The sequence below is a fragment of the Odontesthes bonariensis genome, chromosome 14 (assembly GCF_027942865.1).
Source record: "Odontesthes bonariensis isolate fOdoBon6 chromosome 14, fOdoBon6.hap1, whole genome shotgun sequence".
NCBI classification, from domain to species: domain Eukaryota; kingdom Metazoa; phylum Chordata; class Actinopteri; order Atheriniformes; family Atherinopsidae; genus Odontesthes; species Odontesthes bonariensis.
In genome coordinates this window covers 11,296,461-11,405,405 of record NC_134519.1, presented here as the reverse complement: position 1 = coordinate 11,405,405, position 108,945 = coordinate 11,296,461, and the positions used below count along the sequence as shown (strand labels likewise).

The following is a 108,945-nucleotide window of genomic DNA, read 5'->3' as shown; positions in this document are numbered from 1 at the left end:
GGGGCTTTGGATGGGCACAAATTTCACAGTAGCACAGGGCGATGCAATGTGGACACGAGTCGTGAGTTACTTTGTAAAAATTCAACGGAAATATAAATGGGATCTCTTGTCTGCAACTCATGTAAACACCATGATCACAACATTGTGTTAATTGGTTATTGTGAGTAGGAGCTCTGGAAAAAGCTCCAAATGAACATTAAAGGGAGTTTTTTTTGGGGTTTTTTTTTGCTTATATTTTGCTCAGTTTTCGCTGGTAACTACTGATGACCTGCAAATACCCAAATCACTGATTACAGAGACACCGGAGCTCCTCTGTTTGCTGGTAAACAGTTCTCTGCAGCAGGAGTGGGACTGAAGCTCAGCTGCAGTATATTAAGGTTGTCAGGGACGCATCAAGTTGAATAAATTAGAAGTCTTTGACTCTTACCAGCCTCCCCACGGGACCACATCTCAGAGCAGGACACTGGTATCGTGATACCAGCTACCAGCCAACACACACACACACACACCCACACACACACACACACACACACACACACACACACACACACACACACACACACACACCCCAGCACATCACATCAGATTATTCTTCACTGTCCTGGAACAGATGCATTCAAATGAAAAGTTGCAAACCAGGAGACCTGACGCTGCATCCGGGGGCAAATGGGACAATGTGTTCACAGACTGATACTTTTCACAAAGAGGCACAAAGCTGGATGAGAATCTGAGAGAAGAAGAGAGTCACTGCATCTTCTTGTGTGTCTATACAATGAACTGCGGAGTATATTGCAGGCACAAAATGATAATAGAATACAATTAACTTCAAATGGTTTAACTGCACACATAAATTCCTTACAGAAATGTGCAGTTTGTAATTGCTGTGACGCTCACACTGTCCACTGTTAAAAGTGTTGCAACTGCAGGAATAAATTGGCAAGCCATCCAGACATCAAGTCAAAGCTACATGTCTCTTAAAATTCTATTTCACAGCATCATAACAAAAAGAAAAGAGCTGACATCTTTAGGTTGTGTGAGTTGACACACAGCATAGCAAAACAGCTGATTTACGACTCCAGTTTACCTGCAAGTCTGCCTTCAATCTGCATTTTGCTCGCCCGAGCCTTCTTTTTCAAAATGACCTTGCTTGCTAAGAATCTTTCAGAGGATCCCAGAAAATTGAAACCGACAGAGCATCTGCCTTCAGTGCTCCCTCAGCCAGAGATGAAGGCCAGAATGATACTCGTTATAGATTAATTACGGCCTGACAGAAGACGGACACGCAGAGGAAACACTAGACGAGCTTGTCAGGCATCCAAGCTGACACGACTCGCCTCTGTAGTGCAGTCAGGAATAAAATATAAGTTCAGCCTGAGTCAAATGTGATCCTACAGATGTTGTATCATCTCCCTTTTTAAGTCCATACCATGCTTTGCTACTCACAGAGCAGCAAATGGATTGATTAGTCTGTGCAGAGCAGTGAGCTGTGCACGTTCTTCAGTTGTTCAGGGGGATGAAGCCTTTCGATCAAGAAACAGGAGATATGCAGTGCTGTCCCAGTCAGACATTTATCTGATTCAGTTGCCTGATTCTCGAGGCTCAACCTGTGTGACCAACCAGGCCTCGACAAACGACCTTAGTGACAGATATGGAGGGAAGTTTGTGCCAAAATGGATACGTGTGTTTGTTAGTGCCGGTAAAGAGATTCGTTTGGTCTCTGGATGCTGATGAAAGTGACATCTTTGATAGTTGCATGCTGGTTCAGCCAGGGTCACGACAGCTGCCACGGTGGGTTGAAAAACTTGATGGCGTGAGTCTTTGCCCACTTTGCAAAGACAGACTTCTCTGTGATGAAGCGGTGGCCGCCGTATGGGGCACTCTCATGAAGGAGGTACTCTGCACACTCGTCCCGGCTGCCCACCTCATAGTAGTGATAAGGAACATTTCTGTAACCCTCCGTCCTAAAGGACAGAGAAAGAAGAGAAGGAGTAATTCAAGACAGGCAATCAAAGAAGGACTGTACAGATTTTACATATGAAAGTCTGTCTATGGGTGCATACTGTACTGAATGGGGAAAAAAGTCTCACAAAGTCTTTTTGGCTATCTGATGACTCGAGCAATTTATCTGGCTATCAGGTGACTACAACCCATTTGAAAAATTCACGGATTTGAGTGGCCAAACAGCCAGGTCTTCATGTCCACGTGAAGCCAGCAGCTTTATCCTGACCAACCATAACATTAAAACTGCTAGTTGCGTCTTCATCATGCTGTTTTTACACACATTTTCAATTTGCACAGGATTTGACTATGGTACTCTTTAAATCATGCCATTCTGTTGTAGCCTCTTCTTTTGCAGTTCTAGCTGGAGAACCGGCAACACCCACCTCTTATCTCCATGCACAAATATATTTGAATAGAAACCCAGCAGCTGACAGGTGAGTTCAGTCACAGTGATCACCTCATTACAATGCAATGTCATGCTAGGAAACCAGGTAAAATCCTGTCATGTCCACCAACAAACAAAAACAGACAAGGTGGCTTCATGGCATATTGGCTCTGTCAGCTTTGGTCTTCAATTCATATTTGCACTCAGGTTTTTTTTTATAACTCGCTGAACAGGAAATAAAGGTCCGGGGTGAGAGTTGTAGGGACAAAATTTGCAAATGTGAAATGATTGTTTTTGATCCAGTGTTTTGTCCATTGTGGGCTACCGTATTAACATGACAGAAACATTGTGGAGAAAGAGGGGGGGAGACCTACAACAATTCTTAATTCCACACAATTCTGCTTGGGATGCACAGATGCATCAAGTGAAAATCATATCTGATGACATTCAGCTTAATCACTGCATCAGCAGGGTAACGGCAACCAATGGCAATGACTGATATTTTTTGGTGTTTCCTGGTTGTGTTACATTGAGTTCTACAAAGGGTCTTTTCATGTAGACGTTTAGAATAAATGTTGGGTTTTTTAATAAATTGAAAATAATCAATACTCATCCAATGACAGTGTGATAAAGAGCAGAAATACTTTAAAATAGTTCAGCTTTTTTTTTTTTTTTTTATAATGGACATTTCATTGGATCTCTTGCATTAAAGGATAAGACCGGTTTTTTGACATTGGGCCCTTGATTTCACATTATAACATGATGTTCTACTCACCCCTGCTTGTTGTTTGTCATTTGGAGCTGTTCCGAAGATATTCGCGAGGCGTCTGGCTGCTCTCTTGAGATATTCGGCCATGAAACGGTTTCCTATGGGCAAGCTCATACAGGCACAAACTATGCTGTTTATAATTTATTAATTACTCTACACTAGCACTGATAACGTGGAGGTGCGTCGCTTACTTAAAAAAATCCGGGTTATTGTAATTTTGATTTTTTTGTCGTAAAGTGGGTGTTACTGACGTCATCGTCGTGCTACTGCCACAGACAGCCCACAGACCTGCTGCCTATTTATTCATTCGGCTAAAATTCAAAATTAGTAACCCGGATTTTTTTAAGTAAGCGACGCACCTCCACGTTATCAGTGCTGGTGTAGAGTAATTAATAAATTATAAACAGCATAGTTTGTGCCTGTATGAGCTTGCCCATAGGAAACCGTTTCATGGCCGAATATCTCAAGAGAGCAGCCGGACGCCTCGCGAATATCTTCGGAACAGCTCCAAATGACCAACAACAAGCAGGGGTGAGTAGAACATCATGTTATAATGTGAAATCAAGGGCCCAATGTCAAAAAACCGGTCTTATCCTTTAAAAGAAAATTAAATGACAAGCCAGTATCAGCTATCAACAACCAGACAAATAGTTTGCTTTACCATCTGCCCAGAATTTCACCACCAAGGCAACCTTAGATTCTGCCCAAACATGGTAATGGTTATTTTATTGTTCGTCTTTCAATCGAATTTCTTAAATGTTAGAGAACAGACTCCTTTGATCCCTCAAAAGCTTATATAATTGTTGTTTTAGATACATCAGAAATGCAGAGAATTTCTTTAGTGAAAGTAGAACAAAAGAGTGACACTGAAAGATCTTCTTCTTCTTGTTTGGGTTCAACAGGAGGTTGACTCACCAAATGGCTCCAACTCAGTTGATCTGACAAGTTGAATTTACCCTGGTTCGTCCAATCACCTTCTAAGTGTTTTTTTTTTTATTATTATTATTATTGTTGACAGCTAGGTTACAGCAAACACTTTCTTACAAAAACCATCCCAGATGGGCCTGTGTAACAAACCATCTGGTGCATCAGGTTTTCCCATCCAGCACCTCAGAGATTAACTGCAGCTGCGAGCCTGGTTTTATCGGCCAGCATCTTATTAATACTGTTCAGTCTGAGTGGGGACAAATCCCAACAGTCGGGTTTCAAATCTTGTGTAAAAGCTTCCCAGAAAAAAGGATGCAGCAGATTAGAACTCACTGATATTGATTTGATCACATGTTGTGATGACAGGTGTCGGTGATGTTTGTTACTGGAAGCAATTCTGAAATGACTTTTTTCCTGTGTCTGCACAACATCAATCTCTCTCTCTTTCACTCTCTCTGACACACCTCATGAAATAACAGGCTTAAATTGCACTCTTAAGTATCTTTTCTGCCAGACAGTTTACACATATCATGTCTATGCGTTTCATTGGCTTTAAAACAAACAAATAAAAACCTATTATCTGAGATATAGAGGAACTAAATTAATAAACTACTGAACTGAAGCTCCCTCAGGACAACGTTCGGTAATTTGAGCTAATTCAGCTGGAAAGTAAAGTTAACCACTCAGCAGGTTTCCCTGATTTGAGAAAGGAGCTGCTGCTGGCATAAAAAATATCAGTTTGATATCTGTTTAACTGTTTAACTAAACAGCATTTATCTTTGAAATGTGATGACAATAATCATTACAATGCTGAGCTACAGTATATTTGAAAAAATGCAAAAAACTCAGCATTGTTAAGTGGGAAAATTGAACTATTTTGACCTGAATTTCCCGTGGAGTCACTCTATTTACAGTTTGCATTAAAAAGAAGGTGGAATCAATAAAAAATAGAGGGAAGCGCAGAGCAGTGGATCAGGTTCATTGTGCACTCTGCTGCCAGTTCCTAATGATGAGTGACAGCTATATGAAAGAATGACTTGTGTAACAAACGGATTGGGAGAATGAACACAGACAGAAGAGAAACAGCCATCACAGCATCCAGTGGGTCCACAGTGAGAGCGCAACCATGGCTGTCAGCCAGCTTGCTGTAATACACAACCCAATCACTGCTTCTCCACTGTGTCACACAGTGGTGCGCTCCAGTGTTAACAAATAAATTCAATTTCACCCTCTCTGCAGCACCTGTTGGAGCTTGCTCCACACAACAGCCAAGGTCAATGCTGGCTAAAGCTTCCAATCTGGCCGCACAAAACTCACGTCTTCCTTTACCGTTGCTAAAAGTACTTTCAATTAAATGACTCAATGAAACCTAATTTTCTGTAGCATGCAGGATATAAGGAAATAAATGAGAGAAAGGAAGAGAGAGAAAACGATCCCATAACTGCCTCGCTGAATCACAAAATCCTCTGTGCTGGTGGAATTATCCCCCCTCGCTGCCATGCGTCTGTGGCTCTTATATCAGCTCCTGCTGTGCACGGGGGGAACACACAAAGGATAAAAGGCAGGATTTTCAGCCAGCATTAGGTAAAAGAGCTTCAAGGGATAGAGACAATGCAGGTATAGCTGCAGCAGAGGGTAAGTTTACCAGGGGTGGGATGGGTTGAGACGGAGCAGCAGATTGTCATCCTGCCTCTATGCATGCAGTCTGACAGTAACCACTCAGCCAAGAGTCAGAGAGAAGGCAAGCTCATATGCAAGTAAAAGTTGAAGCAGAGGAGGAACTGGGTGCTGCACCAGAGATACCACAGCCTGTTGGGTATTCTAGGCAGGAAGACATAATAGTATTCACAGCACAGAGAGCCCAATGTGGATTTCAGCAAAGAAATTCAGCCATTAAATCCAAATTGAGGCAGTGGAAATGTAACCAAGCAGTCCACGGTCAGGATTCTGATTTGACAGTGCTGAAGTTAATGTGAATCTATTTTTCTTAGTTTTTTGGGAACATGTACACTTTTATCCAAGCACAGAGGAGGGCAGACTGTGTGACTGCTGGTTTCTTACTTGCAGTAGGTGTCATTTATCATGCCGTAGATATGGATCTCTTTGCACATGTCCATGGCCAGGATGAGCGTGAACCAGCCGGTGCTCAGATAGGAGCCGGACTGGATCCTGCCAACACACAACAAGACACAACTTTTAGTCTCACATTCATCTGCATGAAAATCTTAAGCATAATGTGTATCAAAGTAAAACATTTACAGAGTTTTTCTGATGGTGTTCCTTTGACCTTTGTGCTCTTTGCTCATGTGTGCTTTAATGCAGCTGATCTGAGTTGGAGTTCTTATGTTTTTACATGCTTGCTCCAAATCTGGTTCTCAGCTCAAATGTAACTTTTGATTTTAAAAGTATGTACAAGGTAGTGAAACAGCCTTCAGCTTTCATAATGTCAAGTTTTAAACAAGTCGTGTATCTGATTTTGGACACTAATTTAATATGAACACAGACGTTGTACATATATAAAAAAGCTTGAAGGCTGAAAAACATCAGTGGTCGACACTGATTTATGCGAGCACCTGGTGGGCAAATCAGTAACATACATAATCTTTTCATCAGCATCAGACTAGCAGTATTTGAGTTATGCCTGTTCAAAGTAAAGACACATGAGCTTTGATCATCTTCCAACACTGAACACGGTGCTGAGATGCATCGTTACTCAAGTTTTACAGAAAACTGACGTGTAACATCTGAAGTGAGCACCTGCAGGCCCAGCGAGGCGGGGCGCCACATACTCCCTGAAGTAGCTCAGCAACCCAAAACACAACACGATAAATAATCTGCAGCTTCAGCCAAGCGTGAACACTGTGTCAGTTATGGAGGTGTTTTTAAAATACAGTTTTATTTAAAAGAATAACATAAGAGCTGCAACTAACTTTCATCTTTATTTCTAATTAACCCTGAGATACTGGTTTTGGCTGTAAAATATCTGACAATAATGAAAAGTTAGAACTACACACATTTTTAAATAGGTTTAAAAACAAAGTTGAGCAGGAAAGACACTTAAGCTGGATGCTAAACTTAAACATCAATATATAAATATGTTTAAAAGGTATTGATGAGCTTTTCTAAGAACTTACGGATCAATATACAGTGTCAATACAACAATAAATGAAATAAAAATAATACATCAACTTTTTAATAATATTCACACAAATCTGAAATACAGATTAAAAAAAAAAAAACCCTGCTTTACTTTTCATCAAAAATTCAGTCCATCAATTCATAAATCTTTCTTTTTTACTCCCCGTTTCTTTGTTTGAAATTCATATGAAATGTTAACTAGCTTTAAGTCCATTTAAGTGACTCCATAAAAGATACAAATGGGAAAGTACAAATGCAAAATAGAAATAATCTAAAGAATTTACAAAGAAATGAAACCAGAAATAAAACCGAATTTGAGAGGAAATCCTTGAAATACAGACACACCGCACCTTGGACAGAGGTTCACTTCGATTCAATGCTACAACTTTCCACATGTGTATTCTATACAATGTGGATGTTATCATTTATTAATTTATTATTTTCCAACTGCATGCAAGAAACTAACGAACACTACACAACCATTTTATACGAACAGCAAGTGATAATATACCTGTATATACGTCCAGTTAAACTTTTTAAACGTTTTAAAACATTATCGTTCACACTGTGAGAAAAAGTGTACAACAGCTGCCCACTAAAGAGTTTTGCACCACACAGTGACTTTTTACAATAAAAATAATGACAATAAAGTGTTATTTGTGTAACACTTTTCTTAGCAATGTTACAAAGTGCTTTATTAAAAGGAATAGGGTTAGATAAGTCTGATGGATGTTTTGGGCAAGGCCTTTTTTTGCTTTTAATTATTATAACTTATGGAAGAATTCTTTCATTTGAGTTCAGCACATGGGGGTTCAACAGGTGCTCCTATACAAGAAAGAGAAGGTAAGCAACCTTTTTTCTGTGCCCACTCTTATCCTAAAGTGGGGATCTTTTGTTGTTGTGTTGTTTGCATCTTAAAATGATTTGCACTGTTCGAGGGGTGAGACTTCATGCTGTCAGGGTAAAATACAGAAGCAGAATTAACATGAGCGGATAAACCAAGAACTCACACTACCAACTACCCACTCAGAACAGATGAGGTGAAAAGCACCAAAGCTAACAAACTGAGCAAATGATGCGGTCAAACGTAGTTCTTCAAAAAATCCCAAAAGTAAAGTATATTATTGCAAGATACTGAATGATTTGTTGGACGATACGAGGCCATTGCAGTTGGCAGGAATGACGTATAGCAGCTGAGCTGAGGAAGCCTCTGATTGAACACACTTTTGTTGTTTGGTCACTGTATTGTGTACATTACATTCATCTACTTGAGCAGCATTTTTCTTTTAACAATCAGCTCCAGGGGCTCCAGAGCTGTCCCCAGCACAGAGCTAGCTTTCTTCTTCACTTTGTTCAGTTTCTTTGAGTCACAAGCTCTGATGCTGCTGCCCCAACAGATGGCTGCAAAGCAGATTGGACTCTCCACAACAGACTAATAGAAGATAAGCAACATCTTGGTGAACACATTGAAGGAACTAAGCTTCTTCAAGTAAAGTCTGCTTTGTCCCTTGTTGTAGACAACTTCAGAGTTGAATTTTCAGTTCAGTCTGTTGTTCAGGTAAACTCCCAGGTATCTGTTGTCCTCCACCAGCTGCACCTCTTCTTCCAGGATGGAAATAGTGATTGTCACATTCCTGGTCTTCCTGATATCCTAAATTATCTCCACACCGTGCCGCAAAGCAGTTGACCGGTTCCCTGTACTCAGCCCCTAGTCCATCACATATACACCCAACAACTGCAAAGCCATCAGAGTTTTTCTGAAGATGACAGGACTCTGAGTTGTACCGAAAATCTGAAAGTCTGAGGCGTACGGAGTGAAGAGAAACGGGGAGAGTAAAGTCCCCTGTGGTGCTCCTGTGCTGCTGAACACCAACTCAGGCTTAACGAATGTCACGCCCATGGGATTTTCCCCATGTTTTTAGTTTTATGTTTTATCATGTTTTAGGTTGTTTTATGTCTTGGGTTTTCAGTTCATGTCTTGCATTTAGTTTACCATTGTCTTCCCCACAGTTTCTGTCAGGTCATTAGTTGTCACTCACTTCACCTGTTTGTTATTGTCACCAGCTGCACACTCATTCACAATCATCAATAACAATGAAAATAGTACAAAACATGTTTTGTATGACACACTGGGTTGAGGCAGGTTGGGTAAGAAAAAAGTTAAACATATTAGAGCGTCCATGAATATCATCTGGGTGGCCAACCCAAGTAATGTGTGGTTAACACTAACACATTCAGGATCAACTCTAATTTGGGTGATCCTTTAGTTTAGTAACCCAGCGCCAGCCACATGAGTTCAGTGTAAATGGTCATTAAATATCATGGCTGATCATCAAACATAATCAACATGTTATTCTGCTGATGTTCGCAATTACTCGCAAAGTGCTCATCTCCCTAAATAAAGCCATCCAGAGACGAGCTGGCTGGGCTGAGGATTGTTGAATTTTGCTGTAATGTAATGTTTCTTGGCATGAAAATACCCATTCACAGAGTGCTGTTGGACCCTCGAAAACCCAATATATTTGACTACTGATAATAAAATGCACACCAGTAGCCACTGCTCTTATACAGGCTAAAAAGGAGAAAGGTATAAAAAGGTTTTTGGCATAAAGCTATTACTTTGATGGGTTTATCAAGGCGTCACTATCTTATGTGATGTAACAATACCAAACCCTCTGTGCAAACAAGCTAAAATCAATGTAAAAAAAAAAACAATCATCTGCTCAGTTTCTGCTGAATTATTGAAACTGTGTTTCAAGCTCCAAGTGCAAAGTCTTTTAAGGCTTTTGAGTCCAACAAACTCCCTCAAAACACACACAAATACAGACAGACACTGGTTGAAAGGAGGTGAAATTACAAAAAAAAACTGCAATTTGTTGTAGTAAAAGAGTGGAAGAGCACAGAAGGGAAATGGGACGTTATTACTGATACACAGCTCGCCAGCTCTCAGCCATCAGGGCTGTCAACACATCACCATTACCCTGCATTATTCATTAGCCATTTGTCACTCCAGCAGCAGGCATACAGGCTCTCATACAAGCACGGGCTTACATACGCCACGTCTGAGTCAGCGAGCTGGATGTTCAGTAGCATAAAGGCTTGCTGGAATAGATAAAGGCAGTATCTGCTGAAACAATAAGTAACATTTCAAGGCAGATGTGAAGATGGGATCCAGAAGAACCACTGATAGAATTCAAGGTCCGCAGCAGGCAGAGTGTTTACCTATGACAATTACAATGGGACAACTTTGCAAAGAGGGTGCAGCTTTTTTGTGGGCATTTTAAAAGCGAGATAAGGCACAGTGTGAAGCTGCTTTGGTCGACAACAGACAACACCCAGAGCCCGAGGACACGGAAATGCAGTTTGCGTAACATTTTCTTTTCCCCCCCACCCAAAAAAATAAAAAAAAGAGTTTCATGAGGTTTAGCTCGAGCCTCTTTTAGTGGTTTACTGAGGCGGTGGTCTGGAAAAATGAAATAAAAAACAAAGCCCAAACAAAGCAGGATCAAAAAGACACGAAAAGCTCAGTTAAATCCTTCTTTTTCTTATTCTCCAACACAAACCTGAGAAAAGTGAAGCAGGAGTGATTGGCAGTGACATGTAAGGATGCTGCTGGCACTGGAAAATGAAGTCAGTCGCTCTGAGCAGCGTCTAAGTAAATAATCCTCTAAGTCTGACTGAGCTGGAACTTGTTGTGCTTTACCTGCTGAGCGCCGGAGGCTGAGGCGCAGAGCAAAACTGCCCCGGATCAGTGAGACACTCATCTACCTCTGACTCGACACTTGACATTCACAACAAGAGAGCTGTCCATGTGTGAGAGAAAATCCACACTGACGGCTGGTTCAGTCAAACCGAGCTTTATGATGCCTCTGCAAGCTACACAAATGTGATCTGACACCTGTCAGAAACACTTAGCATAATGTAACTCACTTTTATTGTGAGAAGTTGATCCTATTCAAAGAGGAAATCACGCTGATTCTAAAAGAAACAAAATTATATACAAAAGTAAATGAAGTAATATTAAGACAAAAGCATGTAGTCACAGCAGGATGCCTGCAAGTCACTGTTTTACTGCTCTTTTAAAGCAACAGCAGCTCCGATTATGTAAAGTTCGGCACTGATCCAAATGCTTTGGGCAACTCATAAATTATGACTCAGGATTTAAAATGTTTGACATTTTTGGGAATATGTTAATTTTTGTCCCTTGCCCATAGTTAGAAAAGAAGATACATTTTTCATGAAGGCCCTGCACATTAAAAAGATAGTTATCTTACCTACACACCAAGTCGGATCTTTCCTTCGCCTCCAGTCCTTATGCTAACCAAGCCCAGTCTTAGCAGGTAATGCGCACAATGGTCCACGTGTTCAAAATGTCAAGCAACACAATTATGGATTGGTAATTGTGACAACAAGATGACAACAAATCCCAAGCTGTTCTGTAAAGGGCAGCATCAAGGGCACATACATTTGGGGCACGGTGTGGAGATAATTTAGTATTTTAGGAAGACCATGAGACAATCACTATTTCCATCCTGGAAGTGGTGGAGGACAGCAGCTACCTGGGAGTTTACCTGAACAACAGACTGAACTGGAAATGCAACTCTGAAGTTGTCTACAACAAGCTCATAACGTAAAATGTGCAACTTTTCTAATACTAACCATATTCTTGTCAATATCTAAACCAAACCACATGCACTAACTGTATCCTAAAAATGTACATTTTTGTACAACTCCTAACTCTTTGCAGATGAGAGCTAATTAAAAAAAAGAAGGAATTGTGAGTAGTGGGGAAGGTAGTATACTTTGTGCATGGCAGAACCATCTCCCAATCTTCCTCCTCATAAGTAAAAGCCTCAACATTGTGTAACGTGTACATTGACATTCAGCAAAAAGTCTTGGAAGTTAAAGTCATCCTGTAGTAAGTAGAAGCATAGGCGTAGATTACGGGGGGGACGGTGGGGACATGTTCCCACCACTATTTATGATTTGAATTTTGTCCCCACCACTTTTAAAAATGTGCTCTGATGTCCAATTGCGACTGTGAGCCACTGTAGAAACATGACATTGTAAAATGACAGCGGAGTTGGTGCATTCAAATGATGTCACACTGGGTAAACCGCTTTCCGGCGAAACTCATTTAGCGCTACTTCTACACAAACAAAAATGCAGCGTTTCTTCGCAACTTCGCTGGTGGTTCTTCCAAGGATAACTTTTGAGGATATACACAGGATCGTGGAGTCACACTCACCAACACCACAGTCCAGGCTGAGGAAAGGGTACAAGTTCTTTGTGGAGGAGTATATACACAGTTATCAAGGTAAATTGTCTAACGTTTTATTTTTATCAGTAGGCTACTCAATAGCCTTGCACACTCATGTTTTGTAATGATAAGCAAACCATATACGATCCATAGAAATCATCTGAAATATTGTCTGTGTGTGAAATGTGTGTAAAGTATTTGTTATGTGTAGACTATAATATTATGAATATAATTTGCCATGGTGGCTATGAAGTCTCCGTGTGCAGCGTTAGCATTTTAGTATTAGGTTAGCCAAGGAAAGGTTAAGCTAGTTATTTGCTTTTTTTTGGGGAACTCCTGAAAATAACATTCTGTATATGCTCAGTGTCAAATGTAGTTGATGGAAAGGTGGTAGTGAGAGGCTCGATGAGGAGGAATGAGGAGCCCCACAGACTACAGGTTTCTGCTTAGTTATAGGGCCCGTTGGCCGAAGTCTGTGTTTGTTTTGATAGTCTGTCTGGACTAACAACTGCAGTTGCAGTTGTACTTTTACCCTTTTTCTGTTGTTCAGATCATTTTCACTGTTCTTTCTTACAAACAGTACAGTAGAGTGCTTAAGACTTGGCCCACCTAGCTTGCTGCAATGTTATGGCTGTACAAACCTATGTTTATTTCTTCCTCTTCATTAAGGCACAATCCGTAAATAAAGGAAATCTGTTCAGTGCATTAAAAGGACAAACATCTCGGCCTGTTCATGTTATAACGTTGCTAAAACAACAGATATAATGGTGGCCCAAGAGTTTTGCACGGCACTGTAAATGGCTTTTCTGCCGTTGCGGACAGGTGTTAAAATTAACTTTTTAAATCTTTTGTAATTAATTCATGAATAAATACATCATTTCGAATCAGATCATAATGATTTGGAAACATGAAATTAAAGGATATCATTTATAAACTGTGTTCATCAAAAAAAGGGCAGCTTATTAAACATGACGCTGGAATAGATCTAGAATACGTTACTTTTTAAAGTGTTGGATGGTGGGTGGTCCGTGGGGGGCATAGAATGCATTATGTTTTTTGTCCCCACCACTTCTAAAACCAAACTGATGCCCTTGAGTAGACGGGTGGTTGTTGAAAATATACACCAACACATCAGCTACTAAGTGAAATCAATGTGGAAAATGTCATTTTTGAAGCCTTTTTTTTTTTTTTTTTTTTAATCATCTCTTTCTGTAGTGCCTTTTAACTTCTGTTGTTTTTTAATCAACTACCGGTACATATTTTCTATTATTTCCCTCCCAAGCAGACATACATTTAACTCAATGTTTTTTTCCTCCAGCAGGCTGAACTACTGTAATGCTTTGCCTTCAGTAATCAAGAATACGGTTAAACAATGTCTAGAATCAAAGAAAGTAAATATAAAAATCTGCAACATTTGTTTGAAAAGTTAAAAGCCTTTGGAGGTCCAGAGGTCTTCTAAGAGTTAGTATGGTATTTTATTTACTTTACTTTCACATGACACTTTGCTAAAGTGCAATATGGGATTACAGCACCCACAAAATGATCTCTTGAACTTGATGCAACTCTTCCTGTGGTACTCTCTGCTTTATTTCCATATTCTAACTGAATCCAGGAATCTGTTCTGCGAGACAGAAATGGCAGCGTATTGTATAAAAATCTGTTAATTTCCCTGAAATCCTTTATAATTAAACCCTTTCTTTAATGCCCGTTGGAATGTAATTGCAGGTAAACAGTTCCTCAAAAGCTGATGAGTCAACCAATAGCTGAGGATAAATGGTCCATATAAGAAAGGAGGGGGTCCCAGGTTTTGTGAAATTTCTTCAAACCTGTTACCCTTGTTTATTCCATTATAGTCTGTTTTCTGGTTTGATCAATAAAGATACTTGATTAAAAAAAAAAAAAAAAGCTGATGAGTTGTTGTTTAGCCTCTCGCCCATTGACCGCTGGGGTAGGCTCCAGCCCCCCCCGCGACCCGACCGACGGATTCAGCGGTATAGAAAATGGATGGATGGAGTTGTTGTTTATAATCATCCTTGACTTTTAATCCTGGCTCACAGAGATTCCGATATTCTCTTTGCAGTTATTTTACAAAAGTCTCAAGGCACCTCTCACTCTTTATTATTTACTTCCATGCACTGATGCTTTATTGTAATATTTCAAAGTGGTCTCCAGGTTAACCGAGGGTCTCTCAACATTTTTCTTTGGATATTGGCTGTTGTCAATTTATTCAAGCCTTGTAAGTCATGAAGGGTTATAGAGTCACAGTCAAAAACAGAGAATGTCACATCTGCCTTTTCAACAACCAGAAGAAAAACAGACTTGGCTTATTCTCACTTCTCCTGTAACTTGCTTGAGCAACACCCAGAAAGTAGTCAGGATTGGTTAGTGCTGGTTCTTCCAAACAGTCTCCTTAGAACATTTGAACTGTCTGGCCTGGCCCAGGGTGGTGCTCTGTAGATTCGAAGCTGAAATCCTCAACCTTTGTCATGATGACTAAATCTGCTGGTGAAATGTCTTCTGATAAAAAATTTTAAAAAAATACCGGATGAACATGTAAACAAGGTAAAAAGGTTTATTTTTTACAGAGGGGGATTTTAAAGAATTTGAGGAAACTAGAAGACCTAAAAAGAAATGGCAGGCCTAAAGTCAGAAATGGTCTCCATGGAAGTTTGGCAGCCAAGAAGCCATTTTTTAAGGAAGGGAAACAGGGAGAAAAGGCTGAGCTGTGCCAAATGACACAAGAAGTGGACTGAAAATCAGTGGCAGCAGGTCTGATGGAGGGATGAATCCTCCCCAGAGCCCGGACCTCAACATTACTGAAGCAGTGTGGGATCATGTTGGCAGAGAACGGAACAAAAGGCAGCCCACATCCAAAGAAGAGCTTTGGGATGTCCTTCAAGAAGACTGGAGAACTATTCCTGAAGACTCCTTAAATAAATGACAGAAAGCTTGTCTAAGAGGGCTCAGGTTGTGTTGGAGTATAAAAGATGGTCACACTAAATATTGACTTTTTTTGCCTTATATATTGCAATTACATTTATGTTTGCACGTGTTTCAATAAAGCACTGCAACTATTCACCACCTTCCTGGCAACATAGAAAGAAATTAGGGGTATTTCTAGACTTGTCCACAGTACGGTACATCACAGTCAGTAAGAGTGCACAGGTTTTTTTTACTGGTTTGGTGTCTGATCTCATCCGTCTCTGCAGCACTGTGTAACTGTGCTGTGTAAATGAGCGCATATTAGTGTTACTGTGCTACAGAACAGCATCAGTGCAGTAACCCTGTTCTTTCATCCAGCTCAGTTTGTGCTTCAAATGGACAGACCCACAAACTCCCACATATCCCTCCTCTATGAACTTACTTCTGACACCACCTAGTGAGAGGATTTCATCAGGCCGAGCATCTCTCCTCTCCGAGATGAGGGTGAGCTTTATGTCAACCATCTATCTTTCTCTTAATCTCCTTCTCTCTCTTCTGTTTTAGATTGCTGCTCAAGTGGAGCTTCACATATATATAGTCTCAGGCTGCACAAGTACCATCAAACAGCTGGTCACAAATCCGAAACGGTTTCATAGAAGCACTTCCTGACTGCTGCATTAAAATCGATGTGAGTTCTTGACAAACATGAACAGCAGAAAACATTGCCTCAGTCTCCTCATCCACATGTGATTTCCCTTCTCCAAGCAGGATGCAGCCTGGTGTAAATGAGTCTGTTATTAATGGATTACTTCATACAGCAATGAGCAGCAAGACAAGTTGTTTGCCTCTGGGGGAGTTCTGTGTGGAGGAACAACACACCAAGTCTTTCCGTGTGTCTGAAGAAGCTGAGGAGCTCCTGGGAACAAATGGTGACAAAAATCCCGAGCAGAGAGGCACGCGGGGGTGAAAAGAGCTTTTTTGAAACGTTTTTTTTCTCCTGCACAGACTACACAACAATGTGTTGTAACAATAGTATTCTGCTGGGAGGCAGCGTGACGCATCAGGGATGACCTCAACAACCTGCATTATGAAGAACACAATTTGCTTTCTTCCAGCCTGGTTTTGTTTACTCTCATATGCAGCAGCGCTAATAAGGAGGGAGAGGACGCCAAAAAGACTCCCGTTGATTCCTGACACCATCCAAACTAAAGCTCCATCTTTTGTTTGGGTGGTGTCAGGGACAGACAAAGAAGCTGGTAATTAATTTTGCTGCTTTTGTCTTTCTTTGTCTTCTCCGACTGAAAAAACCCATCACATGCTCCATTTGTTTTACCCATAGCATAACCTGTTAAAGAAGAACACATCAAAACATCTCACATGTATATTAACCAGGTGAACATGGAGGTTAGCTGTGCAGAGTGGGTTTCGTACATGTACAGTGCCAGGAATGTAACAGGTGAGAAGTCTTAACCACATGTTTTACTCAACGTTTCCTGTCTCGTAGCAACAGGAGACAGGAAACTGAAGCCTGGCTGTAATTCTGTTTTTCATTTTCTGGCAGGGTTATGAATCCTTTAATTGTGTTGTAGGGGTGTGCTAAAATTTTGTTGTGCTACTGTATTCAGCACATGAAATGCGATAGATAGATAGATAGATAGATAGATAGATAGATAGATAGATAGATAGATAGATAGATAGATAGATAGATAGATAGATAGATAGCATATTAATACCGAGGGAAATTCAAAGTATTCAGCAGCTACATAGATGCCTGACTGCAGGTCAGTATCAACAACAAACTCAACTAGTAGCAACATACAGTAGGATATCTGTATAGAAAAAAACTAAAATACAAAAATGTGCTCATGTGCAAACAGTTCATATATGCTGATATGAGTATGGGTTCAATCATGATCCTCCCTGGCCACCCAGTGAAGAGTTATACAGTCTTCTGGCCGTTCGTGGAGCAGCTCAGGGACAGCAGCCTGCTGCTGAACTCCGTCTCATCAGAGTTGGCTGTAGTGGGTGGTGAGAGCATCCGTCGAGCATAGGCACAGACAATGTCGGCTGATTTATTTTGGAATTTATCATTTTCGTCAATCAAAGTCTTTGTTGTAAATTGTGTATTTTTAAGTTTTTTCATTTCGAGGCATTATTTCCCATTTTCACTTGCATTTTGAGTGTATGTGAAGAAAATCAGAAACCAAAGATGTTTAAAAGTGTGTGGCTCTGACCATTTTAGCTGTAAGGAAGACATTTCCGTGTTTTGGCCACAGTAATACCACAGTTTTCTGAATCTTTACTTTTTAAATGCTGAGAGTGTTTTCTCCTCAGTCTTTACATTGTGCTCTTTTCAAAGTTCATAAACACAGATGCAGCTTTAAAGAGTTCAAAAGATAAAATAGAGATTTTTTAAAAAACAAAAACAATGTTGCTTTCGTAAACAAAGCAGGATTTCTCAGTAGTTCTGGGGAAATAAATTAAACAAACATTCTGTCTCAGCAAACTTTCTTCGAGGAAACTCAGATTTAGCCACAACATCCAAAGTGTGGGTGCTTTGACCAAACTGAAGAGGGAGACTACACAAGTGAATAATGACATCATAGAAAAGAAAATTCAGCTCTGAATATTTCAAAATCAGAAGTGTGGGTGAGTTTAAGATAAATGAGCTGAAGGAAAGGTTGTTTACCAGCTCTTCTGAATCTTTGTTACAGCCTTCTGTATCTTTTTTGAAAATTATGTGTAATTACACTGCAAAAATGATTCATTTCTGAAAGCCTATATGCGTCACAGTATTTCTAAAATGTCTTTAAAGATGATGTTCTGTTTTTCGTCTTGTATTTGTCCTGTTTCAGCTCTTGTTATTATCAACAGCGCTGATGCTTAAAGAAGAGTAGAGAGGAGTAAAAGCACACTTTTTGTGGAGAACCTGCATCCACCTAGTTTGAAACACAACACATGTAATGTGTGAAAGTATACTAATCTGAAAAACATGATAAAATGCAGAAGTGGGCTGTAACAAAACAAGATGATGAATTTGTGTCACATGTTGTATTCAGTTGATTTATTGTGAAACAAATTTGTTGTAAAGCAATCTTTTGCCATTGCACAATGTTTTATTATTCCCTGAAACTTTCAGCTTTTCAAATATTTGTTATGAAAGTAAAAAACGATTAGAAAGTTCAGGGTTTTGGAGAAACTGCTTGCTCGTTTTCTTTTTGACTGGCATTTGGAAAAAAAATGGACATTCTTGCGATAATTTCTTAAAATTGGTCACTTATGGAGAGGAAACAAGTTCACAGCCCAGTATTTCTGTAAACATACAATATGTTTCTGGTGTATTTTGAGAGTCCTTCCATTCTTGTCTTGAGTGAGATGCTTACTACTTGCCAGTGGGTGATGACATTAAATCTCTTTAGAAAGAATTCTTCAACAACTTATCTTATATGCCAAAGGGAAGGTTGTTCTGTTGTTCCACTGTTTAGTGTCTGGATATGCATTGCTTTTTCTTAAGGATTAATCATTTGTGCTGCAGTCCTTTAGGGCTGGTGATATTGGATTTTTATTCCCCTGGGTATCTCTTTGTTTCCGGTTCAGTAGTCTTTGTCATTTTGAAATGTTCCGTCTCTCTCGGGTGACCCTTTTTTCACCATTTCCTGTTCACACTCAATCTCTGCTCCTGTTTCTATCCCCACTATCAACAATTCCCCTCTATGACCATTTCAACCCTTGTCTATTTCCCACTCTTGCTCTGTTTAGCCATCTCTCCTTATTTCTCTCTTCTGACTCTATCCTCTGCCTCTCCCACAAGTTAATGACCTTGTAGTACTCCTGATGCAGATGCCAATGTGAGCACAGTGAAAGCATGGAGAGCAGAGGGCTGGTTAAAAGGTACAAAGAGGCATTAAATTCCCCATGTAGGTTATGTGTGACATTTTGGATCGAGGATTCTCTAAAGTGAAGTAACTGACTACTTGTGTGTGTGCTTTCTGCTTGTAGAGTAGCATTATTCTCCATTTTAGTGATGATGACCAGGAAGGAGAGCACAGTGGACAGACAGTAATGATACAATGAAAAATATCCCCACAGACAAGTTGAGATTTATTTGCTTTGAGAGTCCTAAAAAAGTGTCAGTTACAAAGCAGCAGCTGCTAATGATGATACATTTGTTTTCTGGTACTCTGTTGTCATCATTGAGCCTTTTCTAATACAAGATCAAATTTTGTTGTCAAGTATGATGCGTGCCTGGAAAGGCTACCAGATGTCATAAAAATCTAGAGATAAACATTTGAGGAGGTTTCAAGGTGACCAGTTACTGACATTTTAGTGTGAACGAGGACAGGAAAAATATATAGCCTCTGTGTAATGGCATAAGCAGTGGGTTAGAAGGACAGTCATTGTCTATCATTTGAAATTTTGGATACTTACAATCTGATTTTCTGCACAAAAGCTGGTGTGCGATATAAAATCACACACAGGGTTGGTGTTGAATCTGCCATCTTTCTCTAGGGTTGTAACTCTGAAAGTAACGTTTTATTTCTCTGGTTTGTGTCACACCCATGGACTCACGTTTTTAGTTTTAGGTTATGTTTTTGTGTCAGTCCATGTTTAGTTTTTAGTCATGTTTTAGTTTCCCTGCACTCTGTTTATTAGTTCACTCACTTCACCTGTGCTTTTTTTTCCTCAGCTGCACTCACTCTCCAATCACTCTCTCTCCCTATTTAGTTCCCAGTATCCCCTCTCAGTTTGCCGGATCTTTGTTGCCACTCATGCCTGCCTTGTTTGCTCTCCATACCAAGAAACATTGTTTGTTCCATGTTCCTCGTCCCTTCCCAAGTTGAGTATTTATTTTTTGCTATGCCAAAAGTTTTTGTTTGTTCTTCAGAGTTACGTTTTTTTTAATCCGGCTTTGCCGCGCCTTTCGTTTGAACTTTGTTTGTTTTTTCTTTAATAAACCAAGGGGGTATTCCTAGAAAGTAGCTAAAGAAAGCCAGCTTCGGCTGTGTTTTCCGCACTGGAAACTAGTTCCCGAACCGACATGAGCAAAGCAAACCTTCTGTGTAGATTTACACAGTCATTTGCACTCGATGTGAAAGTACACCACTCACACAGTAATTAGAAGGTAAATCAAGTAAATTAATTCACGTTGGGCGAAATATTTCGAGTGGCGATGCTAGCATGTATGTATTACGCGCAACCAAGCGGTGGTCAGTGCTGTGAGATTCAGACAATGCCTGGGTCGCCAGGAAAACGCTCCCACACACTTATTCATGTCTCGGGAATGCGGGGATACACTTAATTTGGCCCGGGGGTGGCATATCCCTTTAAGATGACCTCTACACCTGACCTCTCATTAGATTACCAAAATTCTGCCTATGCTATATACACCTACTTCAAAAGTAAACTCCTTCTTGCGCCTTGTGCAAACCTCTGTGCCAGTGAGGATGCTCGGAAGATCCTAGAATCATGAACTGATCCCGGCCATTTAGCCTCAATGTTGGAAATGAAATGACCTCCATCACAGATCATCTTTATGAATGGAGGATATGAGTCAATGATGAGGTTTCACAGGGCATAAATGTAACATTGCTCAGCATTACTCAAAGGGGTTGACGTGGTATTTTTCAAAATGAGAAATCCAGTTCAGAGTCTATGGACAATTATCCCCAAGTGTACCTGTACATTTAGGATATGGAAAAATTTTCGGTTTACATGTCAGCCTTTACGGGTCCAGCAGGGGCCTGGACAATGTGACAATGTTTAAATCCAGACTGAAAACAGTTCTATTTAGATGTGCATATGACACCTGAAAGTATTTTCAATTCAATTCAATTCAAATTCAAAAATACTTTATTTATCCCAGAGGGAAATTAAATGTTGATGTAGCTCAATTAAATCAAGGAGTTATTATAGATGCTGATGGCTGTGGGCAGGAAAGATTTCCTGTAGCGGTCCGTTTTGCATCCAAACTGAAGAAGCCTTTGACTGAAGAGACTCTGTTTTCCGATAACAGTCTCATGGAGAGGATGTTCAGGGTTGTCCATAATTCTCTTGATTTTATGCAAAATCCTTCTTTGCATTATTGTCTCCAGAGGTTCCACAGTCATCCCCAGAACAGAACCAGCCTTCTTTATCAGGTTGTTGAGTCTTTTTAGGTCCCTGGTTCTGATGCTGCTGCCCCAACAGATGACGCAAGAGGAAATGACGCTCTCAACAAGACACCAAGGTATTTATATTCCTCAACCACCTCCACTTCTTCTCCCATGATGGAAACAGGGTTTGATCTGACCCTGTTTCTCCTGAAATCTACAATCATCTCCTTTGTTTTGTTAACATTCAAGATGAGATGATTGTTCCCACACCATGCCACAAAGCGGTCCACCAGCTCTCTGTACTCAGCTTCTTGTCCATCTCTGATACACCCGACAACTGCAGAGTCATCTGAATATTTCTGTAGATGACAGGAGTCTGACTTGTACTGGAAGTCTGAAGTGTACAGAGTGAAAAGGAATGGTGAGAGTACAGTCCCCTGTGGTGCTCCTGTGCTGCTGATCACCTGGTTAGACACACAATTCTTCAGTCTGACAAACTGTGGTCTGTTTGTCAGGTAGTCATTAATCCAGGTGATTGTTGAGGCCTCCACCTGAGTCTTCTGGAATTTCAGACAAAGCAGATCAGGCTGGATTGTGTTAAATGCACTGGAGAAATCAAAGAACATGATCCTCACAGTGCTGCCTGCTTTGTCCAGATGACAGTGGGTTTGTTGAAGCAGGTGTATGATAGCGTCTTCAACTCCAACTCCATGGCGATAAGCAAACTGCAGGGGGTCCTGATATGTGCTGGTTTGCTTACACAGGTGGGTCAACAGGAGTCTCTCCAGGACTTTCATGATGTGGGATGTCAGGGCAACAGGTCTGTAGTCATTGATGTCTGATCTTATCTGCACTCTTCACTTTTAAATTAATTAATTAATGATTTTTTTGTTTTTTGGAATGATTGTATTGCCTTCTTGTGATTTTATGTAGCTGTAAAGCACTTTGAATTGCCTTGTGTATGTGCTCTACACATTGCCTTGCCTTGGATGCATACATGGGTACAGTGTAGTGCACCGATAACATTAGGGAAGCCTGAGGGAGATGATGAACTTAATGCAAATATTTAATTCAGTAGGTTGTTTTACATTATCGGCTACTGTAAATGTGGAGCAGCAGCCTGAAAGGACAAAGGTCTTTCCCCCCCGACATTCACAATACTGACACTCTCCCTCTGTTCAAGTCTTAACTCAAAACCCATCCGTTTAACTTTGCTTACCTCCATTTATTGCTCCGTTCTGTGTATTTTTAATATGGTATGATGTTTTAATTCCTGCGTTTTATCTAATATCTTCTTTGTACAGTGTCCTTGACTGTTTTGAAAGGAGCTTTCAATAATTTGTATCATTAACATTATTACCTGTCCCCCATTTTTCTGAGTCGGGTCCTACGTGGGTGTAGATCAGATGTTTGTTAGGTATTAATTAGTTTTAATGAATACCATGTTCTCTCTCATTTAATTTCATGTTCAATGTATGTATAGTTGCATTTCTTTAGTTGCACTGGCACCGACTGATTGATTTTTCGAGACAGTGAAAGTGGTGATATGATAACCACAGTTTTTGCTTCGTTTTTTAGACAAGACATGAGTTGCGGGAGCGCAGAATTCTTGGTGAACATTTCTTTCGGGAGTCTGTTTCAGCCGGTCGGACATTTTTTGAGTTGCAGCTAAGCTAAGCTTCAACTTTAGCCTGCCCGGGACCAGGCTAGTTAAGCAACATAAATTACCATGGTTACTCAGCGGGAGTTCAAATAAGCCAACTTTATGGAACGGAACTCTCGCTAAATTTAGCCAAAAGTAGCGAAATAAGCCAGGCTTCCCGCTAAACCAGCTTCTAGGAATACCCCCCAAGCCTCTTTTTTTTAAGTCCGCATCCGTGTCCTTCCCTACACCACAACCTGACAGTTTGTTGTCATGATAGCCACTCCCTCCTGATTCAAGGCTAAATGTGTGGTAATGCAACAAATGTTTTTTGCACCTATTAATATTTTTCATTTAATGCTATTTACATTACCAAACAAACTGCAGTCGAGCTGTCAGCCGCCATGTTTTCTTGCTTAAATTGGCTGCTGCTGAATCTGGAGCATGTTCGTATTATGAGCATTATGCTAATTAACCTATATGGTCTTTCTCTGCTTAAAACAAATCGTTGCTACAGCTACAGTTATTACAAGGTGATTTGTTTTTTTAATGCTGCTGCTGGGAGGAGTACATTACTCACTACTGACTGGTTAACAACCATGTTCCCACAAAAGCAAGCATTCAATCTGATTTCCGGGCAAGCTTTGAATTCTCGACCAACACCTTCGACTTAACTCGTAACATTACGTACTTAAGAAGCTGCTTTGATTGATACTGTCTGAAGCATGTGTGCTTTCAACATTACATTAAAAATCATTTAGAATCTGACTACAATAATATGGTGCAGTGAGAAAGAATAGAATAAAGTAAATAAACAATTCAAATAAATAAAGAAATGAATAAATCAAATCTGTAATGAGGAAAGAGCTGGAGTACTGTTGCATCTCATTTTTCTCTCCCCTGCGGACTCGTGCATGATCCGGGCTGCTGTGTTCACTGACACTCTGCATGTGGAGAACATCCATCATCCTAACTCACTCCACACTCACTTCAGCATTTGTCCCCTGTCAAGTTTACAGGAAAAAAAGCAAATACAAACACCCAAATGACTGAGCAGATGGTGCTAAATGGCCAGAGCCAAAAAAGAACATATTTTCCCCACTCTCAGTCCTCCCTACTGACATGCACAGAGCTGCACAGCACTGGCTTCCTTTATATCCCCTCCGCCTGGCAACTAGGACTTTAAAAATTCTCTCAGAGCAGAAGAAAGTGTCTGATTCTTTCATGCCCACCACTTCCCCAGCAGTTTTCTCTCATTAATTTCGCATCACCCCAGTGAGTCTGAGGCAAAGACTTTGAAGAGAAGAAAACACATTAAGATCTTAATCTGTGTCCTTTTAAGTCTGAGGTGAATATGTCTGGGCTGTTTGTTTTACAAGTAACACGCCCTCCTTTATGTCCCGGATAGAGCTGCACCCTTGAAAATAAATTATAGCAGTGCATCACATTGCAACATGAAAAATTGTTATAATTTTTAGGGAATAATTTGGATAGCTTTATCATAAATAATTAATTCATTACGGCGATTTTTGTAGAGGAATGCATTCACATTAAGATTAATGACTAATTACTAGGGTCAGAAAACTTTTTTAAAGCATCAAACACAGACTCTAACCATCAGACCATTACAACCGCTCCCCTTCATAGGAGTGAGGCTGTTTTGAGGCTCATGGCAGAGCTGTAACTTTTAATCTGTCCTGTCTGATAAGAGAGGGAGAAGGTTTGCAGAGAAGTACCCACTCTGGGTCAAAATCTGTCCGATGGGTATAATGGGTCTGCAGAGATTAGAGAACATATTTTGACTGATAAAGACACAGTAGTGTTGAAACGTTGCACGTGTTTGCACTATTAAATTGCATCAGAATCAGTGAGCTCCAGCCTTCTTTTATCCTTTGACAACATAATTGGATGTTGCAGCCTGAAATTGAAGTACACTGTTGTTAAGATGGTATTTTCAAGATTTAAAGTGACAATAAAATAAACAGGAACATTGTTAGTTCAACAGTAAAGCTCAAAAAATTAATTAATTATGTTTTGTTGCCATCTTGAAAATAGAAAGAATAAAAAAAATCTACAATTTAAATCTCACGATGACAGACCAGTTGCCCTTACATCCCACATTATGTCTTGGAGACACTGTTACTGTCTCACCTCAGTGAACAAGTGAACACCTCTCAGGACACCTTTCAGGACCCATGACAAATTACTTATCATTCTGGGGCTGACACTGAAAAAAGGCCCACTCTCATCTGGACAAAACATGCAGCACTGTGAGGATCATGTTCTTTGGTGCTTTTAATAAAATTCAGCATTCACTGTTGTGTGAGAAGCCCCAGAAAATACAGGTGGATGCCTCCATCACTGCGTGCTGCCACCTGCCGACAGCCGCGCCTGTTATGGTGTTCTCTGCTCAGAAGCAGGGGACTGCTCGGTCTGCATGGTCTACACAGCACGCAGTGATACGAAGGGAGAGAAAATAGCGGCAAGCGATTGTGAGGTCTGACTCCTGGAGAACGATTTTGCGATGCAAATGTATTACTCTTTTGAGCGCATATTGTTTTGAGAAGCAAAACTCTTTATTTTTTAAACCCCAGCCAACTAGCCGGACTACTTTCGTCAACGCCCAAACGAGGCTGGAACTCGGCTCACAGAACGCAGCAGGGGGTAAGAAAATGTGCAAAAACGATATTGCTAGTATGAGATGTCATACAACATCGTGTCAAAAGAGGCGAACTATCCCTTTAAAGATGCAACACTGAGACACACCAAACTGATAACGGGGTAATTGTAACCAAATCTTGATGCCAGTGAAGAATCACACCTCTTACATGGCAGTTTGATTCCTGGCTTCCCTGGACCACATATTGAAGCATCCTTGGTTAAGACGCTGTAAAGGCTTAGACATGCAGTATGATGAGAATGGGTGAATGTGGCTTGCAGTGTAAAAGCACTTTGAGTGGTCACTAGACTAGAAAAGTGCGATCTAAGTACAGTCCATTCACCATGTAAGAGAAAGAGGATAGATCTGACACCCGTCCCTCTTGTTGAAGGGAAAGAGGCACGAGGTGCCTCAGCAGAAAACACTCTTAGGTAAAGTTTTGCACTCCTCCACCTTAAGCCAAGATGTCAAGACCTGACCTGTGACCTGCACCTACTTAGATAAATGTTTATATAGTCAGCCGAGTCCCTTTAATATATGTCTATTTAATAATAAATGCTATGTCTGTGTAGACCCTAGGAGATAAGGCAGTGCTGACTTTGATGCAACGTCCAGACGGTTGGTTCTAATGACCTGTTGGTGTGAGTGCATCTGCTCACGGGGTCAGAGAGCGGAGGTCAGACTCATCACAGAAAGCACAGATGTCGACTCTTACTCTAATTTAATGAACGGATTATTGGTGCCGTTTCAAATCAGCTTTTAAATAATCGACAGATCTGCTTTGGTTTAGAGTCGTACATTCCACAATTTTCTTGTTCGACTCCAAATATTTGGACCCACAAAGACATTCCCTGTTAGGATGCCACAGCAATCCTAACTTTTTGTTTAGTTTTTTTTAAGAATGGTGGGTTTCTGTGTTGCATTCTCAAATCAAACCAGTCTGCAAGTCACAGACAATTCCCCCGATGTTGGGAAAGCTCATACTCTAGAGTAGAAAAAAATCCATCTAAAACTATGATTGGCTGCTGCTCCTGTGGTGTGGACAGAAAACAATTGGAAGAAGTTCCTATGAAATCACAACAACGCCTGCATCAGTGTAGGTACAGTGGTTCCCAAACTTTTTCTCCAGGGCCAACAATTCTTATTGGCTGCTATCATAGTTGAAACCATACGAATACTTTTTACTCAGGACAACTCTATATGCTACTTTGCAGGAGACGAGTCGAGCATTTGATGAGACAGATGCTGTTTAAGGGAAGCAGGCTTTTCTTTGAGATCAGGATGAGTTGTTGTTCATCTTCATACTGTCAGCTACTAATATTTTGAAATATACGACACACAATGGTCTCTCTTTATTACCCACCGGAATAAACCACTACACCCCTGGCTCCCCCAGTTTGGTGTGTGGTTTACAAACTATTTAAGCCCCCTGACCCAGAGTCACGATTTATACCATCAGACGATCTCCTTAAAGCCGTTTTCACACATGAAGACAGGAGACTTTTACAAGAAGGTGCAGCCGATTTGATCCAGACTTTTTCCGCAAACACATCACAGCAGGAGGCTTACTGCTGGAGTTACGCTTTCCCAGCTGGAAATGTGAGGGCACTTTATGTATCTGTACATACCAGAAATAGCTAGACGAAAGCAGCATACAGGTCAGCAGAAAGCACAAATTCTCGCCAGCACATATACATTTTTACAGATTTGCTGAAACCTTTTCTCACTCCTTGATGTCCCAGAGATTTCACCAGTGGTCTCACCACATGTCTGGATGGAAAAATCTCCACAAGAAGTCCAGAGCAAATGTTGCGTAGATTAGAGTTCTCTTATGCCACTGCTCTGGAACATTTCTAGAACATTTCAGGATTCCAGTGATGGGTAAAATGGCTTAAAATAAGTCTTAGAAAATAAGAATTGCTTGACTTCTTTTGTATTATCCAGAAAAAAAGCTGTTGCACGACCGGTTTGAGTTACATGCGTACATGCAGGGTTCTACTACGAAGGAGCCCTAGTCCAAGAGCAAAAGTAATACATAATTATGCCCTACCTACATTTAAAATGTTTCTAAACTGTTGTTGTAATTCATCAATCAGCGAGATTTTATTCACTTACATTACACTGCAGCACACCGCCCTGATAAGAAATCATAATTAAGTTGGTGCTTCTTCCTAAAATAGACCACTGCCAGGTGTTTTTATCTTTAGGCAAAAAGATTCAAAGACTGACTTATTATGTGAAAACTTTCTACAGCCCTGAGAGGAAAAATAATGTTTCTTTTTTCTGTCGGGGAAAAAAGTGTGCATGACAGTGTAAGATTGCTTCCATTTATATTTTTAATTGAGGTCAACCGTTTGCACTCGAATGCCTCAAAAGTGAGCCGAAGTCGAAAGCAGGCTGCCTGCTCTGATAGTTGTTTCACACAATTACCGCCCACAGATAATGTCTTGGTCTCCGTCACCCTCCAACTTCAAAGCAACGTACTCTCCCGTTTCTTTTGAAACAAGTGGGCAGATATTTCCAACTGATTGTGTAACCTAATTTCTCATTTTAAAAGACAAAGCTAGATTAGTTAGCTGGACCTGAAGGGAATCAAAGACTATTACGTTATAAGTCATTAAACTGGCATTTTGATCCTCAGTGTCACACAATGAGTGAAGCAGCCCATTCCTACTTAGATTCAACTTATTGTAGTAATTTAGTAGCTTATGTTGAGAGCCAATTCTTTGTGTTTTTTCATTATTGAGTCTTTTTGCCATATTTTTTTTACTGTATTATTGTGGGAAACCCTGTGACTCATTTAGACCACCAAGAAATGATTAATCCCCTTCACAAGCGTGTAATGTTTAAACATGAAAAAAAGTTGCTTGTTAACCAACATAAAGCCCTGCATCATATGAAAAAAAGCTCTGATATTATCAGCATATTATAACTATAAATATGTGGAATAAGAAGTATAAGAAGTGCTGTTGTTGCTTGGAAACTGATGAAAAAATGTCCTGTTTGGAAGATGTAGTGCAACCAATTTGTCAGTTAAAAGCCTAAAAAAAATATATATTATTGTCATAAGATGAGAGAGATGAGAGAGGATTTTCTACAACTAAATGAAGACAAAACTGAGATCATTCTGTTTGGTAGCAAAGAGAAGAGGGTCAGCGTTGGTAAATATCTTGAGACTCGGGACCTTACAATCACTGACCAAATTGGTAACCTCGGAGTGTTGATAGACTCAGATCTGACTTTCAGCAGCCACATCAAAGCTGTCACCAAGGCAGCTTTTTACCACCTCAGAAACATCAACAGAATTAAAGGTTTCCTCTCCCAAAAAGACCAGGAGAAACTCATCCATGCATTCATCTCCAGTAGACTCCATTACTGTAACGCTCTTTGGACTTCCCAAAAAGAGCATTAAACATCTGCAGCTCATCCAGAACGCTGCTGTGGAGTCCAGTTTGACACTGAGCGTTAAACTGGACTCCACTTCTATCTGTTAATACTGTTAATACTGTATATTTCAGATACTGTTCTGTATTTACCTTATTTTAGGTACCTTGTACATTTTCTTTTATTCTTAATTAATATTTTTATTCATTTTTATTCACATTTCATATTTAATTTTAATCATCTTTTTATTGGTAGCAGGACAAGGAAGAATTTCACTGAACATTGTACTGTGTATGATTGTGTATGTTACAAATAAAACTAACTTGAATCTTGAATCTTGATATGTTCTGAGAATATAAACCCAGCACAGCTCTTAGATCCAAGGACTCAGGTCAGCTGGTCCAGTCCAGAGTCCAGACTAAACATGGAGAAGCAGCATTTAGCTGTTATGCTGCCAACAAGTGGAACAAACTGCCAGTGGAGATTAAACTTTCACCAAATGGAGACATTTTTAAATCCAGGTTAAAAACATTTCTTTTCTCATGTGTCTATGCATGAAATCTGCACGATATCTTTGAATTTATCTGGACTGTTGCTTGTTTTTAAATTAATTTAAATTATTTTATTTGTTTCTCTTTATATTCTTTTATGTATTTTTAATGCTTCTTCCACTCCCTGCTGTAATGCTTTTATTTTATGTAAAGCACTTTGAATTGTTTTCTACATGAAATGTGCTATATAAATATATTTGATTTGATAAGAAACACAACAAAACACATGAATTTAATCAACTGATTTATGTACATAGATATCTTTATGTTATGTTTTCGCAAAGGCAAGTGAAGATGACTGCACAGAGGAACGCAGTGTCACAGCATTAAGTCAAATCTTCACGTACAAGTGTTGCATCACACTGAAACAATGAAAAAAAATTCTGTATTTGGAGGCTGTTTCATCGCTGTTTACCACATTGCAAACTACTTATCCTAAAGAGCATGTCTGATCACATCCTTCCTCCATTTGTGGGTTTATATTAGTCAGGACCAAAGACCAAAGTGGTGAACTGAGTAACCCGATTACATTTCGATCCACAGAGCCATTTTGCTGGCAAAGTAGCTTTTTTTTTCTACTTTTTTCTGATTTGAAACAACGTCAAACTCCAACCTGAGCACAACTGTAACCAACCACACTGTAAGGGGAGCAGGTGTCAGCGTCACAGTGGCCAAAGACTGAGTGTTCAAACATAATGCATGCACTCTGCCACACTACGTGTGACACTGGTGAGATGCTAATGAGCATGTGCTCTGGTGTCATGGAAACAGGCCACCTGTCATCTAGCAGCCCCTCTACAACCCACCTGTCACCTGTCGACAGCCACGCCATTTTATTTTCAGGGAAGACGACACACAGATGGCAGGTTTGATTTCTAATTGAAAGAGAGAATATTAATAAGCAACTATCACAAAATTAATTTTAACTTGTCGCTGCTGTACCAAATCCAAGCTGAATGTGAAGAACTGGTGAAATATTAGCATTATGACGACTTTATATGACTGTAAACCGTGGAATCAACACAGATTTTTCCTGTCTGTCTGTCAATGTGCCTTCAGTATAGTATGTTCTGTTTTTACGTTATTATCTTTCCTATAAAAAGGTGAATGTGAACTGGAGTCTGATATGACTGATTTTGTTTGGGTTCACACAGAAGGAGAAAAAAAGATTACTGTAGGATTACTGAGCAGCCTCCAGTTCATCCAGGGTTCAATTGCTGATTTTTGGCAGCTCTAAACAAAAATAGTGTCCCAGATGTGGGATAGTACTGTCCGAACATTGAATGACAGCTGCCCAAAATGATGCTCAACTTAAATAGGTTTGCGTCTTGTTTTTTTTCAACCATTGACCCTAAAATTTTGCTTGAGTGATCCTGACTGAAAGAGAAGAAGGAGCTGGATAAAACACCCCCATGTACTCGTCACAGCCCTTTTTATTTGGAGAAGTCTATTATATTTGACTTTTATATGTCACAAACTAAGCAATCACAAAAAAATGGGTCAGTGGCAATTTAGAGCTAATTCTGCAGTAAGGAAATATTCTTTCAAACAGGTGATGTCAATGGGTGAGTGTAATCCTCATTTGGTATAAAGGCGGCGAGGTACAAAGGCAGAGTCTCTGAGAGGAAAAGGTGGAAAGAGGATTTCTAGTTTGGCGATAAATGTGTGAGAAAATCATTGAAATGTTTAAAAACAATGCTCCATAATGAAAGACGAGAAGGGATTTGCATATTTTTCTATTCATAGTTCAGAACATCAGAAAACAATTTAAGGAATCTGGAGGAATTTCAGCGCATAAACAGGAAGGGAGGAAGCTGGACACCAGTGATCTCTGATGTCTCAGATGGCACCGCATCAAGAGTGCTCATTCATCAACGGCTCATATAACCACATGGTGGAAAAACCTTTGTCATGTACTTTATTCACAATATCCCACTTAGAAATACTGTACACAAAAGGAAGCCTTATGTTAACCATGTACAAAGGGCTGATTGACTTTTTTGGGTTTGGAGGCATCTGGGATGGACCATCACACAGTGGGAACATCAGTCAGAACAATCAGTATTGAGGATTTTTTTGGGAAGAAAAGGATGCCATATGCTCCAAACCAGAGATGAAAAGGATCATCCAGATTGTTTTCAGCAACAAGTCTGACAGCCAGGCTCTGTGATGGTATGGGGTGGTATCCATGCTCTTAGCAAAGCTCATTTAACACTTCTGAGATGACAGCCATTGAAGCAGAAGAGTTAAAAGATATTTGAGGGAAACATATGCTGCCTTTGAAAAGACATCTTTTAGAGGGGTGTCCATGCCTTTTTCAACATGACAATGCAGAACTACACTCTGCACACTTTAGAAAGGCATGGCTGAGGAAGAGGAGGGTACAGGTACTGGACTGTAGTCCTGACCTGTCCCCAGTAGAGAAGGTGTGGAGAGAGAGAAAAGTTCCGACATTGAAAACCCTAGAAAGTTAAGGGTTAATGCTCTGATTCTGATTTGTGGTTGAGGAATCCATGCAGACCTGTCCCCAGACTGCTTTAATATGATGACAACAGCCATGCGGTAGCTCTGCACACATGATCGTGCTCACACCAATTTTGGTTTCCTCGCGGTATCTCACATGATATGTGATACGCTAAAAAGACTACACAAAAAAAAAAGAATAACAAAGGCAACCCCCCTCCCCCTTCAGCTCCAATTTAGACCTGCTTTGATAAATAAAAATGCATTTCAGATGCATTTCATGCTAAATTTCCACACTGTTAATAGAACAATATATACATAGCTAATGCAGTACGACTCCCAGCTCCACTTAACAAAATGACAAACAGCCTCAAGTAAAAGAATTCCACTTTTATTCACGACCCAGAACAAGACTCACTTCACATGAGAAAAGAGCATTTGTTCTGCTAAGAGTCTGATTCATACATTGTTCAAGGTGAGTATGAAGAGTCTCGTGCCAACTGAGAGGTCTATTTCAACAAATAGGCTTTACTGCATAATCGATTCCCACCTTTGCCTTCAAAAAGAAGCAAAGTCTGGCAGGGTTGGTGCCATGTTTTCTATTGACAGCAACAATAGTGTTTGGACCTCTGCGCACAACAGCCAGAAACCATTTATGGGGATTTAGTCGGCATAAAATCAGACCTTCACCAAAGGTCCGAGGAGGTGAGCAGGGGGCTGAATAAATTTGTTAGAAGTATAACTTTTTTTAATCAAATATTAGAGAGAAGAAAAAGAGGCAAACTCTGAAAGCTCCTCAGCCTATTCAACATGTTAATGGGAAGCCTGCCCAAGGCGGCGGGTAAAAACCAAGGATTAGCAAAACAGATGAGGTCCAATTTAAGAGATTTCTACAGGGACGGAGCTCAAGACAAAGACCAAAAGCCAGAATTACACACAGAACTTCTGATAAACATCAATTTAAAGCTAAATAATCAATTAATCTCACCTAGATTTTCAAATAAATTACAGCAGCCTCTTCACTGGTGTCATACTTTAAGAAGCCTAACAATAGGGAGTAGTTCCAGTAACTATGGTAACGTTAAACTCTCCCAGGCTGCTTTTCAGTCTCACCGGGACTTCTCTCATACTATAAGAAGAAGATTTATGGCAGCTCCCATAAAAATGTGCTTCGACCTTAATATGTAACACCCTCTTGCTCCTGGGTTTACAGGAGGCTTACAGTGCACGCTGCACGATTTCACATTTTCATCTTCATCACACCGCATTATGACGTCGGTAAATAACGCTGCACACAAATCAGAAACCTGACAGCTGGAATAATGAAGGGATTATTCTTCCTTTAACATGTAATACCATCACTAATTTGACACTTTTTCACAATACCATGCCATGTCAGTCTCCATACTGAATACGCTGAACAGTATATTTATGCTGCTTAAACACATTGCAGTGTCAAGAGATAATGAATATTATCAAAACTTTCAAATTTGTATATGTTCTTTTTGAGCCACAGATGCTCAAACAATGACAGTGGATCAAGAAGCATATATAGATACTGCAGGGGGTCACAGAGCATGTAGATGTTGAACTAGCCAGCTCGACACGGTCAGCAGCTTCTGCAGCAGCACAGCTCATAGAGGAATATTCAAGTACTTATTAGCTGCAAACAACAATGCTTTGTTCCATAACTTCTCATAGAAATTAGAGGGAAAATTATATGGATTTTCAAATGATTGTCTTCCAACACTTTGGTATCATTTAGGTAATCTATTCTGCAAGTAATGCAATATTAAATGTCAGCCCAGTCACCAGACAGTGTAAAACAGATGTTTTCGCACTTGTCCAATAAGTAGTAGTGTCACAATCCACGGTTTGAAATTGTGAGGTGGTAAATTATGCTTAGGCCTTTGTTTTCTGTTGGGTAGTGTTCACATGACATGACGGGAAACACGACCCATGAACAAAGAAATCTGTAAGCCATAACCAAGTAAGTTTTTCTAACTGTTTAACAATGTATTTTGTAGCATGTAGACCTAACCATGTACATTTATTCTAACGCTGCTCGTGTACTTAAAAGCCTAATCATTCAAATAGTTTAAATTATATGACAGAAAACTAATTGCAACAATTTAATCATTCCCATTTATTCAGTAAATTGCATGTTTTAAGCACAGGTGGATAAATACACGTTCCAGTTTTCCCAAACATGAATGTTGGCTGGTTTGTTTATAGCTTTTGACAGTTGATTGAGTATTTTTATTTCAATGTTTAGAAAAATCAAGATATTTCGTGATGTTGGCTTCGAAAGTGTGATTTTTTTTATTTTATTTTGTTGATAAAATGTCTGATTAACCATAATGAAATGATAATTACTGGTTGTACACTGATCCGAAATACATGCATGACATAATCACAAATCTAACATGGTTAACGTGTTGTTCTTTCGGCTTATTACAAAACAGCTGAACAATTTTGATCCTTGAATTTGAATAGCTTTAACACCGACGTCAAGTGCTGAAGCCATTTGCCTTTTTGTGCTATGATTGTAGATTTAATTTTGTGAATTACGCAAACGATGCTTTTTAATGTGTCATATTGAGGTTCTTGTAGTTCATTGTGATAATCAATGTGGTCTGAGGTCGGATATCATGATGTGATTTGTGGGAACATGTGATTTAGATGAGGTGAACAGCTGTTCATGAGAGGTAGCGGGGCAACAATTTTCAGCCACACAACTGCAAATCATTCGTTAATCCTGTGTTTGGGTTCCATGAATTAATTTTCTAAAATACTGAATATGAGAATTGCCTTTTGGAAAACTAATCCTGTTATAAAAACAGAAGGAAACTATTGTTTTCTTGTACCCAAGTCGATTGGAGCACGATTTCTGAAAATACTCTGAACCTCAGGCACCAGTACAACGTGGTATTCATTTAAGTTGGACATGTATCAATACTACTAAGGCTCAAAGCCTTTGTTGAAAAGAAAATAAACCATCTAATTCAAGACTAGAAGTCTCTTGTTGGGATTACTATAATTTAAAAGTCGAACACAACATAAAAAGCAGTAAAGCGCACCATCAGTTATTGAAAAAATCCCCCAAAGCTTGTATTTGTCAGGCAAACCAAACCGCTGAGTTATTATTTGTTACTGGCTGAGAAAGCCGAAGGAGAGGATGCATTGCTCTGTTTGGGGAGATGAGGGCTTGACAATTTTACAAGCTGATTTTAATACTGCTGCCAAGAGGTGACCGTTTCCCTTTTCACACACTGTTCTTCAACTATAATCTGAAGTGACTAGTTCACATCCAATTTAGAGCTGAACATATAACAGAGCCTGACTGACAGGATGCATTACAGCTGATGCTGCACAGAGCATTATGGCTGCGCTCATTCTTCTTGCTTAGGACACCGATAGGAGATCCATCTTTGTCCGACCATCTGCACACTAAGTGCATTACTTGATATCACAGAGAGAGTGTTGTCTCAAATTATGCAGCAGGCGGCACGTTGTGCATTTTATGTCTCGGCCTGTTCTTCAGATTGAATGAATGTGATTCCACAACACAGCGAGTGTAAAAATACAACCAACCTACACATCAGTGAACAGCATGTTTAAACCCTACAGTTTTAAGACCCCCGAGGGAGCTCAAATTATCTTGTCCGATTCAGATTTCTGCTCGTGCTGCAGGTAAAATATCAAACGCCAACCTGGGAAAAGAAGAAGAGGAGGAGGAGAACCGGCAACAGGAGGAGGGCAAGTGGTAAAATTCTACAGCGAGACATACATAGCACACCGCATTTCACACACTCTCACCTTCACACCGAAACGCTCTGCTCCCACACACAAAAGCAACATGCACAGAGCCAGTTAATTGCTTTTTTTTGCAGCAATGATCTGGACAAAACTACAAGCCTTTATGGCCCTCTGGGGACCAGATTAATGTGAGGACACAAGATATTTGTAAACCATTAGCATTGCTAGAAATACACATTACTACTCTCAGTTATTACCTACGATACACTGCACATGCAGAGTCTTGTAATGTTTTACAGAGAGATGATTCATGATATTAAATTTATAGTCATGTAATCCTTTTTTACATCGTGTTGAAATTAGGTCTTTCAACACTTATTTTGAACTACTTTAAACAAATTATTCATTTGCACAGGACTTGATGACAAGCTGTTGAGGAGATGCATTCATTTGGATCAGGTGTGCTGGAGCAGAAAAATATCTAAAATATGCAGGGCAGCAGGTCCAGATGATCAGGACTGGGGAAAACAGTTTTAAATGTATAGAAAGCTTAAGAAAATTGCACTAAACAGAAAATATGCAAGAATCTGTGGAGGGAACATTGGTGCATAGACACATATTTAATGCAAGCTGACACTTTGTGTTATGAGACTTTCTTTTTTTTTTTTTTTTGTCTCTTCAGGGTGTTATTTCTTGAAGCCACACAGACACTTGATCTAATAAGGCTTATTAGATGAGGCTGGCCTGCTACATGGCTGGCGATGCAGGTGTGTTTGAGAGATTTTGTCTGGTGGAGCTGATTCGGGCACAGCAGAGCAGAGCAGAAAATGCATTTACAGCTTTTAAGGCTGCAGGCTAACCATCTCGTCTACCTGCGTCACCGCCCAGCTGGTTGAATAACTGATTTGTGCAAGCCAGATGTGATTATGTTAGCTTCCACTGCAAAGAGATTTTATTCAAAAAGTAAGGGGGGTTAAATAGAAACAGGTATGACAAATGGGTCGTTTTTTGTAAGGTAATTGCTGGTGACATGAAAGTGAAAGTCATCTGTCGTTTTCCTACCACAGAAAATGGAATTAGACATAAAATGTGAGAAGAAAGGCTATATATATATATATATTTGTGGCCATAACAGCCTTTACAAAGCCGGATCCTTACAGAGGTGGTTTTCTGAGTATGTTGTGGAAGACAGACTGCACATAGACCTGAGCTTTGTAGCTTATTCAAGAGGTTAATGGCAGCCCCTGCAGATACCTACACAACAGGAATGAATCATATGACCCACAGTAAATATGTTTATATTCTAATAGTACATCAACAGGACACAAGTTTAATTTCCAAACAGGACCATAGTGCTGTGCAGTTTATATTTTTATTAGGGCTGGGCGAGTTAACTCGTTAATTATTTAACGCCAATAAATATTTTATCGCATATTAACGCAGTTTTTTTTTGTTATTATTATTATTTGGGGCTTTTGTGCCTTTAATGGATAGGAAAGTTCAGAGAGACAGGAAGCAGGGGGCAGAGAGAGGGGGAACAACACGCAGCACAGGGCAGTCTGATGCGGGACTCGAACCAAGGCCAGCTGCAGCGAGGACTATAGTCTCTGTACATGGGGCGCCTGCTCAACCCACTACGCCACGGACCACCCGTTTTATTATTTATTTTATTATTGTAAAAGTCTGTTGCTCACAGGCTTTTATTTTGTAAAAGTCTGTTGCTGTCTGCTGCAGAACCATAAAAGAAAGTCATTGTTGGATCCACCAAACATGGAGAAGGGTACGGGACTTTTACTCGGCCATTTTCATTTTAAAGTTCTTCCAGACGACGGAGTCGACAGAACCAAAGTCATCTGTAAACTCTGCCAAGTTGAATTGTCTTATTACCATAGTAGTTCCAGTCTAAAATATCACTTAAAGGCAAAACACACAACTGATAGCAGCAAGTCATTCAAGGAAACAGACAGTGGAGCGAGGCTTCTACATAAAAACTACAGAAAGATGCTGATGTTTAAAGTGTGTTTGTACAACAAATGTTATGGCAGCACATTTAAAATAAAACTAAATGCTAAAAGCTATACACTATTTTCTAATTCATTTTTGGATTTTGCATACAAATGCAATTAATCAGGGAAATCATGCGATTAATTAGATTAAAAATTTTAATCGTTACCTAGTCCTAATTTTTATGCTTTCTCATTCAGTGTTGTTGAATGAAGGCCATAGTAAAATGGGGGTTTGCTGCTAATGAAACAGTTTTGCAGGTTTCTATGGTCATGTTTTTAATGACATAATCTTTGTTGTCTAGACATGGCTACATATCATCTTTAAATGAGTAGCAGAAATGTGTGCATCGTCCATATCGTAGCATGCATTGAGGACCATCACCTGCATCCCATTCCTGTGTCGAGCCTCACGTCCTGCTCATCAAATGCGTGCGACAGCTAACTGCTCTCCAAATATACAAAGATGCATTTCTGCTTTTATAAAACCGTTTGAAGCTCACCAAATGGCTCATTAAAGAAAGACACAATAAAAGGCTGATTTGCTGTGTGGAATCACTGACCATTGCAAACACTCTCATGAATGCAACACTGTAAAACCACTATAAAACATATTTACACATGTCTGGCGTTGCAAATGCCTATGTCTGAATACACAACATAGGATTGCAAAACTAGAGGTGTAGGCAAGGCAAGGCAAGGCAAGTTTATTTGTATAACACAATTCAACTACAAGGCGATTCAAAGTGCTTTACATAGACATTAAAACAGTAGAAATAAAAAGCATGATTTAAATTTTAAAAAAAAAGAAAGAAATAAGAACAATATAAAATCAGTAGTTAAAATGTGATTAAGTTTTGAGCTTTATTCAAATGCAGCTGAAAATTGGTTTGTCTTCAACCTGGACTTAAATACACTGAGTGTTTCAGCTGATCTGAGGCTTTCTGGGAGTTTGTTCCAGACATGTAGAGCATAGAAGCTGAATGCAGCTTCTCCATGTCTGGTTCTGACTCTGGGAACTGATAAAAGACCGGATCCAGATGACCTGAGGGGTCTGGAAGGTTCATACTGGGTCAGGAGGTCACTGATGTATTCTGGTCCTGGACCATTCAGAGCTTTATAGACCTTGTGTAGTAACACAAGTCACAAATGAAAGCCATTCAAATTAAGACCACGAGGCAGCAGGCTTGTTGGAGAAGCAGGGAAACGTGGTGGCGGGTTGTGTAGCTGCCAGGAATGTCCAGAGTGTTTCTTTCTCTGGTGGGAGTGTTGACGTGTTGGTAGAAATTAGGTCAAATAGCTATATTTGATGAAAATTACCAGTTACAATGAGATGCCATCCAGTTGTTTGGTCATGTGACTGCCATTTGTATTTGTTCTTCCTGGCCATGCTGAAAACATTAATAAAGCATTTATAGAATTAACTACTAGGAATTTATCACGGGAGCTTATAGCAAGATCTCTACATGACATTTAGTCACATAATACCGGTGTTCTTCTGCACTGTTGGGCCAATGCAGGAGAAAATGTGACCAAATTTATGGTTTGCCTGTTAAAACAAAGCCAACAAACACAGATAAAACAAAAAAAAGACAACATGAACAACCAAACGTTCTGGTGTGGAAAGCATTTCATGACTCCAACTTGTAAGAAATTCCAGATTCTCTTAAATTTCCTCCAGTCAATTAATAACAACATAGCTTGGCAGGAGTTTTGGACAGTTTGTCCTTCAGACAATTTTAAAAGTTTTTACATAAAAAGAGAATCTCTCCTTCACACATTTACTGTGTGCTGATTGAAAGATTTGTTTGAATACTTACCTCCCCAAATTGTTGCTCCAAAAAGAAAACTCAAATTATTACTTGTGAAAGAGGCCAAGGCAGAAAACTGTCAAACTGTGTCTGCACCTTTGAAGCACTACATTACCATTGCACTTCCACAGTAAATACTGACAGCATTTATTTAACACCTGAACAGAGTTTGCACCAGCTGCAAAGCATTAGTAAATCTGGGCTTATGAATCCGACCTATTTAAAGCGTCAGTCTGCAACTCTTTTTCAAGCATAATGCCTGGAACTGTCCGGGGATTCTAAAAGTAGTACATTAAATACCCCAATACAAAAAAAAATGAGTTCTCTAGGTCCCCTATATGTCCCGCTAGGTCCCTCCAAAGCCATCAGGTTTGTTTACAAAATTGCAGACCGGACCGGTAAAAGGTAACCAATCAGGTTACGAGCTGGGCTCTGCTGCCTGTCAATCACCGATTGTGCACACGCGATACAAGGTAGGCTCGTCCGCTTATTTATCTAGACTATTGAACTTCATTACGGGCTAGTCTACTTACTGTGTCTTCCATGATCGCAAATGACAGGTGAGTTGATGAATGAGGAGTCGTGTACGTGCATCTGGCGTGCACGTAGACGTGCACGAGTTCTCATGTGTTTTGATGGGGCGGGACAGGAAGTTGAATAACTTTTTATTTTTCGGTTAAAAAATAAGCATTTCTTGCATTTTGCGACTACGGAGGTCACCGTTTTCAACTTCAAGCATTCTGATAGATCATGTAAACTCTTAAAATGCCAAAAATTAGGACTTTACGTATGACAACAACAAATCCTGCAGACTGCAGCTTTAAAGCTGATCTATAAGAAAAAAAACTCCTTCTGAATGTTTCTGCAGGAAGCCCTGTGTGTTTTTTTAATGGCTGCACTTAGTGATGTCGATATCTAATTTGATCTGATATTTTCTTGGCAAAAGTGAAGAGTTCATATTTTTTTGCTTTTACAGTGTGAAGTAAATCAAAAATACATTTAAAAGACATAGTGGGTCATAATGATCAATACTGACCATAGGACACTGTTAGCAAAGGACTTGTACAACATCTCTGAAAGTACTTAATTTCAAGGAAACATTTTGGCTTCTAAATTTAAAAAGTACACAGAAGCTGTGAGTAAAATCACAGATTAAAGATAAAAATTATTTTTGGCTTTCTGACTAACTCGATGTCCAGTTAATACTGTAGTTGGTTGGCATTGCACAAGCGTTCATCATTGCAGGATAAACGCAAATGAGTGGTGGGGAAGACTGCACTTAGCGTTCAGCTGAGAGTTTGCTTTTCTCCCTCAAACAAGCACCTGATTTCTCTGTCTGACAGGGTCACATGAACACAGAAAATGACAATCCCCTCTTGCTTTGGGAGCGGACACTGATGACTTTCCTCCTTCTCTAAATTGACCGCCTTTGACCTGCCGAACTGCCACCCTGAACGCAGGGTTATTCATGTCTCACAGTTTCCAATGGCTTCATTTAATAAGCTAATTTCACACCAATTACAAGCTTTCAACACAGAAGTAATGTCATTACACGCTTGGTCAGTGACAAATTCTTGGTCGAGATGAAGCACAACACAGTGCTGCATTTTAGGGCCATATACAGTAGAAATCACTGCTTTATGTGCAGAGGAACACAATGAATCTTCCTGCTCTCTCTTCTCTTTAAACAGGCCGATGTGATAAGCATGAAATTACAGTTATGTGGTAATGCTGGGAGTGCTGTGTTCTCATCTCCTATATGACCTGACAGCAGCAATCCTGCTATCTGCTGTTTCCTCTCTTGACACAGAAAACACAAAACAATTACAGATGCAGTCACGTACTACGCACAAGACTGTGCACTGCCAGAGTTATTTGACGTGGAATTCAGTGGCTGCTCACAGACACGCCAGTACACAGATTGAATCAACAAGGTTCAGGGATTGTTTTCTAACACATTCCTTCATTTTAAGTTGGAATCATTCAGGGTTTTGCTAGACTTCTTTGTCTGACACACTTCAAAGCTAGTGCAAACATTTTCTGATGAAAGCACAATGAAGTGAGGCTGATCGCAAGGAGAATCTCATTTCTGTTGTATGAAATTTGATCTGTCAGTGTAGTGGAATTGATTTTTTCTCAGTAATGATCTGACTAAAGGATTATAGAAATGAATGTTAACCCCTTCCTATTCTGGCAAAATTGTCTTAAAATATCTCTCTGAGGCATATCAAAAGTAAACGGAAAGTTGTCCAAGAACCATGTGTTCTTGGGCAACTGAGTAACAAATATGTGAACACAATGAAAGGGGGAAAAAAACTATGTCCATTCAAATTTTTTGTGGAAAGATGCATGCAGATGACTACAGTCGAGATCTATTAGCCTGGAAACACAGTCAGAACGCAGCTTAATGCCCTTACTGACGATTAGTCTATATTTCAGCAAATTACATTGTATTATTTGTGTAGAATAGTAGTCATTGTCATGACGGGCACATGTCTCCACATTTAAAAAAAAAACTATCTAGAAAAGAGTTTCCCCTTCATAGTACAAACAGGATGCACAAATAACTTGTTTCAGCCATGTTGCTTCCCTTGCTGGCCGTTAGAAGTTACACATCAGTTTGTTTTCAGAGGTTCATTGGCTATTTGATGAGTCAGTCCTCAGCAAGTTACTTTACAGCTAGCTCAGTGTTCACACAGCAGAACAGGGACATGCACTTTTTTTTGGCAGCACAAACTCTGTTGTAGCTTGTGGAGACGAATGTGGAAGCTCCAATAGTTTCAAGTGAAGTGTCAATCAAAAGCTGACAATAGTGGCTATATTTTGAAATCCTGATATCATGAATGTTTATGTGCAAACCAGAATTATAAGATAGCGCATGTGAGAGGGGAGGCACAGCTGTTGGAGCACTGGAAATAACGGAAAACCAATTCAATATGTTGCAAAAATCATTTTTTTGTTGGGCTAAAAGTCTGACTTAACTGAATTGTCAGGGCCCTTGTCAATGAGAAAAAATACTATTTTTGTCTTTATTTAAAAGTGAGTTGCCTCAATGTTTTGAGAATGTTTTAAGAATCTTAACTTCTTCCAGACAACACTAACGACCACAGCAAAGTGAATAACACAGCTGACATCCAGTGGCCTGCCGTTTAATCACTGAGCAGCAGGTTTTTGTAAAAGGTTAATTTTGTGTGTTAACAAAATGTACCAGATCAATGAAGATGCAAAGTGTCTTTGTTAGGTTATTTTTTAGAAATTAGACCTCTATGACTCATTAAGAAAAATTTGTCACATTAATTTCAAACATTATGCTGCATCTGTTGAGTTAATTCTCTGTAAAAAAATCTAACAAATATAAATTAGGGATACCACTTTGTAGTGGATATGAATTACAAGACATTTCCATGTTTCCCACTGCCTCTGGGTTATGGACAGAAAAGTCTTTTGGATAGCATTAATATCACCATAACATTTGACCTTTTGGATATTAAATGTCATCAATTCATAGGATTAGAAATGTGTGTGAAATATTGCCCTTAACAAGCCAGTGATTTCTTAAGTCATTTTAGTTAACCAAAAAAATCTAGATCAATTCATTGTTGAGTCAATGTGTTGGTACCAAATTCAACCACGATGTTCATGAGATATACTGTCTTCATGAGATTAAGATGGACAGACAAAAACACGAGCGAGCTTGCAGGCGAAGAGCAACCACCGCACTGCGTTCTTCTTGCCCATAGCCCAATGTTCACGAGTGTGGCTTCTCTTAAAAAGATTCCATCCATACAAAGAGCACCACATGTTGAAATGTGGAGACGGGAACTGAGACCACTGATGATGATGACGGCATCCTCCCCTCAGATTGATTGGAAGCCATATTGCCTCCACTTTCAACTTGCAGCACTCACCAACACTTTCTGAGAGGGTTTTCTCTTTTGGAGGACATGCAGTTGGTCAGGAAAGCTGTTGTAATGGTAAGACAGTATTTTATCCAAATATCATACACAGCCAATGCTACAGTGATTGATAATAATGTAAGTTAAATAGCTGTAGCTTTATCATGTTTTATTTATTGTTAATCTACTGTGTTTGTGATTGATTTCTGTTTATATATTGAAAACTTGCAGTCTTCTTCCAAAAGAGTTGAGAAAATTGCATCACTACTTTGCGGGAGCAGCACTACAAGTCGTACAGGAAGTACAATATGCACACAGACATAACTATACTGTTTCAACTCTTCTGCTTCACTTATAAGCTGTTTTGATGTTTCTGTAAAATATGCAATAGTTATGCCTTCTTGGGTTTAGATGGGCTGTTAAGAAGAGCTCCAGCTCTTCAGACTTCCTTTTTTTCAAGCACGTCGCTCACACAGAGTGTGACAGGTAACAAATATCAGCAAGTGCATGAAAAACACAAAGACAAAGCACTCGGTGCAGCAGCCACGGTCAATGTATGTCTATACAGCCAACGGCCTGACAAACTCACCGTCTGTCATTTTTTAATTCAAACAGGGGACATTCAGAGTTTTCTCAACTTTAAACAGATTTGCAAACTTTGAAAGAAAAATGACAGCTCTAGTGTGTCTATTACCGAAGTGGATCCCTGTCAACCACAGCCTGCACAGTATCATTCATTTTTCATTTCTAATATCGCTCTTATTTCTATGACTATATATTTTCTCTTAGAGCATTATCATTGTTGCTCTTCCCCACAGTGGCTGAAAATAAATCTTCTCACTCAGTTGTAGCTCGCAGGGTTCAGCCACCTTTTGAATTATTTTGTCCATTTCAATCTGATCTCTTTTCTTTGAAAATAATTTTGCACAACGGGGAGTTTAATAAGGTTTTTAATGGGTCTGATACAATACAGCTCTTAGTGTCTCCACTTTGTGTCAACTGGAACTAACCACAAAGAGCTGCAATCTAGGGCCATGCTCCATAACGAGGAATCTTTGAGCAAAAAGCCATTCTATTCCTCTATGTGGTCTTCTGATGAACTGTGAGGATGCAAACAATTTCAAATTAAAGAGGTGGATGTACCGACCAACTCACAAAAGCACGCAGTTGGTTAAAAGCTGTTCACAAATATTGAACAGAATCTTTTTTATACAGCAATTATAACAAAGATGAGAAGCTGTTGAGTTGAATGGGTGTTTCATCTGAAGCTATTTTAGGATGAGTAAGCTCTGACTGCCAGGGGTGCTTACACTCAAATGAAGTGGACAGCTGGAGATTATGAAGCGTAATTACACAGCCATGGCATTAACGCTAATAAAAATGGGTTAAAGAAAAATTTCCCACTCATACATAGGCCTATGAGATGGGAACAACTAAGTGACTCATTGCTGATGATAAATTGCAGATGCAGATGAAACATCCGCTTTCGCATCGCGAGTCTGACCAATAACTCCACCAGAGGCATTAAAATCATGTTCTTAATTCGTCTTTGGTCAAACCTTTCTTTGGGCCTGTTTGTTGCCATTTATTCAGGTCGTTTCCACAAGTTATTTTTTCTCAAATTCACAGATTCACATTTAGTCGGGCCTCTCTGTTTAGTCCTCCTTTCATGCTATACGAGTGAACACTTCTCATTCTGCTTCTTCTCATCTGGTAACCAATAAACCAAAATCCTCATCAGAAATAAATCCAGCGTGTCACCTGCGTCTCTCCTTCCCCATCCATGTCTCTTTTTCATTATGAAATCTCAGCTGGAGTTAAATTGGAACCAAATTGGATGCTATAAAATAAAGTATGTAAAAAAAAATTCATGCTGTCAGCCCTGCTGAGTGATTTCTGTTACAAAGAAATATATGAGCTATGACCAAATGAAACCTGTATTCTCATGAAAATAATAATAATACCAGTTGTGGAGTTTTTGACCACATTTCGTTAGTTCGTGTAGGATGTGTGTATCAATAGTATGAGCTCAGAAAAATATTCTGAAGACCATAACAGCAAATACAAAAGGACGTCCTTTTCTTATAAGGCAACCTTTGAAGTACCTACACACTGTATATGTAGCAGTGTTATGAAGAAGAATGAATGAGTCTTCTTCTCTATTGTTATTTAAGGTTACCTTTAATGGGTCTTCACCATTACAGATGTTTCATGAGCAGATCTGTGCATTGTTTGAATCTGGTCTTTGCCTGATCAGCAGGGTCAAAAGTGTCTCCTTGCAGTAAAATAAAATATTCAGGAGGTTTTCTTTACTGATTTTCTTGTAGGCAAACTGACCAAAATATGAACACACTATCTATTCTAGCTTGCTTTAGTGTTTAGACACTACCAGCTTAAGACGTGACATGACAAATGGTTATTGCCTCTCTCCCTGGGGGGGGTTTGCCACCTCTGTCAGATTTTTTTATTGTTTCTTTGCACATCACTTTACGTTTTCATGTTTGAAAAACTACTGTTGGTTTGCTATCACATGCAACACCCTTCAGCTCCAAAGATGGAAAGACAGCTTGAAATGTAGTTCTGTCTTTTGAAGCAAACTGAAGCCACATCAGACTATCCATAGATGTTTTCACACATGAACCCCAGAAGTTTTTAGGAGAAGGTGCAAACAATTTTATGCAGATGCTGTTCAAAACAGGAGACTTTCTGCTGGAGATGTGCTCCCACAGATGGAAATGCAAAAGGCAAAATGGTGAGGGTTGGGAGGGGGGTTGGTCTGTGTAGATCGTACAGGACCCACAATGTGAAGCAGGAATAAACTGTTGACAATAGCAGATGATGCCGTCCGGAGCGAATGTTGCATTCTCACGGCTCAGGAACAGCTCCAGAACACTTCAGGAGTCCAGTGCGTGTGTGAAAAAAAGCTCATGTCTCTTTAAACAGGACCATGAATAGAACTGCTGTGCATCTCAAGGTCGGAGTGTGTTTATTAAAGCTCGCGATTTTACACCTTTCGCAGCTGAAACAATTTTATCATCTGCTGGAGTCACGTAACTCGACATGTTAGTGAAAAAAAGGCCTTACGACTCTAAGATTTCTTATGTGTATCACATGGGAGGAACCAGCACTCTGCAATGCAACTGTTGAAATGAGGGATACAAAACACATTTTCTGTTTCTTTCAAAACTCATTTTAAAAGAAACATCTTTAGCACAAAGCCTGCGATTTCATCATCAAAATAATTTGATTGGTTCTACTGAAAAACAAAAAGGTCAAACAGTTAATGGCTTGCAGTCCAGATAGATTCTGGTTATTTAGAACAGGAGAAGGTCACTTTTCAACAAAAAAAATGCTTCGCTCTGAAACCTATAAACAACCAACAAAAGATGAATCACTACTGACAAAAGAAGAGAAAATACACATTTCTTAAAGGTCTCGAAGAAAACAAATTATTCCCATGATGAGGATGAAATAGTCTTACTAATTTCTATAAAAAACATTGAAACCACAGCAAGGACATTGCCAGCTGGGTTTAAATCAGTTTGACAAGCTTATAAGAAACTTCTGAAGATTGGAGCTTCAGCAGTTAATGAAAAAATTGCTTAAACTTTATTTTAACTTCCAGATGTGTCCTATGAGTGTGTAGTATGTTGACCTAACATACAGCTGCTGATGGTTTCTGGTAGACTGGAGTGTGTGCTGAAGAATGAAAATGCGTACGTATACAGTATATCTCCTGGTAATCACTGTATAATTAGGTTTTCACTTCATATGTTTGTCTGTTGCCAGGTTCAACATTCGAGTGAAAAAAAAGTCAGCCAGCAGCAAAAATGTTCCTCTGCGGCTTATTTATTTTTAACAATTAACTGACTGATAATGCGGCTAATTACCTCTCAAAGTTCAGCTTCGTAGGTGTTTGTTCAAACTTTCCGTCGTTTGATGGAAACTTTGCAAACTCCTCTGTGTCCAGGATGAGTCATTCAAATATTTTTAATAATTCAGAGGAAATATTAAATGCTTTTTTAGCAATACTTAAAAATGTTATTGTTAGGCCAGATATGAGGCATCACTTATAAAACAAGAACACTTTAAATTTATTCTTATGGGGAAATTATCAAAGAGCAAGATGATCTCGTTGGTTCCCATGATTTCAACATGTATAGCCTGATAAGCAATAATAATAGTATTAAACTGAATGTGAATTGTACTTGCAGCCATTATTGAGAGGTCAGCTATGGAGCAACAAGCTCCCTGCACTTTGCTCTTGTTAGCTGTCAGGCTACAACACTTTGACCCATCTGCAGACGAGCTACAAATCCTTAACTGATCAAAATAAGTTGCAAAGTCAAGAGGTTACAAAGAAATTGTCAAAAGCTAAAATGAGCCTGATCTGCATTCTGCAGCTGAGAAACACTGAACATCTTTCTAAAAGAAGGATTTAGATTTTGAAGATGAAGATTCAGGAATTAAGTACTGTCCCTTAAAGTGTCACACACACATGTCCTCATCCACACAAAAACACAAACCTGAGCACAAACACGTGCTACTGCCATGAAGGAGCAGCTGGCTGGGAGGTAGGGACCCAGGTCATGCAGGCTCTGGTGGCAGTGCTGTAAAGTGACAGTGTGATTTAAATCCTATGTCATTGTAGGGTCTGTTATCTACCGCCACTAACAGGGCCGCGCCGATATGCTCCGACAGCCTGAGACTGCAGCTCTGGAGGCAGAGCTGATAACAGAGAGGCTCAGCCGTGCCACTTCCAGCCGCAGTGCGCAATTACATGAATCATACGGTTAAGAGGCAGTCAGAAACATTGAAATTTACATTATCAAGGAATCTGATAATGAATCTACTGAATGTAGTTTTCAGAAGAGGATGCCAAAATGGATGAGAGGAAAGACGAGGACATCATGTTCGGATCTGAACCCGGACATGACAGCTGAGACAGCTGAGTTATTGTTTTCTTTGACAATAGGGGTTTGAATGATTTGTTTTGTTAGAATTCTGTCTGTAGCATGATTCTCAGTGTGTTGTGTCAATTACTGGATGTATTTGGAGTCATCTCCACCTCTTTGTCGTATGTGACCAGTTGATAGCCTACTTGGAAGGCTACTCCCTACTACACCCTATGCAGTTTGGATTTAGGACAAATCACTCAACGGAAACGGCCCTTTGTTACTTTATAGAGCAAATTAAATCTAAGCTTGATGGAGGTGGTGTAGTTGGTGCTGTCTTCCTGGATTTTAGGAAGGCATTTGACACAGTAAATCATAATGTTTTGTTGTCTAAACTCTCACAGCTTGATTTCTCTACTGATGCTTTGTCATGGATGGAATCTTATTTAGTTTCAAGAAAGCAGTATACAAGAATTATTGACACATGCTCCACCCTGTCTAATAGCACAACTGGAGTCCCCCAGGGATCGATTTTAGGACCAATTTTATTTAGTCTATATATTAATGATTTACCCTTGATTTGCCCAGACGTTAGTATGCAAATGTATGCAGATGATACAGTTCTTTATGTCCATGCCAAAACATGAAAACAAGCTGCGTTAAAACTTACATCAGCCCTAAAAAAAGTGTCAGATTGGCTAACATACAACTGTCTTACTCTGAATGTTAGCAAGACAGTAGCCATGTATTTCTCCATCAAGAGGTGTGATGTAAACCAGCAACCTGACATCTTTGTTAAGGGGGAGGGCATAAAAAATGTGGACAATTTTAAGTATCTGGGTGTTATCATTGACTCTAATTTATCATTTAAAAAGCACATTAAGAAGACATCAAAATGTGTCAGGGCTAGTTTAGTGAACTTTAGGCATATTAGACACCAGTTGCCACTTCCTGCGGCTAAACTGTTTTTACATTCAATGATTTTTTCACATCTGTCATACTGTTCTACTAGTTGGTCACAGGCAGGTGTGACCACCATACAACCATTAGTCACTCTCTACAAATTGGCTCTTAAGGTTCTGGACAAAAAGCCAAGAAGGTATCATCACTGTATTATAATTTCAAAGTACAACTTACTGTCCTTTGATAGTTTTATCTGTTTTGCTGATATGTGTTTAATGTATAAAATTATTAATGATCTTGCACCACCACCTCTTAAGCAATGTATATCACTCTGCAGAGATAAATTAAGAGTCTCAAGGTCCTCTGTGAGAGGTGATTGTTATGGGGGTTACAGGAAGACTTCTTTTGGTCAATCAGCTTTCTCTGTTAGTGTAGTTAAAAAATGGAATGTAATTCCAGTTCATATCAGGAACAGTACAAGTTTTAACCAATTTAAATGATCATTAAAGACATGGCTAAAGGCTGATCAAAGATGTGACCATTAATCAATGTGCTGTATTGCAGTAAGCACTGCCATATGGTATGTGTATCATTTTGTGTGTATTGCTTGTCATATGATAATGTGATTGTATATAGTTTTATGTTTTAGTATGACGTTGTTGCTGCTTCTAGTGTGTGCCTTGTAGTGGCAACAGTAGGGCATGTATTGTCTATGTTTTTAACGTGTGTGTGTATGTGTGTGTGTTTTAGTTCCCTGCCCAGGGACCACAGATGTAAATTAGCTTTTTAGCTAACTCTGGTACTAGAACTGTCTTGTACATGGGCCCTGTCAAATAAGCTAATAAACTAAACTAAACTAAACTCTATACACATAAAATAAACTTGCAATTTTGTTCTTTTTAAAGAACAAAAAAAAAAGCTTTCTCAGGTGTTGCTAGGGCTGTTTCGTCACTACCATCGAATTCAAAGCTTTTAAGAAATCTTAGAAATATACGTGCAAATGTTTTTTTAGAACTTTGTCAATTTTAAGTCAAAGGCGCATGTTGATTGATGTCTGATGCATACCTTTCTTTGTTGTGGTCACTACAAAAACAGAAATGGACGGTTCGTATTAAATCGGTCCAGGCAAACACCCTGAAAGGATTCAGCAAATTTGAATTCAGAAGTGTCTGTGCAGAGGTGCTTCTTCTTTTTGAGCTTCTCCTGACTTAAATCAGCTGGACTGAGGTGGCCTTCACTGCAGTCCCTTTAATGTTGTGATAACCCCTTCATCTAATTCTCCAAGTTGAATTTCCACAGCTCTGTCCAGAAATGACCCTGACAGATCATTTCAATCTCAGGCTGAGAGTCGTTTACACGGTCGGCTGGAGAATCAGTCGGCACTGCCATTGTGTTCGCCTGAATCAAGCAGGCAAGTGGAAGCTGCGATGTCGCCTCTCTTCGGCTGCTGCCGGCAATCTGGATAATTAGAGTTGTGTTCGATCACTGTTCCATCTTCTTCAAGCTGATGATTATCCCTGCACGACAAGCGCTTGCAGTAAACCAACGAACACACACGCACAGACGCACAAATGACAGTGTAAAGGCAGAGGAGCCGTTGAAGTGAGAGTGTGGCTGTGTTCGAAACCACCTACTACATACTACATACTTGAAAACGGCATACTCATCGATCAGACAGTATGCAGAGCGTTTACACACAGTGCACTTCATTCCTGCCCGAGCCGAAATCAGCCGGCCTGAAAAGCTGATTTCGCTTAAGCTATAAACTCTGTAAATATATAACTTTAGCAACATTTGAAACATTTTCAGGCGAGAAAGTAGTCGTTTAGACCCCCAAGGTGTTGAAAATCTGACAAAAAAACGGCTATTTACAATTTTGTTCCCACGAATTCGGCGCTAAAAAAGCTCGCCGCAGTGAGCAACGCACTTCCGGTTATGCCGTTTTGACTGCTCTCGTCCCGTTAACGGAATTTGACCGTTCAAATGGCGATGGGCAACGTCACGTTACGTTGCATCTTGGGTAGTTTGAGTGTGACAAGTAACCTCATGATGAATACTCAACATTTCGGCGAATCTAGTATGCATCTAGTGTACATCCGGGAACTTAAAAAAGTATGACTAGTAGGAATAGTAGGAGAAGTAGGCGGTTTCGAACACAGCCTAGGTGTTATGTTGCTGTGGTCTCTGCAAAGAGTATAATGTTAGAGGATGTCTTTGGTAAGTGAGTAACAAAGAGCTGCAGGGTCATATCACACTGTATTAACTCAATATAATGACAGCAGTTATCCACTTCTCTCCCTCTGATTACATAAAAAATGTGCTGTGTTCAAGCTTATTTAAAAGCTGTTTCCATGGACACATTTATTGTGCCCCAGTACTGAAATTTTTGCAGCCGCATACAGAGAAAAAGAGCTTCTCAGTGCTCATCACATATTCATTTGATGTGATTCATTGTTACACCTCGAGTATGGTCTGTGTTACCAATCAGCGATGATTGAAGCGCTGTGTCTCACCCAGAAGCATTATGTCCTGTAATGAGATTCCTCTCCCTGAGCATTCCTCCCTAATCCCACGCCTCAATCTGCGCTTTGAGGGCCTTGTGAACAGCTGAGGCAAGCTGAACGTGGACGCTCTACATGAAATTCACTGTTAACCCTGCCATCCTGAATAAGAACCAGACAATGGAGCTGAAATGGAATGGCTGCTACGCCTATTAGAGAACATGTTAATCCTCTTAAGAAGTTAAGAGAGGTCTAAATGACATGTGAAAGAGACAGGGGTGCAGAGCTCCACGGAAATGAGCAGAAACTAGTCAGAGAAATGAGGTTCATCATAAACAATAGTCCGCCTGCAGACTCATTCCCATAGTCATTAACCTGCAATTCTCTCTGGAGAGTTGATAGAAAAGGGAGTAATGTGGTGGGTCTGTCTTCAACTGACAGTGCACACTTTCACAGCATACTGTATGTTCTTGCCAAATGTCTCCAACAAACAATGATGAAAAGTCTCATAAAAACAGCGCTTTTATAGATCTGCAGCTTGAATCATTTGACCGTTTTTGGAAATGCAGAATGTGCCAAGACACTGTCGGTGAAGTTGGGAAAACAGTTTGAATTTAAGGTCTTTAGCAAGATTGCCAGAATCATGCTATATCATTAACTAGATTTTCCCCAGACCAGCATTTGGCTGATGTCTATTCCTCTAAGGCTGCTCTTAAAAGCTAATTTAAAAAAAAAAAAGGCCTCAAATGCCATGATTAGAGGCAAAGTTAAGTGACTTACTTTGATAAAAACTCGTGAAAGGGACGATTTGAAACCAGAAAAGGCACAGAGCATTAAGCGCACCATCTGCATCAATAAGATCATTATTCAGTAAACAGAAGAGTAGATAGCAAAGCAGTGAGTGGACAATCTGTCAGAGGGAAACACCGGTGATCTGAAGTGGAATTCAGTGATTTTGAGCCCAAAAAAAAGAAACAATCACTGAAAAAACTGTTTGTAGTTCGGCTCACCTGTCTTTTCCTGTCTCCTTCTTGAAAACCATGTCACAGTAGTTCATCCTGTCCTCTGTGGTGACATAGATGCGAGCATGGGGGTAGTTCTCAGACGCTTGTCGCAGCATGTTGTACACAATGCCCTTCCCGTCCTTCCTCATGTTTCGCAGCGGCCCCCACACAACGTAGACGGTGTCGTTGCTCTGGCCGAAGAAGTAATGCGGCTTCTGCAGCAGCAGAGGGACGCTGGTGTGGGACACCACCCTCAGAGTGGTTTGTTTTCCGACATCATGCTCAAATCCCCGTGTGGGAGCATTGTTCATCCTCCAGATGCACGGAGAGCGGTCGATCTGCGGGCCGGCAGCTTGGCCCAACATCTGACCCGAGCTGGACACGATGCTGCACAGCTCACACTGCAGCTTCAGGGGCTGGAGGAGAGAAAGCAACTAAGTTATTTGAATTTTCTACTCACTACAGAACAACAAATAGAGATGATTCAAGTTAGTTGAATTGTTTGTGCAAAACTCTACAGATGCATTTTTTTCATGAATCATCGCCTACAGATGTTGATCGTTTACAGAGTTCTAGCAATCAATACTGTACACTCAAGTCAGCAAAGCTTGAGCCCAATTAGCATACAATCAAACAGGTGGAAACGGTGAAAGAGTCATTGTTCACACACCGATCAAACCTTCCAACAGATCGATCAAAGGGTCTTGGGTCAGCTCATTTAGCTTTGGAACAGTGGAACCCGGAAGATGTGAAGGAAGAGGACAAGAGAGAGGGGGAGGTGAAGGAAGGAAGTGCCAGATATACGAGAACTAGACCAGAAGGATTTTTTCGTTTATTGTATATTCACCGTTTTCATTTGATCAAATTCTATTCATAATTTGCAGTATCTTTGTTTTGCTGTTGTATTGTATGAAGGAGTGAATAAAGGAACAAATGTGTAAAATTGTAGAGATTTGTCGTGTCTTTCATTGTATTCATCGTGAGGGTTTCTATGGTCGGAACTACAAGCAACATCTCTCATTGCCATTTTCTAAAGTATGGTGTTGAACTGATCTCAGTGTGTGAAACTGTGTTCAGTGTGTGTGTCCTTTGGGGCTTTTTGTGTAATCTTTGAAGGCTAAGTTCAGTTTTTCACCAATATGATTTGATCCGGAGGATTTAAGATTGCGTGGTCATGGATTTGTGTGGGAGAGTGTGGGAAACTGAGGAGAAGTGTGAAAAAAGCAAAAACTATGAAAAAAGCATCAGACTTCACATCAGCCATCATGGATAAGGGTGGCAATTAGAGGCCGATGTTCCCACATGTACAATGTTTAAAAGGTGTTTAAGTTAATTTTGTGAAACCAGCTCTTTAAGATTGAGTAGTTTTGGAGGTGACTCCGAGTGTAGGTGACAGCAAATTTAAACGGGACAAACACAGACAACAGATTTCTGAACTTTTTTGAAGAATTTAGATGTGTTGGCAGTATGGCAGCTTGGTTAACGAGAATGTGCCGCTGTTTGAGTCTACAGGCAGACCATCCGAACCCGATAATAAAACATACAGGGGTGAGGGAGAGTTTTAAAATGTGTGAAGGACCTCAGTGTTCTGTGGTAGATTATATCCGGGGCAAGTAGTCAGTGCCAAGAAACATGCATATAAATGACATCGGCATAATCCAGCACAGGCATTAAAAAATATATAATAAATATATTTTTACGGATTTGTTTGAATTTTTTTTTTTCTGGCACCCTCTATATTTTCATTACCCCCTTCCCAAACCAGGGTTTGTGACTGGTGCACAGTTGGTGAGAGGCTGGGATAGCTGATTAGAATGCTGCTTGTGGAAGAAAAGATGGTTATTGTGGCGTGAGGAGCAGTGATGGCTGGCATTAGGGGAGTGACTCTGGGACGCCAGTGATCACTGTCTAGCCTCCTGGAGGTGTCGTGGGCCCAACTAGACAAAACACTGATGAAAGGAGGTTCCCACTTGATGACCCCAATGACATGTTGGTCAGCACTGCTCACTGATCTATATTATAGGGATCAGGAGGTTCTTCATTAGGTAATGAGCCAGTATTAGAAGGTTAATTGTTGAATTTAAGGAATTATTCACTGAGTCTGGTCCATTTTTTTTAAGCATACGTTTCTTTTGTCAACTTTGAATTAGAATCTTACTTAATATGAAGTCTATAAATAATACAAGATAGAAACTATCCATCCATCCATCCATTTTCTATACTGCTGAATCCGTCGGTCGGGTCGCAGGGGGGCTGGAGCCTATCCCAGCGGTCAATGGGAAGATAGAAACTAGACCAAGTTAACTCTGCTGTAAACTGAGACCATACCAAGTCTCAAGTTGATTCAAGCCAATCAAACAACACATCAAACTCTCGAAAGAGAAAACAGAGTGTTGAGTCGGTCAATTTGAGTCTAAACGAGTTCTAAAGTAATTGGCAAAAGACGAGCTCAAGTCTCTAATCATAAAAGACGAGTCTGAATGCATCAGGAGGGCGGAAGTCAAGTATGAAATTATATGAATCTATAGAGTCAAATATGCAGGCTCAAGTCAAAGCTCAAGTCAAAAGTAATTTAGACAAGTCTAAAAGAAAAGCTTCAAGCCAAATGCAGGCTCAGGTCTGAAGTCACTGTGGTAACTTTTAGGGTTAAGTTCACAAGGACATCAACACAGACAAGCTGAGATCAGATTAACAAAAAAATCACAGTTCATCTGCAAGTCAAGGTCAAACTTCCTAAGGTCTAGCCATAATAATACCTCAAAATCAAGCACATTTAATAATTCATTTAGAGTTGTTGCAGTTCTACCCCAATGTGTCATTTTTTTTTATTTAAGTGAGCCTTGATTCAAAGTCTACAGTTTAGAGATCTAGTTAAAGAAACAATAAGAAACCTGTAACTTCCATTAATTCTAATCGTGCAGCTTCAGCAGGGCCGTGCAGCAGTTCACAAAACAGCTATAAGATAGAAAGGTAATTAGAACAGAGACCCAAGTCAAAGGGAATATATCACAGTTGAAAATGCTGCAGTGCCTTTTCACTTGCTTTTATAGCTTGAGAACGTTGCCCGCACATTCTCAACTACTAAAAAGCTGAAAGTGCAAAAAAGGTGGTTGAGATATACATCTTTAATCAGTCTGAACTTATCAGAAAAGGGGCAATTACAGGGTTACAATAAAACATGTTTATGTAGGTGACTTCCTGTAGATTATTGAATGTAAAATGTGGTAACAAGACATAGAAAATATAGGCTTGTTGCAGAGAATGAAGGTGTCAAAATAAGCAATTCAAAATAATCAGCCCACAAAACAGGAACCAAAAAAATGTCTTTCAAAGGCAGGGTAGGAAAAAAAAAAAAATATGCTGGATCTCATGAAAAACACCAATTTGCTATGTGGAGAATCCAAAACTGGTGATCAAATTTGTCGTCTTGTACAATGTTGTAGGAGTGAAATGAATGATTTACAAACTGAGCAAAACGCATAGCTAGTAATGATTTTCAAATCTTTTATACTGGATACCAAAGCTGTTGCATGATATAAAAGCCTTAAAGCAAAAACACAGTGCAGAGTGTTGTCAAGCCTTTTCCTTCTGTACACTGAAGAAAGCTCAGACCATTTCTTCTGACCCTAGTTGCCCTCTTTTTAACGAGTGTGAGGTTCTCCCATCAGGTCGCAGCTACAAGGCGTCTAAGTGCAGGACCAACGGACGGAAGCACTCATTTGTCCCTGCAGCCATTGGCTTCCTGAACAACCAATGATCGTCTTTTTTTACATTTTTATTTAGATTTTCACTCTCATCTCAGTGTTTTTAACCTTGCACTTCACCCACATGTTGTCACTCCAAACTGCTCGAGCTAACTCTCTCTCCTCTGTCCTGATTCTCCTGGACCTGTCTGCAGCTTTTGACACAGTGAACCACGACATCCTTCTCTCTACCCTGGAGGGAATGGGGGTTTCTGGCTCTGCACTCTCCGTGTTCTCATCCTACCTGACAGATCGCTCCTACCAGGTCACACTGAGAGGGTCTGTCTCGAAGCAACGTAGGCTCACCACTGGGGTTCCCCAAGGTTCGGTCCTGGGTCCTCTTCTTTTCTCCCTCTACACATCATCTCTTGGTTCTGTCATCCACTCCCATAACTTTTCCTACCACTGCTATGCAGACGACACCCAGCTGATTCTGTCTTTTCCCCCTTCTGACACCCAAGTGGAAGCACGCATTGCTGCGTGCCTGGCAGACATCTCGGGGTGGATGTCGATGCACCACCTTAAGCTCAACCTGGACAAGACTGAGCTGGTGTTTCTCCCGGGGAAGGGCTGCCCGTTCCGAGATCTGGCCATCACCATGGATGACTCCGTGGTGACATCAACCCGGACCGCGAGGAATCTGGGTGTGACCCTGGACGACCAACTGTCGTTCTCGCCAAACATCGCATCAGTGACCCGTTCCTGCCGATTCCTCCTCTACAACATCCGGAGGATTCGCCCCTTCCTCACCGACAAGGCAGCACAGGTGCTCATCCAGGCTCTTGTCATCTCCCGCCTGGACTACTGCAACTCCCTCCTTGCTGGCGCCCCGGCTTCTGCCATCAGACCTCTGGAGCTGGTTCAGAAAGCTGCTGCTCGTCTGGTGTTCAACCTCCCCAAGTTCTCCCACACCACTCCCCTTCTCCGCTCTCTACACTGGCTCCCTGTAGCTGCTCGCATCCAGTTTAAGACTCTGGTGCTGGCATACAGGGCAGTGGAAGGAACAGCTCATTCATACCTCCAGGCTATGGTCAAGCCCTACACCCCCGCCCGACCACTTCGCTCTGCGGCCACCAGGCGCCTGGCTGCCCCGTCACTCAGGGGTCCCTGCGCACGATCGACTCGGTCACGGCTTTTCTCTGTTCTGGTACCCCGATGGTGGAACGATCTCCCGACTGATATCAGGACAGCTGAGTCGCTGCCCATCTTTCGCCACAGGCTGAAAACCCATCTCTTCAGGAAACACTGCCCTGCTCCGTCCTAGTTCCTTACGCACTTATTGTTTCCTCCACCACTGGCACCCTCTATATTTTCATTACTTGCTTCGTGGCATTTCAGCCATTCCTCTGTTATTAAGAGGATGAAGAACAATGGAGAAAATCCATCAATCTATCCATTTTCTATTCCTGCTTAATCCAACTCAGTGTCGCGGGGGGGCTGTAGCCCATCCCAGCTGTCAATAGGCGAGAGGCAGGGTACACCATGGACAGGTCACCAGTCCATCACAGGGCACAAGAGAAAATGATTCACATAAATAACTCCAAGTTAAGATATTTAAAAGGTTATATATTTTAATCGTTGCGCCGTGTGTCACCTACACTCATATGCCCCTCAGTAGTGTTGTACAAATTCTTGAATGTCACGTTCATGGGGTTTTCCTCATGTTTTTGGTTCTGTGTCTTAACATGTTTTGAGTTGTTTCATGTCTTGGTTTTTGAGTTCATGTTTAGTTAAGTTTTTCCATGTTTTAGTTTTGCATTGTTTTTCCCTCAGTCCCCATGTTCTGCTCATTAGTGTCATTCACGTCACCTGTATTCATTGTCCCCAGCTGCACCCATTCATCAATCACTCCCAGATCAGTAATTAGTTGCCAGGCTCCCCTTTCAGTTTGTGATTTCTTTTCCCTGATTTCACCATTCCCTTCATGTCAAGTCTTTTGTTTTGTTTCTTGTCACAGTCTTATTCATGTTTTGTCCCACAGCTTAGTTTTCATCATCCGGCTCAGCTGCGCTTTGTTTTGACTTTTTGTTTTTTGTGAATAAACCAAGTCTGCTTTACACCTTTGAAGTGCGCATCCGTGTCCTGCCAACCCGCACCCTGACATTGAATACATTTCAGAGTTGATCATTTCCAAAAGAAAATGCCGGTGGGGAGGTGTCCTAACTTTACCTCCATTAAAAATCACCAACTTGTTTGTTTCAAGGACAAAATAATATCTTTATGTCTCATGTGCAGGTTTATTGTCATTATTACATCATTGCATTTGTAATTTCTGCTTGCTGCTCTCCTGCCTCTGCTTCTGTCGGAGGTATTTCATTCCCCCTGAGAAAACACTTGCTCACAGGGAATCTTTGAATTTCTTCCAATAACATCTAAGCCCTTGACCTTATTATGTAAAATGCCTCGAGATGAGATGAGATTAAATGGTAATATAAAACTGGATAGAAATGAACAGAAAAATCTAAAATGAACTGCTGCAAAAAAATAATAGAATAAAAAGTTATTCTATTTCTGTCAATTAAATTGAATTAAACTACTTTCTGATATTGTATTTCAACCTCATCTTATGATACATTATCAAATATTTTATTTGTTGGATCAAATGATAAAATTGATGTTTTGGCAAGGTGCAAGTCTGGTTGTAACATTAAATAAACTGCATTTAGTAATCATTAATAAAAAGAAAGGGTTCCATAATTCCATCCAGTTTCATACAACTGATCCCATGCCGCCCAGAACTAACTCAGATTAAAATCATTTATTATGAGACCTTAGAGGTTACAACACTAAGTAAGGATGTGGTATCATTTATCATGGTATATATTTTTATATATCTCATCATCATTAGAGCAAGAGGACAGATAATTAATCTTCCGTAAGAGCTCTAAGCTATGCTCTGCCAGGAGAGGAAGAAAGCCCTCATCTGAAGTAGGTGTACCGAAGTGAAGCTAAAAAGTTTTCTTTTGTTTTGATAAGATTAAACTTAAGTGAGTAAAGTTGCAAAAGAAAAAAACATTGTGTACTAAGTCTTGTTCATCATTTTTCTAATGAAGAATAACTGTAATGTCACTGGTTTGAGACGAATGGCATTTTTGCTGCCTTCCAGCAGCAAATATAAAATCATTTCTGTGTGTGTTCTGTGTTTAATGAACAAATACATATGTAGTGAGTTTCAGTCTGCAAACACAATCCCATAAGGCATTCTGGTAAATTCTATTATAACCACTTGGCTTGTCTGCTCTCACAACTCATTGGTGTGCTTACACAGGATCAGCTTCTTAAAGAGCAGACAAACAAACAAACAAACGAAAACTGCTGATTTTCATTCTCATGAAACATGATTTGTCTGTTAATCACTCCAGCACAGCCTCCAGCTATTGCTTTTTCTCTGGTCTATGGATACAATCAGAGGTGTAGAAATGATCCCAGGACCTGGCTGGTAGTTCTCCAATTGTTGGTGGGTTGAGATACACAACACGGCTGCCTTGAACCGTCAGCGGCTCATCCATCATCACCTGCTCCCCTCAGCCCAGCTCATAACTCCATCACGCCTTTCAGCGCACATAGATTGGCTGAGCTCTGTGGGGAACACTGGCTGAATGTGAGATACACGACTCTGACTGGAAACTGGACACTGAGGATCCCTTGACCAAGACATGTCAACTACTGATGCTGCAGGAGCTGCTCAGCAAGGATTCACCTTAAAAGTATATAAAGTTGAAAGTAAAACTAGTGCATGTGAGAAGTCACAGCCACAAAAATAAAACAGCTGTGAACATTATTAAATATGGAAATGTGTAAAAACCTTCTCTGATGACTAAAAACCCTCCTGGGATATTTGAATTTATCATCTAGTTACCAGTAAATAAATTAAATCTCTCTTCAGCTGTGATTCATGTCACAGTTTCACGTTTAAGATGGTGCTGTTTCAGTTAAGCGTGCAGTAATCCCAAACAGTGTACACTTGTGTAATCCCAATAATTCTAGCACTCTGATGAGTGCAAAATCTACTCAGCAAAGCCTCCCATTTTAATGCTCGACTCAGTTAAAAATAAAATGGGTTATTTAAAAAAAGCAGGCTTAATGCCGGAGACACATCCATCATTGATTTAGATCACTGGGGTGTTAACTTAACCCGAACATTCATTAAAACGTTTCATTAATAAGCAATAATGATTGCATTAACATGCCAAGTATCAGTGTCTTCCTGGGACTAAAATTCCTTCTGCCCAAAAAAGGTAGTTGATTAGCTTCAGCCTTCTGCGTAGGCAAAGTGATTCATTGCAAATACTCCTGTTGGGCAGGTTACTTGCTTTCAGTTACATGTGTGAAACAGGGTCTCTGACGGGAGGTTAGCTCATTTCAGAATTCAAAAGAAAATACTGGCAGATACAAAGAGTTAGACAGGGTTTTAAATTCAAGTGATAACAGTCATGGGGATTATTAACGTGTCATTTGATTGTATTACGAAGGAGATAATAAAAAGTAGAGCAAAGATTGTACCAAAATGTCGTTAATTCTCCATCTATGTCCATGTTGGTTCTTTTCCTGCAGTCTGATATCACAAAAGTCATTCAACTTTTTGGGGGAATTGTGTTAAGACTATTCAGATAAACTGTATTTGTTATAACACAACTCACCTTTTCTGTACTGTTGTGTTGTTTGTCTTCCTCACCAGTTTACGTGGTTGAGTGAAATAAAATGAATGAACGAACACATCTATAAAAAACTGATATTTCCATAAAAATATACTTTTACTGCAATGAAAACAGCTGTTTTGTTGCGTGCAACTGGACTCTTTCCATTTATTTGGTAACGAACCTGCAGCATCAGACTGTTTCACCGATTTATGCATGAGGCACAGCAGCTGTAATTTCTTATATTAGTTTAAATTATTCATTGGAAATCATCTCCAACTTGAAGGACACGATAATCAGAATCTAACCAAGATGGCATTAAATACGTTTCCTCACCTCAGACAGGTGAGCTGTCAAACACACAGCCACAGGCTCTGTTTACATTAATTCATTTCACCATTTCTTCGTGTTGGCGTCTTGCAAACTATTTACATTTACACTGAAACAGGGATCGGCTGATTCGCTAGTCACATGACTAATCAGCCATCACATCACATGATCGCCCTTGCATCTGGAGTATGAGCAACTGCTTTATATTAACAGATTTATCAGGGCTGCTCTGGACATTCGAAAGTTCTCGCGCCATTCTTTGGTGACAACAACTTGGTCCACGAAATTCTTCTGATTCGCTAGGCTGGTATCGTTGGTCATGTGACTTGAGTGCTGGGAAACTAAAAACAAACAGGCGTGCTTCACTTCAGTTACACACTTCCTTTCTATTCGTGACATCAAGACGAATATGGAAATCATGGACAACCACAATGGGAGCCTGCTCCATGTCCTACTGCTGGTAGTACGTTGTGCACAACAATACGTGGCAAGGAGGCGCCAGATTCAACAAACTTTTATGATGAGAACCCAGCCACTGCAGCAACGCAAGCCGTACGGAGCGCCGCTTTTGGGTTAGAGCGGGAAGAAGCAGCGCATGGTGGGACAATTTCGTGGACCAAGTTGTTGTCGCCGAAGAATAAATAATAAATAATAAAGCATAATAAAGCAAGGGCGATCATGTGATGTGATGGCTGATTAGTCATGTGACTAGCGAATCAGCCGATCCCCGTTTGTGTGTAAATGTAAATAGTTTGCAAGACGGCGACACGAAGAAATGGTGAACTGAATCAACTGTAATTAACTTCATTTCCATTACTAATCTCATCAAACTAAACCTTACAACCAATAGGCCGAAGGGGAGGGTCTTGCAGTTGCACATTTGACTGTTAAAAATTGCAAATGCAAAGGGGTGGCTTCCCTAAGTATGTTTTGATTAATTAGTAAGATTACATGTAGCATGCTCAGTTAAGTCTTGTTCTATTCAAAGTTCCCATGATTTGGCTAACAGAGCACCATTTGTCTCATTTGCATTTTTATATATTTTCAAATCAACCAGAAACTCGTATTTAGGCGACGCCCACCATTCTGCATAAGCTCTACACTCTGAATAAGTGCAAAATATGTAGCCTATACACCCCATGCTGCAAGATGAGACATCAATCATTGTACACATGTTACATAAATTACAGAATCTAAAGTAAGTTTAAGAATAAGTGGAAGACAGTTTTATCATTAATGGGTCAGATACTGGTGTACAGGTGACACATTGTGCAAGACATCATTTAGAAACTAAGGATGTAAAGATTAACCATTACTAATCAGGATCCAGTTTTAATGTTAAAACTCTCCAGAGACAAAGTAAAGCTGGAGGCAGGAGTCAACGAGGCTGGAGACAATCATCTTTAGTGGAGAGTATTCTTTAATACTTCGCTCAGGGTCAAACAGTTTGCCACCAAAGCTGTAAGACAAAGAACAAAGAAGCCAGTTCCTTTTTTATACCAAGATCTACGTTCAGAACAACATGTCTGTCTTCAGTTTCTGCTTTTCAACATACGGTTTCTTTAAAGATCTTAAAGACTTTCTGGTGCCTGTCTGACATGTCATCAACGTAAATATTTATGTTTTATATCACATAAATTAAACCATCTCAGTGTCTTGTGGTAAATCCAAGTAGATGCAGGTACAAAGCATTAATCAGGTCTGGCTTCTCCAAACATACTATCAGCTAAAGTCAGCGTCAGTGGGTCCACACCATTACTACGAAGATCATGCACCAAGTGGGCATGAACACCATTTAAACAGCATTTCAGTCAACCCAACCACCGGCTCAGATCTAGCTATAAAAGCAATGTATACTCCCTACTTTGTCGCTTACAAGGTAAAAAAAAAAAAGCAATCTGTGCAGCAGCCAAAATGACACGGTTTACAGCACACAGTCAAATATTAAGTCTGGAAACGATTTGGATTTGGATTTTAGAAGAAGGATAGGGGACTGCACGGTGGTGGTTAGCACCGTCGCCTCACAGCAAGAGGGTGTTTTTCCTCATGTATGCGTGGGTTCTCTCCAGGTACTCTGGCTTCCTCCCACCATCCAAAAACATGCCCATTCTAGGTGCATTGGTGACTCTAAATTGTGCCTTGGAGTGAGTGTTAGCGTGAATAGTTGTGTCTCATTCGTCTCTGTGTGGCCCTGTGATGGACTGGCGAGGGTGGACCCTGCTACTCTGCCACTCGCCCCTCGACCCTAAGTTGGATTCAGTGGGTATAGACAATGGATGGATGGAAGAAGGACAGGAAATTGGACAAAAGTCTGTAGAGTACTGACTAAGATCAGTGGTAACACAACAGACCTGAACATTTATCAGGTGAGAGGTCACGGATGTTAGCACAACTAGCAAAAGACTCAGAGAGTAAAGTCTAAGTCTGAGCCCCAATAACTCAGCGAGAGGAAAGATATTTACACCATCTACTTTCCAAATTATTGCTAAAGATATACAAACCTGCTTTATCAAAAATGGCAGTTTGGTGACATGATGCTGTAAATACATTAGAGCTACATCTAGAACACAGACGGTCTATTTCATCAAATGTCTATTTAAAGGTTGCTGTCCGACACCACATTTATAAAAATGACTTTTTTCCACTAACAACTGAAATCAGACTCCATTGAATCATATTGTTCTGATTAACATGCCTCATGTATTTAGACACTTATGACTTGATGCTAGACCAATGATTAAAGTAACAGCCAACTACTCTAAAATGAATTATTACTGACATATCTGACCAGACACTTGATAAATGTGCTGCTTGATATTGATTTTAACTGTGAAGGAGTTAAATAAACTTCACATTTGTGGAGTGCAACACTGGTTGAGTATAAATAATTGTCCTGGGATCCTGTTAGTAGTTAGCTTTGTTTTTAAAGCTGTTGATTGACAGCTTGATGCTACAGATGTTGAGTCTTTACCGATCAAGAAAAATGTTCAGGCAATCTCCTGTTTAGAACAAGATGATAATACATAAGAAGTAAAAGTACAAAGACTTCTGTCCATGTTTATGGTTTCCTTTAAAAAGAGACAGGATTTAAAATGTTCCAGTCCAAATGAAAATATTGAGTTTCTTTTCCTGGTGTGTGATACACCAGAGGCCAGAATGTAAATTGCCTCAAGACAAATGTTTTGTATTTCTCCTGAAAAGTAGAGCAGCTACAACAATCTATCACACTTGGAGACAGACTCAATCAAATGTGCAATATAAGGCAGACTGTTCCCATGCTACCGGGTTATGCATAATACATGCTTGTGAGAGATGTATAATACTTCAAATGACACCTCACCGTGGATCATGCAAAAAGGCCTTACTGTCCAAAAGAAATATGCCAGCCTCTCGAGCTGTTGTTTCGTGCTTAACAGAGGTTGACAGCTCACACAACAGACCTTCTCTCCAGACGTTATCACTCACAACACCCAGAGCAGAGTCATCACCTTGACCAGACCTCCACAATTCTGTTCATCCTTCATCAGAAATTTTAGTAACATGCAGAGCAATTACGACACTCACATTAAAGACAATCACGGCCCTCTCTGGCTTGCTAAAAAAGTGTCCACTAATGGGGGGAATCTGAGCCAAAACGAGGCCTTGTTCTGAGAGGCTGTACGTCTTTTCCAATGATTTGCATGGATCTCCACAGGGAGAGTGCACTGATTTAAGCAGGCTTGTCTGAAGGCAGAAGGAGGTGCAGACGTACAGATTGGTGTAATGCATGATTGCCTCTGGGCCCATGTGCGTGGATGAAACTCTCCGGAGACAAAAGGAAGGCGCCGCGCATTAATCGACCAATATCAGCCTGCTGAATATAAGGCATCCACTTCTAAGAAGGACCAGTGCATCCATTGCAACGCAAAAAACCAGACTGCACACTGAGAGGACAGTTAACGAATCCTTATCCGCCTTCACTTTCTGTTCCATGCATCTCTGCGGGCAAAATGTATGATTTCCTTGTGTGACTTCTTAATATCTTCCAGTTTGAGCACACTTCTGGTGGGCTGCCTCCCTGAACAACAAACATACAGTTTGGTATTTCCATTTTGATGTGGTGGGAATTAAAAGGCTTTGATATTTCAATTTCCATAAATTTTGAGGGGAACATGCGCCACGTAGCTGTTTGAAGGCAGAAGAATGCGATCACAGACATGGTTGTTTTGATTTACAAAGAAATAGTGAACACCAGAGGCATCAAACAGGCATTTTCAGATCCATCTCAGAGAACCTGATACAACGGATTAAAGAAATTGTTAACGCTGCTGTTAAACTGCAGCGTTTTCATGAGTGAATTTCAGTATGCTGTCATTATTGAGTGAAATGTGATAACAGGTTATTGTCAATAGATGCCTGCAGAAAACCATTGCACCATAGAAAAATGTATGACACGAGTTATGACACTCGACATGAAATGCGACAAATGTAAAAAGGTTCCTTGTAAAACAGAAGAAGCTGGTGCTTTCATCTTAAGACTGAAGTAGCAAAATTATTTGCAAAGCAAGAGATACAAGAGAAGATGCAAGTGATGTTAATGTTAATAATGATGTTAGTTCCATGCCAACGAGCGTAAACACAACAGCTTTTTTTTAACATTCATACAAGTATAAATTATACCTTAAATGTGGCCATTTTGTCCTTTTTCACAATTTATTTCATACACTTACATCTGATTATGATTAATACATTGGCGGAGACATGTTTTTCTTGTGAAAAATAAAGGTTTTAGTCAACTACTTCCTTAGAAATAAAAATCAGCATCTGGATTCTTTTTAGTTAATTGGTAAAAGCCTCCGTTTGGAAAAGTACTGCGGGGATGGAAATGTTTTAAGCTGACAAGTTATTCAACCATGTCAAAACACTTTCTAGTTCTTAACTGGAAACTATTCCTGTTTTAAGAGTCAAATTTTTGGTCTGCAAAAACAAAACAATGGAGGAGATTGATAAAACTGCTACAATAAGGTTAAAAACCATCCAAAGCTTTATGAAAACCTGAAGGATGGTGAGACATCATCTTTGAGTAAGAACTGTGGTCAAAAGAACATCTTACATCTGTGATATGTGACTGTGATTGGAGATCACCTCAAAGGATTTGTGAAATCTAATCGAAGAAAATCAACAGTGGACTCACAGCTATATTTAATGGGGAAAGTAAGAACAGTTACACACACCCACACAGATTTACCTTGTGCTAGAGTGATAGGAGTATTAGGGTAAAAAAAAAAAAAAAGGCAGATGAAGGGCTGCCTGCCTGATGCACAAGCCCGCGGGGGCAGCGCTATGATCATGAGACATCATTTCACAGGACTGACCGCCACCTTAATCTCAATGAGAATCACTGGGCCGTGCTACAGAAGACATTACACAGCGGTCTGACTGTCCCAATATCAATACAAGACCTTAGTGAAAAACTAATGCAACTCTGGATGGAAATAAATGTTGTGACATTGCAAAAGCTGATGCCACAGTGAATGTGAGATGTAATAAAAGCTAATTTGGTGTCCCACAAAATATTAGTGTATGTACAAGCACAGGATGGATCTGACTGAGAGCCAGGCACAGACTGAGCGGTCTGGCATTCGGGCACATGCCCGAAGGGCCGCGGCCCTGACAATGCTCATCGCGGCCCTGCAGTCACGGTCGGTCATCACGCTCCCTCGTCATCCTAAAAAGTTCCTTCTTACTGACCTTTCAATGGCACCTTTTCGCTATTTATATCACTGAAATTGCTATACATTACACACTGACGGTGGGACCTTGATGATGTGTTTTATTATGGTTCATTTACATTACATTATTTTATTTTATCTGAATATATCTTCGTACGATGTAAAAATGTTTCAAATAAAAGAAATGTATATCTATCTATATTTTGTATGTGTTTGAGACAACTAGAGTAAAGCACTGCCTTGTGGGAACTCCTTTTACCCGGCTCCCGCCAAAAAAAAATAGAACGTAGAAGATTCAACATTCTGTAGCTTGTTGGTCAAAGTAAGAGATAAACGGGGACGGTAGATGTCGCGGATGGATTGCTTACAACAATTTTAAAAAATGAATCGAGGACCAGGAGGAGGAATTAAACGACAGAAGGGGGGAGCGGAGAAAAAGAGGGACAAATTGAAAAGAGCACTGCTTTCGGGGGGTGAGAAATGCGCTAAATTGGATGTTTTTTTTTTCATCTGCTGCAACCTGCTGCGCAAGCATTGATGTTGCCGACACTGGCGAGGACGAGGATGAATACAATGAGCAAGAGGACACCGAGGAGGAACAAAATGAGCATAGGCCTAAAGAGGATGGGGAAGCTTTGGAGACTGAGATGGAGACCGAGATGGAGACTGATGCTGCAAGAGAGGAGAGCATAACACATGTGAGTTTTACAGAAGAGAAGATCAACTATTTTAGCCGGCCAAACTCCAGCTCATTGGGCTTGTTTTTTAAGTTCCACCCACAGCAGAAGAGCGAAAGCGCAACTGTTAGGAGGCTGTTCTAGTTGGAAGCTTAATTTCGGTTTCTGAAACTTGAGTTTTGGATGTGGATGTGGTGCACCTACTGTTGTGACCAGTCAGTTGCATGTAAACGCCACCCTCAGGTATACTCTGCTTTCTCTTAATCATTCTTATATCGTATGCTATATTTAGAGTATTTTCAGCGCCAGATGTCAGTGTAAATTTTATTTACGAAGCACATTTAAAACAAAATGAGTTGAACCAAAGTACTGTACAGTTAAATATTAACAACCCAAAAGCAATAAAACACTAAAAGCACAATAAGGAAGACTGGCTGAAATGGATGATAAAACAGGCTAATAGTAATGAAATAGCATTCCTTATAAAAACACAATAAAAGTGCATATGTCCTTGATGGTGGTGTTTGTGCCTCACCTCCTGTTTGGGGATGCTGACATAGCCAAGGTGAGGCTTGAAGGCCTTGTACGGCTGCTTGGAGAACATCCAGTGGCTGCTGAACGTCTGGCCAAACACAGGCTGCAGGAGGAAGTAGGGCTTCTCCGAGTAGTTCACCACGACCACGAAGAGCGATACAGCCACGATCAGACTGGTGGCGATCAACGACTTCCTCTGTGGAGGGAGAGAGAGAACATTTATGACAAGTCTGACAAACAAATAGTAGATAACGTAACCCGGGAACCAGAGCGATCTATGAGTTCATGTTTAATTTGCTTTGGCAGACTGTGTCTTGCCCTCCTGATGGTCAAACGGATTTCAAACGCCAGGCCGATCAATAAAAAGTACAGAAGAACACTCTCAGGGGATGTTGCTCGGCGCTACATCACACATCATGGGTCAACACTCCTGGGGGGGTGCATTTCTTTAAACAGTTATCCCACATGTAAAAACACAGTACACTCTTAGAATATTAATTACATGAAGCATATGGAGACCATATCTTTAACATTTAAGCATCAGTGAGCTAAAGAAGGGAAAAGAACATTGTCCTACAGTGATGAGATGTAGCATGAAATAATTAAATGAACCCTCAGTTTAGTTTTTTTTAAGGTTAAAGATGATTTCAATGAAAAAATCTGTGTTTAGTACAGAAAATATATTTGAATGTAACATTCTACACAATGAAAAAGCTTGACTTTGTTACATGTACAGTTTAATTTTCAGAAGCCAATAAAGCATTTCATACATCGCAGATCAGAGACCTCCAGAAAAGTGAATGAAAAAGCTGTTTCTATGCATCTGCCTCACTTTGGGTCATGTGTTAATCATTTCAAAACACAACAAGCAAACGATCAGTTTGGGTCAAACCTCAGAGAAAAATGTTTTACTAATGATACAATGTAGAGATTTGGATTAAATGGAGTGCATCTTACAAAAGTCACCTAAATAATATCCGACCAGGGAGATATGAGCCCTCCGACTGCAAAGAGATATTTCCCAAGCAGCAGAGAGACTTTGACAAGTCTTAAATTCAATCATTATGTTTTTGTTTCAAGACCGATGACTCACAGTAACTTCTTCCCCTCACTTCAGATGTATCAAGTACAACAGATCTCCCTTAAATCCTCCTTCATATACAGTCAATTTGCAGAGATTATCAGTTAATCTGCTCATTGACAAACAAGGTTCATTTCATCTAATGTGTTTGAGCCGTCATACTCCAATAAAGCTGAGCAATAAAGCTGAGCTGCTTCTTGCAAAGTTTTCATTAATTTTTCATCACTGACATAATTATGAGCGATGTTGGTCAGTAGTTTGAAGTGGTGGTAGTAGGGCCGGTGCTGTTAGGGAATTTACCCAGCAGTGATTTAGAGTAGCTCAACAACAAAGCGTGCAATAATGTAGTACAGCTCTCCAACTATTTTTTTGGGGGGGGGTAGGGGGGGGGGGGGCAGCTTGGTTGAAACTGGTAAGGATGGAAAAGACGAATTTAGGTAGAATTTAGGTAATATGACTCAAATGCTTCAAACAGGAATCGTGGTGCCCTTCAAACCCCTCAACACCCCCGGACAAAGTCTGGTTCCCCTTGAGGACACACCCCCCCCCCCTAAACAACCCCTTGAAAACCACATATCAGTACAGGGTTGCAAAGATGTACTTTAGCCCCACCATTACCTCGTAGTTTTTGTATTTGTAACTCTAACCAAGTGAAGTTATTGTTTAAACACAAACAAGAATCGACAAAAGCATTAATTGTATTAACTAAGCATAACATAAGTTTATAGAAAAGTCATATGTTGGTAATAAAGACATGTTTCATGCACTTGTTTCAGGAGACTAACATGCCATCCACCCCCCTTCCTTCCTCATTATGAGGATTGATGAAACGAAAGGCTTGATCGTGACATCTGTTCCGATGTGGAAACATCAATGAGACACGTTTCACTCCTACTACTTGTGAGGGCCGTACTTTACAGGAAAGACATTTTGGTACATACTTAGCACTTAGTATGAACAAGGAAATCATGTGCTGAGTCTCCTAGTCAGTAGAATTAAAAAAGAAGAATTAGAAAAATAAAAACCATCCAAAGAGTAAAAATCTGTGAAGAAAATGGCAAAAATATAATGACTATGTACAATGTACAAGAAAATGTTATTTAAAAAAGCTATAAGCTCTGCTCCTTTAAGGAAATAATTATCAGTTACAAATTAGCTGTATAGCCATTTTGAATGGAGGACTGTTTAGTACATTATCAGTGAAAAATTAGCTTTTATCTCAAAGCAGCACTCTGCCTCAGTACAGCCCAGGGACGAATTAAGCAGAACTGTATACAAAAGTTGGCATCAGCCCAACTGATTGAAAATTTCCGGCCTGTTACACAAGAGAAAAGCTTCCTAAGTTTGCCTGATTTTCTTCCAAGTTGACTTCAATGCTTTTTTTTCTTGGCATTCCTGTTCCTACTCAACCCGATGGGTTTCATGTTGCACCGACATCAAATCAAAACTGTGTGTTATAAGCAGATGTAAAAGATGCTTTTTGTGTCTGAGATTTGTTTCCATAACAACACTGAAAATTACTCCTGGGACAAAGTGGCAGCAACACTGGATAAAACTCTCTGAACACATCCTTCGTATAGCTTCACACAGCTGCTGGAATGGCTCTCGACTTGTTTTGTTAGAGGATTAGGGACCTTGCTCAGTCTGCATAATCTGCTTTTCTGTTTCACCATTTCTACCAATAAAGCAACAGCTGGGGCAGCATTGTTTCATACGCCGCAGAATCTGGAGGTAATGGGTATTGCTGCCCAGCAGAAAAAGCCTCGGGAGATGAATAATGTATAAGAGATGGAAGAGGAAAGGTCTCACAGAGGAGAAAGTATTGGCAGGGCAGAGCTGGAGATCAATGCACAGACGAGAGAAGGAATCAGACCAGGGCGAAAAAATATCAGTATGCTACAACATCTCAGAGCCTGAGGGTGATGATAGATTTCAGCAAAGCCAGAGATGTTTCATTTTTTCCCTTTTTCCAGGAAACTTCAATACCTAGCTTCTAATCTGACAGACAACGCCGCTGCAAAACTCTGGACTTTCAGGAAGTTGGTGTTTTGCAAACACTTTGAAGTTATCTGATGGCGAGAAGATTGGATGTGGTGCGTGGTAATGGTGAGGCTCCCATCGCCAACGTGCCTGCGAGCTCTGAGCTCCAACATCAAACGTCCCAAGGGAGGCGCTGGAGGCTTTGCTTCACAGAGATGAGATCAAACAGCTGCTGTGCAGCGGGGGTGGGCTTGATGTCAAATGATGGTGACCATTTGCTGCTCTGACAGGCTATTACATTCACCAGTTGCATATATGTTACATCACCCATCGTTTCACAGCATTCTGCTCATCTTTAATCCCAAACAGAAAGGTCTCAACTTTAATCTTTAACAAAACTCCACAAAAAGAAATTATTTTTCCACACTCTTCTTTAATTATGTTAGAAAAAAACAGAGTCAGTCTGTCCTATTTCATGTATTAAAAAAAAAATGTTTTCAAAAGAAATGAAAAAAATGGCTACTCTCTGAAAATGTGCTGTAATAGCCAGTCATCAAGACTCCATTATGGAGCATGAAACCAATTTCTTAAAAAGCAAGAGAGTTCCTCAAGAGGGGAAAAAGAAACATCCCTCAGCTCAGTCCGCACGGTTGAAACATCCATCTGCTCTCATGGGGACAGAAAATTTCCTCGTCTCCTTCAACCTCAACCTGGCCACAAATCACAGGGGAAATGATGTGTCAAAGTCTGCAGGCGATCGGAGGCCTGGCGTGGGCGTCGCGGGACGCTGAACCTTCACAAGCTGAAAGACTCAAACTCCTTTCCTCAGCCTCTCATCCATCAGGGCGATCTTAACTCAGCCTGTTGAGCCGTGTGACACAGAAGTTGAAAGGTTCTGTGTTGAGGAAGTGGAACAGTAAGAGAGCAGAACCACCGAACCCATCAGAGAGACAGCAAAAGGCTGCAGAGTTAGAACATTAAAGCTTCCTGTCAACATTAAAACATTTTGCTTGAAGAATATGACTCCATATGCAGCTGAAACGACCTTGTTTGCCACCATCAGATCAGACAATGATGGCCATTAACTGCACTGCTATTTATGGTTGTAGCCCTGGGACTTTTTTTTAATGCACACCAACAAAAGCTTTGAGAGGTTATTTTTGAAGGTGCTAAAGCCTACACTCTGATGGACTATTGATCTCAGTTCTCAGATTGTGTGGGATCATTGGGACTTGGGACACAAGACAGCCATAATTTTCCTCTAATCTCTGCTGCAGCAAGTCTGTGTGACCTGACTACATATAGGAGAAACGAGCTGAGAGTGGTTTGTGCCAATGATCAAACTGCAAGGTGCAGAAATTGAGAAACAAGTTGCGTATAATAATACAGTACAATATCTAAAGAACAGCCCTATATTCCATTTCTGTTACTGTCTAATTCTACTCCACAATATTTCTGAGGCAAACGTGTACTTGTTTTGAAACTGTACTGATTTGAAAACCTTGTTTTTTATTTGTTTTAGACAGCATAATTACCGGATCAGATCAGACTGGACAAACTCAAACAGTGGCATTTAGTTTGCAAAAAATAAATCCGTAATAATTACTTTAGCATCATAGATTATACAAATAAAGTTGGGAGAAAAGGGTTTGGAGTTTGGAGGCTAAAAATATCTAAACTTGTATAACCGTTTAAACATATTGTAAGTGTTAAAGGTGGGGTAGGGGATCTTTTTCTGGAACATTTTTTTACATATTGCTTGAAATACTCTTCACACCCCCATTGCAACCAATTAAAGCTGCGGTCGGCAACTTTTTTTTAGTCATATTAGCTTGAACTGTCATGGGATTCTGGAAGTAGAATATTAAATAGGCTGTTTAGGAAAAATAACGAAATCTGTAGCTCCCTCTGAAGCCTGTAATCATGCTTGCAAAAACCGAGCGCTCCCGGCTGTTTTTAACCAATCAAGTTACGGTGGAAGAATCCTACCTGTCAATCACAGCTTGTGCACACGCTGCTGAGCGTGAGTCTGCCCCAGCTTGTGTGCGCTCACACTGGTGTGAATTCACTTGCACAACCTCGTCCACAGAGGGGGAGGGGTTTGGGGGGGCGATTCGGAGCTTGTTAGAGGTTGGGGGAGGGACCTGAAAGTTGTATCAGTTCGAATTTTCCAACTTTAGACTCAGAATTTTGAAAACCTGCCAACTGCAGCTTTAAATCAACAGAATAATTTGTTGAACAAGGCAAGTTAGCGTTTAGCTTTATTGCTCTATTAAGAATTAAGATTTATCTGTTATCTTATGTAGGTGACAAAGCAAATTAATTTGTTACGGTGTTCCAGGGGGATATTAATATATAGTTTCCTTTTTCAGTTGTAGGGGGATAAGTGGCTAAATTAGCTTTAGCTTCTTTGAGGATCTCCATGATAATGTGCTCCCCAATGGCAAGAAGGATCTGGGAAATAATTACATAACACATACTCTGCAGAGGGCTGCACAGGGATGTGGTGGTTAGCAGCGTCGCTTCACAGCAAGAGGGTTCCAGGTTCAATTCCCAGCTGGAGCCTTTCTGTGTGGAGTTTGCATGTTTTCCCTGTGTAAGTGTGGGTTCTCTCCAGGTACTTTGGCTTCCTCCCACCATCCAAAAGCATGAATGTCAGGTTAATTGGTGTCTCTAAATTGGACCGGCGGCCTGTCCAGGGTGTACCCTGCCTCTTGTCCAATGACAGCTGGGACAGGCTCCGACCCCCCCGCGCCCCGACAGTTGGATTAAGCGGGTATAGAAAATGGATGGATGCTCTGCTGAAAATATGAATACAACTGATAATTTGCTCAAAAGAATGCCAAACAATACTTCTGATGCAATTGATGATTTGATGCATAGAATTTCAGATACAACAAATGCGTTTTGACTTTGTAACGCAGGTTTGGCTGCCAGAATCCTCAAAAAGGTCTCACCACCTTAATCCCCAGTCTGTAAATGTTTTAAATACAAAACATATGTAATAAAATGTCATTAAAATCACAGTTGTTTCTATGTTTTCAGCCTTCTTTTGTCGTATTTCAATATTTTCGGTAACCTTTCAAATGGATGAAAAATACTGGAATTTGTATTTCTTTTTAAGTTCAAATGTATGATATTTTAAACCTCAATGCAGCAGCAGAAAATGACTTGCAACAGTTTCTCAAGAAATGGCTTTGTTGTCACTTGAGGGTCCAGTGGCGCCTACTACATGTACATCTGTCTCTTTTAAAGCAATAAAAGCTTGCTTTTCTCCACTGAATAAAGCTGCTTTTTGGTTGTAAAAGCTACTGCAAACAGAGTTATACAATGAGCAAAGGGGCCAGATGCACAAACAATGCACACACATACCTTCTCCTCCACACAAACTGGAATTTATAAAATCTGTGAGAAAATGTACATTTTATGCTACTTTAGACCATGCGTGTAAACATCTTTAGACTAATCTTAGTCTTGTGTAAAGGTGGGGGGGAAAAGAGGCTACATAACTTGAAATAAGACACTTCACAGAGCTTTATCAGTATGATACCGCTTTTTTCCCCCTTGATTTTGTTTCTTATAGTTCATTTCTATAATAGACTCCAATTTTAATTGTTGGGGCTATAGATAACTTCAGCTGTGCATCCCAGTATTTAATGGCTGTGGACCTTGTTAATGAAGCTTTAAAAAGACAACTAGTATTTAGAGAGCATGCTGATTTCATTTCACAAGATTGGCTCACACCCAGCGACAGGCTTTTAAGGGCTGTTTAAGAAAACAACCAACATACCACGATCCATCTGTACATCTGTGTCTCCCTCCTGATCATCTCGACATGCAGATAAAGCACAAGTCCTCAGCCCGTATCCCCGACGCGCTCGTCGTGCGAGCCTTTGTTGGAATACAACAATTTTATCTTACCTCTACAGGATCCTTTGCTTTGACTTTACAGATTTGAGCTCTGTTACCGTTACTTTTGTTACTGACTCCAGAACTGATACATCAAATGAAACAGATTTAATTTCCCTACTTCACTGATGACTGTGTGCTTCCGTTTTAATCGTCATGCCTGTGTAGTTGTGATGCAAAAGGCTTTTTTTTTTACATGTAAATTACTAAGAAGGAGCTCATGCCTGTGCACATAATTTCAGGATGATTGAGATTTATAAAACAGAACCAGAGACACAAACACTTTTTGTAAATTTGGCAAAAATAATTCATGTGCACTTTTCTGCCTTTGTGTAAACACAAAGATTTAAAACACCAATAAACCAGATAATATACATATAACGTGACCTAAACCTTCAACTACAAAACGGCAAAAGCTTTGTGATATTCAGTTCCTTATCCCTGCATGCTTTTAAGGAGTGTCTTCATTGTGGAGTATTTTAGTAATTATAAAATGTTTTCACACATGCAATGTGACATTAACACTTTTACTATAGAAACATGGATGAATACTTCTATCAAACATTATTCCCTGAATCATTTACTATTTCCATTTTAGTATAAAGTGCACCAAATGGGCAATAAATCCCCAAACTGTTTTCAACAGATAGTCCCCAATTCACTTGTGTGATGAAAGAAAATTCTCGGCACATTGGCTGTTTATTTACTCATACATATTGTGCAATCAAAATGTCACCTCCGTCAGGCTCTATATGGGCATGAGGGAAATATAATTTCCCACAAGGGCTGATCCTCCAGCTCAGTAAACAACAGGACCACACTGTAGTTCAATCCAAAAAGTTAATAGTGATGGGTATTGAAGTAATGAAAGGTTCAACCTGAGGAAAGTGGCTCATGAAAAAAACATGTCTTCTAGCTATTTTCAAACCTCCTGGGCAGTGGGCAAAAAAAAAAACAATGAAGAAGAAATTACATCTGCAATGCAAAAACATTGCCTGCCTCGCACCTGATTCTTGCCACCACGGTCCAAAAAGCAGTTAAAATCCAATTTAAATTAAGGTGTTTGAGAAAATATATTTACTGAGCCTTTCTATCAAGCTTCCTTTCTTTTTTGAGCCTTTATTTTACTCTCCAAGGCATTAAGACTGAGGAATAAACAAATAGCTGCTCTTGAGATTCGAAATTGGCTCTAGACACAACTTCATTCGTGTCCTATTTCCTGGAGAGGCCTCGCTTCAAAAGTCATCCAAGTACAAGATAACAAACTATTGTTTTCCCTGAGGAGGAGGAGGCTTAGTTTTTGCTGCCAGTGACATGGTTTCACACAAGGTCCCCTCCAAATTTCACACACAGGAGCCCTGACTGCCACAGCAACTGAGAACGAGCATTAACACAATGTGTAGGCGATAGTGCATTTAGATTAGGTTTGTGATCACATGATTAATTCTATTCATGAGTTATGTGTAAAAGTCCTTTGGGTTATTACTCCTTAATTTTTCAATTCAATTCAGTTTTAGTTATATAGCGCCAAATACAACAAATGTCATCTCAAGGCACTTAAATAGTATAGTCCAATTCAAGCCAATTGGAATTCAATTAATTGTAATCATAATTATTTACAAAATAATCCAATCCATTCATATAGAGCCAATCCAAAAACAATTTCCTAACTAAGGAAACCAACAGATTGCACCGAAACTTGTCTTCAGTCCAATTACAAATGCACATTTTTCAGTTGTTCTTCAATTTCAGGTATAATAAATATTCACAGTGCAGTAGCACTACCTTTCATGAGTACTCTTGAAGAAGTAACTTTTCTTGAATTAGGCACTTATATTTGAAAAAAGAAGGGTTTTATTTCACTCAAAAAGTATTAAAGTTTATCTATGGGACAAGATAGAAATCCTAGATTGAAAGTAAAGTTAGGCGCAACAGCAAATTAGTGGTGAACCCCTGTGAGACTCAACAGGGATGCCTTATACACCCCCACAGGCGAGTACACTCAACCCAGTTTGGACAATGAAGGCCATGTGCCACCCAAAGGCTCTTGTACTCCACCTGTAAGCTCAATGGAGATGCAGAGAGTTACAGAACAGCATTCAAAAGGTCCAATGGAAGACTCTTTTTTTTACTGTAGAAGAATCTGATTAAGTGTAATGGCCCACAGAAACTGCACAGCAGCCATGGCACGGGCTGGCTGAAAATGGAGCTTTCGTGTTTTCATTATAAACTTTAGGAAAGCGTACACCAGTCCAACCTTTGTGAGAGGATATGAGATGCTGCTGTCCCAAAATTGTGAAAGCAACATTCAAAGCCATATTCTATTATTTAGATTCAGTCATATTAATTGTGAATCATGTGAAAGATACATGTGAAGACAGGTGGGAGAGTGTAAACAGCTATTTCTAACATGACAGCAATCTATTTCCCTTTCGTGGCTTCTTCTTTCTTTTACTATTGTTATCATATTTAAGTGTTTCATACATAGTCACAATTTTTTTTGTCTTAATGTATTTAGTATATCTGTATATAAAAGATTGGGGGAGACACTGGTCTTTCAGTGCAGTACTGCTGATGGCTGCAGCAGATCGTTTGCTCCATTGCAACTTCTCGGTCAGTCTATTATTTCCAGAAGTCAAGGTGTCATTAGTTAGATTCACAAATTCTGATTAGCATACTGTTTCTCTGAAAAAGTTAATCGCTGAGAAGTTATGGGGTATGCAAAATATGCATTTTTGTCCAATCACGGTTAGAGCAACGGCCTCCGGCTCAACACTTCTGAGCTCAACATATTTGCTTGTGAGAATTATAAATGGACTTGGTAGTGATTTTAAAGGCTGAACCTACAATGTGAATGTGGAAACACTATCCTGAAGTCACAATTCAGGGTCTACCCATACAAAAGACAGCTTCAGAGCAAGCAAGAATACAATCAGGAGTCCAAACAAACCGACTCGTGATGTCACTTTCAAATTCTCTACTTGGAATAACACAAGCTAAAGAGAGTAGTCACACATGTGAAACCGCAGAATAGAGATGTTCCGCAGAGAAAAACAGAGAACTGAGGATCAAAGCGAGCCTTTCTTTATTAGTTGTGTTGACCAACAACAAAAGTTGCTTTCTTGAACTAACCAAATTAGCAAGCCACCCTAACTAGTTACCTGACTAGCTACGTAGCATTAGCATCATTCAGTGGCTTTCAACTTAATAAAGTTTAGTTACTGTAAAATCTGTTTATTGACAGCACCAGTTGCATGGATTCAAAATAAGTCTTTGTTTTGAGACATAAGACATTGTTGCAACAGCAGCGACAAGGTGCTAAATTAAGTTAGCCGGCTTAATTTAATGTTTGAGCCTGAGCTGTGTGACCATTAACAACACATTACATCAAACCTGATATGAAATTAAAGACTTCAAAAACATTTCTATTGTGAATATTTTCTAAAGCGGTAGTTTTCTACTCTGAAATTGAAAACATTTGATAAATAGCCATTACTGTAAAGCCTCTGTTCCTTCTTTCGTTTTTTTAATGAACTAGAACTAAATCAATGACTAAACAATACGCATGAGCACATGTAGCATTCATTTCCTAAATATGCAGCAGTATTAATGAGTACACAGCAACCAATCTCATGGTTCATTTGAAGGTTTAAAACCTGCTGATCCCGGCCAAGCCCAGCAGGGGGGGCACTCACCTCACACAGCTGTCATGTGGTGGCCAAAAGGGAGCAGAGGAGCTGCAGCTGCAGCGTTGCATCCCTAAAACTGTCTGTGAACTCTTCTCACTTCAAGAAACCACAATAAACATTCACAAGTTTAGTTACAGCACAAAAATGTTAAGTTTTCTTATCTCATTGAACATGCAAAGTTACTTTGAAAATACAAGCACAACCTTTTTAGGAAGAAGGAAGCTTGAACATTTGCAACCTCTATATAAAAAAACAACAATTCACTGAGAAGAAACTACAATTCCTGCTCATTGATGGTCACTTTGGAGCTGAGTAAAGCAGGGGAAGAAGGACAATTAAACCTAGAGTCATTTGCAGAAATCCAATCAGATTTCAGATCAACTCCAAAGGACTTTTACATCTTTTTGAAAAAAGGAATCTGGATACAATCTGGACATTTTAGAAATGTTTTTAGGCTGGAGGTGTCAACAAATCTTGTTGAATTGTATAGATAGTCTTGAAATGTTTGAGAAAACACACATCTTATTTCATTTGCAGTTGTATTAAAGAGAGGAAAGCAGAAACATTTTAGAAATATTGATTCCTAAAAGTTAAGCTAACTTATTTATCAATCCTTTATCATGTCAATATTATGTGTTCCAACTCTCCTTTAGTGTGTGTCATGTGGTCTTTGCTCGTGTCTGCTACTCTCCCCCTGCTGTCCTTAACCCAGAGTGAATCAGTAATGCCACCAGCAGGGCCATAGACAACGATGTGTTTAGATAATTCAACAGCTGGCATTTTGGTAAAATTTATATTGGGAATCTACCACTTCAGAGCCACAACACCATAAATTCACTGTTTTTATGCCATTATAACAACAAACCATGCAGACACATTGGAGTTGTGCGGACACAAATCTGATTACTTGCAAAAAAAAAAACAGGACAAACAGCCTGTTCTAGATGTCTAATTCAAGATTTTAAAATTGTTTTAAATGTGGCAGCTATATCTTTTGTATATATGAGGTCGTATTAGACCCTTGTGTTGAATGTTGGTATATTTTTCCTGATTTCGAAAAACACAACAGAATGCATCATGATATCAATGAGACCATTTCACAGCCTAATGTATTCCAGACCACCTGTCCATTTGCATCAAAGCGATCTAATGGCTGGATCCCCGCTTTCTTTTTGAGAGATGCTCATTACTTTTATGGATTATTTGTAGTCATTGAGGGAGTTACAGGGGAGAATATGGATTAGTCTGAATATAAACCTCTATGGCAGCCCTTTATGTTTTTTACATTTCCAGTCCAGATATCTGTGCTGCGCAAAAATACATCCCTTACTTCTCATATTGGCATAGAGCCTTCCTACCCTCTACCGACAAAATGTACTGATGTCGTTTCCCCTACTTCTGTGGTATCACACTTATCAGCTATGACATATGAAAAGCAAATCCTTCAATCCAGGTCAAATGAACACTAATCTGTTCTGCTGGCATGAAACTGGATCGTTATAGTGCAGGGCATCACAGAGCATCTTAATCTGGGCCCAAAAAGGAAGCTGTTTGATTTCATGCAGATGAGACTTCACTGCATTGATCCTCCACATAAGTAATACAGAAATACTGCAGTGTGTGTGTGTGTGTGTTTGTATGTGTGAGCACGTAAGAATGCAGTCAAATCTCATCTGACTAATGCATATCTGATGTCAAATGGAAGATAATCCCCACAGTATAAAGGATTAAACTCTCTACAATATTCACTTCTCCTTCTGGAGCCAGCAAACTTTTGGGACAACGGGTGAAAAAAAACAAAAGAAAAACAGCACCATATGTTCAGAGAGACACTTTGGTGATGCTCTATGCTCTGCTGCATGGGCTGATGCTCGCTCGCCGGAAAAAGTAAAGAAATTTGTCAAAGTGAAAAGAGGAAAAAAAACTGACACCATAAGAAGTTGAAAACCAAAATGCGTGAGCAGGATGGGTCTGTCAAAAATAAAACAAACTGATGTGTTCTTAGACTGCGAGTTAGTTTGGATGTCTTTCTTACAGCCGTTAAAACTACTTTCTTCTTGAATCGGACCTTCTGATACAACTAGGAAAGCTTTGCCTCAGCGCCATTTGAACGGACGGCAAATTTTGAAGTATGGTTGTCAAAGTATAAATATATAAATGTAAATAGAGTAAATAAGGCAAAAACAGTTCATTCTAATGAGCTTGAAATTCAATATTTGGTCTGAGCTCCTTTATTCTCCAACACAGCCTGAACCCTCTTAGACGAGCGTTCTGTCCTTTATTTAGGGAGTCTTCAGGAATAGTTCTCCAGGCTTCTTAAAGGACATCCCAAAGCTCTTCTTTGGATGTCGGCTGCTTTTTGTTACGTTCTCTGTCAGGATGATCCCACACTGCTTAAGTAATGTTGAGGCTTTGGGGAGGATTCATCCCTCCATCAGACCTGCTGCCACTGATTTTCAGTCCACTTCTTGTGTCCTTTGGCACAGCTCAGCCTTTTCTCCCTGTTTCCCTTCCTTGAGAACGGCTTCCTGACAGCCACCCTTCCATGGAGCCCATTTCTGATGAGGCTTGGGCCAACAGCAGATGGATCAGCTGAAGGTCCAGATGCATCTCTCAGCTCCTGTGTCACGTCTTTACTGGATTTTTTTCTACTGTTGTGCTGCTGTAAATGCTTTAGTTTGGATCTGACACTTATTTTGTCCTCCACTTGTCAGTTTCCTCAATGCTTTTTTAAGGACACACTGCACACCGTGCTGAGATATGTCAAATTTCCAAATGATAGCTCTTTGGGAATCACCTCGTTGGTGCAAAAACACCAATTTCATGTCTGTCTTTTCAACAGGTTTCTATAAACAAAGTGCCTGGAGATACAATTTAAAATAGGCTCTTTGCCAAGTTGTCAGTTACGTTCAGGCACAGCACAGGTTCGTCCCTTGAGTTAGGTTTATTTATGTTTGAATGAGTCATAGGTCAGTGTTAAGTTGAAATAAACAAAAAACACATTCCCTGAAAAATGGTTAGCTACAAGGACTGGACTGAAAACGAGTAAAAAAGCGTTTCACTCAACGCCTCTTTAAAAGATTATAAGAAAGTCTGGCTGCTAAAGAAAGGATGGTTGGATCAAGACTTTTGCAAAATACTGTTCATTAATAAATAGTTCATTAATAATTCATATTCAATTTTGGATCCAAATGTCTCTTTTGTTTCTTCCTGCTCTGTCACACAGTTTATTTTCTAAGGACCAATACATGGTTGCAAGCAGATCTCAAGGGTCTTTGACCAAAATCTGTGTCAACTCAGTAAACATGCTGCCTGTGCCGGAAAAATAAACTGATGTTCACATTGTTCTCTTGAGTGCATGTTTGTACTGTAATGTCTGAATAATGGTCAAACAACACAGCAGAGCTGCAGCAAATAATTAGAAAGTTGTTTTGTTTATCATATTATAGGCGATATGATATCACTATGATGCCAAATAGCACAAACTCGGCCCGGAGACTAAGGGTGCTGCACAGATTAACTGGCTCTTTTACTTGCCTGTCATGCCAGAATGCCTCAAGGCATTCAGCCAATCGCAGAAAACGACTTCAGCTGCTCACTTATGACAAGAGCCCTTTCAGCTTCATCTTCATTTAATATCTGAGCTTTGAAGGCCAGGCTCATATGGCTACACATGGCCTAGGGGTAGGAGAAGCCGGACTGCTGGCCAAGGACAAAGCTACCATACTGTAATGCATTAACTGCTCTCCATCCACCACAGATGTCATGACTTTAGGCCACAAATAAGGGCTGCAACCAGTTTGCAGGAAAAACCTTACAGCGGAATAGCAAGTAGTCTTTTGTATCAGTCTCTTGTGTCTGACGTGCAAAATCCAGGGAATCCAGCTGTGGCGAAAAACATCGACCAGAGAAAATCCATTTCAATTTGCCAAATGCCGGGGCAGGATTACTGACATTTAGCAACTGATATTTCCCGTGAAACTCAATAGAATCCCTCTGTAACTCCATAATAGAGCCTCATCTCATCGATAGTGATTACACACAGCATGACTCCCACACAGAGAAATCTGAGTGGATAAATCAAAAGTGCAAACTACACAGACACAAGAGAAGGATGTGAATGAGAAGTGTGGTGTATTATCCATGAGACCGAAAAGACACGCACTCCTGCTCTACTTGACTGAAAAACAGAAGGTGTTATTTGTTAAAGAAAAGTGTCTTACAATGAAACTTTCTCAAGGCTGCCAGAGAAAGAAGGCAGAAGAGGGATTTGTTTAACCCTGAGAAGGATGACAGCTGAGGTGCGTTGTTGGTTTTGTCTTTACCTATTTTCACTTTTACAGCAGAAACTGTACAGACTTTATAAGGTAACTGTAACTGCAACAGGAAATGAAAAGATAGCTCGTCGATCCAATCAGTCAATTGTCATGTTCATTATTTCTTTTATTTTTGGGGGGTGGGGTCATTTCTGGGAATGGCCATGAAAAAGCTGTTTCAATTGGTAGGTGGAGGATCTGGATGACTGACAAAGCTCCTTAATGATCCCTCAGTGAGTCTCTGCCGAGCTCCACTGAGACAAAAAGTTCCTCTCAACTTGCAAGGACATCACATGGTTCTTTACACTGTTTATCAGCTGCAAACGGTATGAAGGCTGAGCACACAGCTACATCTCTCTGCAGGTTGTGAGTTACATTTGTTTAGCTAACATTACTGAAGGCTACTTCTATTCCGAGAAGCTTCTGAAACACCATATTTCCCCTTTTGAGGTGTCATGTTTTGGTCATGTTTTTAGTTCCTGGTTAGTATTTAGTTTTTGCCATGTTTTCATTAGTTTCTCTTGCCCTGCCATCACCTTCACTCACGTCACCTGTGTTTTTCCCCTCAGCTGCACTCACTCACCAATCACTGCCTCAGTATTTAGTTTCCAGGTTTCCAATGCATCAGCGCCAGATCCTCACCGTCACCCAGGACAGTCACCGTCATTCATGCGCCTTTGCCACAGTTGTTTATACCAAGTCAAGTTTGTTCTTTTGTTTTATCATAGTCATGGTTTTATTTTTTGCCAAGTTTTTCATAGTTTAGTTTTTGTAATCCGGCTGCAGCCGTGTCCTATCTTCTCAAACCACGGCACGCACCAAACGTGACTTGAGGGATCCCGTTTAGTTTGAAAACTTGACTAAAGTTAATATACCTTCATCAAAGTAGATAGGAAGTTTCATCATAATGATTTAGCAACATCTGTAATCAAGCCAGAGTCTTTAAACCAGCGTTGATACATGTCACAATCCAATGTTAGCAGTTGATTTCACAAAAAAACAACCTAAAAACCTACCACATTATTGACCCATCCCACGTGACGTCACAACAAAAGCGTCAGCCATTTTGGACGTGAAAACGAGTAGTCTACCACAGCCAACAACGGAGGAGCAAGGAACATTCAAAGGAAAATATCGATTAGATCAGTAAGGTTTACATCATGCCGGCATATTGTTGCGCGCCTGGGTGTACCAACAGTCACCAGACGAGGAAAGATTTGTCTTTTTACCGGATCCCCACTGACCTTGAGCGACGGAGAAGATGAGTCGCGGCGATCAATAGGAAAAACTGGAAACCTTCAGTATACCAGCGGTTGTGTAGTGACCACTTTGTTGGAGGTAAGTGTCGAATAAAGATATATAACATATACATATACATGCAAAATAAAGATAAAGCCTGAGAGGGATTTTCCACGGCACACCAGATGATCTCTCACGGCACACTAGTGTTCCCCCGTGCCATTTCAGGGTTGCCTTTCTACTAGATAAAACATAACACAGCGCCTTTAGTAAAGCACTACGACTTGGTCATTGCAATTCTCGTAATAGCAAGATTATAACACCGTGTCAACGGGTTTACATGTCGTTTATCCTGGTGAACAACGTTAAATGAAAAATGTAAACAAACCTTAGCTGTAAAAAGATGGCGCCCACCGGCTCCAGGGACGATCCACTGGTAAAAGGCAGGTCACATAGCCCGACACAAAATATTTGTAGGCATCCAAACTCGTGTATGCCTTTAGATCCTTTCCCGTGTATGGCGATGGGTTTTTTACAACATAAATATAAAGGTCGTGGGGGCCGAAGTCGGGTAAAGACGAGGCGGTGGCATGCTGTCGGACGTCTGTAAACAGCCCTGGTGGAAGCAAGTATACGTCGTTTTCTAAACCTCCAATTTTCAGCTTCTCCAAATACCTCTCCTTCTGCTGGCCCACTAAATGCCCGACCTCGCTGGATAGTGGAGTTTTTTTCTGCATCTTGTTCTTTCTTCTTTTATTCAATTTTCATTCTGTCTGTATCGTTACTGTTACTATCGTTACTCGCAAATCGTTGTCTTCTATACATCCAAAATGGCGGTTGCTTTACGAAAGTCACGTGACTGGGAAGGGTCAATACAGTATAATAAGTGGTCTTCATAATAATAATGTTCACATTGTATCCCAACAGCAAAGAGATTAAATAACAAAACACACTGCAGCCAGTACTGATGATAAAAATATTAATATACAGCCAATAGTGAAGGTCAGATTAAAGCTGATTCACATCACACAAGCTAAAACCTTTTATACATGCTTGTCAGGATGAGGTTACAACATAATGAGCTCCAGGCACAAGAGCAGAAACACATGGAAGAGTTTGCTCTTATCTCTTTGAGCTGTGGAACCAGCAGGATATGATGGATAAGATGCGTTGCATTTCAGACATATGTTATATGTTATGTCCCTCTCTGAGCTGTAATGGTATGAGTTTTTATGCTGTAGGAGAAAAACTGAGCCAATTTATTCACCACAGCAAAAAAATTCCCTGAGATTTCTAACAATGAGTGAATTCCAATGAATTGCCAGATCAGCTCTTTGTTTTTCATTAATCCTCTTAGATTGTGAGGGTTCTCCAAGATCCTGAATACCAGCATTACTGAGTGAAGCAGCTGTTGCTTACGATAAAAGAGAAAACGCCAGGTGAATCAAAGGCCACCATACGGCCCCGCTATGTGCCACACGCAGGTGTTCATTCTGCAACAATAACGCTTGCAGAGTCTGTGAAAGGCAGCCCTGCATTGTGCTCGCTGGTCTGAGGGCAGGAGAGTGGTGGCATGACGGGTGGTGGCATTGTCAGGGTCATCAACAAACACAAAAACAGCAGTAGCACGCACTCGGGGAGGTCAATAAGAAACCAAAATGCAAATATTTACACAAAAAGCAATCTGAAAACAACCGATATAACCAATGCCTGCAGCTCTGATAGGAGAAAACAATCAAAGGCATGTTATTACACAGTAATAACACAGTAATAACAACTATGAGCCTCACTGAGGCGATGTAATGTTACCCAGAGTGAAAAAGTTTCTTTTTTTTTTAAAAAAAAGACCACGACAGCTGAAGGTTCCAGTTCAAGGGCACAAGCGAGCACACTAAAGATTATATTCAACCAAATGAAAAAGTAGCATGGTCTTTATTTAAACCCCTCATTTAACCACCAGCGTTAATTCATGCCTGTCAACCTATTCAGTTGTTGGAGGAAATCAGAATCCCATTGCTGGTGCCCAGAGCACTGCCAGCCTCCACTGGGGATAATAACAGTGGCACTGCAACCTTTTATTATCCAGGTCAATATCCCTCAGGAAAAGGGCCTCTTTTATCACCAGACCATCTCCCATCGAGTGCATCACTTCACTTTTGAAGCACAATCTAACACTTCAATAAGAGAGAAACTGAATCAAGATATTCACAAGGGATATCTGATGCTGTACATGTCATCTGTTACTCTGCAGAGGGATGAAGCTAAATCCTAACATGTCAGGGCAATAAATTAAGCTAAAAAGCTGGTCTGGAGGGAGCAGGCGTGGCACACAGCTCATAGTTGGGCACACTAATGCAATTACAGGGATTTTATGATTACTCAGAGGCTCAGTTCAAGGTCGAACTAAAAGCTGAAGGCAAGCTACACAAAAGTCAGGCATTACTTAGGGCACCAGCCAAGCCTGATCTTCCCACCTCAGTGTCTGGAAAAGCTGATGAGGAAATGCATACAGGATTACAGAAGCGTGCCACTGAGATCAAGGCTATCTGATCCTCCGATGGCTCCAACTTGCATCAAACTCAGCGATACTACTCTGGACTATTGGATTTTCTTGAGAAGCAACAAGTTGTGCCTCACAATCGGATTTTTACAAAACTACTAAATGAAATAGATATTCTGAAAACAGGATTTTGTTCAATAATAGAAAAAACGCCAGATCCCATCAAAACACTGCTGTAGAGCATCATTACATCAACAGGAAGCCCAACGGTACAGACCCCATCTGACCATACAGATCCGTGATGTTATGTCTTGAAAGCAGCAGAACAACCTGCATTTGGTAGGTTATATTAGTTGTTCTCTGACTCCAACAAACCTAAACTTACAAGAATATTTGGATATCTTATAGCTCACCAGTAAAGATACAATGCAGGTAGCCTTCCAGCAGGTGGCAAAGTTGAACTAATAAATGGGATTTAACATGACCTTCAACTGTAAAACACACGACCACTTGATCACATGATTTGGACTATACAATAAAATGTTAATCATAAAACCCTTTTCGATCACTTTGACACGATCGTTTAAACTTCTGTGTGGATGCACACTTCTTAAATGTGGTGACCCTAAGAGAAATATTTCTAATAGCATTTGATGGCAGGATTGTGGGTTGTATAGCTGCAGTTGGTTCTCAGCCTCAGTAAACAATCTCTCCTCATCCATTTTCCAAACACATTTGATGCACCGTAGAAGCACTATAGAAGCACCATAGAAGAAGAGCCGCTATGGGATGGGATCCAGGATGGGATCCAGGATGGGATCCAGGATGGGATCCAGGATGGGATCCAGGATGGGATCCAGGATGGGATCCAGGATGGGATCCAGGATGTACTTGCATGGAGTGGGTATAATTGTCAGTGGCAATACTTGAAATTAACTTGAAGTGATGTGAAGTTATAATAGAAAATAATCATGTGATCTTTGGCCTTAACATTCAAGGTCGCATACAAAGTACCACTGGAACTAAAAACATTACTGAATGGCACGTCAACAAAACAAAAAATTTTCTAGTTTCCCACCTCCAGCTGCTCTCTGATCCTTTTCCTTTCATTTGGGCAGCATTTCTATGCCACATGACAGCCTTTGGAGAGCAGAGGTCGTAACAAAAAACACAGCCTCTGCTGATCTGCCTCATCTGCAGCTTGGGTTTGCCCCTGTGCCAATGGGCAGTTTAGCCTTGCCAAGAGCACAAGCTCTTAGGCCCTGCCAAGCGCACAATGTGCAGAGATGGTTTTGCCAAATGTAATCTAGCAAAGAGTGAAACTCACTCAAATGAATCCAAATAGCTGGAGGTTATCTCTGCCACCACTTCATGACAGAGACTGAAGGCATATGTTCCTGAAAGTTTCTGAATTTTCAGAGCAAAATGTCTTTAAAAGTGATTCAAACGTGACAAGGTAGAATAGGACACATTATTGGGCACGACTTTTTCCAAAAACCAAGTCGGAACTAATATAAAATTCTTCAATTCTATCAACGTATTTGAATGTAAATAAGCTGTGCTGCAGCAGCGCGCATCGATGACGTCATCCCATTAGACGTGTGTGTAGAAATCTTCCTATAAGCCCCCCCCATAGCCCCAGATAACAACAACATGGCAGCTATGAGCTAACAGTGCAATATGACGCGTTCATTCATTCATTCGTCTTAAAGTATCCGTGAAATAAAGACAGATAATGCCTTATTTAGAGGCTGTGTTGTCTCTGCCCTGTTCTCTCCCGTTATATGGATATACGTGGATCTCGAGTAATCTAAATATCTTCCGAAGGACGCCAACTTTCACCAAACTGTTATCGGTGAGTAGATGAACGTATTTTATGCCAGAAATAAGGTCCAGGTTAAAAAAAAAACGAACTTCTCCTTTAACTGAGAGGTGAATCAAAATAAAAGCTCATCACTGTCCTGCTGTTTTCCAAGATTTTCTTTATAATTTGATCTGCTTATCATTTTCTTAACTAATCAGTTTTGAGCTTTAAAAATGCTCAATACAACTCAGTTTTTGAAGAATTTTTATTCAAATTTGGTTAAAATTAGTAATTGGTTATTTTCTGGTTATTTGAAGGTCCAAGCTTCTCAATTGTTTGAATTAACTGTAAGCAGTGCTGTTGTACTCCCGGTTGGTCTTAGCCTTGAGGCCGTTTTTTGAAGGTCTTGTTCTTGTCTCAGAATCAACCACATTTTTAGTCGGTCTTGTTTTTGATTTTTTCCAAGACCAATAAAAGCCAAGATTTATCACCACGGGATGCCGTCAAACTGCCTGTCCACTGTCTGTTTCTCATTTAAAAAAGAAAAACAAAGTCGTTCATGACTCACAGAGAGGTTGCGTACAATATGCAGTCATAGTCCATCTCCCCTAAACATTTGCTTTCAGCTCTGTACATTACTACAGCAGCAGGCACAAACTCAGTGTGTCCATCTGGTATTTGTCATTTTCACGCTGTTGTTAGGTTGGCAGGTGGTTCGTCCAGGAAGTCATCAGGGATGGATGATGTCACCTGACCAGTACTATCTTGGCACCTTTGCTTCTCTGTTGTGGCACTGCTCAGTCAGACACTGACTAAATCCTGATCAAGATGTAAAAGCTCAAATCCAACTATCTCGGCCAGTCTTGATCCTTCATTGGTGTGTGACCCTTTAAGCCCTGAAGAGCAGTAGCAGCTCAGTGTGTTTGTACTGCAGAGAGTTCAGACATGTGTTCTAACAATGACTGAGACCAGCTGATTATCCTCCATTTATCCTGCCACCACAACATCAAGACAAACTAAGACAAACCAAAACAAACAAAGCATTCCAAGCTGTACGGGATCAAAGAAGAGCATCTTCACGTCATTAATGAAGTCTATAAAAAGCTGAATGCTTACTGATGGAAATCCTGTCTTTTAAAACAAGAGCTAAAACAATTTAAGGCATGTTCACATCTCATAAAGCACCAAAACAATTCATTTGTTGGACTTGTCTCAAGTTAAATGGCCTTAATTTGACTACAAAATCACTTAAAAAAAGGGCAATTAGTAAATCTATCTGGAACTTTCAAGAATTTAATGCTAATATGGAGCTACATAAGAGTTAATCGTAAGATTTTTTTCATTGGTTTTAAGGTTAACAAGTTTTGAATTGAACTTTTTCTCATTAAATTCTTCTCTTTTTGTCCTCAAGTTGTTGCAGTCAGTTTCAGAGCCTCCATGCTGGAAGTTACAGTGACTGGACCTCGTGCTTCTGGAAAGAAAATGTCAACTGTGCCTATTTTTGCTGAAATTTAACATGTCTATTGCTGAGTCATTTGACATGGAACTAAATGCTGGTTAAATGCTTTCACATTTTACTCAGAACAGTCTGGAGGCTTTAGAAGGAGCACTATGGCGACAGTAGTGAAGAAGCTTTGCCGATCCGACTTGAGAGCTTTAAATAAATCCAGCCAGCCACTTCATCATCATCATTTTTTTTAAATTTTTTTAATTCTGATAAAATCCTTTCAGTGCCTCCCACATATAAACTAGCCAAGTACCTTAACGGCTGTCTATTTAGAGAACTAGTAAACATACTTATTTCCAATTTTCTAATATCTGAAACTGAAAAAACAGCCTTTTTTAGTCTCACACCAGCCCCTTCTCTCCATGCAACCACTCTGAATAACAAAAATAATCACATACTGAATGTTGGCTTACACTGTTCCCTTATTTTTGGTAGATTTAATGACTTTTCAGACCCCATTAAAGCTCTTTCCAACAAACATTGGTTCTTTCTGTCACTCCACAGTACTGCGCTGCACTTCCCTGCTGCAGGCAAAGAGAAGGACAACCTTGTGCCGATGCATTTGACCAAGCATAGCGTTACGAGTAAAAGCACACGTCAAATGTAGGGAAAACTAGATGACCATGTAGATTTTGCTGCTAACTTGAGCACAGTCTGTTCAGTAAGCAGCTAAAGGTACAGCAGCTGACATGGATGTGAATGAGTGTGTGAGGAAAAATAGAAGCATTCTGTCACCTCTATTTTTCTCTGAGTCATCTAACATTTTTATTTAATTGTAAGTAAAGCAGTGCTTAAAAAACAAAAACAGCTAGATAACCATTTAAAGTGCCACTGAAAGTGTTCCATATAGGCCATGATTAGGAGCCTTATACTTAAAAGAACATTGCGAAATGATCTTAGAGCGACGAAAAACACGAAAACAAACAATGTTGTCAGAAAAAGTGCCTGTCATGTTAGTGTGACTGTCACACTCATTTTACAGGTGAATTTATTAATGTCTTTCTTTCCCTTTTTTTTGTTTTTTTCTAATTTTGTTGACATGAATAATTCAATGTAATTTCACATGCTCCAAATCTTTTTTGAATATAATTTTATAAGATTTTCTGTTGTAATACGACGGCCTATAGGCCCACGTTGTGTCTATGCCTCCCATTCATCCATTCATCACTCTCCTGGTTAGTAACGTGAATGGTTTATTTCTAAATCAAAGACCACAGGGGTCGGCCTAGATTTAAAAATATTCTTTAATTAAAACAAAACCTGGATAAAACATGGAATCGAATTACATCATGTCCCCGCTTAGAATGAACTCGTGTATTTTCAGTAAATAAGAGTGCATTTGTATTTCTAGGTTGTCTAGGTTTTTCTTGTACTTTATAAATGTTTAAAAATTGGGTCTGAATTTTCTTAAACACAAATGCTCTGCCCAGTCAGAAATGTGCAGGTTTTTCTATGATCACTGTTATTTACAGAGTGTGTGGGCTGAAATGCAAAAGCAGCTAAATTCCACTTTCCAATAATTCATTACATGCTTATAATCACGTAGGCAAACTCATTAGCATATGCAATAATTAAGAGGAATTAATTTTCTCTGAGGGGCATGCCCTCGGTCCTCCTTAATTGGCTATTTTTCCCCACTGGCTGACTACTTCACATCTTCATAGAAAGCTCTGCAACATTTATTCAATAGGGAGGGAACCTTGGGCAAGATCCTACGGGAAAATCCTTCTGCCTGCAGGCAGCTGAGAGGAAAGGAGTAGAGGTAAAGCATATTTGCATATTACCAGCATACAAACAAAATGATGTTTGTAAAGAGGAGTGGATAAGAAGCAGAGAGTCAGAATTTGATGCCGGGTTCCTCTTGTGGTTATCAGACATCACGAGTGCCGTGCCAGCATGAATGGATGGCATTTTGTAGCAACTACTTTAAGCTGAAAATGTCAGATGGTCAACAGGAATGCCCAGATGTCTTTCGCAGTTAAATCTGATATCAAGCTTAAAGTGGGAGTTGGTCAACCTCTCACCTTCTGTGAGACAATATTGTCTGCTGTCTACCTGCAGCTAACAGGACAACGCATTCATAACTTGACTTAGCGTTCAGTTTTGGATCCTCACCGATCCATTAACCAGACACTCGAGTTTCCTTCATGATAATCCTAAGAAAGTCACTTTTTCTCAGCATGAGGGGTTCATTTACTTCATCCCTCAAGATGTCTGGGTCACTGCATGCAAATCAGTAACTGCAGGCAAGGCCAGTTTTCTGCTTTCTTACCAACATTTCTTTCTTCCCAAGAACTATAATTCACAGCATTCACAAAAACATGTTTGTAGATTTTGTTTAAGGGGTAAATCAACTGTTCATCTATGATAAAACACTGACTTTTGACTTGCATCGTAGTGCAGGACCACCCCTTGTAGCATAAATCCAACTGAAAATCAACTGTGATATTTCTCACTTTCCCGAACATGAGAGGTTGCAGAAGCATTTAGTTTTGACTCATTTAGAGTTGTCTACATTTCAAAACGAGTCCTCATGAAATCAAATCTGATTTTGAAATGTATATGATGTGTCTTGGACTGTTTGTCAATGATAGAACATTTTTTGTTCTCTAGTTTTATTATCAAACTTTTCTTTTTGCATGAAAAGCACAGGTGTAGTGAACGGCTTAACAAAGTCAAAGTTTCTCTCCCTGCTCCAGAATATCTTCACAATGAACCAGCATGAGAAGGAACTTTCCCTAAACAGCCATCATTAATACAGTATACCTGTGCAGTTCCTGCTATAAAATGTAAAAACTACTGTGTTTCAGGCTTTAAGTAGACATGAACCCAGTTATTCTTTAAAACAAGGTTTTTTCCTCCTCTGATCCCAAAAAATAAGATAAAAAGATTTGAAAATTACCTCCATATAGAATAGAATAGAAAAGAAAAATACTTTATTCATCCCACAATGGGGGGAATTCAATTGACTTAAAGAGTCAAAGAAAAAAATAGGGTGAGTTTTTCTTATGTGGGGATTGTAACAGTGTGTGTTCTCATTACGAGCACACCGACATGCCTCCGTGGGTGTCACTCTCTGAGTTTCATGAATATATAGGACCCTTTGCAGAACAAAACCAAAAAAATGAAAACCCAGACAAACTTTGTCTAACAGGTGATCTCATAAAAGTCCGTACGACAGGCCATACGAAAATGTTCTCACCATTCTTCAGTGAAAACCAACTTGTTCTAGGTTCCACAGTGTCTATTGTCACTGGGCGCCACATGTAAAGAGGCTGTAAATCCTTGTTGCACTAGACTCAGATTCAAGTCACTGCCTGGGACCCTTCTCTGCATCCCACCACACACCAAGGAGGTCATTGTGTCCATTTTCTGTCCCCATTCCACATTCATTTGAGTCGAGAATGAATTCATCTCTGTTTCGTTCATAATTGTTTCGTTTAAAGAGAAAACTAAAAAAAAAAATAGAAGAACCTGACTTTTCCTGTCTTCATTGCCTCTACATTGCAGAGGACCAGCTGAAATGCTGAATTGTTTTTTAAAACACGTTTCCACGTTATTTCACAGCTTCTGCTTCTGATTTTGTTAAATAAAAAAGCTGGCTGCACCACAAAATCCTGGGCTTAGCTCAGTCAGTAAACCACTTGCTTTATAAACACAAAATGACCAGTTTGATCCCCGTGTTGGCCTCTTTAGACAGGAAATTGGTGTTTCTTAGGTAAAGTTTGGATAGCCTCATGGTGCCACACTTCAGCTTCTCTAAACCTTTGTTTTGAGGAGTTAGAAGCCAGAACTAAGTATAACCTTCCTCCTGTGTTCTGTACTTTTAATTTCACTACATCTACAACGTTCTTCACCTTTTGGAAAATAAAATGCAGCTACTGTGTTTCCTCTTGTGTCAGATAGACTAATGGAAGATTAATGACTGCACTCAGCTCCTTGCAGTCTGAATGTTCACTTTTTCCTTAAGTTTTCGTGTAAATTAGGAATAAAACTTCACAGCTCCTATCTGAAGGCATGGACAGTAATAATAGGGGTTTTGGCCCAGAGGTTCACAGTGAATAACATGTTATTTTAGGCTGTTGACCGTGACTGCAACTGCAGGGTGGAACTTTATTTGCAGGCTGCTTCGTCAACTCTTAATTTAAACCCTTGGAGTGTTTGCTTTGTGTTTCGTCCAACACGAGCACAGAAAAACAAAAAATAAAAACCAGTGCTGGCAGCTGGGTTCCTGTCGGCTGAGTTCAAGCAGCCTGAACTGGCAGAGTGGCACATGATTAAACACAGCAGGATTAGAGACTACCTGAATAACACAACTGACGGCACAAAGTAAGATCAAGTTAAGCCCTCCCAGATGCTGATAAGATTCCCTGTGCGAGTGAAACGTCGGCCGCTGGCCCAGTTACTACTCTGATTGCTGCACTGTGAATTAATCTGGTGGGAGGTTATCACCCTTGGTTACCGTTGTGAATAAGCTAACCTTGCTCTAGCTTCTGCGGCAGCATTCGAATGTGTGTGTTTGTGTGTGTTTGCACAACAGATGTAGGTTACATTTCCATAATAAAGCAGCCGCACGCTTAAATGGTACTCTGTTGGCTCAAAGGGGCTCAGAGAATGGACTGCGTCAGCAGAGCAAAGACAAAGACTGTCTTTCAGGACTTTCAGCCAGGAAGCGGACTCAGATAAAGCTGAACCTGAAATCTATTTTTCTTCACTCTTTGTGTTTATGCAGCATTTTCATTTGTGGAAACTAATCTAATCTAATTCACCTGATGATGTTATAAAGGGACAACCAAGAATCTTTATAACCGCGGTCCTGCAGCAATCAGAAAACAAGAGGATCGGTTAAATCAGTTACTCTTTTGGTGTACATGAAAAAAATAATACAAAAATACAAAAAGAGCAATTTGATGTGATACTTTTATGGTGTTTTCATGGTGCAGCTTCACTCCTCCTGACAGAGCTTTGCATTGTTCATCCAGCTGGAACTTTATGGTTCTGAATCCTTTTCACTGCTCTCATTGTGTCATTATCTTTAGGAAAAGCTTGAAAAGCAGCTCCACACTGCAGCTCCACAGCGGGCGCACACAGGCAGAGGACTAACGGGGAACCCAACAGAGATTTTGGTTTCTAAATAGCGATGAAGAGTAGTTAACGTCAGGGTTACAATAATCACATGAGCAGAAATACAACTTTAGAGCCCTTTTCAGACTTGCACTCCTTCAGCAACTGAAGGTGTCGCTGTCATCTTGAATGAGGCGGCTGGTGTTCACCAGCACCTTCACTAAAGCCGCATTCCCACTGTAGGAACCTTTGGCAGTTCCTATAACCTTTTCAGGAACGGGGCCGTTTTTTCCCGCATTCGCACATACAGGAACTCCGGACCATGGCCCTCAGTACCTATAACCCTTTTAGCTCCTTCTCCTCAGCTGGGTCTTTTCTGGGTTCTATAGGAACACATCTGACGGAGGTGTTTGGTGGTTGGTAGCTCCGCCCCTTGTCATGTTGTCACGGCTGAAATGTTTCCTCATGCGACACGGACACAACCTTGGCGTGTTTAATAAGTTAAACCTCCACATGGTCTCCTTTGTCTGCGGCGCTCTGCTCTCCTTCCTTCATGAAACCAAGAAGTATGGCCTGCGCTCCATCCTTCGTCTCCTGACTCTCTCTGTGAGCTCTTCCAGCCTCCATGTTAGACGTCCGATGTGATCGTTCATGATTAATATCACCATCATGCAGACCATGAACACGGTGGCCTCCCCGCTCTCCATATTAGCTTCTTGGTGGTATTTTTTTCTTCTCTCCTTGCTTTTCGCGGGTTTTGTTTTGTTTTGTTGTTGAGTGTGGCGCTAAAGTAACGTCACTGTCGCAGCCGGCTGCGCCGCATCAGTCCCGACTCATGTGCGAATGCAAACTGAAACAGTTCCGCTGGGGAAGGACAGTTATCAGAACGGAATTCGAGGAGGACCGTTCTTAGAACTGCGTTCTTAGAACTGCGTTCTTAGAACTGCGTTCTTAGAACTGCGTTCTTAGAACTGCGTTCTTAGAACTGCGTTCTTAGAACTGCGTTCTGCGTTCTTAGAACTGCGTTCTTAGAATGGCTCTGTCCGAATCCGGCTTAAGTCTGACCTAGTAACATACAGTACATGTGTCCCATTCAACACAGTTCAAGCTGGGACTTCACATGAACATACAGGTTTGTTTTCTTTTTTATCATCTTATGAGAAGAATCAGACAAACAGCATTAACAAATGAATAACAGTGCTTTCTAAACTATCGTACTCCATCGTTTTACCAACTACAATTAGACTGATTTTTTTTTTTCCCACAGCAGCTGTACATGAAGCTTCCGACCTCTGTCTGATTAGATATCAATATTTCAACTACTCCAATCCACCGGCATTTTAACCCTATGCCCTATGGTAGTTAGCTTGATATGACAAAAGGACATGTCATAATAAGAAAGCAGCGGCACAAAGCGGTTCCTTATCTCACACACCACAGAGTCGTTGTCCTCTGGCGTCTTCCTCAGGTGAGGGAAAAAATCTCATTTCCCTCCAGCTGATAACAACGGCCCTCATTACAGTAGTGCAGTTAAATCCTCACGAGTAAGATTCCACTGTGAGTTTCTTTTTTCTTTCTAAACAGAACAAAGTTCAGTCAGCTTAAGCGTTTACAAAAGTGATATTTTCAGCTCCTTCCATCCATCACCACCATGTTTAACACATTCACAGTGCACTAGGTCCACTAACATGAACTGTTGCAATGATGTGACATGTTCTTGCGAGGAAACTGTAACTGAGGATTACACTTCACTTTGTAGATCACTTTGGCAGATATCGCACACTCTCTGTGGCTCTTTCTGTCACTTTTACAGACATGAATGAATTAAGCATTAGAACACGGCATGGCATCGCTTTCACAGACTGATAAAAGTATTAATGTTAGGTATCTTATGTCTGAGAAAGACTTAAGTCAATCCTTGTGTTGGCTTAAATCTGTGCACAGAAGCACCTTTATCAGCGGCTGCAGCAAACAATAACTGTTGGATTTCACTGACAAACTCGCCGTGATGAAAGATACTGATGAATGCTGCGTTCTGAGCCAAAAAACAGTTACTCAAGTAAGATACAAACTTTGTCTTTGCAGCCATTTAGTGAACCATCTGTTCACTCTTGGTTCTTTTTACAAAGTTGAAGATATTTTCTGTTTCAGAAGTTACCACCAACAACTTGGAGTTAGTTCATGTGGCGTAGGAATATTCAGAACATGAAACACCAAAAAGGGTCTGATGGGCTTCCCGAATCAGAGGTGTAACACAATGGCTTCACACACTCTAAAGTTCCCACATGTGACATGTCATGAAAACTGCCCACGCTCCATCTGCTGTGTCAGCTCTCTGCTTTACATGGAGATAGATTTTAGATTAAGTTTGTGAATCATGGGAAATTTTTAGTATTTCTGCAGTAATTCCATGCCCATAATCCATAAAACTGGGCATAATGGATACAATTAGCCCTTCTCCTAATGCAACAGGTACATTTTTATCCATCCAGAGACATTTATTTCCAAAAGATTCACATAAGGGTGCATATTCCTGAGGTCACATGGAATTACGGACAGCAAACATACTTAGAAATGAGAATTTATTGCTATAAATAAATATATAACAGAGTATTAACAAAGAAATTTGAACTGCAGCTCGATTTCATTATTCTTCAGATAAAAATGGCAGCTCTTATTTCCTGTTGAATAATGAATTCATAATTTAAGAGTACAACTAAACTTCTGCTAAAGTAGGTTAGAGAGTAGAACAACCTTATAGATCTTTATTGCATGAAGCAACCTCTTTAAAGTTTTTCATATGTGCAGCAAAACAAAAGATAAAACAAAATGTTTCCAGATGTCTGGTGTTAACATCACACTCAAGAAGGGAAACAGATAAAAGGAGAGGATGACACAGGAGGGAAACGGGAGCACAGATTTATAACAGCGTGTATACAAACCAGAGAATCAGCCTTCTCTAACATCCTGCCAGTGGCCTGTTCTTCCTCTAAAACTGTGACGGGGCACTTTTTTAATCAGCCTGCTTTCTAACACAATCACAAGAGACTAAACAGGCTCAGAACAACCATTCATCCCTAAAACTGGGACGCTCACTGGATCCCCAAAAGCTGTTACAAAAGCTCTCGTCCCACACAAATGAGTGTATGTTTGTCTGCTTCCATTGATGGGAAATCTTCACACCAGTGTGTCTGTTTTCTGCTGGTGACCCCATAACTGAAACTGACTGCTCTGATCCTGTTCTGCCAGGTGGTCAGAAGGAATGGCGGCTTTATGTTTTTTGATGGAGGTGATGGGGAGCTCAGCCTGAAATGTTCGGATCGACAACAACAGCCACAGCCTTATCCAGCTCAAGCACAGTTCTTCACGGATGAACTCACTCCAATTAAAACAAAAGTTAATAAAGCGGGGGGAACCCTACACTTCAGATCTCACCGCAGGCCTCCTGCAAATTAAACTAACTCAGCCATTAACCAAACTGGGGGAGGTTGAAATCCTCTCTTGTCATTGTGTATGGACATTCATGCAGAGATGCCACCATAAAACTGGCAAATCATTCATGACATAATACTGTATCCCTCTGCTAATGCTAACGGTACAAACTGTCCTTATGATTCCCAAATGTTAGGTTATATTCTCTTTTTATACTATAAATACACCAATGTAAGAAAAAAGACTTTGCTTTTTTTCTTACAATAAATACAAAAAATTAAGGAATAAAGCTGCACATAACACATCTGCCCCTCATGGACCAGACTCTGCACAGTTTACCCAGAAAGCTCATTCATTCATACTTTTAACGCACTCTTCTGCATATATTTTTAAATTTTTTACATTTATTACTTTATTTTATCATTATTATTATATTTTTTTGTTTTTATGTCACCAAACAGACCAGGCCAAATTCCTTGTGATGTAAAAATTACTTGGCAATAAAACCTTTTCTGATTCTGATTCTTTTTCTGCTAGCCTGTATGTGTCCTATGTCTTAGATACCACAGATACACATACATGTTGTGTATATATCCACAGAAAATCAGTTACAGATAGCCAAAGAGCCTCATTCAACATCCTCAGTGTGCTGTAAACAAAACACTGAGATTTCCACAGCGCACTTTCTGCATCATGTCCCGCCCCAGTGTGCTCTATCCTGGCATCATTTTGTGTATTCCTAATGGTATGAACACGTTTCATATGGGAAATCTACTGACCTGTAGTACATGTGTGCATTTGTCTACATTTTATGTGTGAGAACAACTCAAGAAGCTTCAAGAGTAAAATGTTTTGATGAGGACCCCAAAATTACGCATTAAACATTCATCTCTTTAGACTGAAGAAGCCTAAAACCTGTTGGACTTAAGACTAATAAAAAATAAAAGACTAATAAAAAATAATAATAAAAATGTTCTAAGTCAGGAACGACAAAAACGTGTCGTAACATTCACCTTTTAAAGTTTGCACTGATAAAAAAAAAGTGTGAAAAGTGTTTTTTGCAGTGGGGTGACTCCTCATGGTAAAAAGTATTGACATAATATTTCTCACTCTTAGCATTAAATACCTAAATCGAATGGAAACAATTGCTAAGGCGGGTTTATTTCCACTAATTTTCAATAAGATCCGGTATAGTCACTCAAAATGTTCCCGTTTAACCAAAACAGCAGGATGTCAGAGGGTTTAAAACCACCGGGTCACAGCACTGCTGGAAAACCTGAATGTCTTCTCACTTCCCCAAATCACTAGAACTGAGATGGAGTTACTATAACTCAAACAGAGCCAAACGGATGACTTAGGGATGCCTACTTAATGGACAGTAGGCCTCCATTAAGGGGGTTAAATTAAATGATTGTGACAAAAATAAGTGCAGACCACATAATTTCACTGTTGAAAACTAGCCTGGCTGATGCTTCTGTATTAGATGCTCCTGTATAAACTCAGCCAGCATGCGCACAAATACAGATATATCTGCAATAACCTGATATCCACTGATATATTCTGGTAAATTCATCATCATGGCTTGGCTAAGGGGGAACACTTGCTGTGACATTAATTCACAAAATATGCGATGTCAACCTCTGCTAAAGTCTCCGGTGAAGATCAATGATAAGCAGCTGTAGATAAATGCCATATTTCCATCGTTTTACACAATTTGGGACACTCTTTCAATCCCACAATCTCCACTAATGTAATACGAGCTAGATGGAGAATTGATGCCACTGATTGTTTACCTCCATGCACACAACAGTAATGGAAGGCCACACTTAATCATTTGCATATTCTTTTGTCAACCGTCTGGAGATTTACTTTAAAAAACATGCATATTTACGTAGAAACTAAGCTGAGAAAGGAGATATTGATTTAAAAAGGATAAGCATCATGTGACCTGTGGGATTCTCAGAGAAAAATAATCGGAGACCAAATTTAACCACAAATATTGAACAAAAGGCATTAAAGCAAAACAGCTACTGGGGAGCTGAACAGACAGCTTAGTTCTTCCATTAATGCTAAGACTGACAATCCAAGCAGAAAAGCAGAGAAAACCATAAACAGCATGTATTGTAAAAATAAACAAGACCATATGGCAGCAAACTGTTGCCATTTGCTCAGACGCTGCAGCATGCAGTATACAAATGTCTGCTGCCAATGTTCAAGCAGCCAGTTAATCATCCAGGGTGATGCTGGAGAGCAGCGTGATGACTGGTTTACTGTCAGCCACACCTATATTTCTCTATGTGCAATAGGAGCTCGGGCTTTATGTGGCTGGGACACTTCGGAAAAAGTTTGTGAATCATGGGAAATCTTTAGTATTTCTGCATTAACTACCCATAAAATGTGGCCTAATATTCCTCTAAGTCTGATAACAAATAAGAGTAATGACACCCCCATAGTTTGTTCTTTTTGTCCTCATTGAGCACACAGATTCATAACTTTGTGCAGGCTGGGAAAACAGCAGCAACAGTCTCCGTCAGATGTTTCCTGTAAATTTTACAGCTGATCAGTATTTCTGGGATGTCATGACTGAACAGCCCTCTTCAAGTCATGCCGTTGTCAGGACTGACATTACTCTCATGAATTTTATTCTGTCTCTTCTGAATTCACTTCTGCGCTTTGGGTCTTTGCACCTCCCAAAAGCTTCAGTTCATGAACCCTGGCCTGCTCCTGTAAATTTCTTAATAGAATTTTGAATACATTTTATTATGGTAAGTGAAGGACATTCAGATAGAAGGAGCTCTACCTGAGACTCCATCCACTATGCTTCGTGAGCTAGGTTTCCACTGCCGGTTTGGAGTCACATTCACAAGATGTGACGAAGAAAAGGTGGATGGCAATGATTAAAAGTTAAATAATAATTCCACTAAAGTGCAAAAAAATGCATATGCTCACTTGAGGTGGTTTTTGCCTGTTTCAAAGACGACTTAATAGGAGTTAGGGGGATGGAAACAACTTTTTGAATCCCGCCTGACCTGCCAAAGACTAAAATGACATGACTCATCAGTTGTTTCTGATCTTAGCTGGCAAATAAAAACCCCGAGATGTTTCCTCCTCTTGTCTTCCTAGATATAATATAACATCCCTATTCATTTCCAGAGATCAAAGCAATTCCTGAAGAGGATCATTTTCTTCTTGTCAATGACCATGACAGTTTTTCGTTTTTTCCTCTTTTAGGTTTCTGACCGGTTATGGCAACTACTAAAACTGTATTTTATATTGTCTGTGTGTCTGTGTCATAGACTTATTGTCTTGTGGCAGTAAAAGGTTAAACTGCTGTCTCTGGAATGGAAAAACACTGCTAAGGTCTCCAGCGTCTCTGATGGGATCAATGCAATGGTCGTACTTGAGACCTCGAGATTCATCCTAAACCATATCCGTTCTCACAACAGTATAAAGCCTGATTCTTACTCGGCGCAACCTCGCTTTGACCCATTCTTACTAGCTGGTCGCAAATGGCGCAAACGGTCACGTGACCCAAAATTCCGCCACGCCCCCCGTCGCAAGCTAAAAAATCCTCGCGCGTCGCAAGGTCGCGCACACAACTTTTTTTCTGACTTCGCGGGAGCTCAACCGGAAACAGCTGACCAAGAGAAAGGAAACATGAACACTGCAGAGACCGCGGTGACCGAGAGGGTGCGCCTCTACAAACATCTGTACGACACGTCTATGAAGTTACACTGGGACAACGTTGTCCCAAAGGACAACGTTTGACAACGTTTGACAAAGTTCGTCTTGTTGCAAAGGACGAACATTCCACCTTCTCTTCTGTTTTTGCCGCAGCCGCTTAGCTCTGAGATACATATACAGTTCTACACCCAGAGTAAATTCATTCCGCATCAGATGTACCAGCCTCTGCTGACGTGACACCACAGGTGGCATTGTGTATGCTTTCTTCGTATGCTTTTCTTCGTCCGGTTCTTCAGCTTGTTTCCTCAACAGTGACGCCCGCTGGTCTGGAGAGAACTGCAAATGTGACGCATACTCTGCGCAAACTGCGCTTATGAGCTGAAGGAACTGTGAAGGGGCTGGCGCTTTCGATGACGTCATTAATGGTTCTCGAGCCAGAACAGTTGCGCGGTTGCGCCAAGTAAGAATCAGGCTTAAAGCCTGATTGAATGAATTTACTCTGGGTGTAGAATTGTATATGTATCTCAGAGCTAAGCGGCTGCGGCAAAAACAGAATGCACGGATGCATTTCCATGTTTTCTTCACCTCCACCACCGACTGCCCCAGATGCCTGCCGATTTCCCCCCAGGAATTCGACGCTGCCGTGTTGTCCCAGTGTAACTTCATAGACGTGTCGTACAGATGTTTGTAGAGGCGCACCCTCTCGGTCACCGCGGTCTCTGCAGTGTTCATGTTTCCTTTCTCTTGGTCAGCTGTTTCCGGTTGAACTCGCGCGAAGTCAGAAAAAAAGTTGTGTGCGCGACCTTGCGACACGCGAGGATTTTTTAGCTTGCGACGGGGGGCGTGGCGGAATTTTGGGTCACGTGACCGTTTGCGCCATTTGCGACCAGCTAGTAAGAATGGGTCAAAGCGAGGTTGCGCCGAGTAAGAATCAGGCTTAAGACTCAGTATCAGTGTTGTTTTTGCCTTGACAGCTTTCACTCCGAAATAAAACCCATAAAAGTCTGTTTTTGGATTTCCAGACATGAAATTTGCTGTTTGTGTGCTGAGTCGTTTAGTCGATTATTTTTGTCTGTTAATGTGATTTGGTTGACGATCAGAACAAATTTAACGGGCCATAAATTCAGGAATTGGAGCATTTCCAAAAGTTTCACAAACTTTTTCTTGCAGCTGTGCATCTTAACTCTACTAACAAGAAACAAGAACACTGGTATCATTTAATTTAAAGCTACAGGTCATTTACTTCTGTCCTTTTCCAGACTACATTTACTTCAGCAACTCAGCAGTTTGTGTTGTGTAATTATCTTTTCTTTGTTCCAATTTTTAGAAATATAGGAACGCATGACAGTGTCAAATCTAGTGTGAAATTAACTGCTGTCTCAGAGAACTGGGTGAACCAGCAGACATGACAGGAAAGTTTCTGAAATTAAATGTAGTTGAAGGATTGTTTCCAGATGAGCATAAAGAGAAGGATGTGGCTATTAGATGGCTGGCATTATCCAAAGTAAATAGATAAAAACTTTCAACTAAAGTACACCAAAGAAATGATAAGAAAATAAAAAGCTCAACACGCTGAGCTCGTCGACATTAAACAACTGTACTGTTAAGTGATTTCTCGTGTGTTTGTTGTGTCATAATTGATTTTTTTTTTTTTTTATTATTTTTTTTTTTATATACCGGTATATATACTAATCAATGCTATTTACAGTTTTTCTATGTCTTACAGAGGATTGTCCAAAACTGATTCTCAGGTATTAATCAATGCTAAAAACTTGTACCCATTTATGAAAATTAAAACTGTGTAGGACGTCGTCTACCTTTCTCGGGTCAGTAAACAGCGTACTGTCCTTTAACTTTACTCCAACCTTCAAACTATGGTGCATTCTCCAAAAAAAAATGTAGACAGAGCTGTGACACAGCAGTCTCAAACTAATAATGAGGACATGAAACGGTCACACAGCTTATCGGGTAAAGACACTGAAAAGAATGGAACATTTCATGTGTCACTGTGGCCCAACATTTGAGGGGATAACTAGTTTGCTGAGTTGACCATAGACTTTAAATATGAGACACTGATGAAGCACAACAACATGACGCATAAACTCTGCAGAAACAGACACACTGGACAGCAGCAAATGAAAGGCAGAAATCAGCTAAAAAGTCTGCAGAAATGGGTGAGATGACAGTAAAACTCAGTACATACAACCATGTTGTAAAGGAGGAGCTGCCAGTCACTACAAATACAGACTTAAAGTGAACAGGCTGTCCAACAATCAGAAGATACACAGTATGTGTGCTGCTCATTGAAAGTCAAACTACCAAATAACTTTAGTCAACATGCACGTTAAAACACGTTAAAAGTTATTTTTAATCATAATGGTGTTACTGATAAATGTTACCGACGGTTCAGACAGAAGTAATACAAAACGGAAGTTTCATTTTAAAGGAAAGGATTCATTTGGCTTTTAAGCTTTTTTTCTCACAAAGTGCTACTCTTGTCTCATTTTTCCTTTAAAACAAAACAGGAGTTTGCTCATTTCTGTCGTCTATCTCTTTTAAAGCAAATCATCTTGTCAGAAATGCAGTCAAGATAAAACAAAAATGTGAAAGCATTGCATTTAAGTTGATTGAAGTGGTGCTTCGAAGTTTGTTCAGATGCCCCTAAATTCAGTTTGGTGTTCCCCCGCTGCTGGTGGAAAAGTTTAGTCTGGATTCCTGCACATCAAAAACACTTAATACCTCTTTATTTGTCATTTTGCATTCAGTGGTACTGAGTTTGAAACTCTAGTAATTCTACACAACCCTAATCTTCAGTGATTGTAGCCTGAGAGTCACACAAAACAGACAAGCTAAGATGTAACTTTAGGTGTTACTAATGGAGACTCTAAACATTGATTAATACAGCTTCCTGCTTCAGTCTCTGAGCCGTCTTTGCCTTTTAATGAATGATCTGAATTTCATAAACAACAAAATAAGCAAATTTGTGATTTCTGAAAAAAGTTTGCCATGAAATAAGCCAGGAAACATCATCTCTATTAATACATAAGAAACCAGGAAGCATTGCCATCAACCCCATCACGATGATTTCAGCTTTACAGACACAAAATGTTGCTTTTTTGTCTAATCCAAAGTGAAAACACTCTGAGGAAAAGAAGCAAGCACACAGATGCAAAGCAAATCATCGCATGCAATCGCTGTATGTGTGTTTACATATTTTACACGTGTGTGGGGGATTATATGAGAGGGTGATCCAGCACAATGTGTTCCTGTGAGGGACGGAAACCTTCTCATACAGACATAATGAATCAGTCTACATATGATTCATTCTTTCATTTTCTCCGATGAGGTTTAGACTGTGGCTCACACAAAACAAAATCCATCAGTCTTACAGGTCAAACTTTTTCTGCTCCCAGCTTCTCCACACTGAATATATTTGGACTAAATAAGACATTTTATCTTGAACTTTTCAGCTGGAGTTGACTGATTATTTTATGATCTTTTGTCATATTATGAACTAAAACACTTCAATTAGGAACGATCTGAGATAAAATAGTTAACTGGTTGATAAACTGACAGTCATCTTTATGTGAAAAAGACCAAACAGTAAAACTTCCTGTTCTGCATCATTGAAAACTGAATATTGTTCACCTCTTGACTTTTTACCTAAGAGGACAAGGATTTTGAAGTCGGCTTGAACACTGGGGCATGTTGATGGACACTTTTTATTATACTGTGAAACTGAAAAAATTCATTCTGTCAATCATTTCCTGGTTCCAGCCTGTCAATGCTGGGATTTTGCTATTTTGCCCCTGAAATGGTTGGATCACAAAAGAATCAATTTGTTTAAATAACCATAAACTTTGGAGCTGTGATTGACAGTTTGCTCTATTCTCATCATTTAAGGGCTTATTTGGGAAATGTGACAAACCAATAGCCCTGAAAATCATTACAAAATGTATGTTTCTTAGGTTTTAAGAGTGTAGGTGCCACAAAATAAGCATTACCCTTTTTTTTCCCCATATTATCTGACTATCTATAACCACAGTTTTAATTGAAAAAATAATTGAATGTTTATGTTTCTTGGTTATCAAACAAACTTGGTCTTGGTCTTTCAGCCTCTAAAAGGTTGTATTTTTATGTATATCTCCGTTACATGATTATTAAATACATTTCATGGTGCTTTAAATTGCTGATAACAGACAATGGGAGGGATTCTGGAAAACTGTGAAGGGGTTTGTAGAGAAAAATGAAGGAATGGAAGACTGCAGATGAAATTAAGATCTTTGTTATTTTCATCTCTTTGACATCCAAATGGAGTATTTTGTATCATATCTGAACTTTTAAACCCACTAAAATATGTCTTTTATTTGGGGTGCGACATGCTTGTTAACTTTCCCACAGCTCTGAAGGCTGAAGGCTCCTCATGTGAACACCTGGACATGAAGGATGTTGTGTGCACAGCTGGCTGGCCTGCTCCAGCCTGCCTGTCTTGATGAGCACAGACACCAACAGAGAGCAAAACACAAACACCAGCAGCAAAAACTCAAGAAGAGGCAGATCGATTTGAAGATTAAATAAAAATCACAGCAGACATAGACCAGGGGAGGGTGTAAAATACCTCCGCAGAGCATCAGCACCAACACCACATGCTGCTCCCTGACTCAAATTTTACCTCAAATCTGCTAAAACGACTGGCCACGTCTTAGGCTCCACACGTCCACTTATCTCGGGTTTTTCTTCTTTCTTTTTTTTTTTTTTTACAGGAATGTGCATGAGGGAGACCCACACTCTTACCTTCCACATCCAGGCCATTCTTATTTCTCTGCAGACAATGGTGGACCGCTTGTTTTCTTCAGCCCCAAAGCGCGTTCACCGCGTCCGTCTGCGCACACGTTGACTCACGTCTTCATCACAGGATGAGACGCGGATGCGTTGTCGTTAAACGCGCGGACAGGCTCCATAAATGTTGGAGTGTACCGTTATTCGCCTCCTCTCTCGGTTTTTTTTTTTTTTTTCTCTCACGGATCTACTGGGACCTGGACCAGTGCTGAGCTGCTACTGGCCGGCGGAGACGCAGAGCCCCGCCCACAGCCACGTCACGTGACTGCCGCCGATTTCCTGACTTCTGCTTCTACAACAGCCACATGAGGAGGAAGAACAAAAAACAAACAAGTGGGAGCTGTGTTCAGTCAGCGACGGGTCACTTCATCTCAATGGATGCTGGATTAGTGTCCTATATGTGTCTTTAATATAATATCGTAAGTATTTGTGGAAAAACGTTTTTATTCATGGCAAAATGTGATGGTTAACATCATGTTTTATGTTGTATCAGATTTGTTTGCCCTGTTAAGGTAGGTGGGAACTTATTAGTGCACCCTGGTATTTTAAAAAGAAAAACTGAGGTTTTTAAACATGTATTGATTGCTTGTGAGGCACACTGACATCAGATTATAATAAAATGGAGCAGATGATGTAGGATAATTGGATAATCTGAAGCTTGAGTTTCAAAACATAATCATATTTTAACTTCTGATTTTATCTATTGTTCTTATATCTTTCTTTTTTGTTTAAAATTTAAATCGTGCTTTTTATTTCTACTGTTTTAATGTATCTGTAAAGCACTTTGAATCGCCTTGTTGTTGAATTGTGCTATACAGATAAACTTGCCTTGCCTTGCCTAGTGTAGTGGTAAGATTGCCTAGTGTAGTGGTAAGATTGCCAGCCACCTTATAGGTGACCTGAGTTCAAATTCCCTGCATGAAAGGTACTACCTCCAGTAGGTCTCCTTATGCAAGATCCCCTTACCCTACCTACCTGTAGGTCGCTTTGGATAAAAGAATTTGCCAAATGCATAAACAGTACAAGTACTGATTAATCATGAGCCCCGGAGGTGTTTTTTTTTCCCCAGTTGTGGCACAAACAAAATGAGAATCACATCATTAGTCAAGTTGGAAATGAGGAACGCTTCGCTGAACTGTTGATTTTTGGAGATCCTTAATGTAAAGTGCCTTGAGATGGCTTGTCATTGTGTATTGGTGCTCTACAAATCAAATTTAATATAATTGTATGGCCTGAAATGTATAAATCTTGACTCAGTCATGTATTTATTTTTATTCTGTTTTTTCCTACCAGTCATTTTTTTG

At 40.1% G+C, this 108,945-nt stretch overlaps 1 protein-coding gene across 1 annotated transcript; it reads right to left on the bottom strand.

Annotated features, from left to right (window-relative positions):
* Positions 1–214: 214 nt before the first annotated feature.
* st6galnac3 (ST6 (alpha-N-acetyl-neuraminyl-2,3-beta-galactosyl-1,3)-N-acetylgalactosaminide alpha-2,6-sialyltransferase 3) lies at positions 215–107,811 on the bottom strand. Its single transcript, XM_075482850.1, has 5 exons — positions 107,597–107,811; positions 68,599–68,793; positions 52,972–53,381; positions 6,144–6,251; positions 215–1,961 (listed from the first exon to the last, which is right to left on the bottom strand). Exons 1-5 carry the CDS (start codon positions 107,612–107,614, stop codon positions 1,772–1,774), a joined length of 921 nt encoding a protein of 306 aa, XP_075338965.1. The 5' UTR covers positions 107,615–107,811; the 3' UTR covers positions 215–1,771.
* Between the last annotated feature and the right edge of the window lie 1,134 nt (positions 107,812–108,945).

Excerpts from the sequence above, each read along its gene's own strand:
- st6galnac3 (XM_075482850.1), bottom strand. Across the intron at positions 53,382-68,598 it reads TCAGCATCCCCAAACAGGAG|CCCCTGAAGCTGCAGTGTGA; the intron begins GTGAGGCACAAA and ends TCTCTCCTCCAG. Across the intron at positions 1,962-6,143 it reads ATAAATGACACCTACTGCAA|GACGGAGGGTTACAGAAATG; the intron begins GTAAGAAACCAG and ends TCTGTCCTTTAG.